General features: G+C 42.7%; 5 protein-coding genes and 1 pseudogene across 12 annotated transcripts in view; 4 read left to right on the top strand and 2 right to left on the bottom strand.

Moving 5' to 3' along the window:
* LOC139385647 (coiled-coil domain-containing protein 148-like) overlaps positions 1-35,599 on the top strand; it is a 56,551-nt pseudogene extending 20,952 nt beyond the window's left edge.
* A 571-nt stretch (positions 35,600-36,170) lies between these two features.
* On the bottom strand, positions 36,171-39,268 carry LOC139397237 (uridine phosphorylase 2-like). The gene is made up of 8 exons (XM_071144082.1): positions 39,105-39,268; positions 38,910-38,984; positions 38,660-38,795; positions 38,397-38,555; positions 37,507-37,621; positions 37,187-37,396; positions 36,849-36,995; positions 36,171-36,714 (listed from the first exon to the last, which is right to left on the bottom strand). Exons 2-8 carry the CDS (start codon positions 38,966-38,968, stop codon positions 36,572-36,574), a joined length of 969 nt encoding a protein of 322 aa, XP_071000183.1. The 5' UTR covers positions 38,969-38,984; positions 39,105-39,268; the 3' UTR covers positions 36,171-36,571.
* Positions 39,269-40,192: 924 nt separating this feature from the next.
* LOC139397253 (uncharacterized protein C7orf57 homolog) lies at positions 40,193-48,754 on the bottom strand. Of its 4 annotated transcripts, none has more exons than XM_071144085.1 (9): positions 48,608-48,742; positions 48,352-48,404; positions 47,919-48,089; positions 46,710-46,818; positions 46,035-46,131; positions 45,358-45,437; positions 44,371-44,409; positions 41,091-41,191; positions 40,193-40,694 (listed from the first exon to the last, which is right to left on the bottom strand). In XM_071144085.1, the coding sequence occupies exons 2-9, from the start codon at positions 48,386-48,388 to the stop codon at positions 40,681-40,683; spliced, it is 648 nt and encodes a 215-aa protein (XP_071000186.1). In that variant the 5' UTR covers positions 48,389-48,404; positions 48,608-48,742; the 3' UTR covers positions 40,193-40,680. The 4 variants fall into 4 exon arrangements, with proteins under 4 accessions (XP_071000186.1, XP_071000184.1, XP_071000188.1 ...); XM_071144083.1 differs by having other exon boundaries at positions 47,910-48,089; positions 48,608-48,728; XM_071144087.1 differs by lacking the exon at positions 44,371-44,409 and having other exon boundaries at positions 48,608-48,754.
* Positions 48,755-62,018: 13,264 nt separating this feature from the next.
* On the top strand, positions 62,019-94,949 carry LOC139397211 (activin receptor type-1-like). Of its 2 annotated transcripts, none has more exons than XM_071144080.1 (12): positions 62,019-62,389; positions 76,368-76,441; positions 76,859-77,113; positions 77,447-77,701; positions 78,210-78,470; positions 84,378-84,583; positions 86,639-86,738; positions 87,478-87,624; positions 87,924-88,199; positions 91,357-91,554; positions 91,894-92,024; positions 92,513-94,949. In XM_071144080.1, exons 2-12 carry the CDS (start codon positions 76,375-76,377, stop codon positions 92,645-92,647), a joined length of 2,031 nt encoding a protein of 676 aa, XP_071000181.1. In that variant the 5' UTR covers positions 62,019-62,389; positions 76,368-76,374; the 3' UTR covers positions 92,648-94,949. The 2 variants fall into 2 exon arrangements, with proteins under 2 accessions (XP_071000181.1, XP_071000182.1); XM_071144081.1 differs by lacking the exon at positions 62,019-62,389 and adding an exon at positions 65,003-65,428.
* A 9,607-nt stretch (positions 94,950-104,556) lies between these two features.
* LOC139397182 (activin receptor type-1C-like) lies at positions 104,557-132,558 on the top strand. 4 transcript variants are annotated; one of them, XM_071144055.1, is made up of 10 exons: positions 104,557-104,765; positions 115,664-115,894; positions 122,482-122,733; positions 123,286-123,516; positions 123,690-123,857; positions 124,577-124,733; positions 125,323-125,447; positions 130,213-130,343; positions 131,789-131,918; positions 132,163-132,558. In XM_071144055.1, the coding sequence occupies exons 1-9, from the start codon at positions 104,696-104,698 to the stop codon at positions 131,912-131,914; spliced, it is 1,491 nt and encodes a 496-aa protein (XP_071000156.1). In that variant the 5' UTR covers positions 104,557-104,695; the 3' UTR covers positions 131,915-131,918; positions 132,163-132,558. The 4 variants fall into 4 exon arrangements, with proteins under 4 accessions (XP_071000156.1, XP_071000164.1, XP_071000177.1 ...); XM_071144063.1 differs by having other exon boundaries at positions 132,160-132,558; XM_071144069.1 differs by lacking the exon at positions 104,557-104,765 and adding an exon at positions 109,606-109,663.
* A 9,070-nt stretch (positions 132,559-141,628) lies between these two features.
* LOC139406012 (cytohesin-interacting protein-like) overlaps positions 141,629-144,179 on the top strand; it is a 6,481-nt gene continuing 3,930 nt past the window's right edge. The window contains exons 1-4 of the mRNA XM_071148474.1: positions 141,629-142,318; positions 142,783-142,832; positions 143,058-143,112; positions 143,229-143,331. Of these exons, the coding sequence (XP_071004575.1) occupies positions 141,986-142,318; positions 142,783-142,832; positions 143,058-143,112; positions 143,229-143,331 (541 nt within the window). The 5' untranslated portion in view covers positions 141,629-141,985. The remainder of the gene's footprint in view (positions 142,319-142,782; positions 142,833-143,057; positions 143,113-143,228; positions 143,332-144,179) is intronic.

Below are 144,179 nucleotides of genomic sequence, written 5' to 3'. Positions count from 1 at the left end.
TGCAGCAGAGGGCTCTGGATGAGAATGGTGCCTACTCACCTGGGGTGACGCCAGAATGCCCTGCCTGCCCTCTCTATTCCCAGAGGAACCAACCCGGCACCGACCAGCAGTGTGCTCTCTGCGACCTTGAATGGTGCTCGAGCGGGAACCCCCTCCGGTCTCCCTGCGCACCATCCCTCCCAATTCCATAGGTTCGGGAGAGAGGGTGCGGGAGGATGGAACAACCAGACCCGATCTAGACGTCCACGAGTAGCCAGCATGTTGTCCAGCCTGATGGACATGTCCACCAGCTGGTCGAAGGTGAGGGTGGTGTCTCTACAGGCCAGCTCCCGACGGACGTCCTCGCGTAGACTACAACGGTAATGGTCGATCAGGGCCCTGTCGCTCCATCCAGCGCCGGCAGCCAAGGTCCTAAACTCCAAAGCAAAATCCTGTGCACTCCTCGTCTCCTGCCTCAGATGATAGAGAAGCTCACCCGCTGCTTTGCCTTCAGGTGGGTGATCGAATACTATCCGGAATTGGCGGGTGAACTCCTCAAAATGGTCCAGCGCCGCATCCTCCCTACTACACACAGCGCTGGCCCATTCCAGGGCTTTCCCGGTGAGGCATGAGACGAGGGCATAACTCTTCTCACGGTCAGATGGTACTGGGGAGGCCGTGGCTAGATATAAGTTCAGTTTAAGGAGGAAACCCTGGCAGCCGGCAGTATCTCCGTTGTATCCCGTAGGTAGGGATAAATGGATCCTCGATTCCGGAGAGGAAAAATCGTTCCCAGCGATCCATTTTCATGACAATGTGATCCATGAAGGAGCTGATAACGTCAAGCTCCCTAGCTTGTTCCTGAACGCGTTCCTCCAGCTCCATGGGCATAGTGTCCTCTCCTGCTGACTTCATATATTTGGTCAGAGAATTCTGTCATGCGTAGGTGTAATAGGTGGCAGGGAAGTCAGGCGCAGGAGAGTCAAATGGAGTGTAAAATGGAGTCTTTTAATAAAGTCCACGGAGTATGCTCCATAACACTAAATGTACATAAACATGGGTACGAGGACCCGACGCACACCTATACAACAATCACACTACACTGACAAATAAAACATTCTCTGACAAAGACATGAGGGGAAACAGAGGGTTAAATACACAACAGGTAATGAATGGGATTGAAAACAGGTGTATGGGAAGACAAGACAAAACTAATGGAAAATTAAAAAAAGGATCAATGATGGCTAGAAGACCGGTGACGTCGAACGCCGAGCACCGCCCGAACAAGGAGAGGCAACGACTTCGGCAGAAGTCGTGACACATATCCAGGTGTTAGAATGGCCAAGTCAAAGTACAGACCTGAATCCAATCGAGAATCTGTGGAAAGAACTGAAATCTGCTGTTCACAAATGCTCTCCATCCAACCTCACTGAGCTCGAGCTGTTTTGCAAGGAGGAATGGGAAAAAAATTCAGTCTCTCGATGTGCAAAACTGATAGAGACATACCCCAAGCGACTTACAGCTGTAATCGCAGCAAAAGGTGGCGCTACAAAGTATTAACTTAAGGGGGCTGAATAATTTTGCACGCCCAATTTTTCAGTTTTTGATTTGTTAAAAAAGTTTGAAATATCCAATAAATGTCGTTCCACTTCATGATTGTGTCCCACTTGTTGTTGATTCTTCACAAAAAAATACAGTTTTATATCTTTATGTTTGAAGCTTGAAATGTGGCAAAAGGTCGCAAAGTTCAAGGGGGCCGAATACTTTCGCAAGGCACTGTACACTAATTATGTACTTTCATCTACAAATAGTCATACCTCCCAGACAGTTTACCTCATCCCTTCAATGGATTCTTCCAGATTCATTCTGAAATCCATCTATATAACACAAGACACTGTAATACTCTTCACCCTCCCCACTGCTACACCTCACATAGTCAATTCTCTGTCAGGTACCATACTCTGGAATTCTTATCTTCACATGGTCAAATCACCATCATCCCTCAATGACTTCAAGAGAAGACTGGGGGTCAGCCTGATGAACCAAACTACCCAATAATCCCCTCCGTGTAGCCTAACTCTCTCTCTCTCTCACACACACACACACACACACACACACACACACACACACACACACACACACACACACACATTTTTTCTTGTATACAGAGTATGTCATGTACAGTTAAATTATAATGAATATGTTTTGTTTAACTGATTGAACAAACTTTTTTTTTTTTACACAGATTTGTGGTGTGGTTTTTATAAACCCTTTTGGGTTTCCAACCTCACCTGCACACCGTTTTTACCTGTTTTTTTTATTTAAAAAAAATCTGTACTGTTTTGTCTTTCAATTATTTTCTTTGGTGCGAATAAATAAAACCTAAAAACCCACAAAAGGATACAGACAGCTCAAAATGTATGCCTAGATACGCAGAAAAATACACAGGGGTTCGTTCTGATGCTTCTAGCCTTGATTTGCAAATTTGAAAACATATCTACAAGTATTTACCTTTTTAATGTGTATAGTATTGCTTACTAGGTGTGGTCCAATGAATTCTGTAAACACCCCCTCTTCAAATCAGGGTTGGCTGGAAAATGTTGTTCAAAAGAGGACATTGTATTGTCATATCTTTGTACTCCCTGACGAAGGCCATGCAGCCGAAGGCCATGTTTCCATTTAACATTTAAACGAGATATACAGTGCCTTGCGAAAGTATTCGGCCCCCTTGAACTTTGCGACCTTTTGCCACATTTCAGGCTTCAAACATAAAGATATAAAACTGTATTTTTTTGTGAAGAATCAACAACAAGTGGGACACAATCATGAAGTGGAACGACATTTATTGGATATTTCAAACTTTTTTAACAAATCAAAAACTGAAAAATTGGGCGTGCAAAATTATTCAGCCCCTTTACTTTCAGTGCAGCAAACTCTCTCCAGAAGTTCAGTGAGGATCTCTGAATGATCCAATGTTGACCTAAATGACTAATGATGATAAATACAATCCACCTGTGTGTAATCAAGTCTCCGTATAAATGCACCTGCACTGTGATAGTCTCAGAGGTCCGTTAAAAGCGCAGAGAGCATCATGAAGAACAAGGAACACACCAGGCAGGTCCGAGATACTGTTGTGAAGAAGTTTAAAGCCGGATTTGGTTACAAAAAGATTTCCCAAGCTTTAAACATCCAAAGGACCACTGTGCAAGCGATGATATTGAAATGGAAGGAGTATCAGACCACTGCGAATCTACCAAGACCTGGCCGTCCCTCTAAACTTTCAGCTCATACAAGGAGAAGACTGATCAGAGATGCAGCCAAGAGGCCCATGATCACTCTGGATGAACTGCAGAGATCTACAGCTGAGGTGGGAGACTCTGTCCATAGGACAACAATCAGTCGTATATTGCACAAATCTGGCCTTTATGGAAGAGTGGCAAGAAGAAAGCCATTTCTTAAAGATATCCATAAAAAGTGTTGTTTAAAGTTTGCCACAAGCCACCTGGGAGACACACCAAACATGTGGAAGAAGGTGCTCTGGTCAGATGAAACCAAAATGGAACTTTTTGGCAACAATGCAAAACATTATGTTTGGCGTAAAAGCAACACAGCGCATCACCCTGAACATACCATCCCCACTGTCAAACATGGTGGTGGCAGCATCATGGTTTGGGCCTGCTTTTCTTCAGCAGGGACAGGGAAGATGGTTAAAATTGATGGGAAGATGGATGGAGCCAAATACAGGACCATTCTGGAAGAAAACCTGATGGAGTCTGCAAAAGACCTGAGACTGGGACGGAGATTTGTCTTCCAACAAGACAATGATCCAAAACATAAAGCAAAATCTACAATGGAATGGTTCAAAAATAAACATATCCAGGTGTTAGAATGGCCAAGTCAAAGTCCAGACCTGAATCCAATCGAGAATCTGTGGAAAGAACTGAAAACTGCTGTTCACAAATGCTCTCCATCCAACCTCACTGAGCTCGAGCTGTTTTGCAAGGAGGAATGGGAAAAAATTCAGTCTCTCGATGTGCAAAACTGATAGAGACATACCCCAAGCGACTTACAGCTGTAATCCCAGCAAAAGGTGGCGCTACAAAGTATTAACTTAAGGGGGCTGAATAATTTTGCACGCCCAATTTTTCAGTTTTTGATTTGTTAAAAAAGTTTGAAATATCCAATAAATGTCGTTCCACTTCATGATTGTGTCCCACTTGTTGTTGATTCTTCACAAAAAAATACAGTTTTATATCTTTATGTTTGAAGCCTGAAATGTGGCAAAAGGTTGCAAAGTTCAAGGGTGCCGAATACTTTCGCAAGGCACTGTATGAAGACTGCCTTGGTTCTCCTCTTTTTTTATTTACCCCCTTTACCAAAGAGCACCTTCTGTCTACAAAAACGTACTATTGTGTACCTTAGAAACGGTTTCCTTCCTCCTTTGATTTCTCTAAGCATAATGATTACTGCAGGAAAAAGCTGTTTCACTTGTTTGAAAAATGCTAAATTCTCCAACTTCCAGAGCGGGAGCCCAGGCATCCTCACGTACTTTGTGCCCCTCAGATTTTTGGGATGCATGACCCCCACTGATTGATATGCAAATATAGTAGGTGTTTTTAAATCCATTGTCATATGATGATTATCAGGGACGGGCAACTCCAGTCCTCTGGGAACTGATTGGTTTCACACTTTTTCCCCCAGCAAACACACCTGACTCCAATAATCAAATAATCATGATCTTCAGTTTGAAATGCTATTCTTTTAATCAGCTGTGTTCGCTAGAGACAGGGGGAAAGTGACTTTACTCCAGCCCCCGAGGACTGGAGTTGCCCATCCCTGGATCAGAGGGATGCTGAGGTTTGCCGTCCATTTGACAGAGTGCACTATGCCCCCTGGTGGAACTGGCTGGTGAATGTTTCCATTTCGAATGGTCATGGTTTCTTTTGTCATATGTCACATGCAAATCAAAAGTGAGAAGCAAATTGTCTGCTATTAAAATTCAATGGGAGCTACCCCATGATGTTCCTTGGCATTTACGGAATTAATTTAGGTTCTTTAATGGATCTGCCTTTCCATCATATTTTTTTTTTCAATTTGATTTATTTAACCTTTATTTAACCAGGAAGGGCTCATTGAGATTAAAATCTATTTTTCAAGAGCGCCCTGGCCAAGATAGGCAGCATCAAGTCATTACAAATAAATTACAGACAGACAAACCGTTTTCTTTCCAATATGGTACGACTGTTCAGCCCTCGCAGTGATTGCTGGGGCTCTGCACGGATTTGTCAGTCAGCAGCTGAACTAATACCGCTGCACAGATTTAAGAATCAAATCACATCAAATCAAATGTATTTATATAGCCCTTCTTACATCAGCTGATATCTCAAAGTGCTGAACAGAAACTCAGCCTAAAACCCCAAACAGCAAGCAATGCAGGTGTAGAAGCACGGTTCCTTACAGAACATGAGCACACGCACACACACGCATGCACACACACACACGGATGCACATGCACACAAATGAACACATAGGAACGCATATGCAGTGCATTCGGAAAGTATTCAGACCCCTTGACTTTTTCCACATTTTGTTACGTTACAAGCTTATTCGAAAATGTATTAAATTGTTTTTTTCCTCATCAATCAACACACAATACCCCATGATGACCAAGCAAAAATAGGTTTTTAGATATTTTTTGCAAATGTATTCATTTTTTGTTGTTGTTGAAATATCACATTTATGTAAGTATTCAGACCATTTCCTCAGTAAAATGTTGAAGCACCTTTGGCAGCGATTACAGCATTGAGTCTTCTTGGGTATGATGCTACAAGCTTGGCACACCTACAGTGGGGAGAACAAGTATTTGATACACTGCCGATTTTGCAGGTTTTCCTACTTACAAAGCATGTAGACGTCCGTCATTTTTTATCATAGGTACACTTCAACTGTGAGAGATGGAATCTCTCAAAAATCCAGAAAATCACACTGTATGATTTTTAAGTAATTCATTTGCATTTTATTGCATGACATAAGTATTTGATCACCTACCAACCAGTAAGAATTCCGGCTCTCACAGACCTGTTAGTTTTTCTTTAAGAAGCCCTCCTGCTCTCCACTCATTACCTGTATTAACTGCACCTGTTTGAACTCGTTACCTGTATAAAAGACACCTGTCCACACACTCAATCAAACAGACTCCAGCCTCTCCACAATGGCAAAGACCAGACAGCTGTGTAAGGACATCAGGGATACAATTGTAGACCTGCACAAGGCTGAGATGGGCTAATAGGACAATAGGCAAGCAGCTTGGGGAGAAGGCAACAACTGTTGGCGCAATTATTTGAAAATGGAAGAAGTTCAAGATGACGGTCAATCACCCTCGGTCTGGGGCTCCATGCAAGATCTCACCTCATGGGGCATCAATGATCATGAGGAAGGTGAGGGATCAGCCCAGAACTACACGGCAGGACCTGGTCAATGACCTGAAGAGAGCTGGGACCACAGTCTCAAAGAAAACCATTAGTAACACACTACGCCTCCCCCTGCTCAAGCCAGCGCATGTCCAGGCCCATCTGAAGTTTGCCAATGACCATCTGGATGAGGAATGGGAGAATGTCATGTGTTCCGATGAGACAAAAATAGAGCCTCCAAACACTCGCCGTGTTTGGAGGAAGAAGAAGGATGAGTACAACCCCAAGAACACCATCCCAACCATGAAGCATGGAGGTGGAAACATCATTCTTTGGGATGCTTTTCTGCAAAGGGGACAGGACGACTGCACCGCATTGAGGGGAGGATGGATGGGGCCATGTATCGCGAGATCTTGGCCAACAACCTCCTTCCCTCAGTAAGAACATTGAAGATGGGTCGTGGCTGGGTCTTCCAGCATGACAATGACAATGGGCAACTAAGGAGTGGCTCCGTAAGAAGCATCTCAAGGTCCTGGAGTGGCCTAGCCAGTCTCCAGACCTGAACCCAATAGAAATTCTTTGGAGGGAGCTGAAAGTCCGTATTATTGAAGGAAGTGTAGAAGGTCTGTATGGAGGAGTGGGCCAAAATCCCTGCTGCAGTGTGTGCAAACCTGGTCAAGAACTACAGGAAACGTATGATCTCTGTATTTGCAAACAAAGGTTTCTGTACCAAATATTAAGTTCTGTCATGCAGTAAAATGCAAATTAATTACTTACAAATCATACAATGTGATTTTCTGAATTTTTGTTTTAGATTCCGTCTCTCACAGTTGAAGTGTACCTATGATAAAAATTACAGACCTCTACATGCTTTGTAAGTAGGAAAACCTACAAAATCGGCAGTGTATCAAATACTTGTTCTCTCCACTGTATATACATTTGGTGAGTTTCTCCCATTCTTCTCTGCAGATTCTCTCAAGCCCTGTCAGGTTGAATGGGGAGCGTCGCTGCACAGCTATTTCCAGGTCTCTCCAGAGATGTTCAATCGGGTTCAAGTGAGGGCTCTGGCTGGGCCACTGAAGGACATTCAAAGACTTGTCCTGAAGCCACTCCTGCGTTGTCTTGGCTGTGTGCTTAGGGTTGTTGTCCTGTTGGAAGGTGAACCTTCACCTCAGTCTGAGGTCCTGAGTGCTATGGAGCAGGTTTTCACCAAGGATCCTGACTAGTCTCCCAGTCCCTGCTGCTGAAAAACATCCCCACGGCATGATGCTGCCACCACCATGCTTCACCGTAGGGATGGTGCCATGTTTCCTCCAGACGTGATGCTTGGAATTCAGGCCAAAGAGTTCAGTCTTGGTTTCATCAGACCAGAGAATCTTGTTTCTTATGGTCTGAGAGTTCGTTAGGTGCCTTTTGGCATACTCCAAGAGGGCTGTCATGTGCCTTTTCCTGAGGAGTGGCTTCCGTCTGGCCACTCTACCATAACAATCTGATTGGTGGAGTGCTGCAGAGATGTTGTCCTTCTGGACGGTTCTCCCATCTCCACAGAGGAACTCTGGAGCTCTGAGTGACCATCAGGTTCTTGGTCACCTCCCTGACCAATGCCCTTCACCCCCGACTGCTCAGTTTGGCTGTGTGGCCAACTCTAGGAAGAGTCTTGGTGGTTCCAAACTTCATCCATTTAAGAATGATGAAGGCCACTGTGTTCTTGGGGATCTTCAGCGCTTCAACACTTTCCCAGATCTGTGCCTCGACACAGTCCTGTCTCTACGGACAATTCCTTCAACCTTATGGCTTGGTTTTTGCTCTGACATGCACTGTCAACTGTGGGACCTGATATATACAGGTGTGTGTCTTTCCAAATCATGTCCAATCAATTGAATTTACCACAGGTGGACTCCAATCAAGTCATAGAAACATCTCAAGGATGATCATTGGAAACAGGATGCACCTGAGCTTCATTTTGAGTCTCATAGCAAAGGGTCTGCATACTTATGTCCATATAGTATTTCTATCTTTTTATTTGTAATACATTTGTAAACAATTCTAAAAAACTGTTTTCTCTTTGTCATTATGTGTTATTGTGTGTCTTTAATCAATTTTAGAATAAGGCTGTAACGTAACAAAATGTGGAACAAGTCAAGGATTCTGAATACTTTCTGAACACACTGTGAAACACACACACACCCACAAATTCCAAAAGAGCAAGGGAGAAGGACACGGAGAGAGAGGGAGAGAGAAGGAAAAGGATGATGGATCATCTTGAAGTTATAAAGTTGTGCATTTAATAACCAGGATGTGCTCGGCTGCCTCTGGCGCGGCGCCGTATGTTACATTGGCAGATCTGTCAGCTCACTCACTTTCAATAAAACCAGTCAGCCGCATAATGCCTTCACACCGGCAGTTAGCCACTATTAGAACATAGATTAATACCATTCCCTCCGTTCCAATAAGGTAGCCAAGTGAAGCTGCCTCTGTGTGATCGCTGACACAATAATAAATAGCTACAGACACCCCTCATGGAAAACCCTAGAGGTTTCCTCCGGGACATTTTACCATAAAAGGGAAAAGTCAATTTTACACCACGTACAGTTGAAGTCGGAAGTTTACATACACTTAGGTTGGAGTCATTAAAACTCGTTTTTCAACCACTCCATGAATATGGTTCATCCTTGGGAGAAATTTCCAAACGCCTGAAGGTACCACGTTCATCTGTTCAAACAATAGTACGCAAGTATAAACACCATGGGACCACGCAGCCGTCATAACGCTCAGGAAGGAGACGCGTTATGTCTCCTAGAGGTGAACATACTTTGGTCCAAAAAGTGCAAATCAATCCCAGAACAACAGCAAAGGACCTTGTGAAGATGCTGGAGGAAACAGGTACAAAAGTATCTATATCCACAGTAAAACGAGTCCTATATCGACATAACCTGAAAGGCGCTCAGCAAGGAAGAAGCCACTGCTCCAAAACCGCCATAAAAAAGCCAGACTACAGTTTGCAACTGCACATGGGGACAAAGATCGTACTTTTTGGACAAATGTCCTCTGGTCTGATGAAACAAAAATAGAACTGTTTGGCCATAATGGCAACGAAAAAGGGGGAGGCTTGCAAGCCGAAGAACACCATCCCAACCGTGAAGAACCGGGGTAGCAGCATCATGTTGTGGGGGTGCTTTGCTGCAGGAGGGACTGGTGCACTTCACAAAATAGATGGCATCATTAAGAGGAAAATTATGTGGATATATTGAAGCAACATCTCAAGACATCAGTCAGGAAGTTAAATCTTGGTCGTAAATGGGTTTTCCAAATGGACAATGACCCCAAGCATACTTCCATTGTTGTGGCAAAATGACTTAAGGACAACAAAGTCAAGGTATTGGAGTGTCCATCACAAAGCCCTGACCTCAATCCCATAGAAAATTTGTGGGCAGAACTGAAAAGGCGCGTGCGAGCAAGGAGGCCTACAAACCGGACTCAGTTACACCAGCTCTGTCAGGAGGAATGGGCCAAAATTCACCCAACTTATTGTGGGAAGCTTGTGGAAGTTTGACCCAAGTTAAACAATTTAAAGGCAATGCTACCAAATACTAATTGAGTCTATATAAACTTCTGACCCACTGGGAATGTGATGAAAGAAATAAAAGCTGAAATAAATCACTCTCTACTATTATTCTGACATTTCACATTCTGAAAATAAAGTGGTGATTCTAACTGACCTAAGACAGAGACTTTTTACAAGGATTAAATGTCAGGAATTGTGAAAAACTGAGTTGAAATGCATTTGGCTATGGTGTATGTAAACTTCTGACTTCAGCTGTACACTACATGACCAAAAGTATGTGGACACCTGCTTGACGAACATCTCACTCTAGAGTTGGTCCCCCTGTTACTCCTATAACAGCCTCTACCCTTCTGGGAAGGATTTCCACTAGATGTTGAAACATTGCTGCAGGGACTCGCTTCCATTCAGCCACAAGAGCATTAGTGAGATCTGGCACTGATGTTGGGCGATTAGCCCTGGCTCGCAGTCGGTGTTCCAATTCATCCCAAAGGTGTTCGTTGGGGTTGACGTCAGGGCTCTGTGACGGCCACTCAAGTTCTTCCACACCGATCTCGTGTGGAAGAACTTTCTGAACTTTCTGAATGGACCTCGCTTTATGCACATTTCTAAATGGACCTCGCTTTGTGCACATTTCTGAATGGACCTCGCTTTGTGCACAGGGGCATTGTCATGCTGAAACACAAAAAGACCATCCCTAAACTGTGGCCATAAAGTTGGAAGCACAGAATCGTCTAGAATGTCATTGTATGCTGTTGCGTTAAGATTTCCCTTCACTAGAACTAAGGGGCCTAGCCCGAACCATAAAAACATCCCCAGACCATTATTCATCCTCCACCAAACTTTACAGTTGACACTATGCATTGGGTCAGGTAGCGTTCTCCTGGCATCCGCCAAACCCAGATTTGTCTGTCGGACTGCCAGATGGTGAAGTGTGTGATTTCTCACTTCAGAGAACGTGTTTCCACTGCTCCAGAGTCCAATGGCGGCAAGTTTTACACCAGTCCAGCCGACGCTTGGCATTGCGTATGGTTATCTTAGGCTTGTGTGATGGCTGATTGGCCATGGAAAGCCATTTCATTAAGCTCCCGACTAACAGTTTTTGTTCTGATGTTGCTTTCAGAGGCAGTTTGGAACTCAGTAGTGAGTATTGCAACCGAGGAGAGACGATTTATACGCGCTACTCGCTTTAGCACTCGGCGGACTGACTTGTTGGAAAGGTGGCATCCTATGATGGTGCCAAATTGAAAGACACTGAGCTCTTCAGTCCACATACTTTTGTATATATAGCGCATCTAAAGCCAATATCAAGACCTGGTTGGTACTCCGTAATTTCTGTATATCTGCTTTAGCACGTTAGTCTAATCGAATGTATGAATACAGGCTTACATGTTGCTATGCTGCATATATGCTATATACAGTATGTTGTTAGATATTATATGTCACTACGACCAACTTGTGACAGCACTGTTGTGACAGGCTATATCGCTACATAAACCTAGCAAAAGGTCCCTGTCGCAAAAGTGGTTTCTAACCTCAAGAGCCTTTTCCTGGTTAAATAAAGGTTTAGAAAACTAGACTCCTGTTCTAGTTGCAATTACATCTCCATGGCTGTCTTGTTGCAGACGGAACCCGAGCCGAGCTTTGACTGGCAACGCTTCACCTCGACCCAGCTGCGTGCGGAGGCCCAGAGCTGGCAGCAGGCCCGAAAAGCCCTGGTGATGGAGGTGGCCAGGCAGGCCCACCAGGAGGAGCTGGCCCACCACACAGACCGCCAGCACCAGCAGGACATCTTCTCCCGACTCAGAGAAAGGGTAGAGGTATATGAAGCACACTGAAATGGCATCCTATTCTCTGTATAGTGCTCTATTTTGACCAGAGCTCGTGGCAAAAGTAGTGCACTATGTAGGGAATATGGTGCCATTTGGGATCTATCCAATCAACAAGGCAGGTCCTACAGGCCCTAGTTTTTTTGCACCTTGACTACTGTCCAGTCATGTGGTCAGGGGCACAAATTGGCTCAGAACAGGGCAGTACGTCTGGCCCTTAAATGTACACAGAGAGCTAACATTAATAACATGCATGTCAATCTCTCATGACTCAAAGTAGAGGAGAGATTGACTACATCACTACTTTTTTTGAAAGAAGTACTGACATGCTGAATTCACCCATTCATACCCCACAAGACATGCCACCAGAGGCCGCAGATACAGGATTGTGTCAAGGCACAGATCTGGGGAAGGACACCCAAAACAATTCTGCAGCATTGATGGTCCCCATCATTCTTAAACGGAAAAGAAGTTTGGACACACAGAGACTCTTCCTAGAGCTGGCCGCCCGGGGAGGGCCTTGGTCAGGGATGTGAACAAGAACCTGATGGTCACTCTGACAGAGCTCCAGAGTTCCTCTGTGGAGATGGGAGAATCTTCCAGAAGGACAACCATCTCTGCAGCACTCCACCAATCAGGCCTTTATGGTAGAGTGGCCAGACAGAAGCCACGCCTCAGTAAAAGGCACATAACAGCCTGCTTGGAATTTGCCAAAAGGCACCTAACGGACTCAAGACCATGAGAAACAAGATTCTCTGGTCTGATGAAACCAAGATTGAACTATTTGGCCTGAATGCCAAGTGTCACGTCTGAAGGAAGCATGGTGTTGGCAGCATAATGCTGTGGGGATGTTTTTCAGCGGCAGGGTCTGGGAGACTAGTCAGGGTCGAGCGAAAGATGAACGGAGCAAAGTACAGAGAGATTCTTGATGAAAACCTGCTCCAGAGTGCTCAAGACCTCAGACTGGGGCGAAGGTTCACCTTCCAACAGGACAACGACCCTAAGCACACAGCCAAGACAACGCAGGAGTGGCTTCAGGACAAGTCTTTGAATGTCCTTCAGTGGCCCAGCCAGATCCCGGACTTGAACCCGATCAATCATCTCTGGAAAGACCTGAAAATAGCTGTGCAGTGACGCTCTTCATCCAACCTGACAGAGCTTGAGAGGATCTGCAGAGAAGAATGGGAGAAACTCCCCAAATACAGGTGTGCCAAGCTTGTAGCGTCATACCCAAGAAGACTCGAGGCTGTAATCACTGCCAAAGGTGCTTCAACAAAGTACTGAGTAAAGGGTTTGAATACTTATGTAAATGTGATATTTCAGCTTTTTAATTTTAATAACTTTGCAAAAAAATCTAAAAACCTGTTTTTGCTTTATCATTATGGGCTGTTGTGTGTAGATTGATAAGGGGAAAAAAACAATTAGGCTGTAACATAACAAAATGTGGAAAAAGTCTGAATACTTTCCAAATGCACTGAAGAGCCATGGCTACATGAAACTCTGCTCCACATCAGGTAACTGATGCCAGCAGTAGAATCTGATTTTAAAAACGGATACAAATACACCTTATGGAATAGCAGGGACTGTGAAGAGACACACACACAGACACACGCACACACACACACACGATAACACACGCACTCCACACACACGTACACATGGGATTTTGTATTGCAGATATGTGGTAGCAGAGTAGTGGCCTGAGGGCATGAAATGTAATGTGATGTAATATTTTGTATTGCAGATATGTGGTAGCAGAGTAGTGGCCTGAGGGCATGAAATGTAATGTGATGTAATAGTTTGTATTGTATATAACTGCCTTAATGTTGCTGGACCCCAGGAAGAGTAGCTGCTGGCTTGGAAATGGGGATCCTTAATAAATACAAAAGCACGCTCTGTCTGACTGTGCAGAAGGTCTCCACTAAGGAGGCAGCTCACTGACACTCACTTCCTGTTGCCAGCTAGCTTCTCACGCTCGGTTTGAGCTGCCACTGGGGATGGGCTGTGAATGCTAACAAGCTAATAAGGACAGCCTTGTCTTGCTGACATGATGTAACTGTCTTGGGTATGTTTGGTTCGCTCAACAAGCAAGTTGCGTACATGGAAAAACTCCCCCACTGTTGCTGAAGTGGCATCACAATTAGGTTTCCGTGTCAATGATGAACAACTTCTGTTTGTTTCTGTAGCCGTCGGTAGCATGCTTGCTATGAGGGCTTGGAGGTTTAAGTCGTATTGAAGCTGATTGGATAACAACGCTCTAAGACTTGTATTAACTCCTAATGACCTGGTGTAACTGGCCATAGTACACACGTGGACACGTGGCTTCCCACGCACTGTTGTCATGTACATGTTGACGATAACATCACATGGCCTGCCCTATCTATGGCCCACAATCTGTTCCATACAGTAGATACAACAAAATACATACACTAGATGGACACATCAGTGCCTCACCAACACCTTGAGGTAAAAGTGATCAAATCATATCTGTGGCCCAGATAGAGAGAAAAAAAAGCATAGGCCCATGACCTATAGATGGCTCCCTCGGTGCACAATGCACAGACTGTAATAGAGGGAATTCATGCATTTTGTGCGATGATTCAAACGCATTGCCAACTTAATCAGAGTCTTTACCAACCTTACCTTATATGAATCCTGTTATAGTCATACTGTATATTTCTGTGCTGGAGTGGAGTTGGAGCAGAGATGGAAGTCTCCTTCCAGCCAAATCTCTCCTGGGTTCTCAGAGCCTTTATCATCCTGCGGGGCGGCAGGGTAGCCTAGTGGTTAGAGCGTTGGACTAGTAACCGGAAGGTTGCGAGTTCAAACCCCCGAGCTGACAAGGTACAAATCTGTCGTTCTGCCCCTGAACAGGCAGTTAACCCACTGTTCCCAGGCCGTCATTGAAAATAAGAATTTGTTCTTAACTGACTTGCCTGGTTAAATAAAGGTAAAATAAAAAAATAAAAAAAATCCTGACACAGTGACACGAACGGAGCACAAGATGGATTCCCCTTGCCATTCTGTCAGCCTTCTTACAAATGCTTTGTTTCTGCAGCCTTTGTCTCTGTTTCCAGGAGCCTTGCTAAATGAACAATGATTTACATATTCATCAGGATGAAATCCACTTTTGCAATTTCATTATCTTACACTGAACAAACATATAAATGCAACATGTAAAGTGTTGGTCTCATGTTTCATGAGCTGAAATGAAAGATCCAAGAAATGTTCATATGCACAAAAAGCGTATTTCTATAAAGTGTTGTGCACAAATTTGTTTACATCCCTGTTATTAAGCATTTCTCATTTGCCAAGATAATCCATCCACCTGACAGGTGTGGCATATCAAGAAGCTGATTAAGCAGCATGATCATTACACAGGTGCATCTTATGCTGGGGACAATAAAAGGCCACTCTAAATTGTGCAGTTTTCTCACACAACTCAATGCCACAGAGGTCTCAAGTTTTGAGGTAGCATGCAATTGGCATGCTGACTGCAGGAATGTTCACCAGAGCTGTTGCCAGAGAATTGAATGTTAATTTCTCTACCATAAGTCGCAACCAACATTGTTTTAGAGAATTTGGCAGTATGTCCAACTGGTCTCTAACCGCAGACCATGTGTGGGCGAGCGGTTTGCTGATGTCAACGTTGAGAACAGAGTGCCCCATGGTGGAGGTGGGTTATGGTATGAGCAGCTGTAAGCTACGGTCAACAAACACAATTGCATTTTATCAATGGCAATTTGAATGCACAGAGATACCATGACGAGATCCTGAGACCCATTGTCGTGCCATTCATCTGCCGCCATCACCTCATGTTTCAGCATGATAATGCACGGCCCCATGTCACAATGATCTGTACATAATTCCTGGAAGCTGAAAATAGTCACCAGACATGTCACCCATTGAGCATGTTTGGGATGCTCTGGAAGGACGTGTACGACAGAGTGTTCCAGTTCCCAACAATATCCAGCAACTTCGCACAGCCATTGAAGAGGAGTGGGACAACATTCCACAGGCCACAATCAACAGTCTGAACAGCTGTATGTGAAGGAGCTGTCTCACACTGCATGAGGCAAATGGTGGTCACACCAGATGCTGACTGGTTTTCTGATCAACGCTGCAACATTTTTTTAAGTATCTGTGGCCAACAGATGCATATCTGTATTCCCAGTCATGTGAAATCCATGGATGAGGGCCTCATGCATTTATTTCAATTGACGGATTTCCTTATAAGAACTGTATTCAGTAAAATCGTATAAATTGTTGCATGTTGCGTTTATATATTTTTTCAGTATATTTCATTACCTGCTATTGTAAAGCATTGGTAATTTATGATTTAAATTGGTTTATCAAACATTTTATGCATAATTCAAACATTGTTGTATTTATATCATAATTTGAGGGGACATGTTGAAAAGGTCTCAGTATGATTCCCTACCCCTATCACACTTCAAGCCTCCCCATTATCCTCTCTGTGATTTACTGAAATCATGGAGCCTGAGGTGAGGCCTGGTGGTGCTGGAAGCAGCCTGGTGGTGGTGCTGGAAGCAGCCTGGTGGTGGTGCTGGAAGAGGCCTGGCGGTGGTGCTGGAAGCAGCCTGGTGGTGGTGCTGGAAGAGGCAAGGTGGTGGGGCTGGAAGAGGCCAGGTGGTGGGGCTGGAAGAGGCCAGGTGGTGGTGCTGGAAGCAGCCTGGTGGTGGTGCTGGAAGAGGCCTGGTGGTGGGGCTGGAAGCAGCCTGGTGGTGGTGCTGGAAGAGGCCTGGTGGTGGGGCTGGAAGAGGCCAGGTGGTGGGGCTGGAAGAGGCCAGGTGGTGGTGCTGGAAGCAGCCTGGTGGTGGTGCTGGAAGAGGCCTGGTGGTGGGGCTGGAAGAGGCCTGGTTGTGGTGCTGGAAGATGCTTGATGGTGGTGCTGGAAGAGGCCTGGTGGTGGGGCTGGAGGAAGCCTGGTGGTGGTGATGGAGCTGGAGGAAGCCTGGTGGTGGTGATGGAGAAGACCTGCTGCTGGCATCATTGGGAGCTGGGCTGTGTGCATAATGCTGTGTGTTGTATACTGATGACCCACTGAGCAGCTCTCCTGTGGGTTATTATGGTGTGCAGTGAGAGGAGCTCCAGAATAAATGTTTCTGGGCCAAATTGACCCCTGCAGCTCTGAAGGACAACTCTTCCCCCTGGCCAGGCTAGTGTAATGTGCAATACCAAGCCCTGGTGTGTTAGCCTAGCTACCAGAGGCACCATGCCCCCTCAGATTTGTCCTGTTTTAAAAAATAAATTGTAGTATTTTCTTCTCTGTAATATTACTACCCACCTAGACATTTTATGAAGTTGGCTTTAGCTAGCCCAGATAGGTCTCCCAACCTCATTATTATCTACCAAGAAGCCATTTCAGGCTATTAATCAGGTTAGAGTAGCTAGCTTGTCTAACAATCTGAGCTGGCATGCCTGCTGACAAGGTTGGTAGACTTTAGAGAAGCAAGCAATAACTAAATGCAAGGCTTTAAAGTGCGAACAATTTGGCCGCATATGCGACAAAATATTTTTCTGTGCAACCAGGAGTTTTATTTTGGGACCACTGTGTGACTATGAAACAAATATCCCGGACAATAATTGTTGTAATAATAAGGCTTTGAGTGCCCTAAAGAAACAAGTGAATGCAGATTCGTTAGCGTCACTGTTGCGTCATTACTACAACGAGAACGTCTTTCTTCCAGCTCAACAAACAACCTGGTAATTTGACCAGTATGGTCAAACATGTGGGGGCACAGAAATAACAGAAAAGGTGCTTCTTGCATGTTGCATTATCCCAGAACTTGACCTTTTTAAAGAGACAGTGTACAATTTTAAGTGTAATGCATCTCAAAAGGAAAATTTTGCTTTTACACAATATAGCAAATGTATATTCCACAAATGACTTTTTAATTTCAGTGACAAGTATTCATATTAACATTTTAGCTTTTATAACAAACAAATGTATTTGCAGTGTTACATATTCGTTTCTAGGCAAAAGGTGTAGCTCAAAAGTAGCTAGAATTCTTAAAGGCCCAATATAACCTGTATCTCAATCAATTAAAATAATTTCACCAGTGCTACAAATGAAAATGTTTAATTTAGAACCCTGACTAAATGTTCTGAATAAGACTCACATTCCTTTCCATCTTTTACCCAGATTTTTGCAGAAAAGCAAAGAAGAATATTTTGAACCACTAGTCAGGAGGATACAGACAGCTCAAGAGGTGTTCTTAGATATGCAGAAAAATACATAGTTTTTTAAAATTATTTTTTTTACATAGAATTAAGCATAATGATTATGGCTCTAGATTGAAGGAAAAATATATTTCAGATTTATTTAAATGGCCTTATTAAGCCATATTAATTCAATGTTTGTGAAGATGGGGAGATGTCTGTCCCAGTATCGTCATTAGGCTAGGGCGTCCGGTGCTTTGGCCTCGGATGATTTTGATCCTACCCTGGACCTTATATATCTATGTATCAGTCAAACGTTTGGACACACCTACTCATTCAAGGGCTTTTCTTAATTTTTATAATTATTTTCTACATTGTAGAATAATAGTGAAGACATCAAAACCATGAAATAACACATATGGAATCATGCATTTTAGATGTTAGATTCTTCAAACTAGCCACCCTTTGCCTTGATTGGAGCTTTGCACACTCGTGGCATTCTCTCAACCAGCTTCATGAGGTAGTCACCTGGAATGCATTTCAATTAACAGGTGTGCCTTGTTATAAGTTCATTTGTGGAATTTTCCTTGAGCCAATCAGTTTTATTTATATATTGTAACGGATTTCCTTTTCGTCTGAGGAGGAGTAAGGATCGGACCAAAGCGCAGCGTGGTAAGGGTTCATGATGTAATCTTTAATGAAACGAACTGAACACTGAAATACAAAACAATAAAGTGAACGAAGGAAAACCGAAACAGTACCGTGTGGACCAAACACTCACACGGAAAACAAACACCCACAATCCAAAAGTGAAACCCAGGCTACCTAAGTATGATTCTCAATCAGAGACAACTAACGACACCTGCCTCTGATTGAGAACCATACTAGGCCGAACACAAAAACCAACATAGAAAAACAAACATAGACTGCCCACCCCAACTCACACCCTGACCATACTAAAACAAAGAATAAAATAACAGAACTATGGTTAGAATGTGACATATATATATATATACATATATATATTTATATATATATATTTACATGTCAGTATGATCTGAGTTTCCATATCCACACATACTATGCAGTACTGTTTTTTTTTTCAACTGACAAATTTTTATGACAAAAATAAACAATACCATATACTGAGCTAGGCAGTCGCAGGCACTGCAAGAAGCCCCTCGAGTGACGCAGTGCCTACTGTGACTGGTCGAAATTTCACAACGTAGTGGACCGCTCATGTCCCTTGACCCCTCGGCCACCCCTACAGCACCGGTTAGATGTCAATGTCATGACTCAGAAAAACGCCTGTTACTCAGTCAGAATCTACAGCATAACACAGAGCAAATATGGATATTGTGAACTTATTCCGAAACAGTGGTGAAAAAAACGAGCAGGTTGAGGCAGCAGTGAATGAGGTGGAGAGGGCAGAACAGCCAGAAAGTCAAAGTGCTGCAGCAGCAGAGTTAGCCACAGGTTTGTGCAGGGTTGGGTAGTAGCTAACTAGCTAGTAGTCTCCCTCAGCATAAGGGTTGGCTAATGCTAATAAGCTAGCATTAGCGCTGAGCATCCTTAAGCAACTGGGTGTCAGTCAGAGTTATTTAACAGTATATTTAGTGAATTTAATGACTTAATTGAATGAACCAAATCTAAAACGAGGCCGAATCAGCAAGTGCAGTCACCCTTTAAAACTAAGTAATGACATATTCCTTTCAAATGAGCCAAGGATGAGGACAGATGAGAACAGCAGGCCAGTTGAGCACTTAGAACAGCAGCAGCCAGTGGCCAATGGTAGGGAAGAGGCTGATTTAGGTGGCCCAGACACAGGCCCAAAACAAGTTCAGCTACCCCAGTATCCCCTTGACCGTTTAAGATTGAAAAACTAAAAGACACACCAGACAAGACACAGAGACAGCAACAGAAAGAAGAGTAGATGATGGAGAGAGACATCAGACAAGCCACAGAGACAGCATCAGAATAATAGAATATGATGGAGAGAGACACCAGACAAGACATAGAGACAGCAACAGAATAATAAAATATGATGGAGAGAGACACCAGACAAGACATAGAGACAGCAACAGAATAATAAAATATGATGGAGAGAGACACCAGACAAGACATAGAGACAGCAACAGAATAATAAAATATGATGGAGAGAGACACCAGACAAGACATAGAGACAGCAACAGAATAATAAAATATGATGGATAGAGACACCAGACAAGACATAGAGACAGCAACAGAAGGATAAAATATGATGGAGAGAGACACTAGAAGAAATGAACAGGCCATATCAGAAGAGGATAGACAAAAGAGGCAGTAACAAACAAGAACCTGAGACAGCAACAAGAGAGACTGACTGCATCACTTCTGTGTGTGTGAAACAATGTGTTGAAAATTCTAAATTGTTTGCATAGTCAACTTATACACAGCACTGATACACACACTTACTACACCAGACATGCCACCAGGGTTCTCTTCACAGTCCCAAAATCCAGAACAAATTCAAGGAAACGTACACTATTATATAGAGCCATGATTTGATTGCATGGAACTCCATCTCAGATTGCTCAAGTGAACAGTAAACCTGGTTTCATAAACAGATACAGCAACACCTCACCACACAACTCCTCTCCTCTATTTGACCAGGGGCCAGAACAATGTACTCTGATAAAAAAATATATATAATCAAGTCAGTGAACACAAAGTCTGCTATTACATTGTGTGAAATATTTTAAGAAAATAGCATTTGATTACATTATTTCAATTTCAGCTAGCAGAGGTGTTTCTTAACTAAACTCCACCTTTCTTGGAAATGGCCTAGTCTAGTTCTCCATTCCATATTCGTCTCGTAGAAATGTGCCAACTCATTCTCCATGTACCAACATGGGTGAATTTCAAATCAAGATGACGTAGCATCGATAAACGCACAGCTGTACAACCTGTAATGTCTTGAAAAACATCTGTAGATAAAAATTGATTTCATCTCTGTCCAGACGTACAGTAACAGACTTGATTTTCCCCATTCCCATGTGAGTTTATTCAGCCTAGTTTCCCCTGATCCATGCAGCCATCGGTGCTGCCTGATCCAAGGGAGCCATGCACCCCAAAAATCTGAGAGGGGGGAGGTTCAGAGGGGGTATCTGGTATTTTATTAGGATCCCAGTTAGCTGTTGCAATAGCAGCAGCTAGTCTTCCTGGGCTCTACACAAAACATGAAATAATACAGGACATTAATAGACAAGCACAGCTCAAGGACAGAACTATATGCATGTAAAACGTCACACATAGCCTATATATCAGTACATACACAAAATATATTGGTCAAACACTACCACATGTAAGGACATTGCCATGGTCAGGCTACTTGAACCCAAATACCCTTGTTTACGTTCTTCATTTACTCCTCCACAGCTGTCTCCCGTTTAGATATTTGATTAACTAGTATGCTTAGCACATCAACAAATGAACCAAATAGATGAAAATCAATCCTGTACACCAGATGCTGAAAAAGAGAGAAAGAGGGAGGTTTTATAGGCAAGGGGGGGGGGGGAGCTCATGTTTTAGTCCGTGCTATCTGTAGTACTTGGCAGTAGCGACAACACTGTTATAAATTAACTTGTGTTCAGGCAGGTGTTCTGTGTTGAAAGCCTAATGGACTGGTGTTTAGAGAGGCTTAAGTGGGTATTGGGTAAGACTGTGTGTGGGCCACACAAGGTACCTGAGCTGCCATTTCCCAATAATTAAATACTCATCTGGGTCAAATTGATCTCCCACAGGACATATCATCCTGAAACCAAAGGCCTAGTGCGCTGTACCTTTGAAGTCACATGACTGGAGTGGAGTGTACAATATCCTTTCCCCCTGACACATCCAGACTGGCACCCTATTCCCTATATAGTGCAATTATTTTAACCAGGGCTCTGGTCAAAGATAGTACACTGTGTAGGGAAAAGGGTGCCATTAGGGACTCACATTCTATTTCTCCATAGAAATTACCACAATGATGGCCAGAAGTGTAGTATTGCATGGCGAGATCTACAGTGGTTCCATACAGTGCCACACTCAATCTTCATATCCACTTCACCATCACTGTTTCTTATAGTAAAATGAAGTGTACAAATTGATTCTGTGAATATCTTGGCTGACCACTCATTGGATAGTCTGTCACTGAGTAAAGTGAAATGGGAACCTATCACCCCCCCACCACCACTAGCAATTTTCAGAGGCAGAGCCATGTTAGAATTTGGTTTAGGGAAGGCAGGGTTTGCAGATGTAAAAAGCAGCTATTCTTTTATCATTCTGACATTTCTAGATTTAGTCATCATTTTTTAAGGCTGCCATGTTTGTACTTGGCAGCAAGGCACAGAAAGTAAGATTTTAGTGATGATTGTGAGTAATGAGCATATTAGTCCTCTTGTGTTCTCAAAGATTCATTTTCATCCAACCCTAAACAAACAAGACATATCCAATCAGTTCAAATGTTTTCAGTGTTTTCTCTGGAGCTTGGGGAAGATGAAGTAAGATTAGTTTAAGATCTCATTTCGCTATAATGGGCACTACACTGTGCTGTTTGGTTCTTCATACGTACACAGTCATATTCAGTAGAGGACATGAAAAACAATAAGACTGGCTAAAAGGCTAACTTGACAGAATGAAGCATGCACACACGATGCATGCACACACGATGCATGCACACACACACGTGCAGGGGCACACATACAGATTTTTTTTAATCAAAAAGGGGCTTTGGAGGTGGGCGTGAAGGGGCTGTGACAGGAGGTGTGGCAATGGGTGCAATCGGCCTGTTTGCGCGGCTGGATTTTAGCTCACATTTTAGAGACCCCATCTCTGTGGTGTAGAGAAATGTTTATATTTTCATGCCAATTTCCTACAATTCTACACATTTCTCCATGGAGCTGCGAGAAATGTTGCTGTTTTAAAGCAAATTTCCTGCAATTCTATGGATTTTGTCATGGCTAATGTTGTGTTGTTTTGCTCAAACATAATAACAAAATCTGTAAGACTTTATTTGGATAGTCCATCTGTAGATGCGCTGCAGACTTTCAGTAACATTTCAATTAACTATCTGCAATAGCCCTAAACCTAACCGTAGCCCTAACCTTAACCCTTACCCTAAACCTTATTATAAACCTACCCTAACTGTAACCTTAGCAAGCAGTTGCTTATCAACAGATGTTTTTTTTAATAGTATGAAAATCTTTTTGTGCATGTACAGATGGACAATTCGGACAATCCAAAAAAAGTGTGATAATTGTTAGTTCTCAAAAATATATATTTTTTTACACTGTTTGGACTTACGCACCCTGAAAAAACGCTTAGGCGGCCCGCCCAAGGATTTCAATGGCAGAAAACACACGCACACACACACACACGCACACACACACACACACACACATACACACACACACACACACACACACACACACACACACACACACACACACACACACACACACACACACACACACACACCAGTTTTTTGCCTCCCTCACATTTCTCCACATTCCCAGCATCAAGCACCCAGTTATCCTATCTAGGCCAGAGCAGAGTTTGATTGATGGTGCAATATGTGTGCTAGTTATCAAGGGTTTTAAAAACCTACATTTCCTCTGGTGGGTTTTTTCACCTCCATTGGTTACTTAACAAAGTCTGTGTCCTAAATGGCACTCTATTACCTCTGTAGGCTCTGGTCAAAAGTAGTGCACTGTGTAGGGAATTGGGTGCCACTGGAGACAGAGAATGTATCTGTGAGAGTAGACTCTCAGGTTGAGAAATAGTACACGCAAAATAAGTATTGATCAAACAGGACTTTTTAATCACAATACACTGATTGTCTGTGCGTTTGTGTGTTTGTAAGTATTGTTTTGATGTGTGGAAGATATTAGATTTTCCGTGTTTTCGTACAGTATGTTCGTATCGTCAGTAGACTTTGCATGGCTATTTCGACTCAGATATCACATTCAAAATACGTAATATACTGTACGTTGACACAGAGCGCTGACATCCATGCACTCTGGCTTTTACAGTACCTTACAGTCATGTGAAGCAATCCTTGAGTATCTGTCTTTGTCTAACTCAGTCATTAATAACAAGCCCTGTGACAGACTTTCCAGGGTGTGTACCAGTGCATCAAGCTGCTTCACGCTAGAGAAACAGGAAATAGGCTCCTGACCTGACTTTTCTGGCTCCGAAAAAGCTTACTTTACTTCAACGCACCTTGGCATGGATTCTACAAGTGTCTGGAACTCTAAGAGTTTCATATACGGTGCATTCGGAAAGTATTCAGACCCCTTGACTTTTTCCACATTTTGGTACGTTACAGCCGTACATTTTTTTATTGATTACATTGAATTGTTTCCTCATCAATATACACACACAATACCCCATAATGACAAAGGGAAAACAGTTTTTTTGACATTTGTACAAAAAAACAAACAGAAATACCTTATTTACATAAGTATTCAGGCTCTTTGCTATGAGACTCGAAATTGAGCTCAGGTGCATCCTGTTTCCATTGATCTTCCTAGAGATGTTTCTACAACTTGATTGGAGTCCACCTGTGGTAAATTACATTGATTGGACATGATTTGGAAAGGCACACACCTGAATAAGCTCCATCAGTTGTCAGTGTATGTCAGAGCAAAAACCAAGCCATGAGGTTGAAGGAATTGTCCGTAGAGCACAGAGACTGGGGAAAGGTACCAAAAGGGTACCAAAAAATGTCTGCTGCATTGAAGGTCCCCAAGAACACAGTGGCTTCCATCATTCTTCAATGGAGGAAACTTGGAACCACCAAGACTCTTTCTAGAGCTGGCCGCCTGGCCAAACTGAGCAATTGAGGGAGAAGGGCCTTTGTCAGGGAGGTGATCAAGAACTCTATGAATTCCAAGCCCTGTCACGGTGATGTCACGGTGATGCATGGTGGTGGCAGCATCATGCTGTGGGAATGTTTTTCAGCAGCAGGGACTGAGAGATTAGTCAGGATCGAGGGAAAGATGAACAGAGCAAAGTACAGAGAGATCCTTTATGAAAACCTTCTCCAGAGCGCTTAGTACCTCAGACTGGGGCGAAGGTTCACCTTCCAACAGGACAACGACCCTGGGCAGACAGCCAAGACAATGCAGGAGTGGTTTAGGGACAAGTCTCTGAATATCCTTGAGTGGCCCAGCCAGAGCCCGGATCCCGATCTAACATCTCTGGAGAGACCTGAAAATAGCTGTGCAGCGACACTCCCCATCCAACCTGACAGAGCTTGAGAGGATCAGCAGTGAAGAATAGGAGAAACCCCTCAAAAATACAGGTGTGCCAAGCTTGTAGCGTCATACCCAAGAAGGCTCAAGGCTGGTTTTGCTGACAAAGGTGCTTCAACAAAGTACTGAGTAAAGGGTCTGAATACTTATCTAAATGTAATATTTCAGTTTTTGTAAAAAATAAAATAAAATACATTCGCAAAAATGTCTTAAGGGATAGTGAGACGCTAGCGTCCCAAGTGGCCAATAGCCTCGGGAAATGCAGTTTTTGCTTTGTCATCATGGGGTATTGTGTGTAGATTGATGAGGGAAAAAACTATTTAATACATTTTAGAATAAGGCTGTAAGGTAACAAAATATGGGAAAAGTCAAGGGGTCTGAATACTTTCCCGAATGCACTGTAAGAGCTTTGTCCGGTACTCATGTATGGGAAGTGTTTGTTTTCCACTCTGGGGTTGTCTGCTTCAGGCAGGGTCACTCCATGTTAGTGTCACGAACCGGCTCAAAGCCCGTAACAAAAGGGAGACAACGTGGAGATAAGGAGTAACAAAACATATATTTATTAAATAAAGTAAACTAAGTACAATAGACAATGGTGTGTGTAATCAGTAATCAGTAGTGTAAGTGCAAAAACCACCAAGATACACAACAAAATCTATAAAGGTGTCTGCATGGAGAGAGTCTCCTCCATGAATGGGGAAGTGGTGATTTATCCTGGGACACACCAGGCCCAGGTGTTTCCCATGTAGCTGAATACCCTCCCAACTCCGCCCACCGGCATCCTAATAAGGAAACAAGAACAAAGAGAGAATACGGCAGACAGAGTGGGAGGGTCGTCACATTAGAGCTGTTGCAATTACAGCGAACTCATCTAAGACGTAAGGGTGTCATGTAGAAATACCTCTAAACTCATTAGAGCTCAGTCTGGACGAGACACCACCCACAGCACCTGCTGCTGCAATATCCACAGGCTGCTCATTAACATCAAATGTTAGGACTCACTCTCTCTCGCTAGATGAATTGCAAATGCTTACATTGTCAAAGCAAATGAAATAGATAATAAACAAAAGTGAAATAAAAAGGGCCTCTCGAGTGGCACAGTGGTCTAAGGCACTGCATCATAGTGCTAGCTGTGCCACTAGAGATTCTGGGTTCGAGTCCAAGCTCTCTCGCGGCCGTGAGACCCATGGGGCGAGACCCATGCACAATTGGCCCAGCATTGTTCGGGTCAAGGGAGGGTTTGGCCGGCAGGAATGTCCTTGTCCCATCTCATACTAGCGACTCCTGTGGCTGGTCGGGGGTAGTGCAAGCTGATACGGTCGCCAGGTGTATGGTGTTTCCTCCGACACGTTGGTGCGGCTGGTTTCCGGGTTAAGCGGGCATTGTGTCAAGAAGCAGTGCGGCTTGGTTGGGTTGTGTTTCGGAGGACACACGGTTCTCGATCTTTGCCTCTCCCAAGTCCGTACGGGAGTTGCAGCGATGGGACAAGACTAACTACCAGTTGGATACCACCAATTGGGGAGAAAAAGGGGTACATTTCAACTAAAATTTTTAAAAATAAATAAATGTGAAATAAACAATAAAAAATTCACAGCAAACATTAATCTCACAAAAGTTCCAAAGGAATAGAGACATTTCAAATGTCATATTATGGCTATATACAGTGTTGTATAGTTCAAGCACAAAAGGGAAAATAAATAAATATTGGTTATAGTTACAATGGTGTTTGTTCTTCACTGGTTGCCCTTTTATTGTGGCACCAGGTCACAATCTTGCTGCTGTGATGTCACACTGTGGTATTTCACCCAATAGATACAGTGCCTTGCGAAAGTATTCGGCCCCCTTGAACTTTGCGACCTTTTGCCACATTTCAGGCTTCAAACATAAAGATATAAAACTGTATTTTTTTGTGAAGAATCAACAACAAGTGGGACACAATCATGAAGTGGAACGACATTTATTGGATATTTCAAACTTTTTTAACAAATCAAAAACTGAAAAATTGGGCGTGCAAAATTATTCAGCCCCCTTAAGTTAATACTTTGTAGTGCCACCTTTTGCTGCGATTACAGCTGTAAGTCGCTTGGGGTATGTCTCTATCAGTTTTGCACATCGAGAGACTGAATTTTTTTCCCATTCCACCTTGCAAAACAGCTCGAGCTCAGTGAGGTTGGATGGAGAGCATTTGTGAACAGCAGTTTCAGTTCTTTCCACAGATTCTCGATTGGATTCAGGTCTGGACTTTGACTTGACCATTCTAACACCTGGATATGTTTATTTTTGAACCATTCCATTGTAGATTTTGCTTTATGTTTTGGATCATTGTCTTGTTGGAAGACAAATCTCCGTCCCAGTCTCAGGTCTTTTGCAGACTCCATCAGGTTTTCTTCCAGAATGGTCCTGTATTTGGCTCCATCCATCTTCCCATCAATTTTAACCATCTTCCCTGTCCCTGCTGAAGAAAAGCAGGCCCAAACCATGATGCTGCCACCACCATGTTTGACAGTGGGGATGGTGTGTTCAGCTGTGTTGCTTTTACGCCAAACATAACGTTTTGCATTGTTGCCAAAAAGTTCAATTTTTTGTTTAATCTGACCAGAGCACCTTCTTCCACATGTTTGGTGTGTCTCCCAGGTGGCTTGTGGCAAACTTTAAACGACACTTTTTATGGATATCTTTAAGAAATGGCTTTCTTCTTGCCACTCTTCCATAAAGGCCAGATTTGTGCAATATACGACTGATTGTTGTCCTATGGACAGAGTCTCCCACCTCAGCTGTAGATCTCTGCAGTTCATCCAGAGTGATCATGGGCCTCTTGGCTGCATCTCTGATCAGTCTTCTCCTTGTATGAGCTGAAAGTTTAGAGGGACGGCCAGGTCTTGGTAGATTTGCAGTGGTCTGATACTCCTTCCATTTCAATATTATCGCTTGCACAGTGCTCCTTGGGATGTTTAAAGCTTGGGAAATCTTTTTGTATCCAAATCCGGCTTTAAACTTCTTCACAACAGTATCTCGGACCTGCCTGGTGTGTTCCTTGTTCTTCATGATGCTCTCTGCGCTTTTAACGGACCTCTGAGACTATCACAGTGCAGGTGCATTTATACGGAGACTTGATTACACACAGGTGGATTGTATTTATCATCATTAGTCATTTAGGTCAACATTGGATTATTCAGAGATCCTCACTGAACTTCTGGAGAGAGTTTGCTGCACTGAAAGTAAAGGGGCTGAATAATTTTGCACGCCCAATTTTTCAGTTTTTGATTTGTTAAAAAAGTTTGAAATATCCAATAAATGTCGTTCCACTTCATGATTGTGTCCCACTTGTTGTTGATTCTTCACAAAAAAATACAGTTTTATATCTTTATGTTTGAAGCCTGAAATGTGGCAAAAGGTCGCAAAGTTCAAGGGGGCCGAATACTTTCGCAAGGCACTGTATGTGTCTCTAAATGGTCATACAGTTGGCAGGAGGTTAGAAAGCGCAGCTCAGTTTCCACCTTATTTTGTGGGCAGTATGCACATAACCTGTCTTCTCTTGAGAGCCAGGTCTGCCTACGGCGGCCTCTCTCAATAGCAAGGCTATGCTCGCTGAGTCTGTACATACTGTAGTCAAAGCTTTCATTCATTTTGGGTCAGTTACAGTGGTCAGGTATTCTGCCATTGTGTACTCTCTGTTTATGGCCAAATAGCATTCTAGTTTGCTTAGTTTTTTTTGTTAATTCTTTCCAATGTGTCAACTAATTATCTTTTTTTGTTTTCTCATGATTTGGTTAGGTCTTATTGTGTTGCTGTCCTGAGGCTATGCTTGTGTTTGTGAACAGAGCCCCAGGACCAGCTTGCTTAGGGGACTCTTCTCCAAGTTCATCTCTCTGTAGGTGATGGCTTTGTCTGAAAGGTTTGGGAATCGCTTCTTTTTAGGTGGTTGTAGAATTTAACGGCTCTTTTCTGGATTTTGGATAATTTGTGGGTGTCGGCCTAATTCTGCTCTGAATGCATGGTGTTTCATGAGGATATTTTCATGAGGATATACACAGAGGATATTTTTGCAGAATTCTGCATGCAGTCTCAATTTGGTGTTTTTCCCATTTTGTGAGTTATTGGTTGGTGAGTGAACCCAAGACCTCACAACCATAAAGGGCAATGGGTTCTATAACTGATTCAAGTATTTTTAGCCAGATTCTAATTGGTATGTAGACCTTTATGTTAATTTAGTTGGCGTAGAAGCCCCTTCTTGCTTTGTCCCTCAGATCTTTCACAGCTTTGTGGAAGTTACCTGTGGTGCTGATATTGAGGCCAAGGTACGTATAGTTTTTTGTGTGCAACGGTGTCTAGATGGAATTTGTATTTGTGGTACTGGCAACTGGATCTTTTTTGGAACGCCATTATTTTTGTCTCACTGAGATTTACTGTCAGGGCCCAGGTCAGACAGAATTTGTGCAGAATATCTAGGTGCTGCTGTAGACCCTCATTGGTTGGGGACAGAAGCACCAGATCATCAGCAGACATTTGACTTAAGATTCTAGTAGAGTGAGGCCAGATGCTGAAGATTGTTCTAGTGTCCTCACCAATTCGTTGATATATATGTTGAAGAGGGTGGGGCTCAAGCTGCATCCCTGTGGTAATAAATGTGTATGTTTTTTGCCAATTTGAACCGTACACTTTTGTACATGGATTTCATCATGTCATATGTTTTTTCCCCCAACCAAATTAAAGTATGAGAAGACTTTCCCTTTGTTTTGTTTTATTTGTGTGTCAATTAGTGTGTGCAGGGTGAAAACGTGGTCTGTCGTATGGTAATTTGGTTAAAAGCCAATTTGACATTTGCTCAGTACATTGTTTTCACTGAGGAAATGTATGAGTCTGCTGTTAATGGTAATGCAGAGTATTTTCCCAGGGTTGCTGTTGATGCATATCCCACGGTAGTTATTAGGGTCAAATTTGTCTACACTTTTGTGGATTGGGGTGATTAGCCCTTGGTTCCACATATTAGGGAAGATGCCAGAGCTGAGGATGATGTTAAAAAGTTTAAGTGTAGCCAATTGGAATTTGTGGTCTGTAAATTGTATCATTTAATTTAGGATACCATCAACAAATCAAATCAAATGTATTTATATAGCCCTTCGTACATCAGCTGATATCTCAAAGTGCTGTACAGAAACCCAGCCTAAAACCCCAAACAGCAAGCAATGCAGGTGTAGAAGCACGGTGGCTAGGAAAAAACTCCCTAGAAAGGCCAGAACCTAGGAAGAAACCTAGAGAGAAACCAGGCTATGAGGGGTGGCCAGTCCTCTTCTGGCTGTGCCGGGTGGAGATTATAATAGAACATGGCCAAGATGTTCAAATGTTCATAGATGACCAGCAGGGTCAGATAATAATAATCACAGTGGTTGTCGAGGGTGCAACAGGTCAGCACCTCAGGAGTAAATGTCAGTTGCCTTTTTATAGCCAATAATTTAGAGTATCTCGACCGCTCCTGGTGTCTCTAGAGAGTTGAAAACAACAGGTCTGGGACAGGTAGCAGGTCTGGGACATCAACACCACAGGCCTTTTTGGGTTGGAGGTTTTGTATTTTGTCCTGTAGTTCATTCATTGTAATTGGAGAATCCAGTTGTTAATAGTTGATTTTAAGATTTGTGTTTGATCATGTACATCCCTCAAACTCAACTCTGGACCTCGAAGCCAGTTCCACTGAATTTTTTTATTGTTCCCCTGTAGTCAGAGCTGAGCATGTTGAGCATCTGATACATACCTCTCTCTCTCTCTCTCTGTCTCTCTCACCACAACAAGGATGACTAGACACTATACTGACAGATTGAAGCCTGAGAGACAACCTCCCACAGGTCTGATCTACGGCCAGCCTGAGGTGCCTTAATGTGAACAAGAAACTCCATATATTTCCAACACTAAGTCAGCGTCCCAAATGGCACCCTATTCTCATAGTGCACTATTCCATAAAGTGCAGTACTCAAAAGTAGTGCACTATATGGAATAGGGTGCCATTTGAGGCCTCAATGTCATTTGATTAAGTCAGGGTTGGGCCTTTCCTCGAAGCTTTCCCCAAACAGACAGACAGCAGCCAGTTGTTGGTTCCTCTCAGGCAGGCAGGCTGATTGATTTGATGATATTACTGGTGCTAATGTGTGATAGACTGTGTTAATGCTTGGCTCTCTTTAGGGGGTTCCTAAGCTCTGTGTTGATGAATCTGTAAATCTGTCTGCCTGTTTGGAATGCAACACTTCACTGCACATCTTGCCACAGGGACCCCGATGCATAACCAACCTGTCACTCACTCCTCAACAACTGTGTTTGTGTGCGTGTTTGTGTGTGTGTGTGTGTGTGTGTGTGTGTGTGTGTTGTGTGTGTGCGCATGCGTGCGTACTCACACTTTCACAGAGACTGATTGCACATGTAGAGTGTGTGTTTTTTCCACGGGTCTGTTTGGGTGGATGGTACTGTATGTGTTGTGTGTGTGTGTCGCTGTGAGACCACGGTTCTTGGCAGTATGTCGTTGATGAAATAAGTGTTGTGCAGGGTAGGGCATAAAGAGCTACAGGTAACTGCCAATATAACGGAAACACTTGAGTAAATGAGGGTTCTGGCAGCTCTGTTATGTCCCCTTCGAGGGCAAGGTAAACACCAATAAATACACAGGCATTCTGAGTGATCACCTTCATATTGTGAATCACTTCTATCCTGATGGGAGTGGTCTCTTCTAGGAGGGCAATGCCTCCCACCTGTCACCAGATCTCAACCCAATTGAACACTTATGGGAGATTCTGGAGTGGCGCCTGAGACAGCGTTTTCCACCACTGTCTACAAAACCCAAATGAAGGAATTTCTCGTGGAAGAATGGTGTCACATCCCTCCAGTAGAGTTCCAGACACTTGTAGAATCCATGCCAAGGTGCATTGAAACTGTTCTGGTGGGTTGTGGTGGCCCAACACCCTATTAATAAGACACTTTATGTTGGTGTTTCCTTTATTTTGGCAGTTACCTGTACATTAGGGAAAAGGGACAGTGTGGGAGCAGGATTTTCTGGTTCTCTGTACTGTCCTGAAGTATTCTAACACAGATGTGCTGTGGGTTGCTGTTTCAACACATCTCTTTGTTTTCCATTCGTCACCAGACTCTGGGGCTGTTACCCAGCTGGGCATCTGGCAATGTGATTTGGTCAAGAGAGGCAAATCACGTATTGGCACTAACCTACGGGCCTCTGTTGTTCCTTTCTGTGTGTGTGTGTGTGTGTGTGTGTGTGTGTGTGTGTGTGTGTGTGTGTGTGTGTGTGTGTGTGTGTGTGTGTGTGTGTGTGTGTGTGTGTGTGTGTGTGGCGAACGCTTGTGCTTGTTCTTTTGCGTGAGTGTCCGTGCGTGCTTCTCCAGCTGCAGCAATGGCGTGTCTATCAGGAGGTTGCCAGATTGGAGGCAGCTGTTGTTGCCAGGCAGCAGGAGGAAGAGGACAGACTGAGGAGGGAGCAGGAGACTTGGCCATGAGGTCACTGCAGAAAGAAAAATTCAAGACCCCTTACATCCGACCCTCTCCAGCATATTGCATTGTCACCAGTCATACTATGTTTGAACTTGTTCTGTGCTCCTCAGATTCTTTGACGGTCTATAATAACAGCTTAGTATCCATTCAATGTTAGTGCGGCCCAGGTTCATTTGAATGTTTTTAACTCCACGGATTATAATGTTGTCAGGGGGAAACAACCTATCTATGTTTGTTAGGCGAGGCGTGGGTCATGATGATTTCCATTAGCTTGATTCATTGTATATTCAGCTGAAGGAGGTAAAATGGTGTGTGTGAGAGTCAGCGTGTGTGTGTTTGTGCGTGCGTGTTGGAGTGTGTGTGGTCCCTGACCCGCATTGCCCCTAGCATCCCCCCCAGGGTGTGTAGTCCTGTTTGATTGCGCCCCTCTTGTGGGGCTTGCTACGGTAGCACGGAACAGCTGGGAGAATCTCTGATTAATGATGTCGTTTAGGCTGAAATGGATTACATACACTTCTCCACCATCATCTTGCAGACAATGAAATATTATCTCATTCATTTGATTTACTCTTATCTGATTTCGCAGTGTCACAATCAATAGTGTTTTCCTCGTGTTGACTCGCTGCGGGCATTGTAAACTTTTGAGTCACTTTGTGTTGGGAATGTTTGTTTCTTTGCGCACCACAGGTTCACCCAAGATACAGAGGAACAGAGGAAGAGAGAGGAGCTGGAGAGTAGAGGTCAGCAGAGACTGACAGAGCTGAGGAGACGCATGGCAGAGCAAGCTGAGGGCGATAAGGAAAGGTAAGCATGCATCAAGGGTCCTGACTGCAGCAGCAGCAGCGCAGCCTCAAGGACGCTAAAGGAGAGATCTCGACAGTTCACTCCATGGCTTTGGATGATGTTCTGTATGTTATTCTTGGTTTATGTTTAACAATGACTAATTTATGAACGTTTATATGCAAGTCCATTCCCATTTGAGGGAAATATCCCATGCGTTTCACAAACCACTGGTATGATTCGATGTAGTGTTTTCTCTTCTGTTCGGTACAGCCTCCTCTTTATCCATGGTCCTTGCTAAGATTCTATCCTCCTTTTAAATGCCTGGCATTTAAACCGTGCGAGGAGAAAGAGAGAGATGTTGAGTTAGTCAGGACAGGGTGAGGAGGACAGAGGACATGGGGACTGAGGGGAGGTAAGATGTGAGGGGCAGCTCTCTGGCAGCTCGTAAAGCTCTCCCAGCCTGCAGGGCCGCTGTGCCACCACAGATAGGTGGTTTCTGTGCTGAGGCTGATGTCCTTGGCCACTTCTCTCCCTTCCCGCTCTCTGTCCCTTCTGCCCTCAGGGTTTAGTTGTGCGAGGAGGTGCTGCTGCAGCGCAAGGAGCAGAGGGAGGCGCGGGAGCTCAAACGCCTGGAAGAGAAGAGACAGTCGTCTGGGGGCCCTGAGAAATTAGGTACGTCGCTTATCAGCACTTATTCCCATTAGCTGCCCTGATTGGATCTGCCATGTAAAATGCTATGCCGGGGAAGATTTGTGGAAGGTTTTGACCCACTGTTGGTTTTGAGGCATCACTGCCACTTACTGGTGGGATGGAGAAATACAAGGAAATTACTAGGCAAACATCATATGGGTTTTTTGAAGTGTTTTTCCCACCCTCCACAGTGTCAAGGTGGGAGAAACGGCAGAGTCAGACCCAGAGAGGATGATGGGAGATACGGAGGCGTTTAACCTATAGGGTACGTGGGACGCTAACGTCCCACCTGACCAACATCCAGTGAAAGTGCAGGGCGCCAAATTCAAACAACAGAAATCTCATAATTAAAATTCCTCAAACATGCATGTATTATACAACATTTTAAAGATAAACTTGGCGCGATGGGTAACGATGCTTCGAGGGTGACTGTTGATGTGTGCAGAAGGTCCCTGGTTCGCACCCGGGTATGGGCGAGGGGACGGTTTAAAATTATACTGTTACACAACTCAATATTAGGAAGGTGTTCCTAATTTTTTGTACATTTCAGTTCATATAAAACACAGAAAATCACATTTTTGACTCCACTAGGCCTTTAAACATTTTGTACTATTACATTTTTTTTGCTCAAAACTCCCGCAGGCCGGATCAGACCCCCCAGTGGGCCGGATGCGGGCCATATGTTTGACACCGTTGCTTTAAGCGTTTGGTTTTCTCCACTAGTTCCAAAGTTTGTTAACATGTGTCAATGTACTATTTTGTGTTTACTGCTTTTCTGACTCACTCACTGACACGAAACCCAGAAAATCATTCACAACAATGTTTAACCTGGCTCAATCAAACCTTACCCTCGTGCAGTCACACATTCAAGCGGCTTCCCATCAAGGCCGGTGGGTGAATCAACATACAGTCTGTCTGGTACATTGTGTCATGACTCCACTGTGCAGGAGAGCACACTGGTCTACCTGCAGCCTATTGTGTAATCAGGCCAGTGACTGTCAGATCATCTCCTCCCAATTGAAATTTGTGATCAACGAACAACTGACCTTGGTTTGAGGCAGGTGAGGAAAACACAGACATGTTTGACTAGAATACCAAAATATCCTAAAGAAAATGACGGACAAGGGTGTAACAGTATCGTCCTCTTATTTTTTTTACGCCTTTTTGACCGTAAAACGTGTGTACTGCACTTCTTTTGACCAGAGCCCTATTACTACTCTATTCCCTCTGTTGCTTTCCATATGGGGTCTAATCGAAGAGTAAGGGTTGAACAGGCCCTGCGGGTAGAAGGACTCCACAACACACTATGCCAAGGAGGTTCTCTCTGTACTCCAGCCACCCAGACCACCTCGACGGGACACTGACTCCACGGGATTCAAGTCTTCCACAAAGAGTGTTTAGCCCTAATTCAATCAAAACCGCTAACCAGTTGTCCAGGAATAAGTCATAATATAAATAGCATTTTCCCAGGCCAGTGAGAGAGCATATTTGCATATGATATGAAGTTGAATAGCTTTTTACGCAACTTGGAAACCTGGTTGCAGGTACAGGTCATATAGATAAGTGATATTTGTCCACAGAGTTGTCAGTATTTCTTCTTTGGGCTATTTCTGTGTCAATTCAGACTATGTTGGCTCAACTTTGAACATATTCCTTGCACTATTCCTCATATGCCTCCCTCTGCTATTCATCAACATCTGATACTTCATTGAACACAGAATTTCTGTGTTTTATGCCACTGTGATTTTAGATAAAACTTGCCTGTCATCACGACAAACCTTTCATGTATGTTTAGCTGTATATATTTGCTCATTTGACTGTGTAACATCCATGGGTATTGTAACAATATGCCGATTGTACTACGTGTCAGTGCAGGCTGGTCTAGGCTGCAATTCTGTAGTGTCTCATCTCCATTTCGAAGTTAGTCCTTTCTTACTAATCCATGCAGAATAAGAGGATGTGGACCCATATCAGCCAGGCCTGAAATGAATTTATTCATGATTTTAAAATGTCAGGTACAATGAAGTCAGATGTATTTCCATTTCTAAATATATCCCAGCTACACCAGTGCCTAACTCCTGCATGAGTCATTTGATTCAATTACAGTCAGAGTGCTTCTTTGTTTAAATATTTGACTCAAGTCACACAATATATAATACCATACAAATATACACAAATACCACACAATTGCATAAGAGCCCACTCTTTGAGCTTCGTTTAAACAAATCTGCAAAATGTATTTTCATGTACTCTTACAACTCCGTTTAAATAATATCTGATCACATATCAACTTGTCTATATACATATATCCACATATCAGTTGGGACTGTAGCTATATACACTCCAAGGGCAGCAGAGGTGATCGGAGGGAGCTTAGACGACGAGGCCCAGGCGTTTCTTGATGAAGTGGGCCACCAGAACCTGAGGTCTCTGTTGGTACTCCACCAGCACATCATGAGGGGTGGCGATCTGGTCCCCATCAAAACGGTTCAATAAAGTCACGCATACGACTGCAGCTGCGGAGAAAAAGGTGAAATCTGTTAGAAATATCAAAAAGTGTAAAAACAAAAAGCCTTTTTGATTACAGGTTCTCTCTGTCAAAGTTAGTGGCATTGGAGACAGTGGGGCTGTCATTTATTTGGAATAATACCTTTGATGCCACAGGCACGACACATGGCTGCGAAGACAGTGGACTCCATCTCAATATTCCTGACTCCCGTGTTAAAGGCTTTCCTCAGGTACTCCAACTTGTCCTCAGTGGAGAAGGAGCAGAGAGCTCCATCCAGCCGACCCTGACCTGGAGGACCACAACAGAAAACAGACTGGGTTAGACCAGAAGGCTAGTAGGCAACATTGGGAATGTTCATCCTACATTTTAAAAAAGAGGCAGTCTGCGATTCGAAATACAACACAACTTGCAGACTGTAGCTTTAACTTAGGGCTTTTGTGTAGCAGAGTGGACAGAGGTGAGTTACGTGATGTGGTTACCTTCATAGAAGTCACTGGTGCACATGGTGTTGCCGATGATGGTGGGCACGTCTTCTAACTCGGAGGAGCACTGCAGCAGCTCCTTGGAGACGCCCACGTCCAGCTCTGTGCTCCTTGTGACCACCTTACCTAGAACCACCTGCTCAAACTGGGCGCGGAAGAAGCAGTCCACCGCCTTGTCTGTGACCACTACTGTTCCTGGTGCCAGACCTGTAAGGGTGACATGACTTTAGAGAGCCGTGGCACTCAACTAGATAAACATGTATTAAACGTGTATCAACATTTGAAAGAAGAACGGAAGGGGGACAGTATGCTCTTACCGACTCCACCGGAGGTGCCAATGCGGAAGAGGATGAAGTCGATGCAGCGGGCATGATGCAGCAGTTTGATGAGCTCATGGAGCATGATGGAGATGGAAGGGATGCCCATACCATGCTGCAGAAACAGTGGGGTGAGGTTAACAATCTAAGGTTAACAGAACTGCAGGAAAGCAGTGCTCGGCAGGTGGGGTGGCGAAGGTCACTACGTCCTGGTGTTTTGAAACGCCGACTTGTCGTGCATGCTCTCCCTAACGAGTAGACTGTATCACGGGGACATCCAGACGGTTACCAAAATGGACAATTATTTGTCCACGAAGGCTGCTACCTTACTTGGAGGAAAACATTTGGCCACGTTAGCTTTTGCCGGCGACACTGTGCTACAGCTGCGCAGCGGGAAGCAACTCAGGTCGCCAGGCACTCTTCCCACTGGGCACGCACTGGTTGAATCAACGTTGTTTCCACGTCATTTCAATTACATTCCTTTGAACCAACGTGGAATAGACTTTCAATTCCGTTCTGGCACAAAAAATGACTGCTGTGCATCACCCAGATATGTATCATACAATGGGGGTGGTGGTAGAGGTGACTATTGTGGTAGAGGTGACTATTGTGGTAGAGGTGACTATTGTGGTAGAGGTGACTATTGTAAAGCGCTTTGAGCACCCAGGTAGAACAGCGCTAAATCAATCCAATACACCATTATTAGAAGACACAGGAACACACCAAACTGGACAAACATCTGATAATAACAGAACACCATTTCAGGTGTCAGTCACTGGCTTACATAGAGAATCTTCACTTCCAGGTTGTATAGTCTTAGACAGGCTATCGAAAGTCAAGTCAGGTCGTCATCGCGTGCGAGGGAGATGTGTCCTTCGTGCGATACTTACACTGATAGAAAGTACGGGTCCCACTTTGTACATGGAGTAGCGGTCGGTTCCCTCACAGATGTCTGTGACGTCATCCATGTTTCCGGGCAAGAACAGCTCCTGGTGAATGAACTGAGCAAAGGACTTCATCCGATTGGCACTGCCGCCGACGCACACAAACTTCACGGGGGAGACAGAGAGGCCGTTGTAATTCCTTCGTCTATGAGACTAGCTTCCATGAATCAGGTACTTGCGCCTATTTTGTCTGGGTAACTTTCACAAACCTTGATGTCTCCGAACATCTCAGGTAGGTTGTGGGTCTTGGTCCCCAGGTTGAAGTGATAGAGAATGTCCTCTTCCATTGTATCCAAATGGGGGTTCTTCACATGGATCTGGGGGTTCTTGAAAGGGACCTCGGGTCTGTAATATCATTGACACGAGAGAGCACATGACAATTGCATAACAGAAGGTTCTTTAGTGCAGGACAATAACCAGTACTATAATAAAACCTCAAAGTAAAATACATATACTCACGCGATATATTCAGAATGGTCATTGACAGTCCCTATACCGTTCAGTAAAATAGGTGACATAGTTGTTCGCTGTATCCTAAAAGAAATATGAAGAAAACATTTACAATTGCTATCAACTGTTGAATTATGACACAATATGTTGTAAACACAATATTTGTAGCCACAATATTACTACAGCCACAAGTGCAAAACATACCTTTCAGGCTAGAAAGGTTCTTCTGAATTCAAAGGGTAATATTCTCTGTTGTACTGTGTAGCAGTTCCTAAAAACTATTTTGCCCGTCTCTGCCTCTTGGGCTGATATAACTTTGACCTGTGACTTCTCTCAGGAGTGATTGGTTGGGGAGAGAAGGGTAGTGACTGTCTGGTCCAGTCATTGGTCTGGTCTCTCCCACTGAAACATGAAGTGATCTCAAACAAACACTAACTTTGACAGACAAACTTTCCAAATACTTGGCCCAGATCCAAAGTCATGACTCGAAACAGTATATATCAATATATATAATTATTATTTTTTAAACCTATTCATTACTTCGGTGGTGAAAAATACTGTACAAGGGCCATGCAATTGAAATTGAGGGAAATGGTTAAAAAGCCAAGTCAATGTTCTGATTGCCAGGTGCATTCAACCATTCTCAAAACATTCCACCATTCTCAAAACATTCAACCATTCTCAAAACATTTCACCATTCTCAAAACATTTCACCATTCTCAAAACATTCAACCATTCTCAAAACATTTCACCATTCTCAAAACACGATGAATGTTGTTACACAAACAAAAATGGCTGTCCTGGCCAGTTTTCAAATACGAGCTAGACTGTTACGTAATTGTCACAGAATCCCGGGCATCTCATGACGTTCAGGTTCCAAACCAATTGAGTGTGCACAAATATTTGACTGTGTGTGTGTGTGTATCATCAAAACATATTACCTTAACCGGTTGTTTTAGATATGCCGCATAAAACATTTATTTGAACATTTTAAATATAACCTTTTATTTAACTTAGGCAACTTGTTTAATCATTTACGGGGAGAAATATGTCCGATGATATTGAATATTCACTTTGTATCCTGTGTCCATTACATCGGTAGAACACAATTTCCACTATGACGACAGTGGAAAAGAGGAGGAACAATTATGTAAGTAAATTCACAGAGATCTCAGGTTTCTGGAACAATCTAGCTACGAGTCACGCTTCAACTAATACATGTCTAGATACCATTTCAAATGGTAATGAGTGCTTCATTAAGCACACAATGAGAATGAGAACACATCCAATGCTTCCATGCACAACACATTTATTTTCTTTAAAACAAATCTTTATAGCAACCATAACGAGGCACACACACACAAAAAAAGACATAACACTTCAAAACAGCAGGCATTTTTAGAGGAGCCCTTCTAAGCCATAGACACCTTTTAAAAGTAAACCATCATTCCCCAAACTACAACAGATGAACAAGAGCATAGCTCAGGCTAGTACATTAGCTGTTAGTGTTACAGTGAAAATGCAGTTCATTAGCAACTTCAGGCACAGAACAGAGCGGGTCTGTGAGCGCAATCTAACAGAATCAAGTTTTGCAGTTGTGTATACGTCTAGGGACAAGCATAAACATGTAGCATGAGAAGAGTGCCTTAACTCTGACTTGAACCTAAACGAACTGCTTTTATCGATCTATGAGCGGTTGTGAACAGGCAAAACCTGGTGAAGGAACGTTGTGGAGGAGAACATTGAGGAGTCAGTCGTGCGTCACTGCCTTTGCTCCTTTCTACTCCTTGGAACCTGCAGGAATACACACAAGTTAATTTGTGTGGGTGCCCCCCCACCCCCCCCACCCCCACACACACACACACACATTTTGAATTGCAGTCCCACCCCATGATCACGGATAACAATGCAAGTCACGACTTCCCCGACTGATTTATCAACAGGCATATCATCTTGTCTGAATGGAACACCCATTGACATTTTGCAACTCTACTTCGGTGTCCTTTGTATCAATTATGTAGATCTATACATGACTTATTGTAAAATAAATCTATACGACTTCATACACATTCAATATTTTATTAGTTAGTCTATGGGGCATGTGCTTCTGAGCAATGAGCCAAATTGCCAACTGAATTCAAATGACCTTGAAGTTTCAACATCAACCCACTGTCACGAACAGCTACTTACTTGATGAATGCGTATTTGGTGCCCCTTTCTGGTCCTCTAAATAGCCAAAGCTCAAGAGCGTAGACATGTTGACAGGGGTCGAATTCTGAGATTTCTGAGATCTGCAAGACCAAAATGCAAGCATTTAAAACACAGTGGGGGGACAAAATGGGGCCTAAATAAAATGCGGAAAACAAAACACTGAACTCTTGAACATTTAGAGCTAGTGGAGGGTTCAAAACCATAAAAAACGTGGGAGAATCTGCCAGCTGATGGTAATATTGATATGGTGAGGGGGGAGTACACTAACAGCAAACACTGAATATGGACCCTGAAAACACTTACCTCTAACTGAGATACAGTTGAACTAATAACTGTTTTTGTACCCTACAAAATGGGTCAACAATATCTTCACATTTTAAAATGTCCTTTTATTCATTATGGTTCTAATAATGTATTGACTGTGAAGCCGTAACCATCTCTGACAATGTTGAGACATCTCTGTAGGCCTATGTTTAACAGATCAATGTCACAGGTCACTGACAGGTGGCAAATGTTTTAAAAAAACAACATTTGCTCAATGACTTGCATTGTAGAGTAAAGACCACATTGGTAGCAAAAACAAAGTCAGGGGAGGTCATGTCATCACACTATTTGAAGCTAGCGATCTGTTTGTTGATGTATTGGTTCATATAGCTAACTGAGCTGAACGTTTGTGAGGACATCTGTACTCTTTCATCAGTATTATTTGCAGACAGGCAAGTGTGGCATTGGCCCATAGTGTTAGAGGACCCATTTCTGCATGGACATTGCCATTTAGATCTTCCACCATGTTGAAGTAGTTAAATGGGTGGGGATTCCTATGGGCTGGGAGCGATCAGATAATGTTTAGAGCATTGTCTACTGGTGACTCATAACCCGCAGTCCCCTTTGTTTTATCCGTAGGGCGGTGATTCATAATCGCAGTCCTCTGAAGGGCGGGTAGGAGTCGGGTTGAATAAAGAGATAACAATGCATTAGAAATCCCTAAATATAGCCTCCCGGGTGGCGCAGTGGTTAAGGGCGCTGTACTGCAGCGCTAGCTGTGCCACCAGAGACCCTGGGTTCGCGCCCAGGCTCTGTCGTAACCGGCCGCGACCGGGAGGTCCTAACCCTAACCCTAGCGTCGTCCGGGTTAGGGAGGGCTTGGCCAGTAGGGATATACTGACTATATGAGACACAGGTGTGTCTCATCGCGCACCAGCGACTCCTGTGGAACCAAGGTTGCCAGGTGCACAGTGTTTCCTCGGACACATTGGTGCGGCTGGCTTCCGGGTTGGATGCGCGCTGTGTTAAGAAGAATTGCGGCTTGGTTGGGTTGTGTATCGGAGGGAGGACGCATGACTTTCAACCTTCGTCTCTCCTGAGCCCGTACGGGAGTTGTAGTGATGAGACAAGATGGTAGTTACTTAAAAAAAAACAATTTGGATACCATGAACTTGGGGAGAAAAACGCTATAGAATTCAAAAAAATAAAAGATATAAATAAATATATTTATTCTGCAATTCATGTCTTAGTAGTTACTAAAAAATAACAATTTGGATACCATGAAATTGGAAAAGCAACGTTTGGGAAACGTTCAGAAAAGCAACGTTTGGGAAAGATTTGGTGACGTGCTAGAAGAGGATGATAGCAGTGCCGACTACGTTGTGTGTGATGACTGTGATGGTTTAGACAAATTCGAGAGTCAAAAGACGGGGACTTCAAATATGGCACCTCAGGGGAAATTGTAGCCAGATGGGTTAAATGGAATTGTAACCTAACTGAAAACTGACTGTAGGTCTATAAGCTCTCACTTAGCCTAATATAATATTAACTCCTGCAGAATTGAGCACTTATTGCAGTAAAGTGATACACCAAATGTACATTTGGACTCTGGAACAGGAGTACAGAAATATGATTTATTTCTTTCAGCATCTTGAAATAATGAATGCGCTGTTAGGGAACGTCGGTAAAGGTGCCATCTTTATCAGCGTCATAAAAGCTGATAGTATTCCAACCACATAAAATATGCATCCAAGACAAACTTAAATCTTATCAGAAACATGTTGGGTTGTTTTCACTGCTTTTCATTTCAAAATGATGTAATTTGGACATTTTGCACGGAAAGTCTATCATTTGTTGTTGTTGTTGCTAATGCATTTTCTTCCAGTTCCCAAACGTCTGCTGACCGAGAGAAGCATTGATGAAAGGGGAACTTAACCGACGTCAACTAGATTGAATTCATTGATTTGTTACATTGATGTTATAAATCATATTGATGATATTATTTCAGTGTTTATTTCATCTCCTAGGGCAGTAATGACTGAAGAAAAGCTGCATGTGTCCAATCATAGGCAAGTTGAAAAGCAGAAACATATAAAAAATAGGCTGGAAAAAAAGAAATTGGGTACCCCGTCAAAACAATTGTTCCGTCGTCACTGACTGTAGATCACATTTTCTATCAGTCTATTTGCGGGTTAGGGTCCCAGATATAGTCGGGCGGTTGCGAATGGGTTATTAGGAATTGCAGGTGGGTCCGGGTGAACAAACAGCTGACCCATGCATCACTATTGTCTACTTCTTCAAGTTGGTTTAATAATGGTTTGTAAATGTCGTCGCCATCTGGTGCCACAGTAGATCAATGACAAGATTTGGTTCAGGTCGCCGGCACTGCAGGTGGTGGTAAAATCACCATTATTAGCTTTGTGCTTTTTTCAAACACAAAAGAAAAACTGACTACTTCAAAATGGAGATGGCCTCAATGGCGCTGCCCGTGCTGTTACAGATGCCATAATGGGACAAATAGAAAGACGAGCCCTTTAACTAACTCTATTCCTTGGCCACATCACATCGGCCTTATCCATTCTAACAAATTATGGGGCAGGGGTTTTGGGCAGTGCTATATTTTATGAGAACTAGGGAGGCCAGGTTCAAGACTACCACAACAAATATTGTCAGCACATTGAATCTGCAAGTTTCTGGAGAGACAAAGGTGCAATCTGGGATATTTGCGCCTGATTTTGGTCACCAAAATGAATGATATGAGGCCAATACCTATTGATTCTTGAATGATGTCAAAAGAAAATTGTATAACATAACTTGCCTCATGAGCTTGTGAGTAAAACGGTCCCTTCATAACTCAAAATTGAATGTTGTTTTAATCCATTGTTTTTAAACAAATGCCTTTGTTAACAATATATGGCTTCAAACATTTTAAAAACTATATTGATGATACCATTTAAGTGCATCCAAAGCGGTCTGTAAATGTTAAAATAGTTACATTTCTTCAGCCCCATCAATTGGTAGCGGGGCTGCTGGGCTGAAACACAAATACACCAAGAGTGTAGCTTTAATTAACACTCATAAACTGTTGCGCTTGGTAAATTACCCTAGTTTTCACATTGCAATCTATGTTTCACATTTAATGCATAAAATGTTGCCATGTGGCAATATACCATTTCTCTTCATCCACTTGCTTCCATGAATGAAGAAATACAAACACCATTGAACCATTGAACTTGACAATTGGCTTACACTAGCCAATAAGGTCCTTTGGTGAAGTCACATGACAGTTTTGTCATAACACAATGCCACACATCTCAAGTTTTGAAGGAGCATGCAATTGGCATGCTGACTGCAGGAATGTCCACCAGAGCTGTTGCCAGAGAATTTAATGTTAATTTCTCTACCATAAGCCACCTCCAAAGTCATTTTAGAGAATTTGGCAGTACGTCCAACCGGCCTCACAACTACAGACCACGTGTGACCACGCCAGCCCAGGACCTCCACATCCAGGTTTCTTCAACTGCGGGATCATCTGAGACCAGCCACCCAGACAGCTGATGAAACTGAGGAGCATTTCTGTCTGTCATAAAGCCCTTTTGTGGGGAAAACCCCATTCTGATTGGCTGAGCCTGGGTGGGTAGTGGGTAGGCCTATGTGGGTAGGCCTATGCCCTACCAGGCCCACCCATGGTTGCACCCCTGCTCAGTCATGTGAAATCCATCAATTAGGGCCTAATGAATTTATTTCAATTGACTGATTTCCTTATATGAACTGTAACTCATTAAAATCGTTTAAATTGTAGCATTTATATTTTTGTACAATATATATATATATATATATATATGAATCTTTGAGCCTATAACAAAGAGTTGTAAAGGTACCCAAGCTGCCTGGAGCTGCACTCTGCTGTGCTGTGAATGAAAAAGTATAACATTGCCATCTTGTGGATATATGGTGTAAACATTTCAATGGGGTCACTCACGTTTTCTTGAAATTGCCTGCTGCATCTTCATTCTTTCCTGATGCTAAGGACAAGTTCTCCATCTGGCTGTTGGGAGAGATCTGACAGCAAAAACAAAGTGTCTTGAATAGTCATTTATCATCTGGAATCACGTCAGGATTGAACACGGGGGTGAAAGATGGATTGAACACGGGATGAAGCCCCCTATTTCAGTTGGCAACATCAGCTTCTATTGGACATACTATTTCACTTTCTTCTCCATCACTGCAACTGCAAGAGAGGAATCTGACAAATGTAGAATAATTCAAATATGGTAAACGCCAGTGACAATTTGATGCTAATCAAATACATTTCAGCAACAAATGGGGACATAGCCAAAGATGGTGGTATAGTGGTTGGTTATAAGTTCACTAGATACGGTAGGTGTTGAGTCTGAGAACTCTATCCATTGTTAGCTAATATTTGTAATGAGCTAAAAACATGTAGCTTTTCATGATACTAGGCAGGTGATATGCTGTCAAAAGGGAAGTCAATGTCCAAAATAATCTAGGTCTGTCTGCATACTGGACTTCGAAGACCTCAGAATAAACTATTAACTCAATTTATCGTAGCACAATATGATATCAACGGGGAAGTATTGTTACATTTTCTGGGTAGCGCATCATCAGAAGTGAAATTGCAAGGATTTCTCCATTCACCTTCTCTTTGTCATCAAAGTCCCTTTCCCAAGTTGACTTATTATCACTCCCAAAGGGAGCATTAGTTGACATGTAGTTTTGAAAGCTCTCGGTTGGGCTGGAAGAAAGACAAATTTACAAATGTCAAATAACCCATTATACTAATAATAGCCTTAGCCTGTATAACTGGGCTGCATTCAACAGGACTCAACAGTGTGCAATGTTTGATACGTCAGAGACGGCGGATGTTCTGAAGAACTAGTTGAAGGATGTTGTGATAACAGTGGCCCAGAGGCTGAATGTGCATACTGTGCTCTGCATGGGTTTTGCGATATCAAATGGTAACCACGCCCATATTGATCAGCCCACACTCCACCACACCCACCAAACGGGAGCAAACACACAAAGCCTGTTGAAAAACGGTGTGCACCGTTTGGGGGAAACGTGGCATTCAGTACAAACCGCCACGCAATGTAGCAAAACATTTAACAAACTGAACACACCCCTGTTTTACAATAGGGTACAACAACCATACAACCTCAAACAAATATGAAATTTGGATGATCAATGCACACAACCCATATTGGCCTGGCTAAGTAGCCATAAATGACTAACAAACTAACTTCACAAATAGATTATTTTTTAATCCAGAGTAACCGTCATTATTCTCATCTTAATTTGCCTTTTTGGCTGTACCTTGCTTGCTCTTGAGCTTTTGGAGATCCAGAGAACCAGTTTGGAGCTTTGTAAGATGATGCAGAATTAGGTTTGGTGTCCAAATTGGTCTCCTCGTGCCACAATAAACCTGTAAATGAATGAAAAGAACTTAGTTACCAATGTTGTACACTACAGTGGTTCCCAAACTGTGGGGTGTGCCCCAGGGATCAGCGGGGGGGGGGGCTTTTTAAAGGAAATCAGTCTGGCAACTTACTCTTTAAAGTTGTAATAGTAAAATGCACAAGCCGCAAGTTTGAAATTGGGTAGCGCATCATCAGTTTTCCTCTTGTCATGTCAGTCATTGCATACCTTATGGACCTTTACTATTGCATCTTAGCCACATTATCACTGCTCATCCATATATTTTATACTTATATATTCTTACCCCATTCCTTTACTAGATTGGGTGTATTAGGTTTTGTTGTAGGATTTGTTAGATATTAGGTTTGGTTGTGGAATTGTTAGATATTAGGTTGTGTTGTGGAATTGTTAGATATTACCTGTTTCAGATACTGCTGCACTGTCGGATCTAGAAGCATAAGCATTTCACTACCCCCACAATAACGTCTGGTAAGCATGTGTATGTGACCAATAAAATTTGATTTGGAGCTATTTATAACTTGTCTGAGATGAGTGATGTTCCCTAATGCTGAAAGGGGGGCCTGCGTGGAAAAGTTTGGGAACCCTGGTATACTTAAGCAATAACCCCTGGTTAAGCACAAGGGGGTTGTGGTATATGGACAATATACCATGGCTAAGGGCTGTTCTTAAAGCACGATGCAACGCAGAGTGCCTGGATACAGCCCTTAGCCGTTGTATATTGGCCATATACCACAACCCCCCCGAGTTGCCTTATTGGCATTATAAATTGGTTACCAACGTAATTAGAGCAGTAAAAATACATATTTTTTGTCATACCTGTGGTATACGGTCTGATATACCATGGCTGTCAGCCAATCAGAATTCAGGGCTCAACCCACCCAGTTTATAATAAACTATAAAAAAATATTTTAAAGTGTCTGCTAGGCCATCCTTACAAACTGGATGGGTGTGTCATTTTACCTAGCTGCACTTTTTTACAGTCTATGAGCTAGACAGATAGCTAGCTATAACTTACTTCATTTCCACAGATGAAAGGGGAGATAATAGTCTTTGTTATTTCTAGGTCAAACAGAATACCGTTTTTACCCCTCTGTCCTCCTTGTTTAGCCAGTTTAGTATAAGCAGAATCGGACTCATTAACTCCAGTACGGCGTCCTTTAGTCCTCTCCTCAGGACCATTGTTAGCATCGTCAGACAGCCCAGGAATCTGGGAAGTCGGGGCAGCTTTTGTTGAATCATCATCACCATTGCCAACGCCTAAAATAAAAAACACACACAATTATAAAGGCTTTGCTTCAAGTTGTTGCTAGATCGTAAGCTAACGTTAGCTACTTCAACTAGCTAGCACCTTCACCTGGTAACTTTACATCTTAGAGGCTTGTTAGAATAAGAGGTGTAACGTTAGCTAGCTAGCCAAGAGTCAGAATCAGAGATATTAGCTAGGCCTTCACAGCTAACGGTAGTTAGCTACGTTAGCTAGCTAGTCAGCTTTGCACATTTGAAGACCAATTGTACTTGCCATGGTCGTTTTGTCGGCGATCTGTGTCAGTGTTCATGTCTACTGTTGTCTTTCTGTTGAAAAAAGAACGCAGTACATTGTCATCCTAGCGTACACTGCTGATCAAATTGCTAGCTCGGTAAGGACGTTAGCTTAGCAATAAGGCGTTGCCAGCTAGCGTTAACAGCTAAACGTGTTCGTTTTAGTACATGGGTGTAAGTGTAGGTAGCTAGTAAGTTAATGTGAGGTTCAAGCATCATTGCAAAACATTACTTACATTACCAGCTATTCTGCGTTTGCAAATCTGGACACCGGCAAAAATAGTGCGGAGAAAACCCGAGTATGGATTTCGAGCTAACTTGCAGGGAGTGACAAAACAAACGTCTGACTGTGTCGAGAGTTTTGTTACTATGGAAACAGGGCTGGAGCGTTACTTTTTTAGGAATGTGTTCAATAACCTTTTTTCGGGTTTAAAAACAGAAATGATGTGAAATTCATTTGAATTAGAGCTGATATCTATATTTAGTTTTTGACTGTTTATTAAATAAATAAATACAATATTTAAATTATGAATAATCCACCAAACCCTTTATCTGCTACTTAATTGTAGCCTATCCATAACCTACAATATAGTTGAACAAATTTGTTCAAAAAATATATATAAAAAAAATAATAAGAATATTTTATCTTCTGCTTTACTATTTGAATACCTTGTAGCTAGACCTCTATTATGTCTAGTCTTAAAACATTAGGCTAATTTTCCATGAATGGGCTTGCAATGCAGAAAATGAAGACAACATCTTTCCTCCCATCATCTCTATGGAAGCTCGTTCCGGCCACCAAAAAATAAAAATCTGACTACAAGTTATAAGATACTAAGTCATTATTATGAGATAGTATGTCCTAATTATGAGATATGTGAGTCATTTTTACGAGATAAGCAAGTCATATTTGTGAGATAGTATAGTCATTATTATGAGATAGTAAGTCGTTATTATGAGAGTAATTCATTATTATGAGCTAGATAGTCATAACTATGAGATAGTAGGTCATTATTTCGAGATATGTGAGTCATAAATATGAGATACTAAGTCATAATAAGGAGGTACTAAGTCATTTTGTTGATGTGAGTTGGTATCTGTTTGATGACATCTGGTTGACATCAGATTTAATTAAAGACATGCTCCGGAACTTTGGCGACTACTAAGTGTATTTTACACATCCCGCTTTGGGCTGGAGGTGTCAATGTGTAGTTCATACATGCATAATCTCTGAGCAGAATTACTGTTTTACCCCAATTAACCATGAAATCCCTAGTTTGAAAGCAACAGTTTTTCTGGAAGCTGTGCTGCGCTAGTCTGTGTACCAGTCCCTTTAGCTAATCCATTCCGTGTACTCCATGTCATGTGCCAAAGAGACCGGCCTTTCTGACATCTTCAAATATGAACATTATATCATTAATGTGCTCGAAGAGAACAGAGAATTTAAACCTGACTCAATCACAGCTATCCTCCAATCACAACGATTATGCAAATATTGGAACTCTATCCCTTTTTTTCTCCACAGAACATGTTGGTATCCGGTTGCTCAGCATCCATTTTTTGTTTGTCTAGATGAAACCAGTTTGTCAAAAGTTGCTTGATTTTAAGCCTCAAAATACACCTTGCCAAGCTAACAGCTAAATGTTTGTTTTTGACTATGTTATACATTTTCATTATATGTTTTGATGCTCCACATGTTGTCATGGAAAAAATGAACGTTTTTTCCAACAACCAATGAGCAACTGCCGTAAATCCAGCACATATTGAATGTTTTGATTGCTGAAAGGCCGGTCTTTTTGGCATTGACAAGGAGAGGCAAGTGGAATGTTAGCTAAAGAGAGAGACTGGTACTCAGACTAGTGCTGCGCCATTTTCCCTACAGTTTCATCCACTTCTAATCAAATCAAATCAAAGTTTATTTGTCACATGCTCCGAATACAACAGGTAAGGTAGACCTTACAGTGAAATGCTTACTTACAAGCCCTAACCAACGGTGCAATTTTTAAGTAAAAAATAGATATTAGGTAAGCAATAGATAAGTCAATAAATACAATTTAAAAAGTAAAATGACAGTGAAAATAACAGCAGTGAGGCTATATACAGGTGGTACCGATACAGAGTCAATGTGCCGGGGCACCGGTTAGTCTGGCTAATTGAGGTAATATGTACATGTAGGTATAGTTAAAGTGACTATGCATAGATGATAAACAGAGAGTAGCAGCAGCGTAAAAGGGGGGGGGGGGGGGGTACACACACACAATGCAAATAATCCAGGTGGCCATTTGATTGTCTGTTCAGGAATCTAATGGCTTGCGGGTAAAAGCTGTTGAGGAGCCTTCTAGTTTGATAGTGATGTGGACACCAAGGAACTTGAAGCTCTCAACCTGCTCCACTACAGCCCCGTCGATGAGACTGGGGGCGCACTCAGTCCTCCTTTTCCTGTAGTCCACAATCATCTCCTTTGTCTTGATTACGTTGAGGGATAGGTTGTTATTCTGGCACCACCCGGCCAGGTCTCTGACCTCCTCCCTATAATCTGTCTCATCGCTGTCGGTGATCAGGACTACCACTGTTGTGTCGTCTGCAAACTTAATTATGGTGTTGGAGTCGTGCCAGGCCATGCAGTCGTGGGTGAACAGGGAGTACAGGAGGGGACTGAGCATGCCCCCTTGAGGGGCTCCAATGTTGAGGATCAGTGTGGCAGATGTGGTGGTACCTACCCTCACCACCTGGGGGCGGCCCGTCGGGAAGTCCAGGATCCAGTTGCAGAGGGAGGTGTTTAGTCCCAGGATCCTTAGCTTAGAGATGAGCTTTGAGGGCACTATGGTGTTGAACGCTGAGCTGTAGTCAATGAATAGCATTCTCATATAGGTGTTCCTTTTGTTCAGGTGGGAAAGGGCAGTGTGGAGTGCAATAGGGATTGCATCATCTGTGGATCTGTTTGGGCGGTATGCAAATTGGAATAGGTCTAGGGTTTCTGGGATAATGGTGTTAATGTGGGCCATTACCAGCCTTTCAAAGCACTTCATGGCTACGAACGTGAATGCTACAGGTCTGTAGTCATTTAGGCAGGTTACCTTAGTGCTCTTGGGCACAGGGACTATGGTGTTCTGCTTGACATGTGTTGGTATAAAGACTCAATCAGGGACATGTTGAAAATTTCAGTGAAGAGACCTGCCAGTTGGTCAGCACATGCTCGGAGCACACGTGCTGGTAATCTGTCTGGCCCAGCACCCTTGTGAATGTTGACCTGTTTAAAGGTCTTACTCACGTTGGCTATGGAGAGCGTAATCACACAGTTGTCTGGAACAGCTGTTGCTCTCATGCATGCCTCAGTGTTGCTTGCCTCAAAGCGAGCATAGAAGTGATTTTGCTTGTCTGGTAGGCTCTGGTAGGCTCGTGTCACTTTGTAGTCTGTAATAGTTTGCAGGCCCTGTCACATCTGACGAGCGTCGGAGCCAGTGTAGTACGATTCAATCTTAGTCCTGTATTGGCGCTTTGCCTGTTTGATGGTTCGTCGGAGGGCATAGCAGGTTTTCTTATAAGCTTTGGGTTAGAGTCCTGCATCTTGAAAGCGGTAGCTCTACCCTCTAGCTCAGTGCGAATGTTGCCTGTAATCCATGGCTTCTGTTTGGGGTATGTATGTACAGTCACTGTGGGGACAACGTCCTCGATGCACTTATTGATAAAGCCAGTGACTGATGTGGTGTACTCCTCAATGCCATCGGAAGAATCCCGGAACATATTCCAATCTATGCTAGTAAAACAGTCCTGTAGATTAGCATCTGCTTCATCTGACTACTTTTTTATAGACCGAGTCACTGGTGCTTCCTGCTTTAATTTTCGCTTGTAAGCAGGAGTCAGGAGGATAGTATTATGGTCAGATTTGACAAATGGAAGGCGAGGGAGAGCTTTTGTACACCTCTCTGTGTGTGGAGTAAAGATGATATAGAATTTTCCCTCTGGTTGTGCATTTAACATGTTGATAGAAAATAGGTAAAACTGATTTAAGTTTCCCTGCATTAAAGTCCCCGGCCACTAGGAGCGTCGCCTCTGGGTGAGCGGTTTCTTGCTTGCTTATTTCCTTATACAGCTGACTCTTAGTCAGTGCCAGCATCTGTCTGTGGTGGTAAATAAACAGGCGCAAAAATGGAAAATGCAAAAAAAATGGATGAAAACTCTCTTGGCAAATAGTGTGGTCTACAGCTTATCATGAGATACTCTACTTCAGGCGAGCCAAATCAAGAGACTTCCTTAGATTTCGTGCACCAGCTGTTGTTTACAAATATACACAGACCGCCCCCCCTCGTCTTATTGGAGTGTGCTGTTCTATCTAGCCGGTGCAGGGTCAATCCTGCTGAATGTTCTCCATGTCATCATTCAGTCACGATTCGGTGAAACATAAGATATTACAGTTTTTGATGCCCCGTTGGTAGGATATTCGTGATCGTACCTCGTAACATCAGGCTGTGCTCAAAAAACAATGGCAGACGGAAGAGAGGGTGGTGCGGCAGCTGCCACTTCTCCTACAGATGCTGTTATTTCATCTAAAACATCAGGTGTACGCCGACCCCAGCTAAGTAACTCATGCAAAGATTTAAAGTGCAATTATGTGTTTTATCTCCAGTACATTGCCATGATTGTCAGTTATGTAGCTGCTCTTCTGATATCTCAGTGCGTCCTTGCTGGGATGACACAATCAATCTACTGCCGAATATCAACACCAAACACATTGGTTCACCGTTCCACGGGAGAGGACAGTACACAGCATACCATAATGTTCTGAATAATGGCCAAGTCTACCTCGCTCCCTATTCCACTGAACCGCTTAGGCGTATGTCCAACATTTATTGGAAACTGTTAAACTACCTGTTCACTACACTCCTGCTCGCCGGGGATGTGCAACTCAATCATGGGCCTAACATCACCGAGCCAGCGATACTCACCGGAGTGGAAAGCAGTGGATGGCCTTGTCCATTGATCGTCACCGCTGCAGAAGTGGGTGAGTGCTATGGTCCCATGGTTTCTCTCGACTCACCCGGCTCCAGGATGGAATTTGACTCTTCAAACATATCCAAGTCACTATATGCGATCCCTGACTCTGCTTCTGGTACGCAAGCTGTTTTAATTAGTTCCCCGCATCCAGTGCAAGCGGGAGGGATTGTTAATTGCACTATCGAACTGCCCCTAATCAAAATTAAACAAAAACACTGTCAGAAAACACAGAAAATGTAACTTTTTTCAATGTGTCAATCCCTCTCGAGTCCTCTGGGACCCACGAGCTAAACCCAAGGGACGACTAGGGGGGCACTTGAACATTCGTAGTGTCATTCCAAAAAGTGATCAAATTCAACATCTTCTCACAGACTCCAACCTTCACTTCCTCTGCCTTTCAGAGACGTGGCTCCATAAAAACTCTCCATATGCTGCTTTGATTGTGCCTGGCTACAATGTTTTCAGGAGAGACAGGATTGAAGGAAGAGGAGGGGGTCTGATGATTTACATTAAAGAACATATCCGATGTCAACAAATTGGGTGGTCATGTGATAATGAACTAGAATGTATTGGTCTGAACGTTACACTGTCTCTCAAAATGTATTTTTCCCTTATTGAAATGAGTAGACCACCTTCCACAAAAAGTGTGTTTTTTGATCAGTTTAATAACATGCTTAGGGAATGTGATTTTGGGAAAGAGGTTTTAACATGAATTATGAAGACAAGTCTTGTAGGAAAACCCTGAAACGGATCACTAATACCTTTGACCTTACACAGCTAGTTAAAGGGCCAACCAGGGTGACTTGTTGCTCTAAAACACTGATTGATTTGGTGTTCAGTAATAAACCAGAGAGAGTGACTAAATCATTCAATATGGTTACTGGGCTATCTGATCATAATCTGACACTTATAGCCAGAAAGCTTTCTAAGAGCAAGTTTAAGCTCTCTACTGTTAGAAAGCCGGATCAACTAAGAATACCTAAGAGTGAATTTAATTATTTCGAAAATGCAATTAAGGGAATTAACTGGAATGATCTCTTGTCCTATACAGACGTGGAAGCTGATAGTCAGGTTTTTCTATCCACAATCCAGACTACAATAAACGGCTTCCTAATGAAAATCCAAACCTGGCCAAAAGACAACTTTTCCTTGGCTAAATGGAGAAATCTGGAAATTGATGAAAGAACGAGATTATGCTCTAAAAACAGCCCTAAAATCCAAATTAGAGAGTGATAGATGTAGGTTAACCATGTTGGTGATGAAAGAAATCAGACAGGCCAAGGCAAACTTTTTTATTAACATAATTGGTGAAGCAAAGGGAAATCCTAAATTGATCTGGTAGAATCTAAAAAAGTTAACAGGGAAAGACCATAAGTAACACTGCAAAAAGACTAGAAGTCATGGTGAATAACAATCTAACACAGGATGCAGTCGAAATAGCAATAGCCTTCAATTCCTACTTTATTTGACTCTGTCTGGGTACTGACACAGAACCCCTCCACTGGTTTCTTGGGCTCAGTCCTAGTGAATGATGCTCAACCTGTCTTCATCATAAGGGAGGTTTCTGAGTCTAAGGTGAACAGGGTGATAAGCTCACTAAAGAACTATACAGCCAAAGATGTGTTTGGGCTGGACTCTACCTTTCTTAAAAACTACCAAGAGTCAGTCATTGGCCCGATTACTAAGGTCACCAACACATCTATTCGCCAGGGGGTGTTTCCAACGGTATGGAAGTCGGCCATAATAATGGCCATCTTTAAATCGGGTGACCCTGCTGACGTGAGTAAGTACAGACCCATTAGTATACTACCTGTGGTGTTGAAGGTTGTTGAAAAGTGTGTAGCAGAACAACTGATTGCCCACCTCAACAACAGCCCCTTCACATTACACTCCGTGCAGTTTGGCTTCAGAGCGAAACACTCCACAGAAACCGCCAACTGTTTTCTTCTGGAAAATGTGAAGTCCAAGTTTGACAAAGGGGGCGTTGTTGGGGCTGTGTTTCTGGACCTACCTTGATACTGTTAACCATGAGGTTCTCATCACAAAATTGTCCAAGTTCAACTTTTCCCCCGATGCCTTGAGATGGATGAAATCATACCTTGAAGGCAGAACTCAGTGTGTCAGAATGAGCAATGAGCTGTTGCCCATTCTTAGCTATGATGTGGGCGTGCCCCAAGGGTCAATACTGGGGCCCCTAATGTTCAGCCAGTACATTACTGATCTGCCTTCTGTCTGTACTGGGTCTGAAGTTCAAATGCATGCAGATGATTCAGTGATATATGTGCATGCAAAGAGCAAACAACAAGCTGCACAAGAACTCACTACTGTAATGGTCCAGGTTACAAAGTGACTCAGTGGCTCATGTCTGCATCTCAATGTGAAAAAAACTGTCTGCATGTTCTTCACAAAGAAGATAACTGATGCTACTGAGCCAGATGTCTATGTGTCAGGGGAGAAGCTCCAGGTGGTATCTGATTTTAAGTAACTTGGCATCATACTTGATTCCAACCTCTCTTTTAAAAAGCAGGTGAAAAAGGTAATTCAAATAACCAAATTCAACCTAGCTAATTTCCGATTTATATGAAATTGTAGAGGTAGCAAAACTGTACTTCAAATCTATGATACTCCCCCACTTAACATATTGCTTGACTAATTGGGCCCAAGCTTGCTTTACAACATTAAAACCTATTCAGTCTGTCTATAAACAGGCTCTCAAAGTGCTTGAAAGGAAGCCCAATAGCCATCATCACTGTTACATCCTCAGACAGCATGAGCTCATGAGTTGGGAAAATCTTGTGCAATACACCGACGCATGTCTTGTATTCAAGATTCTAAATGCCCTGGCTCCCCCTCCACTCAGTACTTTTGTTAAACAGAAAACCCAAACATATGGCAGCAGATCCAGAAGGTCTGAAATGGGAGGTGACTGTATAGTTCTCTTAAGGAAAAGCACCTTTAGTCAATCTGCTTTCTCTGTGAGAGCTTCCCATGTCCGGAATACACTGTCGTCAGACACACATAACTGCACCACCTATCACACTTTCACAAAAACATGAAGACATGGCTAAAGGTCAATCAAATTTGTGAACATAATCCCTAGCTGTGTATTGACGCTTTCCATGTTGTCTGCTGTCTGTAGCTTGTGAGGTGTGGAAACACTTTGTTGTTTTTATGGATTTTGACTTGTTGCTTGCTTGTCCTATGTTGCTCTGTGTGTGCTCACTGCTCATTGATTGTCTGTATTGTAATTGTTTTTAATAACCTGCCCAGGGACTGCGGTTGAAAATTAGCTGGTTGGATAACTTTTACCGGAACTTTTACTGAAAGTTGATTAATGTGCACTGTTCCTGTAAAAAAATTTTTTTTAACTCAAAGTCAATATTGATGGTAAGGGCAGATTTCCCACTCGCCATAGGCAGATTGTTACGAGGCACCCCGCCCTGTGTCCTCTATACCTGCGTCTCTTTCTCTTTCCAATGACGAGGATTTCGGCCTTGTCGGGTGTCTGAAATACATCCTGTGCGTCCTGCTTGTTGAAGAAAAACATCTTTGTCTAATCCGAGATGAGTGATCACTGTCCTGATATCCAGAAGCTGTTTTCTGCTGTAAGATACGGTGGCAGAAACATTATGTACAAACTAAGTCACAAATAACGCGAACCCCCCCCAAATAATAGCACAATGACTTAGATACCCATAAAACGGCTGCCATTTCTTCAGGCGCCATCTCTTTTTCAAATCAGCACCCTAGCTGATTTGGAAAGGCACACACCTGTCTATATAAGGTCCCACAGATGACAGTGCATGTCAGAGCAAAAACCAAGCCACAAGGTCAAAGGAATTGCCCGTAGAGCTCTGAGAGAGGATTGTGTCAAGGCACAGATCTGGGGAAGGGTATCAAAAAATGTCTGCAGCATTGAAGGTCCCCGAGAACACAGTGAGAAACAGGATTCTCTGGTCTGATGAAACCAAGGTTGAACTCTTTGGCCTGATTGCGAAGCGCCAAGACTGGAGGAAACCTGGCACCATCCCCACGGTGAAGCATGGTGGTGGCAGCATAATGCTGTGGGGATGTTTTTCAGCAGCAGAGACTGGGAGCCTAGTCAGGATTGAGGCAAAGAGGAATGGAGCAAAATAGAGAGAGATCCTTGATGGAAACCTGCTCCAGAGCACTCAGCACCTCAGACCGGGGCAAAAATTCTCCTTCCAACAGGACAATGAACCTAAGCACACAGCCAAGACAACGCAGGCGTGGCTTCAGGACAAGTCTCTGAATGTCCTTGAGTGGCCCAGCCAGAGCCCGGACTTGAACCCGATCAAATATCTCTGGAGATACCTGAAAATAGCTGTGCAGCAACGCTCCCCATCCAACCTGACAGATCTTGAGAGGATCTACAGAGAAGAATGGGAGAAACTCCCCAAATACAAGTGTGTTCAGCTTGTAGTGTCATACCAAGAAGACTCGAGGCTGTAATGACTGCCAAGGGTGCTTCAAAAAAGTACTGAGTAAAGGGTCTGAATAATTATGTAAATGTGATATTTCAATTTTTTTAAATAAATTAGCAGACATTTTTGAAAACCTGTTTTTCTTTGTTATTATGGGGTATTGTGTGTAGATTGATGAGGGAAAAATGGTTTAATACATTTTGGAAGTAGGTTGTAACCTAACAAAATGTGGAAAAAGTCGAGGTCTGAATACTTTCTGAAGGCACTGTATATGTATCTATTGTAGGTCCTAGGGTAAAATAATTAATAATGTGGAACAAATAAACACCATCAAAGGATACCTTACAACTTACAATAATGAACACCTTGTGAAACAGCGGTGAAATCCAACCTGGCAATTATTTAAGATTTTAATACATAAAAGTTTATATTTTTCGGTACAGCTGTGTTATTAATACATGTTCACATATTTTTTTGCACACATGGCAATCATAGACTGAAATACTGAATTCTGTTGTGTAGAATATAGAGGAGGTGGTCGGAGGTTCCGCCTGTCACTTGTTCTCAACAGGTAGCCAATCTCAGAATGGAGACTTGAAGAGGGAGACTGCAAGGTCCAGGCACTGCTGCTCTCTTTGTTCTGAGAGTTTGCAGTGCTAGTGTTTTTAGGTAATCTGTGTATCTCACATATTATGTGCAAGAAAACTTTTAATCAGATAACTACAACATGACAATAATCGTAGCTGTAGCTGATGTAATGAAAAGTTGGAGGGTGGTTGGTAACGGATGACAGGTGGATCCCCATCTGGGTGTTGGGCAGAACACCTAGATCCTGGAGAACAGGAGCAGAGTTATAGGGAACAGGGTAGGAGACAGAGACGTAAACAAGCAAACAAGCAAACGCACAGGTTACACTTTACTGTGAGAAAATTTGATGGATTAGTGCAGTGTTATAAATGGGAGATATGTGCTTTTAAACTATTTTGGAAGGTATAGCCTACCTCAAGCTGGTCCCCCTCCGACTCAGAGCACAGAGAATCAGACTGATCCGTACGCACTGGCTCTGGTGGGGCTTGGACAGTCAATGGTCCTAAAGTAATTTGGAGGTAAATTGAAGAGGTATATTTTTATAAACTACCATTTCTTTCTTTCTCAAATGTCAACAAATGCTTAACATACTTTGTCTATTGGGCTTCACTGAAGTTTAGGGCATCAGGGCTTTCAGTGGTCAACCATCCAACTTCTCCAACTGGAGAAGATTGTTGGCTTCCACCGAGGTAACCCTAGGAAGAGAAAAAATATCAGTGTTGGGGAATAGCTTATTATCTGAGATGTTTTATATATTCACTTTAACAGATGGTGACCCCAGCTAGAAGCAAAAGAGCAGCGAGGTTTCCCAGGTCTCGCCTTCCTTTTGTCCTTCTTACATTTTTGCCTGGATGCCGTAGCACTTGGTCCCCTTCTTGATTCTGCTCCGTTAGCTCTCCTTCTGTTTCTCCTGTGCCTTGTCGATATTCAGTTTCACCTTGATTGATAACAGGAATAAATGCAATTATGGATCATTTTACAAATACATTTCTTTCTCTTGGAGGGCCAGAATTTTAATTAACAGTGGACAATCATTTTTACCTGGTCAAAAACCTCCACATCCTTCTCAGTCCGTGCCTGAAGGTAGTACGCGAAGGCGTTCTGATCCGGTCGCCAACTACCACCACATCAGGTGGGGTTTCAGTGATCTGAAAGTACGTTATACAAAAATAGCAATAGACAAACAACAACACAAGGTCAATCACAATTTTGAAAGACTACAGTATATGTAATAATTATATCTACAATTGCATTGTTTACCTTAGTCAACAGCTGCGGCTCCCTTCCGTACTCGGTGGAGGCCTGGAGGCTGCTGTTGTGTGCATAGTGAATTACCTTCAGGTTGTTCTCCCCCCATTCCTGGTACCCGTCAAGGGACTTGCCCATGGCGGTCTTGAGGGTCTGGTTGGTCCATTCACCAAACCTGGAGGAGGGGGCTAGAAAAGCGATATCTATTGACACTGTAAGATATTGAAATATGTTTGATTATGTACCATGGAAAAACAAAAACAAATTGTAAAAAATTAATTTAAAAAACCATTAGTGATAGAATATAACCTATAACATCCGTACCATGTTCAAGCGCTCATGACCTTTAGTCACTCAAGAGGACCTCAGGAGAACCGTGGGTGTTGAAGATGTCCATCATCGCCTTGGAGGTGGCCTCTCCAGTCTCGTCCTTGATGGGTATCATACAAAAAAATACATTTTGGGTTCCAAGCACCCTTTTTGATGGGCTACCGAAGGGAATTTAAGGTTAAACACGTTCTCTTCTTTTACTGAATGGGTACCACCCACTTGGTAAAGTGATCGTTCTCCGTCAGACACCAGCTGTTGACATTCCTTGATTTTGTGAAGGGTCAAATGAGGTCCACCCCTAACACTTAAAGTGTTAGAGGGAAGATTACTTTAATCTTACATTAATCGGTGTCATCCAGTATGCAGATTTTCATATTTGTAAGGATACTGACATACACATTCTATAATATTGAACTCTGCTGTGGTCGAATAAAGCAACCATTACAAAACAACTTATCAGGGCAAAATTTGAATTGGGAGACTACACCGATCAAGTGCCATGGTGAAACAACTTTGATGGGCTTCAACTCCGGGGCCACAGTCTTTACACTTTCAAACTTCTAGCAGGTTAGACAGGGTACTGACCTTTAAGCAAAAAGTGACAAATTGAGACATTGTGTGCTCTCTGATATGACACTCATTGAAATCATAATAATTTAATATATGACAGAGATTGATAAACAATGAGATTGATAAACAAAAGCTTATTTCACTTGCCCAGCTGTCCACCCCCTTGACAATTCCCCATGAGAAGAAGCGTAGGTTGATTTTGGCAATCATGGGCTTCCCTCCGAAGTAGCCAGCATGCATCTCGGTCAGCACGGCCTCCTTCTCCTCCTTAGTAAAAATCACCATCCTGTGTGGCTGGCCATCCTTCCCCCGTAGGTAGGTACGTGTGGTTGCCTAACAAGTTGGAATAGACGAGTTGTTGAAATACCCAAGTCTAAGTACATTTGCACTGCTATGGCACTTTTTGGTAAGGGGACACTATTTGGCATGACAGATGAGGGGGGGGTAAGGGCACCTGGGCACGTGCCCTGCGTGCCCGGTTGGTATTCGGCCGTTATTAATACAAGTTTAGATAGCTGGCTAGACTAACTTAACAGTATAACAATTGTTAGCTGACATGGCTAATTGAGTGACTGTCAGTGACTGACATAAGAAGATAAAAACTGTTGATGCACAACAACCTTTCTAAATTGCACCTTGAGTATCTTACTATTCTAACTCACAACAGTAAATTGAGACTCTGACTGAGTTCCAAAAAAAGTATTATGCTCAGGTAAAACAATTTGGCAAATCTATATTTCCAAGTCATATTCTTGAAGATCAAGCGGTATTGCTTTAATTGGAATGACTAGAAATCTGACAGACTTTGGTTTTTAACGTAACGACATAGCCTATAGAAGCCTACATAACCAACCCATAAAGTAAAATGCAACATCCATTACAGGCGAGCTATGTAAACTCTAATATTGATTTGTCCTGCAATAGATGTCGTTCAATTGGTAATATTAATTTTGCCTTCTTCTAATGCCTCTTAAAGGGAAAGTCATCTAAAAGTAACTGAAAGTAATCCGATTACGTTACTGAGTTTGGGCATAAAACAATGTTATGTTACTGATTACAATTTTGGAAGGGTAACTAATTACTGTAACAGACTACAACCTACCCAACCCTGCTTACTATCTCATAACCGGTAATCAGATGTATTTATTTTTGCTTGCAGGGATGAGCTTCCATACTGATCTAACTCGGTTGGATAGGACTAAGGTTGGTTTTATATTACGACTCCTTGTATTCTATCAAATAGCGTATTGCTTATTCAGGGATTTTTTTGTTCTTGAATGTAGGTCTCAAGGATTAGAATTTGATGAACACTATCACATAGGCTATAATATTTTCCTAACATGCATGTTTTTCAAATCAGATGACTGAAAATGTATACATTTCAAATTCAAATATCATAGATGACCGCCTCCCCAGGTGGCTGGTGTGGAAATATGCGCAGAGGAAATGATGTGGTAATGGTCCTCTTATTACAGTGAGTTGCAGGCTACTTCCTCCTAGGATTTGCCGTAGCCTAGCTCTGCTACATGAAATATCCGCCTAGGGGTTATTACCGTTCGTATATGGAGTGAAGAACACCAAAGCTTATGGAACTCTGGCGAAGTTACTGACCGCAATTTTGCGTTACTTTGGATTATGAACATTCGTTGTATTGTAACATAGTATCGAAGCCGAAGTAGGGCAATGTCGGCTGAAACCGGAGTCTTGCATTTAAGAAACCAAACAAATAGGCTCTTGTCGGTGAATTTTCGGGATATAGCATAATAGCCTGACTTGTGCAGTAAGCACATTGTAGGTTACGTCTGTGCGTCCTCAAATCACTTCGTAAGTTTTACATGCAAGGTAAGTTGTTTTGGTTTGTTTATATATTTTATTAGGAATGTCTGGCTACCTGTAGGCTAGAGTCCTATGCGCAGCCTATACTTTGGACTTGCGGGGACCCTAAAGAGTACAAATGTAGCCCACTATCACAGTAGTTTTTTCGCTCAATAAGGCAGTGAGTGGCACATTCCGTCTCTCACAAGCTTTAGGTCAACCAGATAAGGTTAATTTATCTATTTGAAATATTAGCTCTATTATTTAGGTCACTTTTTTTCAATCTGGAGAAACAAGAAACAATACATAAAACGACTGTTGTGGAGGAAAACATTTGTGTTACTATTTACATAAACCTAGACAGGATCAACGTTACCACAAACACCAACTCAAACTCCCCTTGACTCAAGTATGTCAAGATATAGGCTAGATTTGGGTATTTGTTTGGCGGCGATTTTTGATGCTCAGGGGTTCCAGTCAGTCGTAGGCTCAATTGCGTCAAATTTTCTTTCACTTTGTTGGTGTGCCTTTTGTCATGTAGACTTTGTTGGGAGCATCAGTCCTTGATCGTGTGTTTCCATCAAGCCCACGCTGGGCAATAAGCACCACAATGGTCCTGTAGCCAGAGTGGGGGAAGAACTCTAAATATTTAACGAGATTGGGGCACACATTGAAGACTCCCTGAAAGTGTGCTGTCTGTGCACACAAAGTGAACTAACTAATTACTTTTGGCCTCACTTTGGCTACATTACATAATATGAACACTTTTTTTTTTATACAGCATGTACTTATTAAATATTTGTTCATTACGTTTTGCACGAGTATGTTTTAAGACAAACCCTATCACAGAAATGAGGTGCTGAAAAAAAATGTGATCAAATGATCATGCGGCAAAGATTTAAAAGGCATTTCCTTGGCAAAGTAAGCAGACTGGTGCGTCTGAATCTGGTGCATATTTAATTTGAAAGGTATATGGATTTTTGTTTAACACTTACAGGTCATTGGTGTCATAATTTAGAGATCCTGCTCTTCTCAATGAACTTCTCTCAGGTTATACACACACACACACACACACACAGTCAGTTATTGGCTGTGAATGTCAATCTTAATATTAGCAGTTGTCCCTTACTCCCTTCTAATTGATGAAACAAATCATCTCCTTACATCCCATGGGCATCAGTGTCTCTCCAGTGTGTCATAAAGTCTCCAAGGTTAGCCTCCATGCTAAAATGAGTCAAGAGGTCATGATGATGATGTGTAAATTCTCTGCTATCTGAGTCATCGGGTTACAGCTGCGACTACTATGTGAGATCATCGTAATGTGTCGAGGCAGGTAGAACCTTGAAAATAGTATCTTTGAAGCTGATGATTGACTGCCCTACTGTTGCCATTGTCACACATGTGCACGATATGTGTATTGGCAGGTGAATTTGGTCATGGAATAGACTTCTAGACAGCTTGGAATACACAAATGAGTGTTCGGTCACTGGTCATTTCTTTGGTTGGAATCAATATTGAAGGGAATCTATCTCAGTCTATGAAACAATGCTATAAATGGTGCCTATAACTGATAGAAATGTCTTTTGAGGAACGTTGTTAATAATAGTTTGTACCTACTAATGGATCTGTGTGAGTGGTTGGTGAACTGGAGTGTCTAAGGTTAGTTGATTCCTGGAGTCTGCTGATCGCGGTTAGATAGCGCGACGTCAGTCAGTCTGGACGGAGACAGGGCTCCCACTCTATTCAGTTGAGGTGAAAGGTCCGTCTGACTTGTTCGTGCCTGCTCACCCATAACGTCCTGATAAGCTCTCTTTCTCCAGTGTCCCTCCTGACAATGTAATCATTGTGCTTCGGGCCAATGACACTAGTGGATGTTGTGGAAATCTATTGTAGACAACTCAGAGCGTTTGCGCTCCTTTCTTCCATAAAGATGTCAAGTTAATTTCAAGTAGCGGTCAAAGCAATGTTATCTTGCGTATGTGATTCTGGATATGACCATGTTCCGTTTGACGCTCCTTAATGTTCTTTTCAAAACTTTCTTTGACTTATGGAGTATTATCTGCGAATCTCTAAAGGCTATTTGATTCATGCACCCATCACCTACTGGGGTATTATAATGGCGTACAGCAACCAGAAATGCTCTATTCTGATGTTTTTGTTAAAGTCCATTTCAACGCCAAGTGTTCATGTTTGGTTAGTGGGTTCAACATAGTTTCTGATTCATCATACTATAATGTCAATTGTTTTTAACAGACGGTTTCTAATCTCTCCCATAGACACGATCAAAGTAATTATTCCCACATAACATGATATCCACTTCCATTGGAGCAGATAGGCTGGCCTTTCCTCAGCAGATCCGTTCCGCAGCTGTTCTTTCAGAGCACCACAAAGTGTATAATTTGCCCACTGAGGCCTGAACATTTCAGAAAGCAGAGGCGCGAGAGAGAGAAAGAAAGAGCGCGATGGAAAGAATAGTCCTCCGACAGCAATCATTTCTCTGTGCACAGTAATTTGGCTGTCAGAAACAGCTGGCAGTATGGGCTGAGACAATAGCAGAGCAGGGGGAGAAGAGAAGAGCTTGCCTTGCTCGGAGACAGAGCGAGGGAGCCCTGGTTGGCCTGCTGGAGGATCAGGTTACACACACGCTGTCATTAACAGCAGACTGTGCCATGCACAGAGATGCAGTGCTTCAAGTCTGAGCAGGAATCTGGGGCTGGCTCAGGCGTGGTGGTGTAAGTGCCTCCGTCTCAAACCAGCCTGGGAGTGAGAGAGAAGAGGTTGTCTGAGAGAGAGCGGAGGGACGGAGGAAGAGCGAGGGAGGCGGGACTTGGCGGAGACTCCGACGACAGACGAGCGATCTCCTATAGTCGCGCTGTGACGCCGGCGCGTTTTTGGATTCCAACCCATTTTAAACATTGTGCGTTTGAGCTACAGACTGCTGGGTTGTTGCATTGGATTCGTTTATTTCTTCTGCATCCACTAATACCAACCATTAGTTAACGGGGGCTGAGCTAGAGCTGCGTTTTGCTCTCCGACGCTTACACGCTACAAGAGAGTCGCCAGAAGGTAGGAAGTTCTACATAGAAGATCATATGAAATCCCAGGACATAGTGCCTTAGACTACTGCAATGTGCTCGCATAGTTGCTGTCAAACTCCACACAGTTGTCAGTGACTACTTGGATATTCATTTCTCACTGAGCAAACAATTTCTGTACTTACAGCATTCTTATAAATTCATTTTTTTTATCTGGTTTTTGCTTGGTGGAGTTTTTTAATTTTTTTTATTGACATTTGTCAATAAAACTCACGAGTTCAACTGTTTTATTTCAAATCATTTTGTTTTCCTCGTATCCCTGGTTGTCCTGAAAAGCAAATGGCAAAACAGTTATTTGCGAGGCTAAATATGAGGGCAGAGAAAGCCGATGAATGAAAGTAGTGAATTTGAGCTTTTTCACTGTGAGATTTCCTGAGACTGATAAGGTTTTAAGGACCCATCAGCTGTGAGGTTGGCACTCTTGACCTTATGTGGTGCACACTGACATGCGAGTAAATTGTACTTTTAGTTTTCTGTCTGGATTAGAGTTGGACCTGGCAGTTGTGGATGGGGGGGGGGGGGGATGCGGAGGAACACAGCATGTTTGTGGCATTGCTTGTTCTCTTACCCCCCCCCTATTTCCCACTGCTTTTTAAGACGGTGTTATTTTTAGTCAAAATCCTTGAGCCTTTAATAATCATAAGCCCTGTGCAGCCACAACATATCAGGATGAGTGCAGCCTCGTCGTCTGGGGCCTAGCTGGCTCTGCAGCCTCGGCTTGATGCTAGACAGGAAGTCAGACAGCGGCTGTGCCCCAGACAGACTTTGGTCCTACTTGTGTGTGTGTGTGTGTGTGTGTGTGTGTGTCTGCTTCCAGGATCTCCTTTGGTGGCTCTCCAGTGGGTTATTGATTTCAAGTTCTATTCTCTCTGCAAATGTGAGTGAAAGGCAAATCGAGAGGAGACTGGAGTCTGCTGTCTACGCAGACTAAAGCAGACACCGATACGCAGTGTTCCTGGCCTCTCTCTCTCCCTCTCCCACTACCCCGAGACTGCACTGGAGACCATCTGCAATACACATTTTATGAGCTCTTCACTCGCTTCAGAGCTCTTATCGCTCAGCTGTTAGGGGGAAAGTTATGGCTCTCTTTGGTTCTTCTGCCTTTCCCCATTCCTGGGCTTTGAAGTGGATGTAGTTTACGAGTAGAATTAAACAATGATCAATTCCCTATTTTTAGCAGTGACATCTGTTTGATCGATCCCTTGATTTGTGTGATTTGTACATTCATTTGGTTTATTGAATTATTCCCTCAATTAGACAATTTTAAGGATTCCCTTATTTAACTCAAGTCTGTTTGGAAAGTTAAAATGAGCAGTGTTAGAGATGTGGGGCATGTACGGTTTTGTGTGATGTAATAAGCTGATAGTGAAGAGATACAAAGGTGCCATTTTTGGCATGCCGTGTCAATGCTCAAAACATTTAGAATTGATCTGCTAGGATTTGTTTATCTGCCAGCAGATACCCATAGACTTAGTCATTGCGCTAGTGCTAGTTAGCATTGGCTCGCTAAACTATCTCAAACTTACTTTCATACTGGACACAGAGACATAAGAAATGGTATCTGTGAGTTCTTTTGACTCTGGGGAAGTAGATAAAGGGCCTCATTGCAAAAAATCCCGAAGTATCCCTTGAAGACTAACATTAGTGAAACCCTCGCTAATATCAAACATATGTGCGTCTGTGGTGTGTTGCAGTTCTTGGACTTCCTTTCCAATTTTGTGATGCTGTTATTTGTTCTCTCTCCATGGCTTTGTAATGAAGCTAGTTAACACCTGAGGATTGAGGCAGAACAGGAGATTTCTACACATTTAGAAATAGCCCAAAATCTGTCGCCTATTACCGCTGTTCTCAAGGACATTATGTGAAACTTTTGTGTGCTCCTATGCTTCAAGATCAATGAGAGCAGATGGACTACAACAAGACGTTCCTCTGTAATTGAAGGAACAATTGAATGGGAGTTGGTCCCACTCCTACGAAGAATTCTCACTCAGGAATATACAACAAACCCAGGTCATAATGCTTCCATTGACAGGAGGGTGTGACTGTGATGGTCCAGTAGTGCTGTGTGGGAAGCCTCAATCTGACAGGTAGACACGCAGGACGGGAGTGGGAGTGGGGGCGATGTGTGTGTGTGGCCGGGGGGGCTGATCTTGTTAAGCCCACTCTGAATGGCAAAGCTCACTCTGCCATAGGACATCAATTCAATAGTAGCTTATTGGAATTCTGTGCTTGGTGAGGTTGCCTATGATTCTTCTTCTCATTTCTACCGTACATTGTGGGCTTCGAGGGCGAAACTACAGTATCTCTGGATATTTGTCCGGGAGTCCAATGTGACCAATCGGGTCTGACGGTGGAGAAGAGGTGGAACAAGAGTCTGTGTGATAAAAATCAAGGTGGTCTTGGAGAGCTGTGTCCCTGCAGCACACTGAACTTCATCAGTGGGTCATTCAGAGGGAGAGTGTTTGTGCATTCCACTTCCTGCAAACATTGCTAAAGGTCATAGAGACGGTGTTTGAATTGGCCCTGTCGAGTGTTGTGATGGTGGTCCATACAGAGAAATGTGCGGTGCCATGGTGACTGCTGCCGGTCGCAGTATACTCTGTCTATCAATATGCTGACTTCTTGTCTTGAATGTCTTCATCGTGGTGCTTGAATAATTGCCCTTGATAGCACAAAGCACATTTTTTTTAGTTTTTTTTGTTCAGGAATTCACTTGATGCTTGGGGTTTTAGTACATTTTTAGAGCTTCTGTGATTGTGCAATCGTACATTTTCCATTTCTTGCTTTCAAGTCTCACCTGTACAAACTGTCAGCGGTTGAGGCTGAATGCGACAGGGTTATGTTTTGTTCAGATCCTTTGCTGTATTCAATGGGATCAAACCCGCAGACATCTCCTCAATCCAATGTAATTTCAAAGTAAACAAGGTTGTTTTGACCATGTCATTCGTCCCTGCCAACATCGTTCATTCTACTCAGTGAGGAATGGATCATCTGAGACTAAGGAGAAACAAAATGGCCGTTCAAGTCTGACCATTTTCAGGAGGGTCTCTCTGGTCGTTGTCGAAGCCAGAGTGATGGTAAAAAAAAAAGTACTGCTGAAAGAGAAGACATCTTTTGTCTCAGATTACAAGGGATACACACGGGGGCATGGGTATTATATCAGAAATGACCCTTTCCTGCACTGAACCAAACCTGCTGCACTCACCTCTTACCAGGAAAGGAGTGTCAGTACTGTGAGTTTACAAGAAAAGGCCCATTTGCATTTGATGACATTCCTTACATTGTGAGAGAGTCTGCTGTTGAGTGAAGCCCTGGAGAGAAAAAGGAGAGAGAGCGAGAGAGAGCCCAGGCAGGGCTACGGCAGGGTCAGAATGGGCCACTGTAGGGTCCTGGGGGCCACGGAGGGCTGCCTGTGGGCTTTTAATCTCCCATTTGATGAGGCCCCTAGCAAGGGTGGAGGAGGATTTCCATAGCTTAATGAATGTTTTCTTCCAATGAGCAGATTTAGTGTGATTATGGCAACCTCCAGTTGTTAGCTGTCTTGCGTGCCGTAATTAATTAACGTAGCAGAGTTGTTTACGGCCCTGGAATTCTTTCGACTGTTTAGCTTTTACAGAGCTCTCTGTCTCCCTCTGTGGATTGTTCATTTTCTTTTGTTTGCATTTTTTTTAAATTGTAGGATGACACATTCTTCTAAATGGAAGTGCAAATGCTGCATGAATATGCAAGCCCCCCTCCCAAAAAACATCACACAAAACCGATGATTAATCATTGGATGAGTTAAACAGCAGTGCCTGGGTAAGACAGAAGTTGTCCTTGCTCTTGATTTTAAGCACTGCACTTAAACTTAAGTGGGGCATTTCACTGCTGTTCAATTGGAAGCAAGGCCATTTTCCTTGCCTTCCCATGCTCCTAGTACACTATAATAAAAAAAACACTAACATCTAATTTGTTGGTTGAAATTGGCACATTTTTTTCCAATTTGAATTGTTTTTAGTTTTGTATATGGCATATATGCAATCTGTTGTGCAGTTATGAGATACTCCTGTTTCTCATATAGCCTATAGTATTTCTATTTGTCGTACGCCACGCCTATCTTTAACTCTGACTATTCTCAGCTCTCTCTGTGGAGTTTCCAGACAGGTCTAGTGAACAACCGAATAAACACTGCAAATCTATGTCTGCTTTACTTTGTTCACTCTGATGCACTTGGCTGTTTGGCTGTGAGCAGCGATTGGTGGCGTGTTTGATTCAATGTGCTGTGTGAGTCTGCTGTGTAAATGCAAGGTGAGCTCGCAGGGGGCTAGTTTGCCCCCAGCGCTGTCTGTGTCACACCCATATCTACCTCGGAGCGGGCCATCTGCGTGTTCCTGGTGTCACGCTCCTCTCTGAGTGGGATGGGGACATGTGAGGGGAGGCATGGGCCCCGGAGCAGGCCAAGACTGGGTCAGCTGTGCCTTGCTCTGCCCAGCTCTCCCTGTGGATCCTCTGGGGCTATTTGTGCCATGGTAACTATGCCAGCGCCAGCTCAGACACAGATTCCACCTCCTGTCTCCCAGCTCGGCAGCCTGATGACTCAGCAGCTCCTGCAGGGCTCCCAGGCCCAAGCAACACACACACACACACACACACACACACACACACACACACACACACACACACACACACACACACACACACACTCTCAATCACTCACTCAATATACTGTTATACAATGCATCGCACCAATCGTTACCTGAGCTAATCACAACCGACCAAACAAACATATGATGGAGTCATGATGGTTGGGTAAAAGGGGATGAATCCAACTATCTGGTGTATGCATGTGACTCGACAGTCAACACCGAAATGTTCATCTTGATGCAAATGTAGGGTTTTGAAAAGGAGCAGGGACTTTGAATCGTTTGAGAGAGAAGGAAGACTGCATGAAACTTGATTATTTTCTCGAGCTGCCTTGACCACAACTTGGCCACATTTTTGTTTAGTCCCACTTGGTCCTCAAAGACAACATCTCAGCAAAGCCTTTCCACTGCCAACACCCACCCCTTCCAATCCCCTGCTTATGTACTTTATAGGGCGCTCTGTATTTGATCTCCCCTCTTGTGTTTTTTATCCTTCCCTTGGTCGACTATTACAGTGATACTAGATTCTATCCCAAGATACAGAAAATGGCAGGCGGGGGGGGGGGGGGCAGCACACCCCTGTCAGGATGTCGGCTCTGTTAACTCATTGCAACTAAGAGACTGCCAGAGATTTCAATATGCAGGGACAGAGGGAGCACAAGCACACAACTCCCAAAAATGTACTGCTCTTTCTGTTTTGCTCAATGTGTTCTGCAGATGTTGCTGGCCTCGTTTGTCTCCAACTTGCGGTCTAATATCAGGAGGAGCACATCTTAATCCCTCAGCCAAACTACTGCATCAGATCTGTCTGACTCTGCCTTGCCGAACCCAACTTGTTAATCTATCATCCGGCATTGGTGCAAGCTCAAGATGGCGGTAGGGTTTTTGCCTTTGATATGGTTCAAAAGCTAGGCTATCCTCTCTCAAATTGGGTTGCGTTCTTGTCTTTGTGCGGAGGCAGACTGCAGACGGTGACATTTTTTGTAAAAGATACCAAATGAAACACCCCATTTTTAGTTAAAGGCTAGAGGCAGATTAAGTGGAAGTGGCTGAGATGCATCGGGCAGATAATTGAGGTGATATATTAAGTGCCTGGAGGGACACATCCTGAATCACGGTGTTGGGGAGATCTGTGTCATTTTATGCCATCCCTGTCTGCTTCTGCACCCATGGTGTTTGTTGCAAAAATCTGGTAGTTACCCAAAATCAGGGGGGAACACCATAGTGCCCACGAAGCTCATCACTAAGCTAAGGACTCTGGGACTAAACACCTTCCAACAACCTCTTCCTCAATGTGAGCAAGACTAAGGAGCTGATTGTGGACTATAGGAAAAGGCGGGCCGAACAGGCCCCCATTAACATTGACTGGGCTGTAGTGGAGCGGGTCGAGTGTTTCAAGTTCCTTGGTGTCCACATCAACGAACTATCATGGTCCAAACATACCAAGACAGTTGTGAAGAGGGCACGACAAAACCTTTTCCACCTCAGGAGACTGAAAAGATTTGGCATGTGTCCCCAGATCATCAGAAGGTTCTACATCTGCACCATCGAGATCATCCTGACCGGCTGCATCACCGCCTGGTATGGCAACTGCTTGGCATCTGACCGTAAGGCACTACAGAGGGTAGTGCGAACGGCCCAGTACATCACTGGGGCCAAGATTCCTGCCATCCAGGACCTGTATAATAGGTGGTGTCAGAGGAATGCCCATACAATTGTCAGACTCCAGTCACCCAATAGACTTTTCTCTGCTACCAAACGGCAAGCGGTACCGGATCGCCAAGACTAGGACCAAGAGGCTCCTCAACAGTTTCCACCCCTAAGCCATAAGACTGCTGAACCAATAATAAAATCGCCAGTGGCGATTTCCCACATCCCTTTTGTACACTGATGCTACTCGCTGTTTATTATCTATGCATAGTCACTTCACCCCCACCTACATATACAAATGACCTCAAATAACCTGTACCCCCGCACACTGACTCTGTACCGGCGCCCCCTGTAAATAACCTCATTATTGTTCTTATTGTCTTACTTTTTTATTTTAGTCTACATGGTCAATATTTTCTTAACCAACAGTGCAGTTCAAGAGTAGTTAAGGGCTTGTAAATAGGCATTTCACGGTAAAGTCTACACCTGTTCTATTCTGTGAATGTGACAAAGTTTGATTTGAAGAAGGTGGATATCTAGATTCTTCGAACCTGGATTTTGGGACTCCCCCATTGTCCTCCCTTAAGGCCGATACAAGCTTAATTCCATTGATCTATGTGAGTGTGGGTAGAGTCTAAGTTTTGGAGCACCCTTTGGCAGCATGATACCCTCGCTGGTCCGTGCTGCCTAGATTCCCATTCACAAGGGGGCGACAGCTGGCCTTTTTTTGTTTGTCTTCTTATTTGTGGTGAAAGCAAGCAAAAGTCATCTGCCCTTGCTATATGCTGCCCGTAGTAGCTAGCTTTAGTCTGACTAAAAATGTAGCAAACTAGCTAGCCTTTTTAGCTTCCCATGTCTCCATGTGAATAATCTGATGTATAGTTGCGTAAAATATGCCCTGGCAAATATGTGTATACTTACAACATTATCCCAATTTTGGTATGCTACTTCAATGTATTCATTCCCATATCAGCTAAAAATAGAATATAATTTTTAGTCATGGAAGAGAAGAAAAAAAAGAAGCACGACTACAGCTGTTTTTACAAAATAGCATAGAATCACATAGTAATCCCTTCTAAGCAAAATACCTTGTTGGAGGATTCTAATGTTGTCTGGATTATATTTGGTTATCAGTGCAAAATGGGATGCTTATTCAATGCCAAGCTAAATCAAGACCGCAATCTTGAAGTGATTTTTGAAGTTGATTAGCTTCCCACATCTCCGTGTGAAATAATCCGATTTCTAATTGGATAAATATTATACTTGCCGGTGTAACCTAGAACATGATCACAAATTGTAATGAGGCTTGAATGTATTCACTCACATACAGTGGGGCAAAAAAGTATTTAGTCAGCCACCAATTGTGCAAGTTCTCCCACTTAAAAATATGAGAGAGGCCTGTAATTTTCATCATAGGTACACTTCAACTATGACAGACAAAATGAGGAAAAAAATCCAGAAAATCACATTGTAGGATTTTTAATGAATTTATTTGCAAATTTATGGTGGAAAATAAGTATTTGGTCACCTACAAACAGGCAAGATTTCTGGCCATCTCCCTCGGTCTGGGGCTCCACGCAAGATCTCACCCCGTGGGGTCAAAATGATCACAAGAACGGTGAGCAAAAATCCCAGAACCACACGGGGGGACCTAGTGAATGACCTGCAGAGAGCTGGGACCAAAGTAACAAAGCCTACCATCAGTAACACACTACGCCGCCAGGGACTCAAATCCTGCAGTGCCAGACGTGTCCCCCTGCTTAAGCCAGTACATGTCCAGGCCCGTCTGAAGTTTGCTAGAGAGCATTTGGATGACCCAGAAGAAGATTGGGAGAATGTCATATGGTCAGATGAAACCAAAATTGAACTTTTTGGTAAAAACTCAACTCGTTGTGTTTGGAGGACAAAGAATGCTGAGTTGCATCCAAAGAACACCATACCTACTGTGACGCATGGGGGTGGAAACATCATGTTTTGGGGCTGTTTTTCTGCAAAGGGACCAGGACGACTGATCTGTGTAATGGAAAGAATGAATGGGGCCATGTATCGTGAGATTTTTGGGGAAAACCTCCTTCCATCAGCAAGGGCATTGAAGATGAAACGTGGCTGGGTCTTTCAGCATGACAATGATCCCAAACACACCGCCCGGGCAACGAAGGAGTGGCTTCGTAAGAAGCATTTCAAGGTCCTGGAGTAAGGTCCTGAACAAGAAAACATCATTAGAAATCATTAATAAAGCTACATTATCATTTGGTTTATTGTCGCTGAAATAATATTTGGTTGCCAATGCAAAATAGACTACTTTGATGCATTCGGAAATTATTCAGACCCCTTGACTTTTCCCAGATTTTTCTACAGCCTTATTCTAAAATGGATTAAATAGTGCCCCCCTCCCTCAATCTCCACACAATACCCCATGATGACAAAGCAAAAACAGTTTTTTGCTGCCACCACCATGCTTCACTGTCGGGATGGTGCCAGGTTTTCTCCAGAGCGTCACATCGTGGTGGTTTCAATCTTCTTCAATTTAAGAATGATCCATCCTGGTCTTGGGGACCTTCAATGCTGCAGAAATGTGTTGGTACCCTTCCCCAGATCTGTGCCTCAACACAATCATGTCTCGGAGCTCTACGGACAATTCCTTCGACCTCATGGCTTGGTTTTTGCTCTGACATGCACTGTCATCTGTGGCACCTTATATAGACAGGTGTGTGCCTTTCCAAATTCTGTCCAATCAACTGAAATATACCACAGGTGGAATCCAAGTTGTATAAACATCTCAAGGATGATCAATGGAAACAGGATGCACCTGAGCTCAATTTCGAGTCTCATTAGCAAAAGGTCTGAATATTTGTGAATACAGTATTTTTTTTATACATTTGCATAAATGTCAACCTGTTTTCTCTTTGTCATTATGGAGTATTGTGTGTGGATAAATAAAAGGTAATCTATTTGAGAATAAGGCTGTAACGTAACAAGATGTGGAAAAAGTCAAGGGGTCTGAATACTTTCCGAAGGCTCTGTAGATCAGACCAAGGAACCAAGCGAGTTGGTGGTAAAAAAAAAAATAACCCGCTTCATTGCCTACACAACACTGCACCCACGGCTGCGCAAGGAATGATCAGGCACATTAAAATGTTCATGTGGCACGGGAGTATGTAGGAATTTCGGAGAGTAGTACAAGGAGCTGCCCCTTTTAGTGACAAAACGGCATGTGTCTGTACCCAGTGCTCATTTCTGGGTGGCACAATTCACCTGCCCCCCTCCCTTTCCTCCTCAGTGCCCTCCCCTACCTGGTTGTTACTAGTTAACACAGTCACAAAGTCATTATGGCTAAAGCCTGACCATTTATACCACTTTTCTTCTTAATCTGATTTCAAACCTAATCTTAACCTTAACCACATTGCTAACCTCATGCCTAACCCTAACCTTACATTTTTGTAGCCAATTTGGACTTGTGGCTGCATTATCCCCCGGTCCCTCTGCCCTCTTGTTGCCCCCTGGCCATACTTGTGTGTCCCCTGGGTGCCCCCCCCCTCGGTCGTCTTACCCCCACGCTGCTCTGCACAGAGCCCATGATTATCTTTCAGCGGCAGCCTCTGTTTTGTGCTCTGATTTTAAAAAGGAGCAACATGTGGTCTGTGTGTGAGCCGGGCCATACAGACGCCGTTGGGGTAATGCTAACATTGCGTGCTTAATCATTTATGTCTGGGAGCCGGCACAAAGGCTTTGGGGGAAACACTGGGGTATTTATCAGCGGGCAGACACAAACACTGCCAAGATAACGGTCTGCCCTGGCTTAGTATGTCATGAACACGCTGCATGGGGAATAGGTGGCGGAATTGTAGGGAGTATTTTGGCCAACGGCAACAATCTTCAAGTCTTATCAATGTGGATTTGGTACAGGAATAGTTTGGAAAACATGCGTCCTCTTTATGGGGTGTGGATGTGTTGCTATGGAGTGCGGTGGGCTCTGTTTGAATCAGTCCGACAGGTCACAGCCGAAGTCAAACGGACGTAAATGTACATTTAATGTTGCTGTGCCTAAAGATACATGCAATATTGAATGGTTAGAGGCAGCCTCTTCATTTGGAATGGTTCTATTTGGGCTCCCTGCTGTGATCATCTCGTCGTCCTCCTCGTTCTCCTCCTGCGTCTGTCTGCTCCACTCGCTGCCAAGTAGGCTGTCTCTCTCTCAGTACAGCTCAGCCAATAGGAGAGCACTAGTCGCCCAATTGCTTGCCACTCAATGCCTTGTTGCCAGGACAACAGGAAGGCATGAGACCCACTTTACTTGAGCATTTTAAACTTGGTGTTGACTCTTTACTGAAAACAAGGAAAGGTCTTTTTTTTTTCTCTCAGTAAAATTCCCCTCTGTCATGGTGCTCCTTTAGAATTAAATCCTTTACTTTCATCTCTTTCTTTCTTTTTATCCTGTCACACCATTGGTGTGAATTCATTTCAGTGGACATAACAAAGGCATTTCTACAGAAGCTGCTTGTCAATTTATCTGTGTGATGCAAATAAATGTGTTTTGTCTTGTCAGGGAATCTTCTGAGTACATAGATTGTAAGCTATCCGGCAGGTCCACGTTTAGCGAACACACTATTCCAATGGAATTTCTACCCTGTCTTCCAGGTCTACAATGTTAGACGGCGACATGTTTTTCCTGGTCTTCACACTTCTGGTTTTACCCTCCTCCAGCGTGAAAGGTGAGTTAATAAAAATGTCTGTCAAGGGCATGATTTGGCTCTCATTCTGTCCCTGTGCTGCTCTCCCTCTCCCCACGCTGTCTTGCAGCATTTTTTAACAACTGCAGTGACAGGCTCTCAGACTGAGCTCTGGGAGAACTGAGGATTTCACACTGTCACTGTCTGGCTGGCTGGGGATACTTATTATTCTGCATCATCTACTTTAGTGTAGCAGCTAAATGATAACTCTCAAATCAAAGAGAGAAGAAAACGAGGAAGGTTGAATATACCAAAGCTCCTGCACTAAGATGACCACAATATGACCATGATATTCACAATGTCGAGCAGCCACACAGTATACTGTATGCCATTTATCGATGGTTAAATGTGTTTTTCCTTTTCGGCTCTGTCCCATGTCTGACTGTGTTTCCTGTGCAGATGAGGGGAGCGTGAGCGACTACGAGTGTGCGTGCGATGGGCCGTCATGCGAGGGCGGAGACCGGTGTTTTGGTCAGCAGTGCTTCTCGGCCCTCTCCGTCCAGAACGCCATTTCCGTCCAGCAGAAGGGATGCATTGTGGGCCGGAGCGAGGAGTCCATAAGTTGCGAAAGCTCCCCATCCCATAACCCGACGGTGGAGTGCTGCCATGGCGACCTTTGCAACATGAATGTCACAGTGGCAACACCAGCGAGAGGTGACACATTTATTCTCACGGGATTCATCACGCTCATGCTTTTATCCCGCCCTCAACGTAGGCTTAGCACTAGCAATGTGCTGACTCACAAACATTTCTACTACCGATACCGACCTACCTAAGCAGCACATCACCACTTTGCACATAGATCTAGCTAATGACACATTTTACATTCAGTGTGTTCATTTGTGTGAAGGCCATTTGGGGACCTAAGTGAATAAACAACAAAACTACCAGAAAATGTGTTATATTCTCTTCAATGATTGAGAATTACAAGCGTTCGTTGATTTCTCCGATCTCCTCCTTCTTTTTTTTTCTTCTTTTTTTTAACAGATGAGGAAGCCTTGCAAGGCATTGAGTGTGTGTGTGAGGGGCGGTCGTGTGATGGCGGAGAGCGCTGTACGGGCCAGCAGTGTTTCTCCTCTGTCAAGATCAGTGACGGGTCTGTGGTTCACCAGAAGGGCTGCCTTCGGGATGACGACCAGGGGAGAGCCACCTGCGCCACCCCTCCTTCTCCCAGCCACATAGTCAAGTGTTGCCAGGGGCACCTGTGTAACCTGAACCTCACTGTGGAAGCACCAGCGAAAGGTAACCCACCACCCTGTTTTCACTGAAATCATTACTATGTATTTGAATTTTTTCATTATCTTGGCCTCACCGAAGCTTTCGCACTTTGTTTCATAATTTATTTAGATTGAATTAGTGGTACAGATATGCATTAAAGCAGCAATCAGCAGTTGAAACAATAACAGAGTACTCCCTGCCCCTTATCCCGGGTAAAAAGCTGTGGGATGGGGCACGAGAAATGTTACCACTCTCAAATTCATGGACAGCACTATAGGATGCAAGGACTGACAATCCATGGTATCATCATTATTATATTTTTGGAGGCTATAAAGTGTGTCTTTACATTTATTTGGTTTACACACAGGAAAGGTAATGTTTATATGGAGAATAACTTGCTCCTGGGTGAAGCTTGCCCTAAGTACAGATCCGCTTCCCCCATTCTTAACCATTTGTGGGGAAAATTCTAAACTGACCTAAGATCAGCGGCTAGGGGCAACTTCACCCTACTGTCTTCCTGTTACCTGTATAGAGGATAAAGTGAAGTCTGCCGGCGAGCATGAGTGTGTGTGCGAGGGGCGCTCGTGTGCCACCGGGCGGCGCTGTGTAGGCCAGCACTGCTTCTCCAGTCTGACGGTCAGCGACGGAGCCCTGGTCTCCCAGAAGGGCTGCTTCAAGGTGTACGAGCAGAGCAGGATGACCTGCAAGACGCCGCCCTCCCGCGACCAGATCGTGGAGTGCTGCCAGGGCCACCTGTGTAACCTGAATATCACCGTGGAGCTGCCTGTCATGGGTAAATAAATGCACTTGCATCCCAAATGGAACCGTACTCCCCGAGTAGTGCATGTATATAGGGAATAGGGTGCCATTTGGGATCCGCACTCAATGGCTCACATTAATTTATATGCATCCCTATTCTAATGAGAGTTCTGCGTGATGCACATTTGCATTCAAACCAAGGTTATTCATGCCAGGAAAATGAAAACATTTCTGTGCCATATGCTCTCGGTGATCTGCTGTCGCTAATGGATTCACTGACACGGTTCACAGGCAGGTGCTCCATTGATAAACCAGTGGTGACGAGGCGCTGTGATTTTCTTTGGGATATACTTTTCTTACCCATTCATTCATGATGTTCTACCAGTTTATCCTTATTGTCAGGCCAAGTGCAAACTGGACTCTATTAGGACTGTCTGTAAGGGTTAGTTCTGCCCGCGTTTAAGGTCCGAGGGAGGCTCATTCCATCCACTTGGCCATTCTCCAGCGAGGGCACCACGCCAGGGTGTGTGAAATTGTCTGCCATAGACGTTTGCTGCACGGCCATCTATTGGTTTGCTTTTCAGGGTCGGTGTGGCGGTTACACCCGGAGCACCTCTACAGCAGAGGAGGGGAGAGTCTCGAGAGAAGAGACGGACGTTTGAATATTGTTTAGTCACGGTCTACTTCCTCCTCTGTCCTCTCTGAGATTGTCAGCGTGGTTTGACACAGAGCTCTGGGGCAAAGCAGAACAGAGGACACTGAGATGCGTCCCAATTGGCACCCTATTCCCTACGGCAGTGGTTCCCACATCCGGTCCACAAGTACACCCAACAGTATACATTTTATCCCCAGACAAACACAACACATTCAACTCCAAGGGCTTGATGATTAGTTGACAAGTTGAGTCAGCTGTGCTTGTCTGGGGACACAATAAAAATGTGTACTTTTAGGGGGGTTGGGAAACACTGCCCTACGTGGTGCACTCCTTTGGACCAGGACCCAAAGGTTAGTTTACTAGGGAATAGGGTGCCATTTGGGACATAGACTGAATGCCATGTATAGCTGTGGTCACCCAACTCTGTTCTATGAACCTCAATGACTACTCTCCCATCCCCAGTAAAAAAGAGTGTGTGTGTATCCACGTTAGATATTTCAGCAAAAAAAAGAAACGTCCCTTTTTCAGGACCATGTCTTTCAAAGACACAGATCATTCATTCTTAAGGGTTTGAACACTGCGTGTTCAATGAACCATTAACAATTAATGAACATGCACCTGTGGAACAGTCATTAAGACACTAACAGCTTACAGACAGTAGGAAATTAAGGTCACAGTTATGAAAACATAGGACACTAAAGAGGCATTTCTACTGACTCTGAAAAACACCAAATGAAAGATGCCCAGGGTCCCTGCTCATCTGTGTGAACGTGCCTTAGGCATGCTGCAAGGAGGCAATAAATTGCAATGCCTGTACTGTGAGACGCCAAAGACAGTTGTACACGGAGACAGGACGGACAGCTGATCGTCCTCGCAGTGGCAGATCATGTGTAACAACACCATGATTGGTACATCTGAACATCACACCTGCGGGACAGGTACAGGATGGCAACAACTGCCCGAGTTACACCAGGAACACGCAATCCCTCCATCAGTGCTCAGACTGTCCTCAATAGGCTGAGAGAGGCTGGACTGAGGGCTTGAAGGCCTGTTGTCTGGTGAGGACCTGCCTTACTACATCACCAGCATCAACGTTGCATATGGGCACAAACCCACCGCTGCTGGACCAGACAGGACTGGCAAAAAGTGCTCTTCCCTGACGAGTCAATGTTTTGTCTCACCAGGGGTGATGATCGGATTCACGTTTATCATCGAAGGAATGAGCCTTACACTGAGGCCTGTACTCTGGAGCGGGATCGATTTGGATGCGGAGGGTCCATCATGGTTTGGGGCGGTGTGTCGCAGCATCATCGGAATGAGCTTGTTGTCATTGCAAGCAATCTCAAAGCTGTGCATTACAGGGAAGACATCCTCCTCCCTCATGTGGTACCCTTCCTGTAGGCTCATCCTGACATGACCCTCCAGCATGACAATACCACCAGCCATACTGCTCGTTCTATGTGTGATTTCCTTTAAGACAGGAATGTCAGTGTTCTGCCATGGCCAGCGAAGAGCACAGATCTCAATCCCATTGAGCATGTCTGGGACCTGTTGGATTGGAGGGTGAGAGCTAGGGCCATTCCCCCCAGAAATGTCTGGGAACTTGCAGGTGGCTTGCTGGAAGAGTGGGGTAACATCTCACAGCAAGAACTGGCAAATCTGGTGCAGTTCATTAGGAGGAGATGCACTGCAGTACTTAATGCAGCTGGTGGTCACACCAGATACTGACTATTACTTTTGACCCCCCCCCCCCCCCCCCCTTTTGTTCAGGGACACATTGTTCCATTTGAGTTAGTCACATGTCTGTGTAACTTGTTCAGTTTATGTCTCAGTTGTTGAATCTTATGTTCATACAAGTATTTACACATGTTAAGTTGGCTGAAAATCAACTCCGTTGACAGTGAGAGGACGTTTAATTTTTTGCATATACAGTTGAAGTCGGAAGTTTACGTACACTTAGGTTGGAGTCATTAAAACTAATTTTTTAACCATTCCATAAATTTCTTGTAAACAAACTATAGTTTTGGTAAGACGTTTAGGATATCTACTTTGTGCATGACACAAGTAATTTTTCCAACAATTGTTTAGACAGATTATTTCACTGTATCACAATTCCAGTGGGTCAGAAGTTTACATGCACTAAGTTGATTGTGCCTTTTTAAATAGCTTGGAAAATTCCAGAACATGATGTCATGGCTTTAGAAGCTTCTGATAGGCTAATTGACATCATTTGAGTCAATTGGAGGTGTGCCTGTGGATGTATTTCAAGGCCTACCTTCAAACTCAGTGCCTCTTTGCTTGACATCATGGGAAAATCAAAAGAAATCAGCCAAGACCTCAGAAAAAAATTGTAGACCTCCACAAGTCTGGTTCATCCTTGGGAGCAATTTCCAAATGGCTGAAGGTACCACATTCATCTGTACAAACAATAGTACCCAAGTATGAACAGCATGGGACCACGCAGCCGTCATACCGCTCAGGAAGGAGACGCGTTCTGTCTCCTAGAGATGAACGTATTTTGGTGCAAAAAGTGCAAATCAATCCCAGAACAACAGCAAAGGACCTTGTGAAGATGCTGGAGGAAATGGGTGCAAAAGTATCTATATCCACAGTAAAACGAGTCCCATATCGACATAACCTGAAAGGCCACTCAGCAAGGAAGAAGCCACTGCTGCAAAACCGCCATAAAAATAGCTAGACTACGGTTTGCAACTGCACATGGGGACAAAGATTGTACTTTTTGGACAAATGTCCTCTGGTCTGATGAAAAAAAAAAAAAATAGAACTGTTTGGCCATAATACCCATCGTTATGTTTGGAGGAAAAAGGGGGAGGCTTGCAAGCCGAAGAACACCATCCCAACTGTGAAGCACGGGGGTGCTTCGCAAAATAGATTGCATCATGAGGCACGAAAATTATGTGGATATATTGAAGCAACATCTCAAGACATCAGTCTGGAAGTTAAAGCTTGGTCGCAAATGGGTCTTCCAAATGGACGATGACCCCAAGCATCCTTCCAAAGTTGTGGCAAAATGTCTTAAGTACCACACAGTCAAGGTATTGGAGTAGCCATCACAAAGCCCTGACCTCAATCCTATACAAAATGTGTGGGTAGAACTGAAAAAACGTGTGCGTGCAAGGAGGCCTACAAACCTGACCCAGTTACACCAGCTCTGTCAGGAGGAATGGGCCAAAATTCACCCAACTTATTGTGGTAAGCTTGTGGAAGGCTACCTGAAACGTTTGACCCAAGTTAAACAATTTAAAGGCAATGCTACCATTATACTAATTGAGGCTATGTAAACTCCTGACCCACTGGGAATGTGATGAAAGAAATACATCTCTCTACTATTATTCTGACATTTTACATTCTTAAAATAAAGTATTAATGTTTACTTGGATTACATGTCAGGAATTGTGAAAAGCTGAGTGTAAATGTATTTGGCTAAGGTGTATGTAAACTTCCGACTTCAACTGTACACACACACACACATATGTGGACACCACTTCCAATTAGAATATTTTCATATTAATGCCAATGATTTTGGAATGAGTTCTTCCACACCGATCTCAACAAACCATTTCTGTATGGACCTCGCTTTGTGCATGGGTGCATTGCCATGCTGAAGCACGAAAGGACCTTCCCCAAACTTTTGCCACAAAGTTCAGGACACAGAATCGTCTAGAATGTCATTGTATGCCCTAGCGTTAAGATCTCGAACCATGTAAAACATCTGCAGACCGTTATTGTTCCTCCTTCAAACTTTACAGTTGGCACTATGCTTTGGGGCAGGTAGCATTCTCCTGGTATACCCTGATTCGTCAGTCAGACTGCCAGATGGTGAAGCATGATTCAGCACTTCAGAGAACACGTTTCCTCTGCTGTGGCGGTCACAAAATTCTGTGAGACGGTGATTTGTCAATCAAATTATTGACTCTTGATTAACAAACACATGTATTATCTCCTGGCTTCTCTTGGCTTCGATTAGCCACTGACGCATAACTTTTTGTAGTATTTTTCAGTAGAATCAAATGGCGTACTCGGAGTTATCCTTATGTTAGGTCCTGATCTGGCTATGCCATATGGCTGTGGGCTTCACTCGTTTTTCTTAGAATGCTGTGGCATAATTTTATAGTATGAAGAATACAATTGAACAAAGCTGAATAAAATAAAGGATATTTTCTCCAAGATTTGAAGGAGTGCGTACGGGGCTATTTTGTTGAGCGGTTAACAAGGAAATCGGTACTCCTATATGCTTAATTTAGAGTTCATGTAACTTTAGTTGTTCTTAAAGCGTTGGGCTATATGTTTTGATTTTTAATCAATTGAAAGACGTGAGTTTGCACAGGCTGCACACACTTCATCAGTCTCTTATTCACAATTTGACAAGCACTTGATAATGCCTCAAATTTCCCGTTGACATCCCCTTTGTGTGGCTGTAATGCACCCCATTAATTAAATCAATGACGTTGTGCCCTTGGGCTAAATATAATCATTATGATTTCCTTCTCCCTGAGTGCTGAGTGCTCCGAAGCACCTCTCACTCACTTCTCTTCATCCATGTAATCGGGTCTTTCTCACAGGCTATAAGTGAAGATCGACACATAGCGTCCTTATCCAATTCCGAGGTGCATATTGAAGATATTGGAAGAACTGTCCACATTTAGTTTTTGTCAGCAACAAGATGAGTAGGCCTAATGAACAGCAAAAGCACTCGCCTATGTCAATGTCCTTGCCCCCATAATACCAAAGTTGACTTATTCTGTGCGAGAAATAAATATTCCAAACATAGTCTGGGACAGTTGTGGAATGCGATAGATCCCAAATTAATACAAAATAAGTTTTACGCGATGAGGCTGACGCAACGTTTAGTTTAACATTTTCATAAACTGTGTAACGTACACGCTGGGAGTCGGAAAGCAAGTGCAGGTGGTGAGTTTAATAATGAACGGAACATCGAACAATATAACAAACACGAGTCATGCTGGTTAAGTGTGCCTTGAATTTGACATAAATCACTGACGGTATCACCAGCAAAGCACCATCACACCACCACCTCCATGCTTCACAGTGGGAACCACACATGCAGAGATGATCTGTTCACCTACTATGCGTCTCACAAAGACACAGCGGTTGAAACCAAATATCTCAAATTTGGACTCATCAGACCAAAGGACAGATTTCCACCAAATGTCTGTCTGCTCGTGTTTCTTGGCCCAAACGAGTCTCTTCATCTTACTGGTGTCCGTTAGTAGGGGTTTCTTTACCCCTTTCTTCTCCTCGTAGCAGGCGACCTTCCCAACTACAGCTTGACTACACTGGCCATCGTCATCGTGGCTCCGGTCATCGTGCTCATCGTCCTCTCAGGCATCGCCATCCTGGTGTTCAGACGGATCCACCAGAACCAGATGGAGAGGCTGACGGCCCGGGAGGCGGAGTACGGCACCATAGACGGACTCATAGCCTCCAACGTGGGGGATAGCACACTGGCGGTGAGTAGGACATGATCATACTGCACCATACCAGGGCCCATGTTATCAGAATTTCAGAGTAGGAGAGCTTTACAAGGATCAGGTCCTGCCTGTCCATAATGTAATTTCATTGTGATCTAAAATTTAACTGATCCTCGATCAGCACTCCACTCTGAGAGGCTTTAGAAATATGGGCCAAGGTCTGGGATGGGCTGGGTGGGGAGCTGTGGCTTGTGGTTAGTCCACACAGTACAGCACTGAAAACATTTATGGACTCTCAAGCTATGTGATTATGTTGAGCATTTTTGTGTGCACTAGACTAGAGTGCGTGCTAGGTAGTCATGCACTCCATGGTCCTGGGTGTTCATGTAGTTGGCCTATATCAACTGTGCTGGGATTAATTTTCTGCCCTCTCAATTGGGAATGAAAGTATTTATTCTACCAATGTGATGGAAAATGGGCATCTTGTTTTACCAGAGAAAATTTAGTCTATCACGGATACACATGATTTCAACAAAATTGCTCGTTTTGTCGAATTTTTGCATACTGTCGTGAAAGAATGCTTTGAGCTCGCAACTGTAATCAGTGTTTGTTTTGATAAACTTTGTTTGAAAATCCCATGAATTTAATTAAAAACTTTAAGGAAAACACTAAACACGTCTAGTGTTTACAGCAAAGCGTGACAACTGACCAGTATCCCTGAAAACAGTGGGCTGGGGTGTGCTAGAGGAATTGCCCATTTTTGGATCTATTTCAAGCCATTTCCAAACCCATCACAGTACTTGGCAACGGAAACCCAAAATATGCTGCCGCAGAATGTTTGTTTCAGTGTAATTAAAAAGTGCTTGGCAGCCCCCAGAGGAAAGTTATTAGGAGTAGTGGTGGCAGTCAAACATGTAAACACATTTCCTTAAAACACATGCAGGTCTCCCTCTCCCTAGGCCCTGGGTGCCTAAGTCTGTGGTGATTATGATAATGCTGTGGCTGAATTTCCCCCCACTCCTCTCTCCCCTTCCACCGAACAGCCCAGATCTGCCCTCTCACCAAACAGGGATGTTAAACTCACAACAAAATGATTTCTCATTTGGATTTACAGCTTCCATTTAGCATTCCTTTACCTGCTTTCACACAACGGTTGTTTTATGCATTAAGTATCTCTCTTAAATGTTTCCATTTTTGTCCTCTCTGCTTGTTAGTGTTTTTCTCAGCCAAATTTGGAGTTGCTCAACACTGCTCCCTTGTGTCAGTCATGGTGCCCTGCAGAAGCCTGGAGATAAGATGCACATTAAAGGCTTAGCAGCATTGTGCCTGTTTGGAGTCTAGGGCTGGGATTACATCATCTATCAGCCCCCTCAGCTCACTAATCACCAGGGACTGCTGTTGTTTACCAAGCAGAGGACTCTCTGCTGCTGCTCCAGGGAGGCCAGACACACAGACAGACCCAACCAACCGGACCCTGAACAGCTTTTACCCCCAAGCCATAAGATTGCTTAATAGTTAACCAAATAGCTACCCAGACTATCTGCATTGACCCTTTTTGCAGTAACTCTTGTGACTTATCACATACACTCCTGCTACTGTCTATTATCTATCCTGTTGCCTAGAAACGTTATCCCTACCTATATGTACATATCTACATCAATTACCTCGTACCCCTGCTTATTGACTCTACGCACACACACACGGCTATATATATATCTCTATCTATAGCCAAGTTATTGTTACCCATTGTGTATTTATTCTTTGTTATTATTATTTTTAAATCCTCTGAATTGTTTGGAAGGGCCGGGTAAGTAAGCATTTCACTGTTAGTCTACACCTGTTCTTTACGAAGCATGTGACAAATAAAATTTGATTTGACAGACCGACGTCTCTGCAGTGTGGCCACTAACCAGACAGAGAGACGGCAAGACAGCCCTTGGAGTCTGAGCAGTATGAACAACTCCCACTCCAATCAGGCTCCAACGAATCCCAGATGCTCTGCTATGTCCGGGGCTGGGACAGCTTTTTCATCTCGGGACTACCGGCACCCTCTGGATGCTGTTCATTTATTGGCTGTCCCTCCCCTTCTCTCAGGATTTGCTGGATCATTCGTGCACGTCGGGAAGCGGCTCCGGACTCCCCTTCCTAGTTCAGAGAACCGTCGCTCGACAAATCACACTCAACGAATGTGTGGGTCAGTATCCAATACAGTCTGTTCTCTCTTTGTTCAGTAGCTGAGGTGTACGTTTAGGATCAGGGCATCCATTTTATGCATGGATGTGGTTTTTGAGTAAAATGCCCCTTTAAGACATCTTAAAGTGAAGCACCGGTGGGAACAGATTTGTTTTGCAAAACAGAGCCCGTGCACTCAGAGTTTTTCTTAGTATAATTGTTTTGGAAGTGTTCTTAGTTTTCTTACAGCTCGGTCTGAAACCTGGCCAGATAGGCAAAGTAACTACCAACAAAAATATTTTTAACAAACATGTTTGGTTTCGTGTCAAATGGGGATGTAGTTCATGCAAAAGGTCAAGTTGAGTAAGATGACCAAAATAAAGGTACGGTGTTCCATTAACTAATGGTCTACAGTTTTGTGTAACACTGACTTTATACAACCAATAACAATCTCTATGCACAGAGATTATCTGACTTTTGAGTTAGGAGGGGAACATTCCTGTTCTGTATTCCTGTCTTAGTTTAACAGGTTGATATTTTTCCACTGTATTTGATGAATGTCATTTGAGGCCAGATCTGTTTTCCCAAAGCATCTCAAAGTGCTGATCTGGGATCAGGTCTCCCCTGCCCGTATCATTTTAATAATGATGATCTAAAACTGATCCTAGGTCAGCACTTCTGCTCGAAAAACATTACTTATGAAAGCAGGACTTGAGAATGTCTGCTGTTTTCTCATCTCTTCCCTGTTTCCCCCGCTATAGGTAAGGGGCGTTACGGTGAGGTTTGGCGAGGCCAGTGGCAGGGGGAGAGTGTGGCCGTGAAGATCTTCTCCTCCAGAGATGAGAAGTCCTGGTTCAGAGAGACTGAGATCTACAACACAGTGCTGCTGAGGCATGAGAACATCCTGGGTACGTACCTCCAGATACGCTCTGGGCGAAGCAACCCAGTCTGACAGGAGCTGGTCTATATTGGGCAAATCCAAACTCCCACTAAAGTGGAATGTTTTTATTTTTATTTTTGTAATTTTTTTACTTAGTCCTGCATTGGTGTCAATGTAAACATTTGACCTGTGGGATGTCAAATCTGTCTGGCAATGTTTTTTATTTTAGTGAAATATCTGTCATATTGAATTTGAAGAAATACCTTTCCCAGCTTTTCCCTGGGCTCTAATGTGTGTGTGTGTGTGTGTGTGTGTCCTTGACTGCAGGCTTCATCGCTTCGGACATGACTTCCCGAAACTCGAGTACACAGCTGTGGCTAATCACCCACTTCCACGAGATGGGCTCCCTGTACGACTACCTGCAGCTGAGCACCCTAGACACAGCCAGCTGTCTGCGCATGGCTTTGTCCATCGCCAGCGGCCTGGCACACCTCCACGTGGAGATCTTCGGCACCCAGGGCAAGCCGGCCATCGCCCACCGAGACCTCAAAAGCAAAAACATACTCGTCAACAAGAACGGCCAGTGCTGCATCGCCGACCTGGGTAAGAGCATAGTGTTGTGGATATAAAGCATACTGTGTGCGTTCAGTCAAGATTTGTATTGGTTGTCAGAGGCGGCTGATGGGATGAGCTATAGAAGGACGGGCTCATTGTAATGGTTGGAATGGAATAAATGGAACGGTATCAAACATAGAAACCACATTTGACTCGTTCCATCTATTCCATTCCAGCTATTACAGTGAGCCTGTCCTCATATAGCTCCTCCAACCAGCCTCCACTGGTTGTTGTTCATTTAGATGTTGTAAATGAATATAATGTAACTGTTTTCTGTTGTGGCCATATGATATATTGGTGGTAATAGGGCTTCCCGAGTGGGGCGGTGGTCTAAGGCACTGCCTCGCAGTGCTTGCTGTGCCACTAGAGATACTGGTTCGAGTTCAGGCTCTGTCACAGCCGGCCGCGACCATAGAGACTCATGAGGCGGCGCACAATTGGCCCGGATTAGGGGAGTGCTTGGCCAGCCGGGATGTCCTTGTACCATCACGCTCTAGTGACTCTTGTTTCCTCCAACACATTGGTGTGGCTGACTTCCGGGCTAAGGGGGCATTGTGTCAAGAACCAGTGCGGTTTGGTTGGGTTGTGTTTCGGAGGACGCATGGCTCTCGACCTTCGCCTCTCCCAAGTCCGTACGGGAGTTGCAGCGATGGGACAAGACTGTAACTACCAATTAAATACCATGGAATTGGGGAGAAAACATTTAAACTGTCACCAAAGTTCTTGGGAGCTATCTAGCTTCATAGTTTGGATCACTTGACGCAGTTGCTGGGACTGCTTGTCTCTAGCCTAGCAGCTAGCTAGCTGCATATCAAGCAAGCAAGGTTTTCTTGAATGCAGCCCGTGACACAGTTAGCCATTTGTGGCTGGGACCACAGATTTTCCTGGGTTTGTGGCTGTCTACATCCCTGCTGTTTTGTTATTTTCAATTTTCCCCGTGACCTGCCCTGTCTGGAACTGTGAGGAGATACAGCATAACCTCCGTTGCTTGCTACCATGACAAAGACCAAAGCCGGAACTATTTGGTATTTTATTAGGATCCCCATCAGCAGCTACTCTTCCTGGGGACACGCAAAACTTGAAACATAATACAGAATTACATAATACAGAACATCATTAGAACAGCTCAAGGACAGAACTACATACATCCATTTTTAAAAAGGCACACGTAGCCTACATATCAATGCATACACACAAACTATCTAGGTCAAATAGGGGAGAGGCGTTGTGCCATGAGGTGTTGCTTTATCTGTTTTTTGAAACCAGGTTTGCTGTTTATTTGAGCAATATGAGATGGAAGCAAATTTCATGCAATAAGGGCTCTATACTTTGTTTTCTTGAGTTTGTTCTGGATTTGGGGACTATGAAAAGACCCCTGGTGGCATGTCTGGTGGGATAAGTATGTGTGTGTGTCAGAGCTGTGTGTAAATTGACTATGCAAACAATTTGGGATTTTCAACACATTAATATTTCTTATAAAAAGAAGCAATGCAGTCAGTCTCTCCTCAACTCTTAGCCAAGGGAGACTGGCATGTTTAGTATTTATATCAGCCCTCTGATTACAATTAAGAACGAAACATGCCGCTCTGTTCTGGGCCAGCTGCAGCTTAACTAGGTCTTTCCTTGCCGCACTGGACCACACGCCTGGACAATAATCAATATTAGACTAAACTAGAGCCTGCAGGACTTGCTTTTTGGAGTGTGGTGTCAAAGCAGAGCATCTCTTTATTACTTCTAGACCTCTCCCCATCTGTGCAACCATTGAATCTATATGTTTTGACCATGACAGTTTACATTCTAAGGTAACGCCAAGTAATTTAGTCTCCTCAATTTGTTCAACAGCCACACCATTCATTACCAGATTCAGCTGAGGTCTAGCACTTAAGGAGTGATTTGTACCAAATACAATGCTCTTAGTTTTAGAGATGTTCAGTAACAGTTTATTACTGGCCACCCATTCCAAAACTGACTGCAACTCTTTGTTAAGGATTTCAGTGACTTCATTAGCTGTGGTTGCTGATGCGTATATGGTTGAATCATCATCAGCATACATGGACACACATGCTTTGTTTTAATGCCAGTGGCAGGTCATTGGTAAAAATAGAAAAGAGTAGAGGGCCTAGAGAGCAATTTCATAAATTCCTAAAATGCAGCGTCTGGATGCTCCTCGTTAATCACATCAGACCATCAAATATTTTTAACATCATCCACATAAGAGTCACAGCAAAATCTTTTGTATGATCTCTTATACACAATTTTAGGCCCAGTTGTTGGAACTTTGGCTTTCCTGGTTATAGCCACTATATTGGGATCTCTGCATCCAATGGGTACGGATATAGCTTTAGAACAAAGTTCTACAGCATTATTGAAAATGTGATCGATACACGTGGATTATCTTTTTCCTGTAGTGTTGGTAAACACTACAGTGTAGGTTGATTTAATAACCTGAACCAACTCATCTTTCGTCTTACATGCATTGACATGTAGACTACGTGCGCCTTTTTTAAACAAATGTATGTAGTTCTGTCCTTGAGCTGTTCTTGTCTATTGATGTTCTGTATTTTGTCATTCTGTATTAGATTTTGTGTGGACCCCAGGAAGAGTAGCTGCTGCTTTTGTAACAGCTAATGGGGATCCTAATAAAATACCAAATACCAAACCACTCCAACCCTCTTCCCTCATCTACCCTGTTTTTTTTTTAGCATTAGAGGAAGAACGGAGCAGGAATCTCTTTAAGCCTTAACCAAACATGCATTAAGGAGCACTCATGTCCCAAACTCAAAGTTCTCGGTGCCAATGATAAGTGAGTCATTTCAGGTAGCTCTGGCTACTCATGGAGACTACTGCTAAGATCACGACCGTCATCCCTTTTAAGTTGTTTATGAGCTGCATTCTGCTCACAAACAGGATGTTGACGAGTTTTTTTGTTGTGATACGATCGTGGCGTAATTTGATATTGGATAAATATGGTTGTTTTTGACAACAGTTTTATTTTTAATTTTTTACAAATGCTATTCTAATCACGTCCACCAGAGGACAGTATACTGTGCTTCAGATATATTAAGTTAATAGGGACAATCATTTTGGTACATAGACACCATATTTTGAATCCTTTTAATGATAATAAAAATATTTTCTGGCCTAGGTCTTGCTGTGATGCATTTCCAAGACACAAACGAGTTAGACGTGGGCAACAACCCGAAAGTGGGCACGAAGCGCTACATGGCCCCAGAGGTCTTGGACGACTCCATCCAGATGGACTGCTTTGAGTCCTTCAAGAGAGTGGACATCTGGGCCTTTGGCCTGGTCCTGTGGGAGATTGCAAGGAGCACGGTCAGCAACGGTCAGTACAATACACATTGAATGGTTTCTTCTGTTCTCTCTCACTCCTTTAACATTGACCATCAAATCAAAGTTGATTTGTCATATGCATAGTAAAAGTACCTTGTTAGCAATTTTATGTGCTATTTCTCGTTTTTTGTGACACTTTTTTTTTTAAATGCTGTCAAATTAAGTAGGTATAAAAAAAAACATTCAGCAGATTTTATGGATATTTCTGTCATGTATTTTTCCTATTCTCTGTTACACTTGCATATTGCCCAATATTAAAATTCCCGTGCGGATTAATGTGAGATCTCATTGACATTTATATGTTGTGTATTCTCCAACACACTCCGCGTAGGCATTGTAGAGGACTACAAGCCTCCCTTCCATGACGCGGTGCCCAGCGACCCCAGCTTTGAAGACATGAAGAAGGTGGTGTGTGTGGACCAGCAGAGACCCAACATCCCCAACAGATGGTTCTCAGACCCAGTGAGTACAGAGACGAGACAAGCAGAGGTGGAGCGAGAACTAGCTAATATGTTTTCACTAAGAATATGAGCCTGTCCAAATCTCTCTCTTTATAAACAGTGCAGCATTCTGCACAATCTGCTAGGTTGTCCTTTCTCATCAGACGGTTACTTGTCTCTGTAAACAGCCTGTCAGCCGTCAACTGCATTTCCCAGCTCCATTGAAAACACAATACGGTCTGATTGGCAGTTAAAATCTTTTGTGCTCAGAATTCATTTTTGCTTAGAATTCTAGCTTTTTTATATTACTCAATCTGATATTTGTTCTTTTCGCTGCACCTGTGATAACATCTGCAATTCTGTGTACTGGACAAAAGCTTTTTTTAAATTTGATTTTAAGAATAATTGCTTTACCCTTTGTTTTGCGGAACTATACACTTTCACACTTGATTTTTTTTTTTTAAGTGAACTTTTATGGATTTTTAACTCTGATTTCCTCTTGCTTTCCAGACTTTAACGTCCATCGCAAAACTTATGAAGGAGTGCTGGTACCAGAATCCATCCGCCAGATTAACGGCGCTACGCATCAAAAAGACTCTGACAAAAATCGACAACTCTCTGGACAAAATTAAAACGGACTGTTGAGCTTCTTCCTTGTTGGTGCGCAGGGAGAGGAGACCTAAAGGCCTTTAAAGACATCCAGCAGGCAGTTTGGTTCCCCTGGACAACACACAGGAGAAAATGGACCGATTTGAGCTCAGTGCTCTTAAAGTGGCACGTTTGTATTTATTTTAAACACTTGGTGGGACACATTTTGGCATCCAAAGATGGCTTACAGGGCATTTAAGACTGCCAATAGTCTTGGATATTAGGTGACTATCCCTTTTTAAGATATAGGAATATTGAACTAATAGTCACATTCTTCAAGGAAGAAACGGTTACCTGGGCATTTGAGTATTGTATATCGCTTTAGAGCTGCCGATTTTCTGAGAAATGTCTGAACGTATTTAATTTAGCAATATTGGCCGTGCTTTATTGCTGTTATTGCACTAGCGATCTTTGCATTCCTGGCTTGCACTGTCGCTGATGCATTTGGAGAAAAGAAACAACTTGCCAAAAAAATGTTATGTTTTATAGTTCACACAAACTCCAGTAATCAGAATGAGGGGAGAGAAAAAAATAGTTAAGTTCTACTTTGACTGCATCGCTCTTGCACTGCTGTTTACAATATTGTTAGAACAATTCTCTTGGTTTTTCATCCAACCGGTAACGTATTTAGCTAACACACTGTGTTGTAGAATTGTGCTGCAGACAGTTATAGCCACTCTTTACACCTTACTTTGGCGACGTCGTCTAACGTCTCCTTTCACAGAAACGTTTTATATCACCATACATTTCACATTTGTGTACCTGTTCTTTGTTTTAGTTGTTTCATCAGCTTAATTGCGACAAATGCTAAAAGAGCAAATAAAAATATTTACTAGATGACGCTGAACTCGATTCATACGGGAGCAGAAGTTATGCCTGTAAAGTTATATCGTCTTAATTTGTGCATTGTCAAAGTAATTGAAGTCAAACTTCAGCCTTTTTTTTTTTTTTTACATTTTATATCAAGTAGTGATTTCTATGAATTAAATAGAGAGAAAAAAAACACATAGATGCTCTCTGGCTCATCTGTCAGTTACAACATCAAATGAACCCTTTTCCCCCTCATCGAAACATATTCCCCACATTATTTGCCCACCGCGGAGCTCTGCACATCTACCTAAACTTGAACTTTTTTTACATGCTGTGATAGGTTTGCAAAATTCTGGAAACCTTCCAAAATCCCCATGTTTTTCCAGAAATGACAGTTGGAAGATTCCCAGAATTAAGGTCGGAATAAACAGTAAATCTGGAATACTCCAACCAGGATTGCTGGAAATTCTGGGAAGTTTGTGAACGTTACCACAGTTTTGCAACTATGTCAGGATAAGCAAAGTATTAGGTGGTGAGTATTAGCATTGGTTGTTATGCAAATCCAGAGCGCATTTTAATTTCCTCAGCTTTGCATATTTTCCTTTGTCCTCCCGGACTAGACAGTTCCTTTGCCTTGGCATAGTGCAGCCCCTAAAGTCTTACTGACCTGCAGCAGAGACGTAAGCTGCTCACTGCACAAAGGAACTTTTCTTGTGTCCAGCTTGTTGACTACGAAACAAATCATGAAATGCAGCAAAGTATGGAGGGCATGTTAATCCATTTCCATATTAAACACAGCTCAATCTCTTGTTGTAAAATGCAACAAATACATTTTCATTTGGGAAATGTCAGAGGGTATTCTAGGCCCTAATGACTAAATTGAACTGCTTAAATTGTGGCGCAGTTGCCCGAAGAGACACAAAAGGCAAGTCTAGAATGGGACAGTAAATGGTGTCACCTGCATTCATTTGTATTCCTGAATCGGCATGGGGCCGGTAAATAGCAAAGCAATCCATATGTCAGTTGTCTGCCGGAACTGACTGTGGCACCCGAAAATGAGCATCTCCAAATTAGCATATGTTATAGACAACATCCTAGGCAATGTCCCAAATGGCACCCTGTTCCCTTTATAGTGCACTACTTTTGACCAAGGCCAGTAGGGATCTGGTCAAAAGTAGAGCACTTTTTATACGGAGTAATGTGCCTTTCGGGACTCACACATGGTCAATATTAACTGGTCATTTTAACGGTCTCCTGACTGTGCTACTGTGAACTGATCCACAATCACCAGATGTAGTTTTGAAAACAAGGTCTCATTTGGCTGCTTTGTGTATACGGGCGGTTGTTCACTCACTATGCTTCCCATTTACATGCAAATGATGGCAAATGGCAGAAATTATTTTAGACTAATTCCCACTGCAAGACGACAGTAATGCATATTATTTGTGTGCTTGTTTTCCCTCCGCTTTTTAATTAAAACATTGAAGCAGAGTGTTGCCTGTGGTGGGGATCATTCAACAGAGCTCAAGAGATCCTGAGGGCCTTGATTTCTTCATATTCATTTCTAGAGTTCATTTGTCCAACTTCGTCACTAAGCTGGAAAATCATTTTCTTTGAAGCAGTTGCTTTTTCAACTTCCTACGCAGCCTGCCACCCTGGAAAACACACACACACACACACACTCCTCTCTTTCCTTCTTGCTTTCTCTCTCTCGTTCTTTCAATCTTCTGAAGCTGTGCTATTCATCCAGGAACAGCATGTACTGTAGGTAGCCTTGGCCTTGAAGAATAGAGGGATCATGTGAGAATGAAAGCGAATAGAACCCCCGCGTTCAACGTGGCTTTGCTAATGGGTTACTATGGAAATGCATTACGTTTCCATTTGAGTCATTTAGCAGACTTAAAATAGTGAGTGCAATGTGGTCACCCATGGCTGTGTGTAGTGATTTTCATTCAGGTAGCTGTATGGGAGGCCTTCTGTCAGATTCACTTTGGATTTACAGACCATAGAAAGAGAAGGGAACACTGCCCGTACCTCGCTCTTCAACTACGGTGCAAGAGGAAATCAATCGATTCTTGAAGGACAGTGGAAGTTGTGTTTATTGTTAAAACCTGATGAAGGCTAAGGATGCATTGGTCAATAAATAAGCACGCTTTTATCAAGTTCCACTGTCCTGCAAGAATTCAGTAAATAGTACGGTACTCTCGAGTGGTTGTTGGACTTGGTCTGTATATGGAATAGCCTTAACCTTATTCTGTTGCCCAGTTGGCTGACCTCTACATTCTGAAAGTTACAGCACTTAGATCTACATTAGGGACCTGATATGGAGGACAGAGTCCCAGACTACACCAGAGACATGTCAGGGGTTGAGGGACTGTTGATCAGAGAAGTGCAGGGGCTTTTCGAAACAGTTTTTCAAAATGTACCACATTGGTTTCATAACTGGGATGGTGTTGCCAAGAGGCCATCGATGGGGCTTAGAGTTTTTCCCTGACCACGTGACCTGACCAGGAGGTATGTCTGGGCTTGAGGTACCGTAGAACAGACAGCACACAGGGTGCATACAGCATATGGTGCTAGTGCAGTGTCCTGGCTATTGTACCATGTAGTTTGGCGCCAAGTTAAACACAGAGGATGAAGTAAATCACTTGCGATTTCCCTTAGGGGCTCAGTCAGGCACCTTGGTGTAATGGCTTTGATTGTACAGCTGCAAGGTGAATCCCTACACATTTGAAACAGTAGGAACAGTATTTCACCGGAATTTGCAGATAGCATTCACCATGGCTTTTCATCAGTTTCATTAAAACAATTGTGTTGTGTGTGTTAAGGGTGTTGATTCTGGTGACAATATTGCTTTACTGGATCATGGTGATATTGTCTTCTGATATGCCTACATAGGTAAATGAGAATTCAGTTGATTGTGGTGCCAGATGCAGAGGTGAGTCATCATACCTCACAAACTATGTTTATTTTTACTGCTATGATGTTTTGAGAACCCAAGCACAGGACAATTTTATAAATGGAAAATTTATTGAATGTAGGCTGCAGTTTTCACAAGACAAGTGTGTGCTCCACAATTTAAATGGATTAAACAGACAAAGATATTCAGCGCTCTCTCATTCACTTGTCTTTATCAGTGGGCTAGACCCAGCAAGCACATAATGTTCTGAGAACCATATGTTTTTTAGGGCTTGGTGAGAGCGTGGTTGTCCTATGGTTATTTTGCATATAACTTTCTGGGAATTGTGCAGGGTAGTTGCTTGGCTTTGGAACATTATCAGCAGCACATTTTAAGGAACTTGACAAAAACGTTATTTTCTTGGGATTTCATTACTTTAACAGAATGTTTCCTAAAAGTTCAAAAGTGGTTACATTTCATTTAAATGTTGGTAAGGTTCTAGGAACATTCTCCAACTGGTTTGACATTGGGAATGTTCTCAAATAGTTCAGAGAACATTAATGTTCTTTTGTGGGGAATTTCAGTACTTCAGCATAATGTTTCCTCATGGTTGTATTTAAAGTCATGTTCTCATTGTTCAGAGAATATTAAAGCCCCCATGCAGTCTTTTAAATGTCATTTTAAAATTGTCACTTTGTCTAAGTCACTGTGTATTTATTTTTATAATACTCATATTTGTCAATTTATCTTGCTTTAGCTCCCTTGGGCCACTGAAATGCTCAATTGCATTGTGTAGGCATTAGGAAACTAAATGTAAAATGAAATGAGATATTTACATACACAGACTGATTGCCTTTTCATTCTCTCTGTATTGTTGGGAAGGGCCCATAAGTAATAATTTCACTGTTAGTCTACACCCTGTGTTTTTACAAAGCATACAACAAATTACATTTGATTTGGCCTTACCCCTTAAAAAACAAAACAAAGGCCTGTCAGTTGGAGCTGGAGTCGGACCCTGAAAGCGACAAAGTTCCACAGGTGTGTAGGCTACTTTGTTTTGTCATCAAAACAAAAGGCATACATAATGCATCTTAATTTGCTATATCATTATTGTACTGTGTTCAATAGGTCACAAGAAGATGCAGGACCAGAACAGCCTGTTTATCTGGTGGACCGTCCTGGCCGTCTATTCATTGCAGAATGACATGATTATCTACAGGGCTATAGGCCTCTGCGTCTGAGGCAATACTAATAAACAATACTAAGTATGCTTGGTATTACTTGCTGTGTTAGGCCTCTGAGATGCAATGGCCCATGGTATAATCTTCAGTATCTAAGTCTATTTCATCACTTTGCAAAATAGACTTTGATGACACTGGAGTTAACATTCAATTTTTTTTAATGAGTAAACATTCTTAGGTCAATAAAGAAATCAGACTCTATTGAAAGGTTGTCATTCTTCGTAAATTCTCTTGTCAATTATTTACATAAGACCATAAAACAGATGCACTGCAATTGTTTTCTTTATTGTAAACTGTCAAAGTGCTCTGTTGTGGCACATGTATTTGTATAAATAAAACCTATAAATAAAACTGTCTCAGATTGCAAACAAGGTTATAATGAAAGTAAAAATCATGGCATGTATGTCTTTTCAAGTTATTGTTTTACAACTCAAGCTCTGGAAGGTATAACTCGTTCTCAATAAAAGGTATTTCCATTCTGATCCTGTTTTTGTGACTGATGGTACTTTTCTACAATTCTACGAAATATTCCGTGATCAGACTCTCTCTTATCCAGCTAGTAAATTAAACGCATATCTGCACCAAAACAAAATCACAGAAAGCATAGACTCTTTCATGTAATATATTAAAGAACTTTATTGAAAGAATAAGGATAGGGGAATACATTTTCTAATTAAAACCTGAAAACAATGTACAAGTTACATAACTATAATATCATACACTACTGCTTGCCCTTGCATTCAGGTGCCACACAAAAAAAGTAATTATCTTATCTTTCCTGTAACAAAGCCAACAATTTCTAGAGTAGTTACTTTCTGTTCTGACAATCAGCCAAATGCTAGCTTGGTCTTTGATCTGTTTGTGCTATATATCAAACTCCTATGTATAGCCAAGCCAACGTGGCATGACAACTATCATACATGAGGAGTTAGCAAGACAGCATAAACAGATCTGGGACCAGGCTATAATTCTTTTTTTTAAATATATTTTTTTACCCCTTTTTCTTCCCAATTTCGTGGTATCCAATTGTTTAGTAGCTACTATCTTGTCTCATCGCTACAACTCCCGTACGGGCTCGGGAGAGACGAAGGTTGAAAGTCATGCGGCCTCCGATACACAACCCAACCAAGCCGCACTGCCTCTCTCACACAGCGCCATCCAACCCGGAAGCCAGCCGCACCAATGTGTCAGAGGAAACACCGTGCACCTGGCAACCTTGGTTAGCGCGCGGTCCGCCACAGGAGTCACTGGTGCGCGATGAGACAAGGATTTCCCTACCGGCCAAACCCTCCATAACCCGGACGACGCTAGGCCAATTGTGCGTCGCCCCACGGACCTCCCGGTCGTGGCCGGATACGACAGAGTCTGGGCGCAAACCCAGAGTCTCTGGTGGCACAGCTGGCGCTGCAGTACACCGCCCTTAACCACTGCGCCACCCGGGAGGCCCAGCTATAACATTTCTGCGACTTGCACACCAGCTTGGTCCACCAGCATCGACCTAGGAAGGTTAGAGGGGGAACCAGTTCAGCTGCTTCTCTGCTAGTAGATGTTCGCCTGTCTGTCCTGTTTGTGTGTGTGTCTCATACTTTTCGTCCTAGTCTTCACCAAGTATCTCCTCATCAAAAGCATCTTCCTCCAAGAAGTCCATGATATGATCATGTACAGTGGCAAGAAAAAGCATGTGAACCCTTTGAAATTACTTGGATTTCTGCTGCTTAAACTAATAACACGCAAACAATTTTACATTTTCATGTATTTACTGAACACACCATGTAAACATTCACAGTGCAGGGTCCAAAAAGCATGAACCCTTGGATTTAACAACTGGTTGACCATCCTTTGGCAGCAATAACTTCAACCAAATGTTTTCTGTAGCTGTGAATCAGACCTGCACAACTGTCAGGAGGAATTTTGGACCATTCCTCTTTACACAACTGTTTCAGTTCAGCAATATTATTGTGATGTCTGTTGTGAACTGCTCTCTTGAGGACATGCCACAGCATCTCAATCAGGTTGAGGACAGGACTGACTGGGCCACTCCAGAAGGCGTATTTTCTTCTGTTGAAGCCATTTCGTTGTTGATTTACTTCTGTGTTTTGGGTCGTTGTCCTGTTGCATCATCGAACTGTTGAGATTCAATTGGCAGACAGATAGCCTTACATTCTCATGCAAAATGTATTGATGAACTTGGGAATTCATTTTTCCATCTGATAGCAAGCTGTCCAGGCCCTGATGGTTTGGAGCAGCAAGGCAGCTCCAAACCACGATGCTCCCTCCACCATACTTTACAGTTGGGATGAGATTTTGATGTTGCTGTGCTGTGCCTATTTTTCTCCACACATAGTGTTGTGTGTTCCTACAAAATAACTCAACTTTAGTTTAATCTGTCCACAGAATATTTTGCCAGTAGCGCTGTAAACATCTAGTTGCTCTTTTGCGAACTTCAGACGAGCAGCTATGTTTTTTTGACAGCAGTGGCTTCTTCTGTGGTGTCCTCCCATGAATACCATTCTTGTTTGGTGTTTTACGTATCGTAGACTCGTCAACGGAGATGTTCCAGAGATTTCTGTAAGTCTTTAGCTGACACTAGGATTCTTCTTAACGTCATTGAGCATTCTGTGCTGTGCTCTTGCAGTAATATCTTTGCAGGACGGCCACTCCTAGGGAGAGTAGCGACAGTGCCGAACTTTCTCCATTCATAGACAGTTTGTCTTACCGTGGACTGATGAACATCAAGGCTTTTAGAGATACTTTTGTAAATCTTTCCAGCTTTATGCAAGTCAACAATTCTTAATCTTTGGTCTTCTGAGATCTCTTTTGTTTGAAGCATGGTTCACATCAGGCAATGCTGCTTGTGAATAGCAAACTCATATTTGTGAGTGTCTTTTATAGGTCAGGGCAGCTCTAACCAACATCTCCAATCTCGTCTGATTGATTGGACTCCAGGTTAGCTAACTCCTGACTCCAATTAGCTTTTGGAGAAGTTATTAGCCTAGGGGTTCACATACTTTTTCCATAAATTATGTATTCAATATAGACAAGAAAAATATAGTAATTGTGTGTTATTAGTTTAAGCACACTGTGTTTGCCTATAGTTGAGACTTAGATGAAGATCAGATCAAATTGTATGACCAATATATGCAGAAATCCAGGTAATTCCAAAGGCTCCACATACTTTTTCTTGTCACTGTATGCCTGTAGTAAAGTCAAACCAGCTAGACCTCCAGCCAGGGCTTTTATAGGTCATATGATATATCATAAGGGGTATACATTCATTCTTGCATTTAGCAGCCAGAAGGCTTTACATTTTTGGGTGGATCATATATCAGTAGCCTAAGCAGCCGATAGTGGGGCGCTAGATCTGCACTATTGTCTAAGATTGATATGCATTCCCGGTAATACACTTGTGTCCGCCATGGACCGGCATGTACAGAAAGCATCCTCCATTCAGGCTAAATTGTCCGAAAATACGAAAATGGTGGTGGAAAAAGGGATTTTCAAAACGATATAGTGACGAAGCATGCAACCCATGAATAGCATGTCCTTTACTTATAATAGGAAAATAACTATCTGGACACTTGATGAATGGTTGCTGCTGCTGATGATTTCAAGATCTAGGCGATGCTTGATGGAGCTGCTGGGAAATCCACATGTATGCCTAGTCTGATTTGCAACGTAGTCAGATGCAAAGTGTGCTGTGCAGGAGGTTCAACTGAACTCTGACAGTTGATTATGAAAACAAATCAGATGAAGTGATTGTTTGGATGGAATACAGTGCTAATGCAGCCATACTGCACAATCGATCTTGCTTTTGGGCGGGACCAGCACCAAAACTTGGAGGGAATATGTAAATAAACTATGAACGTTAATTGGTTTATTATAATCAATAAACTATGAATGTTAGTTGGTTTATTATAATCAGATTGCCGGTGACCTTATCCCTTACGAAAAAAGATTGCAGTCAGAGTGCAGTATAACTGGAGTCCACTGCAGTAAAACTGCAATTAGAGTGCAGTATAACTGAAGTATGCTGCAAATACTGTGTCCAAAATAACACCGTTTTTTTATTGCAGTAATTTTGCAGTATAATTAAGCAATACGGCCCGAGGTGAAGACTTCTAGCTGAGGAGTTCATCTTAACTATACCCCAATGACTCTCATGTAGTTCTGCCAGTAGTCTGCTTTGCTTGCTTTGTGGAATCCACACCCTGTAACCCCAAAGGACAGAGTCATCCCAACTTTCTTTTGACATAAATGCGTAACTATTGTCAATACAGGATCTTTCTCAGTTTCAAGTGCTATATCTTTAGCAGTGATTGGCAAGTCATCTATAAATGACACTCTACACAGTGGATTTGGGTTAGGACCCCTACAATCACTCAGGGGGAGTCTGGACAACACATCTGGATTGCCATGCTGCTCTGATGGTTTGTACTGTATCTCATGTGTGCAAGCTGCTCAAATCAAAGACCATCACTGCCTTCTAGCTGCTGCAAGTGTTGGGACACCTGTCTTAGGACCAAGAATCTTAGGGTGTGTCAGCAAGGTACATTTCCTACCATACAAGTAAAGTTCAGAAAACGCTCTAAGAATGTTATTTAAACTCTGTCTCTCCTTTATTTTGTTAAGCGTGTTCAGGTGTGTGCGATTTACCGGTATTTACCACACAAAACTTCCCCCTTTTCCTGGGATAAATAACTGATATATAATTTATATGAACAGCATGCCGTGAAATGGAACGGTTAAATTATATAAAATGTCTAAATCTGGCTTCTCTACAGCCTCTGCATGATGAATCATCAATGCTCAGGGCGGGGACAGACAGCCCATCTCAGTATGGAGTGCAGTTCACAATGCATGTTGTAGACCTTTCATCTCATCATGGTTACTTTTTTTCTTGTGACAGGCAGGTCTGCATTTGCTCCAGGATAGTGTATGCTGCAGTAATATAAAGACCAAATAACTGTCTAATTTTCTCCATCTGGCTTTTGAGGGTCACCTCATTTTTTAATTGTAAAGATGTTTTGTTTTTATTATTGCCGCTCCAGAGTTTTAGAACAGCCTATCACTCGAATATCGTTGCTTTAAATCAAATTGCATCCAAAATAGATCATCCTGTTCTAGATCGACACAGTGCATTCGGAAAGTATTCAGACCCCTTGACTTTTTTCACATTTTGTTACCTTACAGCCTTATTCTAAAATTGATTAAATCCGTTTTTCCCCTCATCAATCTACACACAAGTACCCATAATGACAAAGCAAAAACAGATTATTAGAAATTTGAGCAAAAAAAAAATACAAATGAAGCTGAAATATCACAGTTACATAAGTATTCAGACCCTTTACTCAGTACTTTGTTGAGGCACTATTGGCACCGATTACAGCCTCGAGTCTTCTTGGGTATGACGCTACAAGTTTTTCCCATTAATCTCTGCAGATCCTTTCAAGCTCTGTCAGGTTGGATGGGGAGCTTCGCTGCACAGCTGTTTTCAGGTCTCTTCAGAGATGTTCGATCGGGTCAAGTCCAGGCTCTGGCTGGGCCACTCAAGGACATTAAGAGACTTGTCCCAATCTTAGTTTCATCAGACCAGGGAATCTTGTTTTTCATGGTCTGAGAGTCTTTAGGTGCCTTTTGGCAAACTCCGAGCGGGCTGTCCTGTGCCTTTTACTGAGGAATGGCTTTCGTCTAGCCACTCTCTCATAAAAGCCTTATTGGTGGAGTGCTGCAAAGATGGTTGTCCTTCTGGAAGGTTCTCCCATCTCTACAGAAGAACTCTGGAGCTCTGTCAGAGTGACGATCGGGTTCTTCATCACCTCCCTGACCAAGGCCCTTCTCCCCTGATTGCTCAGTTTGGCTGGGTCGCCAGCTCTAGGAAGAGTCTTGGTGATTCCAAAGCAGGCCTTTATGGTAGAGTGGCTAGGCTGTTGTATTCGGCGCATGTGACAAATAACATTTTATTTAATTTAATGTAGGGCTCATAAAATGTATTTAATGTATGGCTCATCAGGCTCAGGTAGTATCAGGCTTGCATTTTCGATCAAAGCTCTAATCAAATCCAGACAGGCCTATTTATATGCTTTTATATTGCTTTTGAATTTGGCAAGAAATATGCGACCTACGCACTTCCTTAAACCTAAAATAAGTAAGAAGAAGAAGTAATTTTGTGTGGAAGTCAAACATTTGTTTTACGTTGGAGGCAGACACATTGAGCTCTGTAGATAACCCTTCTCCCCTTGTTCATAGGAGGGACACCTGTTGGTGATTTAGATGTTCACAAATGTTACATATTTTGACTATCACCAGCGTCATGATGTTTGTTAAAGTAATAAAGAAGGTGAAATATTTTAGGTAGAAAAACAGAACTATATATGGACATATAAAGTATGAAAAGGCTTATTCATTCACAATTAGTTTTATTTATCATATCATATTTGTATATTTTTTATTATACTTTTATTGTGTATTAGATCATATCGGTTCAATTGTTTTTTTCCTCAGACATAAATAAACAATTCCAGGTGAAAACCAAAGGTCACAGCTTTCTGGGGGCGGGGACAACACTACTAAATTAAGAAAATATTGCCCTCTTGCTAGATTGATGACTAAAGCCATAGAGAAACTGTCAGTTGTTGTCAGTTCAACTGGTTTTAAAAACTATGATTTCCATTCTCAGAGAGTTGATAAAAACCTCCCAGGAATTTTTTCAGGGAACCAGAGTAAAATGTTCTCAGAACCTCCCTGTAACCTAAAAATGAACATTCCCAGAACAGGCAAAATGTTCACTTCTGTTTGCAAAACAATTCGTGTTGCGGGTCTGGAAATCTATGTGGCTTACTTCCCACAACCAATGTGAAACCAAAAACAGACGTCCCCAGAACTTTTAATGTGCTAGCTGGGGAGCGTTAATCCTTTTAAATTCCGAGTCGACAGAGGCGGAGCAAATCTGCCTGCTTATTCAGCTCTCTCACTGCTTATTTACAGTGGAGCAATGCGAAGTGTGTACGCGACGGATTTAAACACGAAAGTCATGATTTTCTCTAGAAACATGGTATAGACAGGGCGTCCGCGAACCAAGCAGATGTGGCTCCGGCCATGACTCATCCCAGGCTCAACACGGTTGAAGCGGCGTTGATATTTATATCCGTTGCACAGCTGAGCACAGGTAGGCTATAAGACAAACTTTGTGCGACCACTGCATGTATCATGTGTTTCGTGATAACTTGTTTAGGCGGTAATTGTAGGCTGCTTTTCTGTGTCCTGTGTTGCAGTTGGACTTGAAATGTAGGCAACAGCCTGACAGTTTGAGTGGACTCAATCACATGATGTCCGCAGTTCATGTATAATATAGTTTGCATACATCTTTTTGTTACCACATTTTGTATCCTGAACATTAAGTAAAATAATTACACTAACCATATGAAAAATAGCTAATGTCAAAAGATCAGTCTAAAGCGCTTGGTTTATTTTTGAATCAACGTGATAGAAGTTCATGTATTTGCTCAATTCATATGACTTGGCCAACCTGTAGGCTACTATGTCATAAACCTAATTTACTCTACTCTTGAAATTAATTTATTTCGCTGAGACTGAATTTGTTCCATCTTTCTAAACTGAACCAAACACAAATTGTATTACCTTTTACATTTGTTGTATTATTTAAAAACGTTCTCTGCAAGTACTATGATGATTTTTTAAAATGTATTAAATAGGTAGATTTAATGTAAAATCATGATAAGAGCCTCTTTACATTGCTGGTCCAACTCGAGGTGTCAAAAATGCACCCTCCTCCGCAACCTTTAAAAATATTTTCACATGACCCTCCCCTGAAAATAAACATTTAACACCCTCCCGTCTCATAAAATTAACCAAAACAATTATATTACCTCCATAAATAACAATAACTGTAGCAACTCTGTGTTTATAAACTAGGATATCGATTTTACCACTTCAGTGTTTTTTTTTTTTTTTTGTGGTACAGTTGATGCCATGCAGGTCTACCGGGCCAGAAGGTTGAGGGTTCGCGGACCACCACGGACGAGCTCACCCTGCCTGTTTTCATTGCGCTACGATCAGAGCCGGCTGCAGACAAAAATTCTGGAAATCAGATGTTCAACATTTGGATGCTATACTCAGAAAACAAATGCAAATCATTTTCCACCAACAGATTTATGTGCCAATGCACCACACACAACCAATAAACAACGCGTAAATGCATACCGATTTAGTAATTTTGAGCGTTCATCATCAGTTTTGACAATCTCAATTTAATTGAGGTGTTAGTCTCGACAAACCGAAAATGCATCCAATCCTTCCTACTTTGTTATTTTTAGTATTTACGTTGCTGCGTTGTTGGGTATAGTGCTTGCAAGAAAGGCATTTCACTGTACTTGTGCATGTGACATTAACTTGAAACAGGATCGATCGAAGGCTTGGTTTGACAATCTCCGAATGTCATTCAACTTTTGCGTGTTTTGTAACAGATTTCTATCCTTTAGTGGAATGGATTTAGCGCAGTTTGGATGCTGTAATTATTAGTGTGGATGAACGTGTGCAGGTAGCGTAATCAGATTAAAACATTGGCTAGTTTATGCCACACGTACACTGAGTGTACTAAACATTAGGAACACCTTAATATTGAGTTGCACCTCCGTTTGCCCTCAGAACAGCTTCATTCTGTCTGGGCATGGACTTTACAAGGTGTCGAAAGCGTTCCACAGGGATGCTGGCCCACCGTTGTGTCAAGTTGGCTTGATGTCCTTTGGATGGTGGACCATTCTTGATACACACGGAAAACTGTTGAGGGTGAAAAACCCAGCAGCGTTGCAGTTATTGACACACTCAAACCGGTGCGCCTGGTACCCACTACCATTCCCCGTTCAAAGGCACTTCAATCCTTTGTCTTGCTTGCCCATTCACCCTCTGAATGTTTCAATTGTCTCAAGGCTTTAACCGGTCTCCCCCCCCTTCATCTACACTGATTGAAGTGGATTTAACAGGTGGCATCAATAAGGGATCATAGCTTTCACCTGGTCATGGAAAGAGGAAGTGTTCCTAATGTTTAGTAAACTCGGTGTAAAAGATAATACATTTGAAAAAGTATTGAAGTATTAGGTTCCCGGTTGACGAATAGCCCCTCGGATTAGAAAGCAGAACGCGTGTTAAACTTTCCTGAATAACTGGGCCTGCTGGGTGCATATAATCCGTTGTTTCCCAAACTCGGTTCTCGGGACCCCAAGGGGTGCACGTTTTTTTTGTTTTTTTTCCCTAACACTACACAGCTGATTCAAATGATCAAAGCTTGTTGATTAATTTATTATTTGAATCAGCTGTGTAGTGCTAGGGCAATAACCAAAAGGTGCACTCCTTGGGGTTCGGAGAACCGAGTTTGGGTAACCTTGACGTAGGCCTATGTGGTCATGACTTGGGAGAATGATGATCGGCAACAGACAGCTCATCAGTATTAGAAGTAAAAATAGAACCAGACTGGTTTGCCACTGTGCCTTTCTATAATCTATCGAGAGTGGACCCACAACTGATCCAAATGGAATGAAACATTTAAATAACAGGGCTTTTGCTCTATTATTCAAGTTACATTTTCACTGCATATTACAGCCTAGAGTAGAATTATGCTCACTTGAAAACAATAATGCAATTATTCATTGGATTGTGGTGTTGTGGGATAATTGTATTGTCCCTTAACAAGATCAATAAGGGAGCTTTTTGAGCTGTGTCTCTGCACTCTTCTATCATGTGTAATGACGGACCTGGTCCTGCCTATCAGCTATTTCTCTCTTGTGGATTTTATATAGAAAATTGGTGCAGATTTGAATAATTTTATGCATGGTATGATTGCTAGTTAACACATTGCAGATCTGGACAAACGATCCAACTGTCACTATGGATGGAGGGCAGGATAGACAGTTGACTGGTATACTATACTGAACAAAGTTTTTCCACATGTTTACTGAGTTACAGTTTATACAAGGAAATCAGTCCATTGAAATAAATTCATTAGGCCCTTATCTATGGATTTCACATGACTGAGCAGCCGTGGGTGGGCCTGCAGGGCATAGGCCCACCTACTGGGGAGCCAAGCCAAGCACAGCCAATCAGAATTAGTTTTTCCCCACAAAAGGGCTTCATTACAGACCGAAATACTCCTCAGTTTCATCAGCTGTCCAGGTGGCTGGTCTCAGACGATTCCGCAGGTGACGTAGCCGGATGTGAAGGGGCTGGGTTGGTTATGCATGGTCTGTGATTGTTAGTCCGGTTGGACATACTACCAAATTCTCTAAAATGACGTTGGAGGCGGTATGTGGTAGAGAATTGAACATTCAATTATCTGGTAGCAGCTCTGGTGGACATTCCTGCAGTCAGCAGGCATTGTCATTAATACGTGTCACATATCAGTTTGCAAACAATGTAAAATAAATAAATAATTACTTAGTTAATAAATCCGCATACAAACATGGTCTCTCTTTTTTTTTTGTTGTTGCTTTCTTGAGTAAGGCAACTCCAAAATGCAGGTGTTTCAGCCTAGCTCAGGGCTTTCTGTGGTGGTGGGGCAGCCAGCGGAAAATACGGAGCGTAGGGGTTGGCAATGTTCTCTAGTTGCGCCATGATTGGCTCAGTGTTCTGTCACTCATGGGGACACTACGTCACTGGCAAATCTAAGGGTAGAGCTCAAATTCAAGCCCCTTTGGTGCTGCCATAGCGTTACATTAGAACTGCCCATCCAAGAAGGCTCAAGGTCATTGGCCACAGATGAAATTACGTCAAATCACGTTATATCTACAGTAGCTTTGATTGGACTGAACATCATACTTTCAAAATCTTAGCTAGCAGTCATCATCATGAATAAAGTTGACAATCTACTGGTAAATCCTTTTTAATCCTTGTCATATGAAGAGAAATAATGAAGATAAATTATAGATAAAACATATCTACGCTCGTCGGCCATTGGACATAAACATTACACAAGTTGGAAATCGCAAATTCACCAATGAGTGGTTTAGAAGGAATCAGTGGCTAACAGCAAGCATTGAAAAGCAATAACTAGCCTGCTGTTCAGTGGAGTTGGTGTGTGGTCTCTATTCAGGGTTGAAGGTAGGGATGCACGATATATCGGTGAGCATATCGGAATCGGACGATATTTGTTAAAAATGCCAGCATCGGCCCGATGTGTAGTTTAACACCGATGTGCAAAACTGGTGTCAAAGCTGACGTACGTTTAAATATAACGTAAGTAGATGACAGGTAATGATGCCAGGAAAAATACAGCGCTACACAGAACAAAAGCAGAAAAATACTAAGCGCACTTCCAACAACTAAACAAGTTCAAGTCCAGCAGTCATTTGAAGGAGTTATAAAATTTCAGCGACACAACTCAAAGGCAAAATCTGTTAACGCCAAGATAATGGATTTACTTATGCTACTTGCTATGGGCGTCACAATTGACATTTGGACCAACGATGTCAGCCCCGCAATTATGCTGAGTCTGACAGCACAGTGGGTCGATGAGGATTTTGTACTGAGGAAAGCCGCATTGCATGCTCAAGAGTGTGCTGGTTCTCATACCGCTGCTGCCATTTCGATGGCATTTGAGAACATGTTTGAAACTTGGAAACATGAACACACTCCTAGCTCCAACTGACTGGAGAAATAAGATAATCAACTGTGTCTGCAGCAGACATGATATCCTCTATCATGGCATTGAAATGCCTGCTCAACAAAACTGCCCACACCGACCGTGGGGTTAACTTGCAAAAGTACTTGAGGCTGTGAACAAGCGATTCGGTGGCATTCTCTCTGAGCCTCTTCACTGTGTCGCCACCATGCTCGAGGCTAGGTACAAGGACTGCTACTTTGATGCAGACAAGAAACAGGGTTTACCTGAAATGTTAGACACAGCTGGACAAGATGGAAACGGACACAGTGACTGTGCGCACCTTGGAAGAGAGGCCACGGACAGACAGAGCTGGTACTCCACTGCTTGACATGCATGATAAATTCCTGGTTGAGAATGAAACGATGGAACAAATTAACAAAACAGCATGGCAAGTAAGTGAACGAGAGGTTTTGATTATGTTTTACTGGTAATGGGGACATGTGTAAATGCCAACAAAATAACTTTTTGCTGTGTGTGTGTGTGTGTAACCTTTTATTTAACTAGGCAAGTCAGTTACGAACATTAGTTTGTCAGACTGGGTGTCACCAAAGCTGTGTTGTATTCATCAGGAACACTTCCCTCCGTATGTTTTTGGACAGTGAAGCTACAGTTTAAATTTGGCTCTATACATTTTAGATTTAACATCAAATGTTTCATATTAGGTGACACAGAATGTGTATTTTTACCATTTAGAAGTGTAAGCACTTTATGTATCCAGTCCCCCCATTTGAAGAAGTCATACATATATGATAAAATCACTTAGTGTATTAAAGTAGTCAAAGTTCAGTATTTGGTCCCACAGTCCTTGTACATAATGACTCCATCAAGCTTGTGACTTTGCAAACTTGTTGGATTCGTTTACAGCTTTGTTTAACCCAATAGGAAGTAAATACATTTCCTGAATAGCTGGGCGCATATGTGGTCACATTATTATGGGACAACTTGGGAGAATGATGTGCCGTCTGTTACGGCTCATCTCAAAATACAGCCAGACTGGCCTGCTACTGTGCTTTTCTAGACCTTTCAAACTTTTGAGTGTAGACCCACAACTTATCCAAACAGAATGAAACATTCAAGTCACAGGGCTTTCGGTCAGTAATTCAAATGACATATTCACTGCAGTTTTACAGCGTAGAGTAGAATTTTGGACCCACTTAAAAACAACAATACAATTGAAGTTCCGTGGCGCTGTGAGGTCACCTAGGCAGAGGGCTCCTGTACATTTAAATATTTTCTTCTGTTTTTTTTGTTTGACACTCCTTACTTTTTTCTTATTTTATTTTGTATTTTTGAACAGCCAAATGTGTACAGATAAGGTCTGGATTGCGTCTATTTGTTTCCTGCCTATGAATTCATGGAAAATCATATTTCTAAAGATGGCTAGCTAGCAATTCTGCCAGGCTACGGTAGCAATGCTAACTCATGTATTTTGATTTGAATACACCAGACTATTTATTTTTTGGTTTGACGGTCTCCTAACCCAATAAAGAGGACTGCAATGCATGGTGAGCTGGAAGTGACAATTTGATTGCTCAGGAGGTTATCATCTGAAGGTATGAGCAGCTGTCACAATTATCCTGAGTGAGAGAGAGAGAGCTCAAAAACAAACTTCATCTCGTTCTACAAGACCAGAGATTCTACGGTTACGGAGAAGTCTGTCACACCACCAGGATGGCGAGACGCCGATGAGACACCTTCAGTGGAGAGTGAACTGTGCTCATCCTATGTGGTTCCTTCTTGACTGTCGCGCCATCTGTTTGAGTCTTGAAACACTCCACTTTAAACTAACAAAGAATCGTAATCCAGAGCTACTCTATCAAATCTGTATTTTATTCTTGTTTGTTTTGCTTTTTCAAGAGCTTTGAGATTGTACTTTTTTTTTGTAATTAAAAGTGCAATAGAAGTTGACTTAATTCTTCATTGCATTGTGGTATTGTAGTCTAGGGTCATTGTATTGTCCCTAAACAAGATCAATAGGGAAGCTCTTCGAGCTTCGTCTCTCTTGCCTTCAATGTTCTTTCAATGCGCAATGACGCACCTGGTCTCTCCGCTGCCTATCTGCTATTCCTCCTTGTTATTGTGAATTTATATAGAAAATTGGTGCAGCTTTGAAGGACTTTTGTGTGGTATGATTGCTAGTAGTTAGCCTATTGCAGATCTAGACAGACATTTGGCTAGGATGGAAGAAATTGTATAGTAAAACTTCCAAAAGGATGAATGTAAACCAGTGAAAATAGCACTACCCTCCCCTGTGCCCAATTTATTTTCATTTTTTTAATAATAATACAACTCTCCCCTATTTTTGATATTCTCTACTGTCGCCTCATGAAACGTTTGTCAAATCCAAAATGCAGGAGTATAGAGCCAAATTTACCATTTTAGCTTCACTGTCCAAATGCATACGGAGAGGAGTGTAGTTCATATATATCATTTAAAAAAAGATGCATTACAAGGTCAAAACATTTTTCCACAAACATGACTTGCAAATGGACGTAATTAATGTATGACAATTTATCGTTACCCAAAATTCCATAATCATCACAATTCTACCCATGGGGATAAGCAAGAACGGCAAGTGAGATCCAATCATCACTATGAGAGAATTATGAGTTGCTTTCATATAGGACAGTTCAAAGCAAAGACCATTTATAAACAGTACATGCTGCTAGTAGTAAAACAATTTGCAATGTGGTTTTATATCGATTTGTCATGATTGTGAACCCCAGATGGCAATTAAGACATATCCAGAGCCACAGGTTGCCTGCCTGTCGGAGCCGTTTTCCCCCCATTTAGTTTTCTTTCTTGTAAACAGGCACTCATCTACTCTGCCTCATTTGCAGTCTTACCATTGGCAGGTTAGGTTGAGTGTAGCTACTTTCTCTCTGTCTGCACTTTATGATTAGGTATAATTTACCAGACATCTGTTCACAGTAGAGTGCCTCTTATGCCAGAAACCCTCTATCTTAGTGTGCCTGCCCATGCTTGCCATTGGTCAGGCACACTAAGAAAGTCCTCTACTTTCACTATGGCTTATAGGAAGGGCAGAGTATAATGTAAACAATCAATGGTAGATGGAGCGACATGTAGCCTAGTTTTGACCCCAGCTCAGATGGGAAAAACTGGTGTGGAGTGAGCTGGCATCATCCCAGATGCAGTTGAAGTTTACATACACCTTAGCCAAATACATTAAAACTCAGTTTTTCACAATTCCTGACATTTAATCCTAGTAAAAAGTCCCTGTCTTAGGTCAGTTACGATGGCCACTTCATTTTAAGAATGTGAAATGTCAGAATAATAGAAGAGAGAATGATTTATTTCAGCTTTTCTAGTTTGAGAAACAGACGACTCACAAGTCCTCAACTGGCAGCTTCGTTAAATAGTACCCGCAAAACACCAGTCTCAACGCCACAACAGTGAAGAGGCAACTCCGGGATGCTGGCCTTCTAGGCAGAATTCTTCTGTTCAGTGTCTGTGTTCTTTTGCCCATCTTAATATTTTATTTTTATTGGCCAGTCTGAGACATGGCTTTTTCTTTGCAACTCTGCCTGGAAGTCCAGCGTCCCGGAGTTGCCTCTTCACTGTTGTGACGTTGAGACTGGTGTTTTGCAGGTACTATTTAACGAAGCTGCCAGTTGAGGACTTGTGAGGCATCTGTTTCTCAAACTAGACACTAATGTACTTGTCCTCTTGCTAAGTTGTGCACCGGGGCCTCCCACTCTTTCTATTCTGGTTAGAGCCAGTTTGAGCTGTTCTGTGAAGGGAGTAGTACACAGCGTTGTATGAGATCTTCAGTTTCTTGGCAATTTCTTGCATGGAATATCCTTCATTTCTCAGAACAAGAATAGACTGATGCGTTTCAGAAGAAAGGTGTTTGTTTCTGGCCATTTTGAGCCTGTAATCGAACCCACAAATGCTGATGCTCCAGATACTCAATTAGTCTAAAGGCCAGTTTTATTGCTTCTTTAAATCAGCACAACAGTTTTAAGCTGTGCTAACATAATTGCAAAAGGGTTTTCTAATGATCAATTAGCCTTTTAAAATGATCAACTTGGATTAGCTAACACAACGTGCCATTGGAACACAGGAGTGATGGTTGCTGATAACGGGCCTCTGTACGCCTATGTAGATATTCCATAAATTAACTGAGTGATGGAGGAAGTCACACAGGAATATTGTAAAGGCATTTGGACAAGTGAATTCATTACCACACTGTTTAGAACAAAAAAATCAATTTGGAATGGATTAGTCTATTCATCTTCCCATCAGCAGTGTTGTGGGGTGTTCTGATAGTCTGGGAAATCGAGCTTTGCTCAGACATGTAGCAGGGACCCGAGTTAAGGACATGAGAGATTCCCTACAGCTCCGTATCAACCAGGCAAACATTACCTCTACTCCTATAAAAGTTGGACGTAGTCCCATCCAGTGGCGGTCGGTGTCGTTTTTAAGATGAGGGAGGACGATTATTTTCATGAGCATGGCCTTATTTGTATTACAACATAATGGTTCTGTCATTCATTTTCCATTCCCCCAGTTCAATGTAACATCGATTTGGTTTAGGCTACTACATTATACTCAAATTTGACCTGTACCCATCATGAGGTTGCTTCAACCTAGCCTATGAAAAGTTGACAACGTAGGTGCACACAGGTCTATATTTTATTTTTAGCTGACACATGGACAGACAGTGACACATTCAATACTGCCTTGCACACTCTTGCCTGCGTCTAGCTGATCTAGGGTGTAGTCATTAGTCCAATAGTTGCAAACAAGAGTTTCTATTGGACAAAATGAGGTATGTTTATCTTTGTTCCATTTGCTTTCTTTTAAGAAACGTTTTTCAACAGAATAGGCAGAATGAATATACCCCTGATCACACATAAACACAGTTCACTTTCATAGCAGCCACATACAAACAGCTTGTTGTATTCCTACTCGCATCTCTGCGATTTCCACCTCTCATACTTTTCCCTTCCCTTGCACAACACATCAGCTGTCTGTGACCAAGTGAAAGAACCTTTCCAAGCCAAACCTTCCTATCATAACTGCTACACTCAGCCTACATCATTGTCACCATATTAGCTAAAGTAATGTCATAGCTAATAGAACTAACGTGTTAGTAAGTTAAACCTGCTACAATCATGGAGTACAGTGTACAGTCAGTAAGCAATTTGGTAGTTACACTGGCTGGCCCCGGTGGCAATAAATTAGTAAAACCAAAAGCTTACCTTGACTTGAAAGAGTTCCAGTGTTGGATAGTCATGGCCAGATAGCTAACATAGCATCCCTAGCTAATTAAGTGAAAGTAGAAACAATTACGAAATATCTCTCTCTTGCTTCACCTTCATTTTTGAGGAAATAAATTCGTTCAAAACTGTTCAATTATTGTCTTTCTCTCATAGTCAACTACTCACCACATTTTATGCACTGCAGTGCAACTAGCTCGCTTTAGCTTATGCTTTCAGTACTAGATATATTCTCTGATCCTTTGATTGGGTGGACAACATGTCAGTTCTTTCTGCAAGCGCTCTGATTAGGGTGGAGGACATCCTCCGGAAGTTGTTATTAATTACTGTGTACGTCTATGGAAGGGGGTGAGAACCATGAGCCTCCTAGGTTTTCTATTTAAGGCAATGTACACAGAAGAGGACGGAAGCTAGCTGTCCTCCGGCTACACCATGGTGCACCCTACATGGTGCTGTTTAGGCTACCGTAGATCTTTATTGCAAAATAGTGTGTTTTTTTAAAATCAATTATTTGGTGACATGTCTATATATTTAGTATAGGATAACTTTTTTAATGTTTCACTATAAAAAAAAATGAAATTCACGGAGGAAGGATGGTCATCCCCCTTCCTCTACTGGTCCCATCCTACAGAATAGACCACCAATTCCTTGTGAGTAGGAGAGCCCTGCTGTCCTCGTGGCTTTATCAAAACAGGACAGGAGTGGGTAGGCATCCAAGAAGAGCACAATATTATCTGGGTGTTAATCTAAAGGGCATTATAGAATACTATTTTATTTGTTTTTAAGAGCATGTCCAGGATTACATAACAGGTAGGAAGCCTCAGCTTCAAAAGTATGAGTGGCCACTAGCCATAATGGCCACTCCCTAGAGGTCTGTAGTAGACATTGGTCAATGGCCACTGAGCGCCTCCAATTGTATTGCTGAAAGAAAGTATGCAAAATGGTTCTAAATTGATAAAAAACGACTGTTTTCCATGCGGTACCTGAGACGGCTTGTCCTAAAACATGAGGTATACAGTTATTAATGTTGTTCTTCAGAAGTTGAAGTGATATGCAAGAAAGGCTCTAGAAAATCACAAACTTGGGAGTTTACTAAGAAGCGTATTCGTAGAAAGCCAAGCATCAAAATGTCACACTGTTGCATTTCAGCTCTGAAGTGTGTGTGCCAGCTATGTGCCAACAACACCTGTGAGACGGGTGCAGACGGGGCCTGCTGGAACTCTGTGATGCTGATCAACGGGAAGGAGGAGGCCGTCAAGTCCTGTCTGTCCCCGGCTGAGATGAGGGGACAGGTCTTCTGCTACAGCTCCCGGAACGTCTCCAAGAGGAACTGCTGCTTCACAGACTTCTGCAACAACGAGACCCTGCATCTGCATCCAGGTAATTATGAAGTCACGCTACTTATCGCAAAGTCTATTGTACTGTTATTAGAATATTTTGCCCAATCATTATGGTTTTCACTTTCTGGAATTTAACCCCATGGTTTCGAAACTCAAACACATGTCCCTTAACCATTTAATACTCTCAGCCTGACCTGTGTTTATTCTACCAAAGGAAAGCGTTATAAAGAAATAGAAAACCCATGCGGACATCGTTTGTAGCTAGAGCGCATTCCAGGAGGGATTTCCCGCTCAGACTGTGGTCTAGCCAGACGAGCTAAGCTACCATTGATTGGCCTAGCGTATCCTGTGACATAATGTTGTCAGAGGTTACCCGCCGCAAACCCGTCAGGTTTATAGATACCTCGTCAGGCCAGGCGTGTGGAATTGGTTAGAGCGAACCGCCTGCTTTGTCGACGGTAGAGGGCTTAGAGGTAGGTTAGTTAAAGCTGTCGGTACATGTTGCTGTTCTCAACACGGCGACCTCGGTGAGTAAACATTCTCATCTTTGACGTTTCAACGTCGCCTGATTTCTGTTACTGTTCGGTATGGAAGATCTGTAGTTAGTTATGGTGCTATGAAGCTGTATGACATCCACATGCTTCTCCCTTTTTAGTTCCTGGCGTTTCACTTTGCTCTCCTCAAAGTTACTCTTCATTAGGAATGTGAGGGTTTGTACACATTATAATCGGCCAAATGTATATTATTACGATTTAGGCCTCGAAATGGATATATAATGACTGTACAAAACATTAGCAACACCTTCCTAATATTGAGTTGTGCCCCTTTTTGCCCTCAGAAGTGCCTCAGTTCATTGGGTGTCCTTTGGGGGGAGTCTCCCATGTCCTTTGGGTGGTGGACCATTTTTGATACACACAGGACACTCTTGAGCGTTGCAGTTCTTGACACACTCAAACCAGTGTGCCTGGCACCTACTACCATAACCTGTTCAAAGGCACTGAAATATTTTGTCTTGCACATTCACTGTCTGAATGGCACACATACACAATCCATGTCTCAAGGCTTAAAAATCCTCCTCACCTTCATCTATACTGATTTGAAGTGGATTTAACAAGTGACATCAGTAGGGCTCATAGCTTTAACCTGGATTCACCTGGTCAGTCTGTCATGGAAAGAGCATGCATTTCTCATGTTTTGTATGCTCAGTGTACAACTCGCAGTAACACTGTACCTTGCAAGTTAACATCGGCTCGCTCCCTAAATAGCCCAAAACCCTAGAATTGTACTCTTCATATCATATAATTGACCTATCTGACCTTTTCCATAGAACTATTTGTATGTGTGTGTGTGTGTGTGTGTGTGTGTGTGTCATAAAGCTTCTTATATCTAGAATCGTATATGTAAGGTTTAGAATAGTTAAGTCGAATCAGACTGTGCTGGGCTAGAACAAAGGCCTGCACACCCGGTGTCTCTCCAGGGCCAGGGTTGGTAATAACTGATTTACAGTGACACTACAGGACCCAGACCAATCATCAGAGTGTACTTAGACCCTTTGAGGCGAAAAATCAACACACACAGTATGATAAAGCTGTTAAAGGTAACATTCGTCAGTTGTTCACAGACGACAGTCTACACAACAACTTCGGGTATGAATGGATACGGGGATGTTAAAGTGATCTCTGCTGTTTCAGAGGAGAACTGCACTATTGCTGACAACCTTGTATTTAAGAGGGTACGGACTTGTATTTTAAGAGGGCACGGACTAGACTCTCTATTTCCTCTATTCTTCAGTGCCTGTGCTATGACCTTGATTACCGTTCCCGTGGTAACCACATTGATTGTATGCACCAAAGCAGAGCGGTCGAACAGCTTCCAAATTGCCCGAGCTACAGAGAAAAGATAAGCGCTATATCAATAACTCATAAAGGCCACTTAGACAACGATATAACTTACTACTATCGCTGTGGATGAAGTGTGTGTAGCTGTTTTACAGTTCATATAAGGTAATCAGTCAATTTAAGTCAATTTGGCCCTAATCTATAGATTCCACATGTCTGGGAATACAGATAGACATCTATTGGTCACAGATACCTTTAAAAAAAAAGTATACCAGTCAGTATCTGGTGCGACCATCATTTGCCTCGTGCAGCGCGACACATCTCCTTCCCATAGAGTTGATCAGGCTGTTGCTTGTGGCCTGTGGAATGTTGTCCCACTCCTCTTCAATGGCTGTGCAAAGTTGCTGGATATTGGCGGGAACTGGAACACACTGTCGTACGCAACGATCCACAGCATCACAAACTGGCGCAATGGGTGACATTTCTGGTGAGTATGTAGGCCATGGAAGAACTGGGACATTTTCAGCTTCCAGGAATTGTGTACAGATCCTTGCGACATTATCATGCTGAAACATGAGGTGATGGCAGCGGATGAATGGCAGGACAATGGGCCTCAGGATCTCGTCACGGTATCTCTGTGCATTCAAATTGCCATCGATAAAATGCAATTGTTCGTTGTCCGTAGCTTATACTTCCCCATGCCATAGCCCCACCGTCACCGTGGAGCACTCTGTTCACAATGTTGACATCAGTAAACCGCTCACCCACACAACGCCATACATGTGGTCTACGGTTGTGAGGCCAAATTCTCTAAAACGATGTTGGAAGCAGTTTATGGTAAAGAAATTAACGTTCAATTCTCTGGCAATAGCTCTTGTGGACTTTCCTGCAGTCAGCATGCCAATTGCGCGCTCCCTCAACCTGAGACATCTGTGGCATTGTGTTATGTGACAACTGCACATTTTAAGGTGCCATTTTATTGTCCCCAGCAGAAGGTACACCTGTGTAATGCTCATGATGTTTAATTAGCTTCTTGATATGCCGCACCTGTCAGGTGGATGGATTATATTGGCAATGGAGAAATGCTCACCAACAGGGATGGAAACAACTTTGTGCACAACATTTGAGAGAAATAAGCTTCTTGTGCATATGGAATATTTCTGGATTTGGTTTATTTCAGCTCATGAAGCATTTTACATGTTGCGTTTTTATATTTTTGCTCTGTGTATTTTATGGAGGCTTTCCGGACTCCATTGATGAAAGGTAAAATATTTTGAATGAGTAGAATAAACAGAAGGATCTCTTCCATATACTTATAATACATGTTTTGTCCAGTATATTTCATCAGCCTTCAAGTCACAGTTGATCTTGGCTTTGAAATCAGTTAACAAAAAAGTTTTAAACAATAAATAAATAAATAAATAAAATGTAAAAAATGATATTTCAAAAGTTTGGGGTCACTTAGAAATGTCCTTGTTTTTGAAAGAAAATCACATTTTTGGTCCATTAAAATAACATCAAATGGATCAGAAATACAGTGCAGACATTGTTAATGTTGTAAATGACTATTGTAGCTGGAAATGGCTGATTTTTAATGGAATATCTACATGGGCGTACAGAGGCCCATTATCAGCAACCATCACTCCTATGTTCCAATGGCACGTTGTTAGCTAATCCAAGTTGATCATTTTAAAAGGCTAAATGATCATTAGAAAACCCTTTTGCAATTGTGCTTTCACAGCTGAAAACTGTTGTGCTGATTTAAAAAGAAATAAAACTGTCCTTCTTTTAGACTAATTGAGTATCTGGAGCATCAGCATTTGTGGGTTCGATTACAGGCTCAAACTGACCAGAAACAAAGACCTCTCTTCTAAAACTCGTCACTCTATTTTTGTTCTGAGTAATGAAGGCTATTCCATGTGAGAAATTGCCAAGAAACTGAAGATCTCGTACAACGCTGTGTACTACTCTCTTCACAGAACACCGCAAACTGGCTCTAACCAGAATAGAATGAGTGGGAGGCCCCGGTGCAAAACTTAGCAAGAGGACAAGTACATTAGTGTCTAGTTTGAGAAACAGATGCCTCACAAGTCCTGAACTGGCAGCTTCATTAAATAGTACCTGCAACACACCAGTCTCAACGCCACAACAGTGAAGAGTCGACGCCGGGACGCTGGACTTCTAGGCAGAGTTGCAAAGATAAAGCCATATCTCAGACTGGCCAATAAAAAGAAAAGATTAAGATGGGCAAAAAAACAGACACTGAACAGAAGAATTCTGCCTAGAAGGCCAGCATCCCGGAGTCGCAAGTACATTCGTGTCTAGTTTGAGGAACAGATGCCTCACAAGTCCTCAACTGGCAGCTTCGTTAAATAGACTCTGAGTTCGAGCCCGGGCTCTGTCGCAGCCGGCCGTGACCAGGAGGTCCATGGGGCGACGCACAATTGGCATAGCGTCGTCCGGGTTAGGGAGGGCTTGGCCGGTAGGGATATCCTTGTCTCATCGCGCACTAGCGACTCCTGTGGCGGGCTGGGCGCAGTGCACGCTGACCAAGTCGCTAGGAGCACGGTGTTTCCTCCGACACATTGGTGCAGCTGGCTTCCAGGTTGGATGCGCGCTGTGTTAAAGAAGCAGTGCGGCTTGGTTGGGTTGTGTTTCGGAGGACGCATGACTCTCGACCTTCGTCTCTCCCGAGCCCGTACGGGAGTTGTAGCGATGAGACAAGACAGTAACTACTAATAATTGGATACCACGAAATTGGGGAGAAAAAAAGGGTAAAAAAAATTGTACCCGCAAAACACCAGTCTCAACGCCACAACAGTGAAGAGGCCAGCAACTCCGAGATGCTGGCCTTCTAGGCAGAGTTCCTCTGTCCAGTGTCTGTTCTTTTGCCCACCTTTAATCTTTTCTTTTTATTGGCCAAGTCTGAGATATGGCTTTTTCTTTGCCACTCTGCCTAGAAGGCCCGCATCCTGGTGTTGCTTTTCTTTCAAAAACAAGGATATTTCTAAGTTACCTCAAACTTTTGAACCGTAGTGTGTGTGTGTATATATAACGCTGACGTCAATGGATCACGTGAAAACAAGCTCATTTAGATATGTTTTATGGATCTTATTGTAACCGGTTAGAGCACATGACTGAAAGTTCAAAGGGTAGATGAGATCACTTTAGCCCACTACAGTTGTAATGTTTGAAATCTACAATAAAATGGCTCTGTGCATGTAAAATACTGAATCTGCCTAGTGCATAGAAATTTAATATATGATCTAGCTCCTATGGGTACGTTAGCAATGGCTGCCTGTCCACCCATTATGCCCATCAATGTTTTGAATGGGGAAGCCTGTTCTATAGACTCTATTTCTTGTCATAATGACTGTTCTTTGTTTCAAACCGGGGACGTTGATTTCCAGAAATTTGCCTATTCTTAAGAACACGTTGTTTCATACCGTCGTGAAGATATTGAGATTTGGATACAAATATTTGAATATGTCAAAAAATGATGAATGATTGCTGTCCGAACACATGCCACTACTGACATTAGACACAGATAAGTGGCCTATTCAAAGCATATGGGGAAGTAGATATGTCCCAAGTGCATCCAAACTGATATGCATGTTGAAAAACATTCAATCTTTTCACCAGTAGGGCAATGGAGGTTAGAGACGGACCCCCCCCCCCACCCTGTTGTTTTGCTTCGTTGAGTGACTTGCTTTGCTCTACTTGGACGTGTGGTAGAAAGGCTTTTAGGTCAAAGGGAAAGAAGACATGTTATGAAACAGTTGACTCGGGTTGTCGTGTCCATGTCTGAATCTGTGTACAGTTCTCACCCTGTCAATGTTGCAAGACGTCTTACTAGACGAGGACACTCGAAGACTATTGCTGTAATTGGGGATAAGACCATCTGGTCAAAATAACATGACGCCACTTAAGCTCTAGAGTGCACTTTCTGTTTTGTTGATATTAAGGCTATTCCAACTTTGAAAAGTAACTGCTTTAGTACTTTTTTAGTATTAGTATTTCCATGGTAATTCCAGGACATTTGCATCAATGTCATTCAGTCAGTGCTTGTTAATTTCCCCAAAATAGCGACACAAAGTTAGGCTCACTGGATATGTCTGGCAGTACAGTCAGAGCCATGTCATATGTTGAGTGATTCATAGTCTAGATACGTATCTCCAAGATGCATTTTGCAGTCGGTGCATGACTCCATGGAATTTGTATTATTGGTAAAACAAGCTGAACGTATAAAACCTATGCCCAGTAAAACCCTGAATAGCAGAATAGCAGAATAGCACCCAGGCCAGTTTCGGTCTGACTAAATGATCATGGAGTAAATGATACTGGCAACCCCATTGGGATCTGGTCAAAGGTAGGGCACTACCTTTGGTTGTCATTTGGGACACAACCATATTCATAACATCGTTAGGTGCTGGTGAACAGAATGGGGCCTTTGTTTTTGGTGAGATTTCTTCAGCTTCATATTTTGACCACAAGCTGGTACAGTATGTTACTTACTACATGACGTAATGGGTTAATGAATACAGTTGAAAATGACCACTAGAGGGCATAGAGATCATGAGAAGTATTAGCCTATGTATTATTTGAGTTCAGGAAGTATATATATATTTTTTTAAATCCCTAAACATTCTCCATCCACGTTTAAAAAAAAATCTTATATCACAAATGTGTGGGCCATTGCACATTTAATCTACTGACCTTCTTGTTACTGAATGAGGTCCTCTGTTTTTGAATACATAGTATGGTGTGTATGCTTCTGTGTGTTGTGTAGGCTATGTTGAGAGGCCTTCGGAGGAGCCCGGCTGGGGCAGGCTGGAGCTGGCTGCGGTCATCCTGGTTCCCTCTGCCCTGCTGTGTGTGAGCATCCTGCTGGGGGTGTGTGTGGTGCAGGGCCAGCGCTGTGCCAACAACAGGGCCCACAAGAATGACGTGGAGGAGCCCCTGGACGACCAGAGTCTCATGCCCCCCGACAAGTGTATTAAAGATCTCATCTATGACATGAGCACGTCCGGCTCAGGCTCCGGTAAGAGAGAGTCTACAAATGCATTTACAGTCATAGAAATAGAATCACAGGAATGGACATCCCTTTTCAAGGCAATGGGTCTGTAATGGTGATTCCATTTAGGCGCACACCAGAGGAGAGCAGGCTAATGGCACTCTGATAGATAGACCTCATGGTTAGTGTAGCGAATCAATCTGAGGTTTTAATATTGAACACCATTTTATTTGCTTGATATGGCCACAATGGACAGGAAGTGAGAGAAACAAGTCGAGTTCAGAGAGATGATGTTCCTGGCAGATCAGTTGTAACTCCTGACGGCTCCCGAGTGGCGCAGCGTTTTAAGGCACTGCATCTCAGGGCTAGAGGCGTTACTACAGACCCTGGTTCAATTCCAGGCTGTATCACAACCGGCCGTGATTGGGAGTCCCATAGGGCGGCGCACAATTGGCCCAGTGCCATCCGGGGTAGGCTGTCATTGTAAACACGAATTTGTTCTTAACTGACTTGCCTAGTTAAATAAAGGTAAAAACTAAATAAAACCCTGATTAAACTGATTTAGTTTATGTTTCACAGGGCTGCCGCTGCTGGTACAGCGGACAATAGCTCGGACCATCGTGCTGCAGGAGACCATTGGGAAGGGCCGCTTCGGGGAGGTGTGGCGAGGGAGGTGGCGAGGGGAGGACGTGGCAGTGAAGATCTTCTCATCCCGAGACGAGAGGTCCTGGTTCAGAGAGGCAGAGATCTACCAGACCATCATGCTCCGACACGAGAGCATCCTGGGATTCATCGCAGCCGATAACAAAGGTACTTATTGACACATTTGGGCAAATGGCACCCTGGTCCTCATTAAGTGCACTACTTTTGACCAGGGTCATCTCTATTGTTTTGACCATGTGAGACCAACGTTCTCAATAGGACTGTACGCATACACTGACTCCAGGTGTATGACCATGCCCTTTGCTGTTTTTGCATTGCAGATAACGGCTCTTGGACCCAGCTGTGGCTGGTGTCAGAGTACCACGAGCACGGCTCTCTGTTCGACTACCTGAACAGGTACACAGTGTCTGTGGACGGCATGATCGTCCTGGCCTTGTCCATCACCAGCGGTCTGGCACACCTCCACATGGAGATCATTGGCACTCAGGGTGAGGGACTGGCACCGCAATCCTCTCTGCCTAGATCGGGCACTACAGCTCCCAGGTCCTAGCCACAGCTCCACAGATATATATATTTGCCCTCGGCTATTTTTTTGCAGTATAGTAGACTCCAATTCAGTAACAATTGCAGACCTGTGTATCTGTCAGTCTAGTGTTACAATGATGCCATTCCTGCTATAGATTATCTATTTAACATCCCACAGGATTCACATGTATTTATTTACCAACGGTCAGAAGATTACTCACTGTGACTAGGTGAGGGCCTCCTACTGTACAGAGCACGAATAGCAGAAAATCCTCTTTCGTGGAGCATCTTGTTATTCTTAGCTACTATCCCAAGCACACTTCTTGGTGTTGCTAGTTACTTGCTGTAGTGACCTTGTCACATTCATAACCAAAGCCCTACTTCAATAGTTACAATATGACACCTATGGTATTTTCTTCTGAATGGGTTGTCTTTGTGTCAGATGTGTACACAGTACTACTGTTAATCTATTGTGAGCACCAGACTTCTGTTTAGCAAGTTATTGAAGTGACATGACGTATAACTGTATTGTAATGTGTTATTATCTATTATTAATCTATTATTCCTAGCCCTGGACATCTATTTTGCAAGGGCCATACAACAGGGACAGCAAACCCCATGTGTCACGTTAGCAAGTTGAAATGACATGTAACATAACTCTGATTTGGGATCTGTCTTACAGGGAAACCTGCCATTGCCCACAGAGACATCAAGTCTAAGAATATCCTGGTGAAGAAGAATGGGACAGCCGTCATAGCAGACCTGGGATTGGCTGTGAAACACGACTCCAGCACCAACACCATCGACATACCGTCGAATCACAGAGTAGGAACAAAGAGGTAACGCTTTTACCTGAGAGAAGGGCATGGGCATGTTTATTGGCCACTTTAATCTACTTATTCAATTATTAGTATTTTATCTTTATGTCCTTTTAGAGAGATGGAGGGAGAAATATTGGGCTGGTGATCAGGAAGGTCTCACATTGGCTTTGTGTATGTCCCAAATGCCACAGCTCTGGTCTAAAGTAGTGCACTAGAGAATAGGGTGCCATTTGGTACACACGACAAGTCTTTACCTCACATCACTCGCCCTCGTTTCGTTTAGGAAATTGACAGCGATCCCCTTCCACGTGCTCTCTCCATCATTCAGAGCTCCTTTTTTTTATTTTTTATTTTTTTATTTTTTTAGGGTCACCATATGCTTTGCTTGTAAACTGTTAGCAGAATGAATGGACCACAGCTCACATGGAGCCCTGTATCTATAATAATAAACTGGCCTTGCGTATCTCTGTGTGCCTGCTGCCTGTCTGCGTATCTCTGCCAGGACATTGAGTCTTCTTACTCGAACGGACATATGCGTCATTGTTGACTCTCTCACCCTAAAACCCAGTTAATTAGGAGTTAACAAGTGTATCCTCCCTCCCGGCAGGTACATGGCACCAGAACTGCTGGATGACACGATCAATATGAGCAGCTTTGAGTCATTCAAGCGGGCCGATATCTACTCCCTGGGCCTGGTGTTCTGGGAACTGGCACGGAGGTGTTCCGTCAGGGGTAAGTTTATTTATTTATATATATATATATATTTATTTATTTATTTATATATTTATTTATATTTAAAAAAAGAAGAAGCAAACTGAAGCAAATAAAATGGAAATCCCCAGACTGTGCAACGAATACACTAGAAATGACACTATTTAAAGCTGAAGCTAATATTCTATTCCCTGTATAGTACACTACTTTTGACCAGGGAACCTCTATGTAGGGAATAGGGTGTCATTTGGGACACAGGTCAAGTCGTTTAACTGTTGGTACAAAAGCAACCTTAAGCAAATGGAATGGAAGTGTCCAGTCTGTGCAGGTAATGCACTGGAATAAATTACACTGGAGCAGTGACTGATGCAGTTATTGATTTATTTGGGTAGATGACTCGAATGACTTTATTCAGTGATTTGTCACTTTTATAAATATTAAAGGTACAGCACAAGTAAAAAATGCCTTTTTGAATGACCAAAAACGTCACCCGTAATATTTTTACACTATTAAAATGTTCAGAATTGAATCAAGTTGTACCTTTTTTCTCTCATCTCTAACTATCAGGAAGCCTGAAAGAACAGGCAGAGTGGTCAGGGAGTTTATATTCATGAGCGCACCTTGACTGACAGCTTTTTAAAATACCCTTGTGGTCATTGCCAGGTAACAAGGTCATTCTGAGCCTATTTTATCAGGTAAGTTGACTGAGAACAAATGATAATTTACAGCAACAACCTGAGGAATAGTTACAGGGGAGAGGAGTGAAAGATACAATTGTAAGCTGGGGATGATTAGGTGACCATATAAGGGACAGTTTGGGAATTTAGCCAGGACACCAGGGTTAACACCCCTATTCTTACAATTAAGTGTCATGGGATCTTTAATGACCTCAGAGTCAGGACACCCGTTTAACGTCCCATCCGAAAGACAGCACCCTACACAGGGCAGTGTTCCCAATCACTACCCTGGGGCATTGGGATATTTTATTTTAGACCAGAGGAAAGAGTGCCTCCTACTGGCCCTCCAATACCACTTCCAACAGCATCTGGTCTCCCATCCAGGGACTGACCAGGACCAACCCTGCTTAGCTTCAGAAACAAGCCAGCAGTGGGATGCAGGGTGGTATGCTGCTGACCAGGACCAACCCTGCTTAGCTTCAGAAACAAGCCAGCAGTGGGATGCAGGGTGGTATGCTGCTGACCAGGACCAACCCTGCTTAGCTTCAGAAACAAGCCAGCAGTGGGAAGCAGGGTGGTATGCTGCTGACCAGGACCAACCCTGCTTAGCTTCAGAAACAAGCCAGCAGTGGGATGCAGGGTGGTATGCTGCTGACCAGGAACAACCCTGCTTAGCTTCAGAAACAAGCCAGCAGTGGGATGCAGGGTGGTATGCTGCTGACCAGGAACAACCCTGCTTAGCTTCAGAAACAAGCCAGCAGTGGGATGCAGGGTGGTATGCTGCTGACCAGGACCAACCCTGCTTAGCTTCAGAAACAAGCCAGCAGTGGGATGCAGGGTGGTATGCTGCTGACCAGGACCAACCCTGCTTAGCTTCAGAAACAAGCCAGCAGTGGGAAGCAGGGTGGTATGCTGCTGACCAGGACCAACCCTGCTTAGCTTCAGAAACAAGCCAGCAGTGGGATGCAGGGTGGTATGCTGCTGACCAGGAACAACCCTGCTTAGCTTCAGAAACAAGCCAGCAGTGGGATGCAGGGTGGTATGCTGCTGACCAGGACCAACCCTGCTTAGCTTCAGAAACAAGCCAGCAGTGGGATGCAGGGTGGTATGCTGCTGACCAGGACCAACCCTGCTTAGCTTCAGAAACAAGCCAGCAGTGGGATGCAGGGTGGTATGCTGCTGGCATGGGTTGTTATCAATAAAACGTCATGATATGGTGCAGAGTGTTCGATTTGGCTGCCGGGGGGCAAGGAGACCACCAGCTCTGCTAAAACCAATGACAACTACGTGCCATTTTCAAGGGATTGTTAAATGTTAGAACTATTTGTTTTTATAATCATCACCTCTTGAAGAGTATTGTCAGAATTTCACATTTCAGATTATTCCACATTTATCTCTCTCATCAGAGTTATACAGCATGTAACTGCATACTTTTCATGATCAGTAAACATCAATTGATCCTCGTCCTGTTGAAGTTGTCAGTAGGACTACTGTCCTCACCACCGTATAAGCAAAGCAAATATAGTCTAGCCATCTAAACTCAGCAAAAAAATAAATGTCCCTTTTTCAGGACCCTGTCTTTCAAAGATAGTTGGATTTTTACAAATTAACTTCACCGATCTTCATTGTAAAGGGTTTAAACACTGTTTCCCATGCTGGTTCAATGAACCATGAACAATTAATGAACATGCACCTGTGGAACGGTTGTTAAGACACTAACAGCTGACAGACGGTAGGCAATTAATGTCACAGTTATGAAAACATAGAGGCCTTTCTACTGACTTTGAAAAACACCAAAAGAAAGATGCCCAGGGTCCCTGCTCATCTGTGTGAACATGCTGCAAGGAGGCATGAGGACTGCAGATGTGGCCAGGGAAATAAATTGCAATGTCCGTACTGTGAGACGCCTAAGACAGGGAGACAGGACGGACAGCTGATTGTCCTCAGTGTCAGACCACGTGTAACAACATCTACACAGGATCGGTACATCTGAACATCACACCTGCGGGACCGGTACAGGATGGCAACAACTGCCCGAGTTACACCAGGAACGCACAATCCATCAGTGCTCAGACTGTCCGCAATAGGCTGAGAAAGGCTCCCTGTTGTAAGGCAGGTCCTCACCAGACATCACTGGCAACAACATCACCTATGAGCACAAACCCACCGTCGCTGGACCAGACAGGACTGGCAAAAAGTGCTCTTCACTGACAAGTCGCGGTTTTGTCTCACCAGGGGTGATGGCACCTCATGGTGCCATATATTTTGTTTAGTGCACCAGTCCCTCCTGCAGCAAAGCACCCCCACAACATGATGTTGCCACCCCCATGCTTCACTGTTGGGATGGTGTTCTTCGGCTTGCAAGCATCTCCCTTTTTCCTCCAAACATAACAATGGTCATTATGGCCATACAGTTCTATTTTTGTTTCATCAGACCAGAGGACATTTGTCCAAAAAGTACGATCTTTGTCCCCATGTGCAGTTGCAAACTGTAGTCTGGCTTTTTTTTAATGTCAGTTTTGGAGCAGTGGCTTCTTCCTTGCTGAGCAGCCTTTCAGGTTATGTCGATATAGGACTCGTTTTACTGTGGACATAGATACTTTTGTACCTGTTTGCTCCAGCATCTTCAAAGGGGCCTTTACTGCTGTTCTGGGATTGGTTTGCTCTTTTCACACCGAAGTACATTCATCTCTAGGAGACAGAACGCATCTCCTTCCTGAGCGGTATGACAGCTGCGTGGTCCCATGGTTTTTATACTTGCATAATATTGTTTGTACAGATGAACGTGGTACCTTCTGGCATTTGGAAATTGCTCCCAAGGATGAACCAGACTTGTGGAGGTCTACAAGTTTTTTTTTTCCTGAGGTCTTTGCTGATTTCTTTTGATTTTACCATGATGTCAAGCAAAGAAGCACTGAGTTTGAAGGTAGGCCTTGAAATACATCCACAGGTACACCTCCAATTGACTCAAATGATGCCAATTAGCCTATCAGAAGCTTCTAAAGCCATGACATAATTTTCGGGAATTTTCCAAGCTGTTTAAAGGCACAGTCAACTTAGTGTATGTAACTTCTGACCCACTGGAATTGTGATACAGTGAATTATAAGTGACATAATTTGTAAACAATTGTTGGAAAAAATACTTGTCATGCACAAAGTAGATGTTCTAACTGACTTGCCAAAACTATAGTTTGTTAAGAAGACATTTGTGGAGTGGTTGAAAACTAGTATTAATGACTTCAACCTAAGTGTATGTAAACTTTTGACTTCAACTCTATACTGAGATCATGTGACACTTAGATTACACACAGGTGTACTTTACTTAACTAATTATGTGACTTCTGAAGGTAATTGGTAATTTTTTAGGGGCTTCATAGCAAAGGGGGTGAATACATATGCCAGCACCTCTTTTACATTTTTTTAAACAAGTAATTTTTTTCATTTCACTTCACCAATTTGGACTATTTTGTCTGTCCATTACATGAAATCCAAATAAAAATCCATTTAAATTACAGGTTGTAACGCAACAAAAACGGCAAGGGGGATGAATACTTTTGCAAGGCACTGTGTAGGCACCCGGCCGCCCTACAGTGTGCAGGACCCCATTGACTTGTACAATTTATAACACTCATCTCCCGTCCGAATGCTTGAAAAAGTAAAGTAAGGCTTTAGGATATGCAACTAACAACAGGGATTGATGCAGAGGGGGGGTCCATGTGCCCCACTTTGATCAAGTGGGCTTCAGTCACCCACTTGGCTTCAGTCATTCCCAAGATTGAAGCGGGACACAAATCCAGCTATGGCCTCCTCCTTATGTACCAGCTACAGTCATTTTTTCATACTTGGATCAACCTACTATGAACTGTCTTCATCCAAATATCATCAAATTTGATTTTAAAAAACTATGTGATTTTCACTGTTGGGGACCTTTTTTAATGAATCACCGATCTTGAATAAACAACATGTTTAATATTGCCGTGGAACTCATGGAGGTACATTTGTGCCGTGGAACTCATGGAGGTACATTTGTGCCGTGGAACTCATGGAGGTACATTTGTGCCGCGGAACTGATGATAAAATGTTTCTTTTTTAAAAAATTTTCCCCAAAGGACTTCAAGAAGATTTTCAGTTGCCTTACTATGACATGGTGCCTTCAGATCCCTCTGTGGAGGACATGAGAAAGATTGTCTGTGACCAGAAACTGAGACCTAACATTCCCAACCAGTGGCAGAGCTGCGAGGTGAGATACGATTCTGACTGTAACAGGGTCGCTGAATTCCGGTTCATTTCCCCAAAATGTCCAGGTTTTTCTAGTTGGAGGATTCTTGGAATCAGCAGTAAATCTTATGAATACTCCAACTGGGGAGCCTGGGAATTTAGGTGACGCTACCTGAATTTTACAACCCTAGACTGGAATGTTTTATTATTTTTTTGTGTTTTACCACTGCAGTAAATACTGTATGTTGACTTGGCTGGCATTTAGAATTTTGAATTGAACTGCTGTTTGTGAAAAGGTTTTTACTTGCGATGACTGTGATATGGGGTTGTTACCTACAGTGCCTTCGGAAAGTATTCAGACCCCTTGACGTTTTCCACATTTTTCTATAGCCTGAATTTTAAAAGGATTTAATTGAGATGTTTTGTCACTGGCCTGCAGACAATACCTCATAATGTCAAAGTGTAATTATGTTTTTCCAAATGTTTACAAATGAAAAGCTGAAATATCTTGAGTCAATAAGTATTCAACCCCTTTTGTGATGGCAAGCCTAAGTAAGTTCAGGAGTAAACATTTGCTTAACAAGTCACATAATACTTTGCATGGACTCACTCTGTGTGCAATAAGTGTTTAACATGGTTTTTGAATGACTACCTCATCTCTGCACCCAACACAGAAAATGATCAGTAAGGTCCCTAATTCTATATTTAAGGACTGGGGAGTTTTTCAGGATAAAAAAGAAACAGAATGGAGCTAAGCACAGGCAAAATCCTAGAGGAAAACCTGGTTCAGTCTGCTTTTCACCAGACATTGGGAGGTGAATTTACCTTTCAGCGGTACAATAACCTAAACAACAAGGGAAAACCTACACTGGAGTTGCTTACCAAGAAGACAGTGAATGTTACTGAATGACTGAGTTACAGTTTTGACTTAAATCTATTTAAAAAATATATGGCAAGACCTGAAATTGGTTGTCTAGCAATGATCAACAACCAATTTGACAGAGCTTGAATAATTTTGAAAAGAATAGTGGTCAAATGTTGCACAATCCAGGTGTGGAAACTCTTAGACTTACCCAGAAAGACTCATAGCTGTAATCGCTGCCAAAGGTGCTTCTACAAAGTATTGGCTCAGGGGTGTGAGTCCTTACGTAAATTAGATATTTCTGTATTTTCAATATATTAGCACATTTTTTCCAAAATCACGTTTTCACTTTGTCATTAGGGCGTATTGTGTGTAGATTGGTGAGAACAAAAAAGATTTCATAAATTTTTAATTCGCGCTGTAACACAACAAAATAAGAATAAGTCAGTGGGTATGAATACTTTCGGAAGGCATTGCACCTTAGTTGAATGCACTTACTGTAAGTCGCTCTGGATAAGAGTGTGTGTTAAATTACCGTAAAAGTCTGGTCAGACCATGTACAATCTGGGCCTGTTCATTGATAAAAATCCCTCTTGATTCGTTAGGCACTGCGGGTGATAGGCAAGCTGATGCGAGAGTGCTGGTACGCCAATGCTGCAGCTCGCCTCACCGCACTGAGGGTCAAGAAGACCGTCTCTCAGGTGACTGTACTCAAGGACATCAAAGATTAGCTTGGTAAGCTAGCCCACTGGCTGCTGCCGCCCCCCCCCCCCTCCCGTCCAATGTACTGTTATTAGTCGGGAGCAAAGCATCCTCTGGACCACACTGAAACACTCAACTGGGTGTTATTCATTAGAAACCAAACAGAATAAAACAGACCGGAGCGGGGAGGGGTCTACCTGAATTTGTCAAATAAGAAACTGAAATATTATATATATATTTTTTGCTATGTTGTGCACTAATGAATACGACTCAGCAGTGTGCATTCTCAGCTTGTGATGCCAAAGGAGCCTACTGCTGCTACCCAGCAGGGGACACTCCTGTCCTGCCCTGCAGTGTGTGACTGGAACTGCATCACCCAATCAAGAAAGAACAGGAAATGAAACTGTGACCTTTTTAGATGACAATGGATGATTTATAATGTACAGATTTTGTCTCTGCTACCTCAGATGTTTTTAAGTGCCCAAAGCTTGAAGTTGCACATTGAATGCTTCATGCCATATAATAGTGTATGTACTGTAGTGCTAGGCAACATGCAAAAATGATTGTAAATGTTACTGAGTAATGCACTCACTGCTATGCCTGATTAGTAAAGGACACCCAAGGTATACATCCATAAAGATAACTGCTACTTGGGTGCTGCCCCCATCCCCGCCCTATTCTATTTCGTATCCATATACAGTGCCTTGCGAAAGTATTCGGCCCCCTTGAACTTTGCGACCTTTTGCCACATTTCAGGCTTCAAACATAAAGATATAAAACTGTATTTTTTTGTGAAGAATCAACAACAAGTGGGACACAATCATGAAGTGGAACGACATTTATTGGATATTTCAAACTTTTTTAACAAATCAAAAACGGAAAAATTGGCCATGCAAAATTATTCAGCCCCCTTAAGTTAATACTTTGTAGCGCCACCTTTTGCTGCGATTACAGGTGTAAGCCGCTTGGGGTATGTCTCTATCAGTTTTGCACATCGAGAGACTGAAATTTTTTCCCATTCCTCCTTGCAAAACAGCTCGAGCTCAGTGAGGTTGGATGGAGAGCATTTGTGAACAGCAGTTTTCAGTTCTTTCCACAGATTCTCGATTGGATTCAGGTCTGGACTTTGACTTGGCCATTCTAACACCTGGATATGTTTATTTTTGAACCATTCCATTGTAGATTTTGCTTTATGTTTTGGATCATTGTCTTGTTGGAAGACAAATCTCCGTCCCAGTCTCAGGTCTTTCGCAGACTCCATCAGGTTTTCTTCCAGAATGGTCCTGTATTTGGCTCCATCCATCTTCCCATCAATTTTAACCATCTTCCCTGTCCCTGCTGAAGAAAAGCAGGCCCAAACCATGATGCTGCCACCACCATGTTTGACAGTGGGGATGGTGTGTTCAGCTGTGTTGCTTTTACGCCAAACATAACGTTTTGCATTGTTGCCAAAAAGTTCAATTTTGGTTTCATCTGACCAGAGCACATTTTTCCACATGTTTGGTGTGTCTCCCAGGTGGCTTGTGGCAAACTTTAAACAACACTTTTTATGGATATCTTTAAGAAATGGCTTTCTTCTTGCCACTTTTCCATAAAGGCCAGATTTGTGCAATATACGACTGATTGTTGTCCTATGGACAGAGTCTCCCACCTCAGCTGTAGATCTCTGCAGTTCATCCAGAGTGATCATGGGCCTCTTGGCTGCATCTCTGATCAGTCTTCTCCTTGTATGAGCTGAAAGTTTAGAGGGACGGCCAGGTCTTGGTAGATTTGCAGTGGTCTGATACTCCTTCCATTTCAATATTATCGCTTGCACAGTGTTCCTTGGGATGTTTAAAGCTTGGGAAATCTTTTTGTATCCAAATCCGGCTTTAAACTTCTTCACAACAGTATCTCGGACCTGCCTGGTGTGTTCCTTGTTCTTCGTGATGCTCTCTGCGCTTTTAACGGACCTCTGAGACTATCACAGTGCAGGTGCATTTATACGGAGACTTGATTACACACAGGTGGATTGTATTTATCATCATTAGTCATTTAGTTCAACATTGGATCATTCAGAGATCCTCACTGAACTTCTGGAGAGAGTTTGCTGCACTGAAAGTAAAGGGGCTGAATAATTTTGCACGCCCAATTTTTCAGTTTTTGATTTGTTAAAAAAGTTTGAAATATCCAATAAATGTCGTTCCACTTCATGATTGTGTCCCACTTGTTGTCCCACTTGACTGGAACTGCATCACCCAATCAAGAAAGAACAGGAAATGAAACTGTGACCTTTTTAGATGACAATGGATGATTTATAATGTACAGATTTTGTCTCTCCTACCTCAGATGTTTTTAAGTGCCCAAAGCTTGAAGTTGCACATTGAATGCTTCATGCCATATAATAGTGTATGTACTGTAGTGCTAGGCAACATGCAAAAATGATTGTAAATGTTACTGAGTAATGCACTCACTGCTATGCCTGATTAGTAAAGGACACCCAAGGTATACATCCATAAAGATAACTGCTACTTGGGTGCTGCCCCCATCCCCGCCCTATTCTATTTCGTATCCATATACAGTGCCTTGCGAAAGTATTCGGCCCCCTTGAACTTTGCGACCTTTTGCCACATTTCAGGCTTCAAACATAAAGATATAAAACTGTATTTTTTTGTGAAGAATCAACAACAAGTGGGACACAATCATGAAGTGGAACGACATTTATTGGATATTTCAAACTTTTTTAACAAATCAAAAACGGAAAAATTGGCCATGCAAAATTATTCAGCCCCCTTAAGTTAATACTTTGTAGCGCCACCTTTTGCTGCGATTACAGGTGTAAGCCGCTTGGGGTATGTCTCTATCAGTTTTGCACATCGAGAGACTGAAATTTTTTCCCATTCCTCCTTGCAAAACAGCTCGAGCTCAGTGAGGTTGGATGGAGAGCATTTGTGAACAGCAGTTTTCAGTTCTTTCCACAGATTCTCGATTGGATTCAGGTCTGGACTTTGACTTGGCCATTCTAACACCTGGATATGTTTATTTTTGAACCATTCCATTGTAGATTTTGCTTTATGTTTTGGATCATTGTCTTGTTGGAAGACAAATCTCCGTCCCAGTCTCAGGTCTTTCGCAGACTCCATCAGGTTTTCTTCCAGAATGGTCCTGTATTTGGCTCCATCCATCTTCCCATCAATTTTAACCATCTTCCCTGTCCCTGCTGAAGAAAAGCAGGCCCAAACCATGATGCTGCCACCACCATGTTTGACAGTGGGGATGGTGTGTTCAGCTGTGTTGCTTTTACGCCAAACATAACGTTTTGCATTGTTGCCAAAAAGTTCAATTTTGGTTTCATCTGACCAGAGCACATTTTTCCACATGTTTGGTGTGTCTCCCAGGTGGCTTGTGGCAAACTTTAAACAACACTTTTTATGGATATCTTTAAGAAATGGCTTTCTTCTTGCCACTTTTCCATAAAGGCCAGATTTGTGCAATATACGACTGATTGTTGTCCTATGGACAGAGTCTCCCACCTCAGCTGTAGATCTCTGCAGTTCATCCAGAGTGATCATGGGCCTCTTGGCTGCATCTCTGATCAGTCTTCTCCTTGTATGAGCTGAAAGTTTAGAGGGACGGCCAGGTCTTGGTAGATTTGCAGTGGTCTGATACTCCTTCCATTTCAATATTATCGCTTGCACAGTGTTCCTTGGGATGTTTAAAGCTTGGGAAATCTTTTTGTATCCAAATCCGGCTTTAAACTTCTTCACAACAGTATCTCGGACCTGCCTGGTGTGTTCCTTGTTCTTCGTGATGCTCTCTGCGCTTTTAACGGACCTCTGAGACTATCACAGTGCAGGTGCATTTATACGGAGACTTGATTACACACAGGTGGATTGTATTTATCATCATTAGTCATTTAGTTCAACATTGGATCATTCAGAGATCCTCACTGAACTTCTGGAGAGAGTTTGCTGCACTGAAAGTAAAGGGGCTGAATAATTTTGCACGCCCAATTTTTCAGTTTTTGATTTGTTAAAAAAGTTTGAAATATCCAATAAATGTCGTTCCACTTCATGATTGTGTCCCACTTGTTGTTGATTCTTCACAAAAAAATACAGTTTTATATCTTTATGTTTGAAGCCTGAAATGTGGCAAAAGGTCGCAAAGTTCAAAGGGGCCGAATACTTTCGCAAGGCACTGTATATCGTTGTATATGACTTGAAAAATAATGCCTATATCAACTATACTCTGTATTTAAGGAAAACAAAGTCTAAGATGTTGTATAACACAATATATTATTGTTAAAGGGGCAATCTGCAGTTCTAACAACAACAATGACAAAGTGGACACCCACTGCTATTTTGGTTAACAGCTGAGGGATGGGGGCTGGAGAAATGTAAGCTATAGATGCAAGGACTGACCATCCACAATATCAACATTATAGTATTAACCCTATAATTAGGAACTAGAATACTAATAGTTGAAATAAGTATAGTGATTTAATAGGATCTCTGGTTTTAACCATGCTTTGAGGATATACAGTATTTGTGTACAATGGAACTGTTTACAAACAATGGCGTAAAACAAGTTTATATTTTGGTTTTCGATGTGCTACGACAGTTTTACTCAGCTCGTTTACAAGTTATATTCTTTAAGAATCAATAATGTCATAAAAGTGAAAAAAACGGATGTCGCTATTGCAGATTGCCCCTTTAAACACATCCAAACGCACATGTACTTTGCCTAACAATCACATCTTCTCTGTGAAGCACAACTTTTGTTATATTACAGAAGAGAGAAGTTTTAGAAAAAAACATTTCAATATATTTAATATATAGATAGAATTATGGAAATACTTTTATTCCATATAAATATTGTTATATCCAAAGCCTTTAATTGAATGCTACAAAATGTAGGGACACTATGAAATGCCAATGTGAAAATATATACATATATTATTTTTTTTAAAATAAAGTACAAAATGTACTACATTGTTGGTATAATGTACACAAAGCAGTACACCCTTTACCCAATATAATATGCAAACACAAAAAAATGACCAAATTGTTCACCAAATATTTTTGTTTGTCTACTAAAGAGGGATTTTTCAGTGAGCCGAGTTTGAACAGTGGCCGTGTTCAGACTGCTTATGTGAACACTAATGCCATTGTCAGACTTGGCTTGTAATCTCTTGCCATAACAGGTTTAGGAACGGGGACATAAGCTAAATCTGCTGTGGGTGTCTCCTGTACACAACGTGGCAGGCCTGGTGCTCTGTTTGTGTAGGCCTGCAGCAAGTTCAATCAGAGGTATACGACATGTATATCGCACAGACATTTTGCCAACGTATGTTTGGAAATTTGCAAATGTATTGCCTGTAGTGTCATTTTGCTTAAACAAAGCCTGCGATTTGAGATGGTTTAAGATGGGTGCTGTTTAGAAAAATACACTTGGCTTTTAATGACTTATGTAGATTTGTTCTTGTCTACTTTAATATTGTTTGCTTATGCAAATCAGGGCTCTATTGAGTTTGGGTCGCTAAAGTTCAGAGTTTACAGCGTGATTGAAATCTAAAGGCAATGTTCCCGCGTTAGCGAAGACTGCGTTCACGGTAAACGCTGCATATGTCAGCTCAATCGGAAATGACCTTCTGATCTCACAACCTGGAACGCTTCGGCGATACAGATTGAATAGAGCCCTAAACTGTTTAACATCTTTGTAGTTCATGCAAGTTAGCATCTGTCTGGGGGGTCAATGTACAGTAGCATGGGCAATGTATCATGGGCAATGTAGCATCTGCAGTTGCTTCATAGGTGTACAAAGTGACACGCTTGCTGCTCTGTTGCCCATATAGCTGTATCATTAAGTCAATGTTACAATTATGTTTTGTACGTAAAAACAATGACCGTTTCACTTTTAATATGTGTAATTATTTCCCCAAAATTGTAACAAAATATATATTGACATTGCAGTATTTAGTGCTCTGCCTGTATCCTGTGGACAAGCAAGCTAATGTTAATTGTCTAATTGGAAATTAAGCTGTGCTTTGGTTGTCATGGCCTACAGTCGAGTCAGTTTCCCTGAGGAAACTCAAGAGGAAACTGGACGTCAAGAGGACGTGTGGAATTGTTTTGCTTCTACAGACCATCTGTCGTTCTGAAGAAAGGAGACTCATTCTGTCATTTCTGGTCGAATATCTGTTGAAAGTTGTGTATGACACAATTTCGAAGTGTTGCCTACTCTGGGACTGTGGTATTCGTTTTCTAAAGAAGGTTTTGCGTTGAGAAATGTCATCCTCCAATGAATTTGCTTAATTCTTTCTGTTGACAAGAGCAACTATTTTGTGTTGTGAATTCAGATATGGGTCTCTTATGTCAATATGTCTTTCAGTCTTACACTATTTATTAAAAATATGTGACAACGGTGAGTCAATAAACTACATTTAATTGAAAATGACATTTTTGAATGTTTTTTTGAATTTTTGAAAATGACGGCTAACTTGACAATTACAGCAGATGTGTCCGTTTTAAATGGGGGAAGTAAGCCTTGTCACCTTGGCTGTTAGCAGCACTACTCAGATGAATCAGCCACTCCCGAATGTGCTTCGGTTTAACCATATTCTCTGTTCAATTCTACAGCACTGTGACCGGGAACATGGACAATCATAACTTCACAGATGTGGCTTTGTGGGATGCATTTCTGAAACCAGGCTTGTTCCCCCCCCCCCCCCCCCCCCCCCCCTCCAATGGTGACGTAGAAGTATTCAAGGCCTGACAGTATAAATTAAAGTAGTTTATGTTCTGCAGAGCTGAGGGTAAACTGTCATTAAACCACTTACAGTACCCGTACTTTACAAACTCCCCTGCTCTTTCCTCAGTGAATTTCCAACTAGGCAAGGCCTATCTGAACAACTGACTGTAAACTTCCTACATTCACACAATTGGTCAATTAATATCCCAGCTCCTTAAAGCTGAACAGCACAGTGTAACATTTGAAACATTAGTGAGGACTGTTTTTGTCTTGATGAAATATTGCAATATGTTAAACGTGACAACCATCAGAATTGCATTTCTAGTTGAGCCATTGTGTTCCAAATGCCACCCTATTCCCTACACATTTCACAACTTGACCAGAGCCCTAAAGTGCATTCAGAAAGTATTCAGACCCCTTTTCCACATTTTGTTACGTTACAGCCTTATTCTAAAATGGATTCAATAAAAATGTTTCCTCATCAATCTGCACATAATATCCCATAATGACAAAGTAAAAACAGGTTTTTAGATTTAAAAATAATAATTTATTAAAAATATAAAAATTATACCTTTTAATTACATAAGAATTCAGACCCTTTGCTATGAGACTTGACAGTTAGCTCAGGTGCATCCTGTTTCCATTGGTCATCCTTGAAATGTTTCTACTTATTGATTTGGAGTCCACCTGTGATAAATTCAATTGATTGGACATGATTTGGAAAGGCACACACCTGTCTATATAAGGTCCCACAGTTGACAGTGCATGCCAGAGCAAAAACCAAGCCATGAGTTCAAAGAAGTTGTCCGTAGAGCTCCGAGACAGGATTGTGTTGAGGCACAGATATGGGGAAGGGTACCAAAACATTTCTGCAGCATTGAAGGTCCCCAAGAACACAGTGTCCTCCATCATTCTTAAATGGAAGTAGTTTGGAGCCACCTAGATTCTTTCTTGAATTCTTCAGAGCAATCGGTGGAGAAGGGCCTTGGTCAGGGGAGGTGACCAAGAGCCCGATGGTCACTCTGACAGAGCTTCAAAGTTCCTCTGTGGAGATGGGAGAACATTCCAGAAAGACAACCATATCTGCAGCCCTCCACCAATCAGGCCTTTATGGTAGAGTGGCCAGATGGAAGCCACTCCTCAGTAAAAGGCACATGACAGCCTGCTTGGAGTTTGCTAAAAGGCAACTAAAGGACTCTCAGACCATGAGAAACAAGTTTCTCTGGTCTGATGAAACCAACATTGAACTCTTTGGCCTGAACGCCAAGCATCACGTCTGGAAGAACCCGGGCACCATCCCTACGGTGAAGCATGGTGGTGGCAGCATCATGCTGTGGGAATGTTTTTCAGCGGCAGGGACTGGGAGACTAGTCAGGATCGAGGGGAAAAGATGAACAGAGCAATATACAGAGAGATCCTTGATGAAAACTTGCTCCAGAGCTCTCAGGACCTGACTGGGGCAAAGGTTCTTCTTCCAACAGGACATCAAATCAAATTAATTTATATAGCCCTTCGTACATCAGCTGATATCTCAAAGTGCTGTACAGAAACCCAGCCTAAAACCCCAAACAGCAAGCAATGCAGGTGTAGAAGCACGGTGGCTAGGAAAAACTCCCTAGAAAGGCCAAAACCTAGGAAGAAACCTAGAGAGGAACCAGGCTATGTGGGGTGGCCAGTCCTCTTCTGGCTGTGCCAGGTGGAGATTATAACAGAACATGGTCAAGATGTTCAAATGTTCATAAATGACCAGCATGGTCGAATAATAATAAAGCAGAACAGTTGAAACTGGAGCAGCAGCACAGTCAGGTGGACTGGGGACAGCAAGGAGTCATCATGTCAGGTATTCCTGGGGCATGGTCCTAGGGCTCAGGTCCTCCGAGAGAGAGAAAGAAAGAGAGAATTAGAGAGAGCATATGTGGGATGGCAACGACCCTAAGCACACAGCCAAGACAACACAGAAGTGGCTTCGGGACAAGTCTTTGAATGTCCTTGAGTGGCCCAGCCAGAGCCCTCACTTGACCCGATCGAACATCTCTGGAGAGACATGAAAATAGCTGTGCAGCGACACTCCCCATCCAACTGGACAAAGCTTGAGAGGATTTGCAGAGAAGAATGGGAGAAACTCTCCAAATACAGGTGTGCCAAACTTGTTGCGTCGTTCCCAAGAAGACTTGAGGCTGTAATCGCTGCCAAAGGTGCTTCAACAAAGTACAGAGTAAAGATCCTGAATACTTATGTAAATATGATATTTCTGTGTTTTTTTTGTATACATTTTGCACAATTTTGGAGGCTTGTGTGTAGATTCATGAGTAAAATGTTTTATTTAATCCATTTTAGAATAAGGTTGTAACGTAACAAAATGTGGAAAAGGTCAAGGGGTCTGAATACATTCCGAATGCCACTGTATAGCGAATAGTGTGTCATTTGGTGCGCATTCCTTGTCTGTACACAGTGTTACAGTGGAGGGGAAAGACTACTGGCCTGACAGTCCCGTGGAAGCTTGGTAGCTGGCTCTGCCATGGGTCACACAGGTTCAATGGGCCAGAGAGGATTAGAGTGAGGCAACACTGCCGTTAACTATTCTGTTTCGTGAGGGCTGGTCCCAAATGGCAACCTATAGGGCTCTGGTCAAAAGTGGTGCACTATATAAGGAATACAGTGCCATTTGGGACAGTGTCACCAAGACAGGCTTTAGGTGTGGGACATTCTGATGTTTCTATTTGACCAATTTGAATTGGTTTTGTATCCCAAACACATCATACATTTTGGTGTATATGAATGAATGCAAAAGGAAAGGTACTGTATAATCATCTAATACATATTGTTCTTTATCTTGGAAAATTAATTAGGAAAATAGTAGTTTTTTTTATATGTCCTGTGAGAGTCTTCTGTAGCACATCCAACTTTGTTTTTATTCGTGATTTCCTCTTTGATCAAACCACCTCTGGCGGCTTCTAGCCATTGACCCATGCCGTGTGTTTGTAAAGCAAGTCTCTAGCCCCGAGCGAAAGCCTGCTTTTGTCTGTCCTCACAAGACAAAGCTCTTTGCTTTGGTGGACCAGAGAGGCTCAGGTTGACTCGAACCCATTCAGAAAACAGAAACTGGAGTAAGGGGAAGCAGGTGATGCTAGACACGACCACAGAGGTGGTAGTTTTTCATGCATTGCTGATTTCTGACAGACCATAAATCGAATCGCACAGACTGCACAAAGAAAAGGGGGATGTTTGAAAAGAAGAAAAAAAACGTAAGCAGATTCCTTTTCCCGGCCGCAGCAGAGCAGACAAACAGTTCACAAGAAATATAAGAGATAAAAAATGAAAAGAAAGTGAGCGAGGGCTGTGATCAACGAACACAGGTTCGCCATAGTCACATGGTGTGGATTTCCGCTTTGACACATTTGCTTTCAGCAGCACAGCAGGGCAGGGACACACCACATACGACACATGCAGAGTTACTGTACGGAACTATCTGTAGCAGAGCTGCAATATGGTGCTGTGAAGAGAGAGCGCTCCACTCAACCATGCAATCCACCACGAACCTCAACAGGCTCCTGCGACAGAGCAGGCAGGACAGTTACATTATGGAGGGCTCTCTGAGGAAGAAGGGTCGTCTGTGGTATCAGCTCTCTCTGAAGGAACCCCATAACAAAACCAGTCAGAATGGGGGGATTACTCCCGGGACTCTGCCAAGAGGCTGGAAACAGGTGAGTGAGAAACCTTGGAAAGAAACAGGAAAAGATGGAACAGTTTTACTGTGTATCATTTCAGTCATGTGACCTATAAGCTGCACACAGTTTGTTATTCTTAGAGGTCATTGATGTTTGTAGATAGTATATAAAACTGTTTCAGTGGCATCCGAGAGGAATACATGAACACTTACCAAAACAAAACAGAGCCCTTACAAAGACAAAAAGCTGTTTGGCAATTGTAATGTTTTTGTTTTACATGAGACAGACTAGTTCACTCGCAGAAAAAAAGTACCTGGAAACACACTGTGTTTAAGATAAATTAACATATTTTGTCACATTATTTACCAAGAATATGAAGAGACTGGTCTAAATATGGTTTATTTTTACATGAAATGAATTTATAATCAGAATAGTTGTTTTCACTGTTGTATTTATAAAATGTATGAAAATGTATAAAAAATATATTTTTGACTTTCCAGTCCAACAGAGCCCGCTCAAACTCCTTAGTGGATTACACTGACCCTCAGAGGTAAATACAAGCCCTTTGTCATTTGTATAGTGCACTGTTTGCTTGCTGTTTGGGGTTTTAGGCTGGGTTGCTGTAGAGCACTTTGTGACATCAGCTGATGGAAGAAGGGCTTTATAAATACATTTGATTGACATTTTATTGACTGTTAATACTATGATACAAACACTATTATGTTTAATGACTCAAGTTATGACAAGTGTGTAACTGAATTCTGCCTGCACATAGGACTACCATTATGTTGCAAAAGCAAGACAATGAGACTTTTGGATTTGAAATTCAGGTAAGACATTTAATCAGTTTTTTTTTTACAAGGAATGCAAAATACATTTTCAATAAATTATTTATCTGCGCTATCAGTACTGCCTAGTGACAGAAGTATGATTCCTCTTGTTCTAGACGTATGGAATGCAGCTGAAGAAAAGCATGGCGGTGGAGATGTGCACGTTTGTGTGCAAGGTGCAGGAGGACAGCTCAGCTGAGAGTGCAGGTCTGACCGCCGGTGAGACACCCACCTCCTATTTCCTCTGTGGCCCAAACTCAGCGCTTTATTCAAACAGATCCGCTTTAGCTGACATCCGCATACAGTGAGGGGGGAAAAGTATTTAATCCCCTGCTGATTTTGTACGCTTGCCCACTGACAAAGAAATGATCCGTCTATAATTTTAATGGTAGGTTTATTTGAACAGTGAGAGACAGAATAACAACAACACAAATCCAGAAAAACGCATGTCAAAAATGTTATAAATTGATTTGCATTTTAATGAGGGAAATAGGTATTTGACCCCCTCTGAAAAACATGACTTAGTACTTGGTGGCAAAACCCTTTTGGCAATCACAGAGGTCAGACGTTTCTTGTAGCTGGCCACCAGGTTTGCACACATCTCAGGAGGGATTTTGTCCCACTCCTCTTTGCAGATCTTCTCCAAGTCATTAAGGTTTCGAGGCTGACGTTTGGTAACTCGAACCTTCAGCTCCCTCCACAGATTTTCTATGGGATTAAGGTCTGGAGACTGGCTAGGCCACTCCAGGACCTTAATGTGCTTCTTCTTGAGCCACTCCTCTGTTGCCTTGGCCGTGTGTTTTGGGTCATTGTCATGCTGGAATACCTATCCACGACCCATTTTCAATGCCCTGGCTGAGGGAAGGAGGTTTTCACCCAAGATTTGGCCCCGTCCATCGTCCCTTTGATGTGGTGAATTTGTCCTGTCCCCTTAGCAGAAAAACACACCCAAAGCATAATGTTTCCACCTCCATGTTTGACCGTGGGGATGGTGTTCTTGGGGTCATAGGCAGCATTCCTCCCCCCTCCAAACACGGCGAGTTGAGTTGATGCCAAAGAGCTCCATT

This window comes from Oncorhynchus clarkii, chromosome 3 (assembly GCF_045791955.1).
Source record: "Oncorhynchus clarkii lewisi isolate Uvic-CL-2024 chromosome 3, UVic_Ocla_1.0, whole genome shotgun sequence".
Taxonomy (NCBI): Eukaryota; Metazoa; Chordata; class Actinopteri; order Salmoniformes; family Salmonidae; genus Oncorhynchus; species Oncorhynchus clarkii.
The sequence above is the reverse complement of the archived record's forward strand: the minus strand, read 5'-3'. Positions and strand labels throughout refer to the sequence as shown.

What these genes read in the sequence shown, in the direction of transcription:
- LOC139397237 (XM_071144082.1), bottom strand. Translation starts at nt 38,968, where the DNA reads ATGTCACCTATTTTACTGAACGGTATAGGGACTGTCAATGACCATTCT. An exon ending in GACCATTCTGAATATATCGC is followed by an intron (nt 38,796 to 38,909) that starts GTGAGTATATGT and finishes ATGATATTACAG; the next exon opens with ACCCGAGGTCCCTTTCAAGA. An exon ending in TGGCACCTCCGGTGGAGTCG is followed by an intron (nt 37,397 to 37,506) that starts GTAAGAGCATAC and finishes TCACCCTTACAG; the next exon opens with GTCTGGCACCAGGAACAGTA.
- LOC139397253 (XM_071144083.1), bottom strand. Translation starts at nt 48,388, where the DNA reads ATGAACACTGACACAGATCGCCGACAAAACGACCATG. An exon ending in ACTTTGATGACAAAGAGAAG is followed by an intron (nt 45,438 to 46,034) that starts GTGAATGGAGAA and finishes TTTTGCTGTCAG; the next exon opens with ATCTCTCCCAACAGCCAGAT. An exon ending in ATTGATGGGGCTGAAGAAAT is followed by an intron (nt 41,192 to 44,370) that starts GTAACTATTTTA and finishes TTGGTCTTGCAG; the next exon opens with ATCTCAGAAATCTCAGAATT.
- LOC139397211 (XM_071144080.1), top strand. Translation starts at nt 76,375, where the DNA reads ATGTTAGACGGCGACATGTTTTTCCTGGTCTTCACACTTCTGGTTTTA. An exon ending in ACCCTCCTCCAGCGTGAAAG is followed by an intron (nt 76,442 to 76,858) that starts GTGAGTTAATAA and finishes TTTCCTGTGCAG; the next exon opens with ATGAGGGGAGCGTGAGCGAC. An exon ending in ACAGATGGTTCTCAGACCCA is followed by an intron (nt 92,025 to 92,512) that starts GTGAGTACAGAG and finishes CTTGCTTTCCAG; the next exon opens with ACTTTAACGTCCATCGCAAA.
- LOC139397182 (XM_071144055.1), top strand. Translation starts at nt 104,696, where the DNA reads ATGACTCATCCCAGGCTCAACACGGTTGAAGCGGCGTTGATATTTATA. An exon ending in GGAGATCATTGGCACTCAGG is followed by an intron (nt 123,858 to 124,576) that starts GTGAGGGACTGG and finishes TCTGTCTTACAG; the next exon opens with GGAAACCTGCCATTGCCCAC. An exon ending in ACCAGTGGCAGAGCTGCGAG is followed by an intron (nt 130,344 to 131,788) that starts GTGAGATACGAT and finishes TTGATTCGTTAG; the next exon opens with GCACTGCGGGTGATAGGCAA.